Raw genomic sequence first — 124869 nt, forward strand, 5'->3', positions numbered from 1 at the left:
TCTCACTCTGCCCTATTGTTTTCTGTGTGCCTTTACCTGGAGTCTCCTACAATGTTCTCTTCACCTGGCTAATGCCTTTTTATCCTTTAACACTTGCCCTGGAACCACCTCCTCCAGGAAGCCTTCTCTGATTCTGCAGGCTAGATGAGGGCCCCTCTTGCCTCCATCACTGGTCAGTCTCCCCTAGAGGCTGGGCTCTGTTGCCAGAGGAGGAGGCCAGATCCCAGATGGAAGACATCCACCCCCGCTTGTCTCAGCCACAGGAGGTTGTATCAGGGTTCTAGGGGTGCAAGCACACAGAAACCCACTCTGGCTACCTTTAGAATCCCTGGAAGGGTGAGCAGCGTCAGCTGCGACAGGAGCAGAGTGCTCTGGGCATCCAGATGGAGACACTAATGCCTGGTCTCTCAGGACGCACCTGAAGGGAGGGAGCATCTCCTGTTTGGAGTCTTTGTGTCCCTGGAGGACCAGCCTAACTGGTCTGACCTGGGCCACGTGCTCCATGCCCTTGACCAGGGCTGAGCAGGGCTCCATGGCTGGCAGACCCTTATATGTATTACTGATGCATCATTCACTCCTCACAAACAATCTGTGAGTAGATACCACTGTTGTCCCCCATGTTACAGTTGGGGAAACTGAGGCAGGGGGCAGTGGTGACCATCAGGAAAGGAGAGCTGCCAGGCTGGCCCCCCGGCCCCCAGGCTTATGGAATAAGTACATGTGTGTTGAATGAGTGAGCGACTGCTTTAGAAAACCACACGGAGTTGGCTTCTCCAGAGCCAACCTGCTTCCCCAGCCAGGTGTGGGCGGGCGTTTGGCCCTTTCTGATGGATGGGTGACATTTTCTGGGGCAGTGACAGGATGCACACCTGTCATCGCTGAGGTAATTACTTCTCCCTCGCTGGCCTTTCGGCCAAGCTGCCGCCCTGAAAAGCCATCGCTCTTTCTCGGGCATTCTCAGCAAGAGGCAAAGGAAAGCTTAGGAAAAGAGGAGGTGGAAAATCTGTGCTGCTTTGCATCCTCGGGAAGGGAGAACGAAGCTTCAGAAAATGGGACAGAGACTGAGGCCAGAGGCTGCGTTACGCAGACGTGGACCTCAGAGGCTGGAAGAGAGGCATTGGGTCCAGAGCACAGGTCGGGCGGACCTGGAGCAGAGCCAGAGCAGAAGGCAGAGCCCCCTGGGCGGGGAGGGCCCTCCCTCCCCACCTTCTCTTTATTTCTGGAGCTCGCTGAGCTGTTCCCCTGCATCCCGAGCTTCTTCTCAGACAGCTGAAAGGCCGATGGCGGGGTCAGTGCTGGAGAGAGTGGGTGCGGGTGGGTGTCCTGGGGAGTGTGGTCATCGAGCACATGCTTTCCTGGGGACCCCAGTTCTGTCAGTATCACTCTATCAGCCTGTGGCCTTGGTGGGCCCCTGGCCTTGGATCCCATTCGGGCCGCCAGCCCTGGTTGGTCCTCCCTGCTCCGGGCATCTTTCACTCCTCCCGGCCTCCTGGCTCTGTAGTCCAGCCCGGCTTGTCCCCCTGTGTGGTCATTGCCAAGTACTTGTCTGCCCAACCTCTGCCCGGGCCTGTGAACATCTCAGCCCAAGGCTGTGGTCTGTTCATTCGTGGACCCTCAGCACCCGCACGAGGCTCGGCCCAGTGAGGTCTGGCTGGGTGGGATAATGGTCGGTTCCGGATTCCTCAAACCCCACTGGGCAGCCAGGGTACCACGGCGGGGGTCCTGGGCTGGCCGTCTTACCTCTGGTCAAGGTTTCCTGAGTTTCCATCCCCAGTAACGGCTCCAGGCCCCTCTCCCCCAGTGGCTGGTTGCTGCAGAAACGGCCTCACAGAGGGGCCCTGGGGCTCCTGTCTGTCTGTGCCGATCACTGACATGGCTGCTTCCCGGGAATAAACCCAGTTCTTTGCAAGGAGCCAGGAGAGACACGGAAGGAAGGAAAGGGGCTGCTCAGAGACCCCATCTTACTGACAACACCAGAGGCTGGCCATCCACGGGGGACCGCGACCCACCCAGGCCCCCTCCTGGCCGCCTCTCCCAACCCCAGCCCTCCGCCCTCTCGAGGGTCTGTCCGCGGGCCCTACTGCTTGTGCCTCGGTTGAGGACGTGGGTCCAGACGCAGCAAGCGTCCTGCCCATGCGATGTGGTGTTAGAGGAAAAGCCTCAGGGCGATGTCTGTAGCAGGAATTTGCATTTTACAAGGGACTTTTAAAAATTGAAAAGAACTTAAAATTCTAAGAAATTAACTTCCAGTGGTTACCTTCCAAGGGGAAGGCAGGGGCAGGGCCCTCAACACCTGTAAGAACACAGCCATTTCTGTCTCGCCCTTTCCTGAACCTGTCCCTATACACACCAGCTTCTGGTCACTGGTGCAGGCTGCACACAGTCGTGGTCACTGGTGGTGCCCTCTGACCTGCCCCTCCCCCACTGACCCGGGCTCCTGAAAGGCACCTCTGATCAGACAGTTGAGGAAGCAGAATCCAAGGGGTGTGCCTCCCTAGACTTCTCCCTCTCCTTCACTCTCCAGAGCGCTCCATCACCACTTCCTGCTGATCTCATTTCCAGTATCTCTCAGATCCACCCTTTTTCCCCACGTGCACCCCCAGCACGGCCATTCTGGTCCACATGTACCTTCAGCTTTCAGCCGGGCTTCTCCTCCTGGACTCCTCACATCCTCTCTGGCCCCCTTCTAATCTATTCTCCAGGCTCTGGCTACAGCAATGTTGACTGGGATTGTGTTGAATATATAGACCACTTTGGAAAGAATGGATACCATAAAAATATTGTTTTCCAATTCATGAACACAATATGGTTCTCCATTTATTTAGGTCTTCTTTAATTTTGTTCATGAGTGTTTTATAGTTTCCAACATACAAATCCTACTCATTCTTTGTTAGATTTACATCCAATTATTGATAGTTCATGTTTTGGGAAACTATTGTAAATAGTGTTTTATTCAATTTTTAATTATTCATGGCTAGTACATTGAAATAGAAATGATTTAAAATTTTTATTTTAAAATAATTATAGATTCATAAAAATTTGCAAAGATAGTACAGAGAGGTCCCGTGGACCCTTCACCCACTTTTCTCCAATGACTACGTCTTATATAACTATAGTACACTATCAAAACTAGGAAACTGACACTGGTACAACTTGTGTGTATAGGTCTATGGCGTTTTATCACATATGTAGAGTCATATAGTTACCACTCTCAAGATACAGAATGAAACACAATTGATTTTTGTATATTGACTTTCTATCTTGCAACTTTGTTAAACTCACTTATTAGTTCTAGTCAAAGGCACTTTTTGTAGATTACTTAGGATTTTTTACAAAGATAATCATGTGATCTGTGAATAGAAAGTTTTATTTTGTCCTTTCCAGTGTGGATGATGTTTTTCTTGCCCTATTGCATTGGCTAGGACCTCCAGTTTAATGCTGAACAGGAGTGATGAGAGCCAGCATCCTAGTCTTGTCTTGCTCTTGATCCTGGAGCAAAGCAGTCAGTCTTTCATCATTAAGTATCATGTTAGCTGTGGGGTTTTTGTAGGTGCTCTTTATCAGATTGTGGAAGTTCCCTTCTATTCCTAATTTGCTGAGAGTATTTATCATGAATTATTGTTCAATTTTGCCAGATACTTCTTCTGCATCTATGAGATGATCATATGGTTTTCTTCTTTAGTCTGATGATATCACAGATTACACTGAACTATTTTCAGTGATATTGAGAAAGCACAAATATAATCATGGCATGGCCCTCTTTAAGTGTTCAAACCATCTAATAGCTTCCCATTGCTCCTAGGATAAAATCAAAATCCTTAACGCAATGAATCAATTACAAATATATGTGCCTATGAGAAGCACATATCTAACTAATTGTTTAAATAATATAGCCATTTAACAATAGCACATAATAAGTCTGTAGTTCCAGGGCTGGTTCAGCCACTCAACAACAGCAGTTCACCAGGTTGGCATCTCTGTCTTGCCCTCATGGTTGCAAGATGGTTGCAGCAGCTCCAGGCATCACTTTCTAGCACAGTTGTGTCCAAAACTGGAAGGAAGGATGGAAACAAAAGGATTTTCCTCATATCATCTCTGTTTTGATCAATCAAGAAAATTATTTTCTACAACTTCCTTAGCAGATTTTCCCTAATATCTCATTGGCCAGACCAGGTCACCTACTTATCTCTAAACCAATCACCTGGCACAGGACTACCATGATGGCCTTAGACCAACCACAGTTCATCCCCTGGACCTGAGTATGTTGCTATTGGACAAAGTCAGGGAGAAAGGAGATTGCATTTGGGGAGTGGCCAATGTGTCCACCATACTAGTCCACCCAAGTCTCTGCACGACATGGCTTCTCCCTCACTTCACATCCTCCGTCTCCAGATAAATATGATTCCTTCTGGAATACTCTTCCTCCCACACCCGTTCACCCAGCTGAAGGTAACTCACCCTCCAGGTCTTACCCAAGGTGCCTCTGCTCCCATTGACTTCCCAGCTGAGTCAAGTTCTCCCCCCAAATCGCCTCTGCCAGCCCTCCTACATTCACAGCACCCACCGTAGCCTGGACTCAACATTCCCTTGGACTCCTCCTGCCCTATCCCCTCTCAGAGTCCCTGCTCACCCTCTTCCTTCCCCCCATACCCAACTTTCCACCTCCAAATCCCACCCATCCTTCTAGGACCATCTGCACGCTGCCTCTTCCATGCAGACCTCCTCAACCCTTGCAGCTACAGTTCCTATCTTCCTCCTTCGTGCCCACCTGGCAAATGTCCCTTGAATTGCAGCTATTTTAGTGCAGGCCTGTCATACTGGCAAGTTCCCTGGGAGCCCATACCATGTCTCATTCCTCTCTGTAGCCCCCGCCATTGCCACAAGTGCCTTTCCCACTGTCGGCCTCAGCAGGTGGGTGGAGGCTGAAGGATTAGAAATAGATTGCAGATTGAAACAGTTACCACCACCGCCATCCCCTTGTGAGGGTTTCTGGTGGGCCGCAGGCTTCACAGACATCAGCTCTAATCCTCCCCACGGACAATGGTGTAAGGGGCAATGTTATCCCCACTCCCATGTTGAAGACCGATGCCAAGAGGTTAAATAAATAACTCTCCCAGAGGCACACATGGGGTAGAACCAGAGCTTGAACTCAGGTGTATTGCCCTGACTCTAAGGCCGGGGTTTTCCCCACCACTCCAGGGAGGCAGGGAGGAAAGGGAGGAGGTGGGTCTGTGACTGAGGCAGACAGAGGAGGGCACCGGGTGGGGGAGGGGGGACACAAAGACCAGAGTCTGGACATCAGCCCCAGCCCCTGAGCAGGAGCCCTTGCTGTCCCTCCTCCAGGTGGAGGTGATCAGGAGAGAAAACACTTGGGCCATAAGCATGAGCTCGGGCCAGAGCCACGCTGGGCACGGGGAGAAAGCCGTGGTCCTCGCCTACAAAGGTCCGCGGTTGGATGGGGACCTGAATCCAAAACTATAAACGATGAAGCAGGACAAAGAGGTGTGCTGCTCGCTCCAGGAGCTGCGGGAGGACGTGGCTCCCTGGACGTCACTGGAAGCGGCTGCTCTGCGTGCGGCAGTGTCCACCCTCATCCACGCACACCTGCCGGGCCAGCCTCACAGCACCCAGGAGCAGCAATCGTCGTTTCTGTTCCACAGATGAGCAAGCTGAGGCCCAGGCAGGATGAGGACTTTGCCCCAAGACTCCAGGAGTTGGACTCAGGTCTGCCTTTCCCTCAGAGACCTCTCTGCCCCTTCCCCAGGCAGACTTACTCCAGACTGATTCTAGAAGCTGGCCCCGGGCCGTGTCCATCCAGGGAGCTGGCAGCCTCCTCTTCGTAGCTTTTCCAGCTCTCTTGGTTACAATCCCAAGTGATTGGCCACCATACATCTCTCTCTTCTTTTCAAAGATGACTCATAAGATGAAATGAGGCATTTTGGAGTAAATGATGAAGGGACTGAATTATTCAAACTCCTCCAGATTCTGAAATGACTTTAATGTGTTTATGTTTTGCATTAAGCACTGAAATGGGCTGAGGGGGTCACAGGATTTATCTTAATTTGGGCAATGCCTCTTCGTTGCACACTCCAGGGCAGGACCAGCTGTGAGATAAATGTCTAGAGGACATCGAAAGCAGTGCCCACTTCCCTGCTAATTGCCCCTGTGCCTTTCTTCCCGGTTGGGTTGACAACTCTGGCTTTGTTGTTGCAATCCCATGTTTGCCCTGATAAAACCCAGCTCCGTCCCTCTGTCGGAAAGGGGGTGCTTTGCAACTGCTGACTGCTCTGCTGAGATCGTGAAGCCCCAGGTCTGTTGCTGCCCACGCAGAACTTTCCACTGAGGGCGCGTGACTTGTGTAACCTGAACGTGGGTATAAAGAAGAAGACAGAACTGTTGTGTCCATGACTCACAGGGCCCTCGAGGTCCCTGGCACGTAGTAGGCACTCAGTAATGTCTGCTGGAAGAATAGTCTTGGAGCTGGACAGAGTTCCCCTGCCCCGAGTGGGGAGGACAGGTGTGCTCAGCCTGCGTTCTGAAGAGCCTACATGAGGGGAGCAGCAGAGAGCAGGGAGCCATGAGGCATGTTGGGGTGCCCGGCGTCTAGCCCTGGGGGGACCTGGCACCACCCCAGACCAACAGGAGGGAGAAGCCCCTGCCTGGAAGCAGCTCTGAGTAGGAGGGAGCATGGAACATTCCAGCCTCTGTCCCCTGAACTTGCATCTCTGACCAGGGCTTCCCACCAGCCCAGTCCAGTGGGCGCTGGGGGACAGGTGAGTCATTACCAAGTCCATTCAGTCCAGCCTCCAAGACCCAGACCGACAGAGAAGAGCAGAGAACGGACAGGAGAGAGCTGGCTAAAGAAGAAAGGGGCCTGGGCGAGTCCAAAACCTGACACCTCTGGCTGGACCTCCACTGGAGCCTCTGGAAGTCTAAGGGCTGTCAGAGCAGAGAAGGGAGTCCAGGGCAGGTCTGCATAAGAGGGACAGCACTGCGGGTATGGGGAGCACGGGGACAGAGGCCAAGAGGCTGTTCCCCCTCACACAGGCCGTCGGCGGGAGGGGTCTTTGAGTTGGAAGCAAGTCATAGAGGAAGGACCAGGGACTGTGAAGTTGGGTTCGGGGTCTGAATGCACCACCTCCGGGCACTTCCTGCCAGGGTGGAAGCAACTCCCACAGGACGGACCCCAGACAGGCTCCATCACCCTCTCAGGCTTCCCCTGCTGAGCAGGTAGAACTGGGGAGACCAGTCCCCAGGGGCCAGAGGAGGGGGCCCAGCTCTTTGGGTCTCTCCCACTTCGGCTTGGGCTTCCTCAGGTTGCTCCTACACTGGAAAGGCTAAAACCCTTGGCCACGAGCGGGCAAGCCTAGGGGCCAGACAAGGACACCTCCACCCTGAGTGGTAGGGTTTCCCGAAGCGTGTTCCCCAGACCTGCAGTACCACACGTTGCTGCAGGGAGAGGGGATTCTGCAGTCACGTAAGTTTGAGAAGCACCGCCTACTCTGCTGCTGCCTGAGTGTCACAAATTTCCCGGCCCACTAAAGGTTGTGATAAGTCCTGCAAGGGGCCGGGGGCAGGGGGGCCCATTAAACTGCGTTGAGCTCAGGTTTTCACAGACATACTTGGCCACAGAAACTTTTCATCACAGAGCATCTATGCATACTTTGGGCACTGCTGCTCGAAGGAGCCCTGGGCTGAAGAGGAGCCACTACACCTTTGAGCATCTAAATCCTTATCGCCCCGGCCTTTGTCTCCCTTGTGTCATCCCTGAGCCTTTAGCAAAGACCCGCTTACAGAATCTGGCCAGACTTGGCCTCGCAGTGAGGCTCATGGGGAGGAGATGTCTCCGTGCCTGCGTACAGGCTAAAGGGCTACCGAGGCCAGATTATAGGCAACAGCGTTTGTCAAGGCGTGGGGAAGGTGAATCTCCAGGGAATGATTAGAAAGGAGACAAGAAGCCAGCTGCCCCTCCCACGTGGACAGCCTCCCTCCTCCACAAGCCCAGCGTCTGGGTTACTTGTACTGCACAAGGAGGGTGTTATCCTGGAGGGTGGTCCATGGTCCGACTGGAGGGAATGTCGCTCTGGCTTCTTCTAGGGTCCTGCTCCCCCATTTTCATCAAGGGGTCCACTCAGACTGGCCCACCACCTGGGCAGGGATGAGGGGTCAGCCCCTGAGCCAGGCCCAGTTAAGGCCTTCTGGGACAGGGGCCCCAAAGCCATCTTTGTGGGCTCTGCCTCTTTGCCCCCCGGCTGGCAGACAGGCCAGGGTGGGATGGGAAGCGACCCCTGGGTCCTGGGAAGGAGCAGTGACTTGGGGTCTGGGCTCCAGCCACTGAGATTGTAGAGGGAGGGGGGTGCCGTCCCCCAGTCTGGAATTGCCTATCCTCCCCTCCCCCTGCAGTAGGAATGGCACCTGCTTTGTGCTTCTCACTCCTTCCTCCCAAGGACCCGCATTAGAGATGGAGGGAGGGATCGTGTACCAAGTGGCATGCTGGTTCCAGCTCGTGCATGTGGCTCCGAAGACGGAGCTCTTCTCCATGGCGCTCCCTGCCCCCCTTCACCCGGGCAGGGCTTCCGTCAGCCCACTGCCTGCCCACTCTGCCTGGGGCATCCACAGGATGGGACAAATGAGAGAAGCTCCGCTGAACAGCCCATCCTAGCCTCCCACCCTCCCTTCTTCTGAGCGGTTTCAGGGAGCTGCGGCTTCAGGGAGCTCTGTTTCACATAGACGCCTGCCTACTCCATCCTGTTCTCTTGGGGTCCACCTCCAGGTGTGTCCACTCTGGCCTTAATGAGATCCTCCGAGGACGCAGTTTTCAGGCCTGACAGTGGTATGCAGATTCCTCAGGGGTCAGGGGGTCATAAAAGGTCATTTCTGCCATTCTCCTGCCTCTGCATTGTGGGGCCTCCACGCTAAGGGTGTGTCCTGCCTGCCCCTCCTCTGTCAGCACTAAAGTCCCCATCCCACACGCAGTCCCAGGCTGAGGGGGAAACAGGAGCCCCGCACGCCGACAGTAGCCGGGCCCTGGAAGTTCCGGGAGGTCCCACACCCAGGCCTGGGGAGAGCCATGGCCTCCTATCTATCCCCAAGTGCCCTGGCTTCCTGTTTGCCTTCCAGACCTGCCATAGACGCCTGGTCAGTGGGACCAGGGCTGGACACTGGTTCTAAGCCCCAGCTGTGGGCTGCTCCCTGCACAGTGTATGTGACCTGGGTCTCCCCAGTGCTCAGATGCCCCGAAGCCAAGAAGGCCCCATTCCCTCTCTCCTGGCCCCCTGCACAGAGTGAGAATCAGCCTTCCCTTTGTGGGCAGTGACCCCACCTCTGCCCATGCACCCAGCCAACAGCACCCCTCCCTGCTCTGCTCAGGCCATCTCGGGCTCAGCCTGTCTGGGTCTAGCTCACTGTCTACCCAACGCCACCAGCATGTCACAGGCCATGATGCTAAGCCCCCATCACTGACGACGATTTCTATGGCACTAAGACCTCCTACAGATATGATCTTATTAATCTTCCACAGCGGCATGGAGGGTTCAGAGAGGTTAAGGAGTATGCCTGAGGTCACACAGCTCATAAATGGTAGAACCCAAGGTTCAGCTTTGATCAAGGCGACTCTGCCCTGGAGAGCCTCAGCGCTCTGTTGAGAGCTTACCCCGCAGGGCTGACAAGCATAGGCAGCGTCTCAACGGATGGAAATCCAGCCATGGTACTGCCTTCTTTGCCCTCAAGCACAGCTGGGAAAGAACGCGGAGGGCAATGCCAGGGTCCTATGAGGCAGACTGCTCCCCTCACAATGCCTTGTGTGCAAGGGAAACCCAGTGGTTTGTTCTTTGCAAAGAAATGTCAGAATTACTTTCTCTCCACTTAGAAACAGCCCTCATGGTCATGGGTGGGCGGCCACAGTGCTGCTCTACATCAGCCCTACTGATGCTCTGTCTGAAGACTTGGAGGTGCTTCTCTCCCGAAGCCCCTCTAAAGGTAAGGGGCTGGGGGCGTGGAGATTTATCAGACCCAGTCCTGCCTTCAGGAAGCCCCTGTGGTGTTCCCAAGCCTCAAGCCAGATGTTTAAAATCATCTCATTTAATCCTCACCCTGGGAAGTCAGCACCTGCATTCTCTGGACACAAGTGAGAAAATGGAATCAGAGAGGGTGAGGGCCTGCCCAGGGTCACACAGCCTGGGACTGCTCTTCTCATACTGCTGCCTCCGAGTGGGGAGGGCGGACGGCAGGGGCTGTGCTGTGCTGGGGGCTACACAGCAGCCCCAAGGATGCTTGTCACCAGCCACCAAGGTTGCGCTTGCAGGCTCCTGCTCCAACGGGGGTCATGGGCCCCCAGCCAATCTGAGCGGACGCTGAAGTCCTGGGACATGACAGATTCATAGCGGGCACCCTTGTCCCTCCTTGCCCTTCCTGACACGGTCACCTTCAGCCTCTGGTCTCCCGTTTACCGGCTGAGTCATTCCTCCCTCCTCCGGGACTGCCCCTCACACCCCTCTCCCGTCTCAGCCCGCTCTTCCGCCTGACCTTTCCAGCCTGCGGAATCCAGCCATCTGACCATCCCGGGGGTGGGCACTGCGGTCGGAGGGGGCCGCCCGCTTGTGCCCACCTTGGGAGACACCCCAAAGCGGCTCTCTCACACAGAGAGTGAGGGGCGTGCGCCCCGGAGCGGTGCCTGGGTTTGAGTCTCGTCCCATCGCCTTGGGCCCCGCTTCCTCATGTGAGGAGTAGGCTTGTCCCCTGTGGACCCTCCCTCAGCTCAGACGAGAGCAGACGGTGTCCGGGGTGGGAGCAGTCCTCAGGGACAGAGGAGTAGATCCCAGATCAGTGGTTCTCACACTTGAGGGGGCACCGTATCCCCTAGAAGAAGCATCAGAACAGACCACTGGGTGCCGCCCCGCCGGAGTTTCTGACTCAGTGGGTCTGGGGTGAGGCCTGAGAAGTTTCATTTCTAACCAGATCCCAGGGGCTGAGATGCTGCTCCAGGAACCCTGCTTTGAGAACCGCTGCAACAGGGAGTGGTGCGTCAAAAGGTCAAAGTCAGAGGCAGGGAGCAGGGGGCCCCCTCTCCCTTCTCCATCCCCGAATGTCTTCATGGAACCGGGAGAGCAATGAGGTGGGCAGGGGGCTGACGTTTGTCAAGCCCCTGTGATGTGGCTGGCCCACAATTCAGCCCATTTAATCTTCAGGAGAAACTGAGGAGGTGGGTGTTACCATCCCCATTTTACAGACAGAAACCGCTCAGAGAGGTGAAGTGACTCGCCTGGGGTCACACAGACACACAGGGGTCCAGAGCCCCTGCCTTTCCCGCCCTCCCAGTGACCCTCCACCCCTGCGACCTGGGACACACAGAGACAGCCTCGGGGCACCCGTGTCTCCCAAGACACAGATCCAGCTTCAGAGAAAGCCTTTCTCTCCGACCACTTTAGTCTCTGTTGTTTCCTGCAAGTTTCAAATGACTGGGATTGAGAGGAATCTATGACTGCATTTTACTCTCCCCTCTGAGGATTGTCGAAATCCAGGCAGGAAGGGAAGAAAGTGTCCATGCCCGGCTGCAGCCGCCAGGTCGAGGAGCTGCGGTCCCAAAGACGGAGCTGTGCGCGGCGGGTTTCTATGACAACCAAGCTGCAGTTTCCATAATTATAATTACCTTCAGAGTTGATCATTCTCCTGGACCCTTCCTGGGAAGGGAAGAGGCCGCACTCAACAGCAGTGAGAAGCAGGGAACGTTGATTATCTGAGCCTCTGGTTCACTCCTGGTTTGGGAGCCTTCAGGGAACGGGACTCCAGGGGGACAAGCCATGCAAGACCGGGGAGCACCACTGAGCTGGGTAAGGACCTCCCAGGGGTGGGCTGCCTGCGGGCCTTGTCAGGGGCCCTGCCACCCAGCACCACATCTACCTCCTCCGAGCTCCCCTCAGGGGTTCTGGGAGGTGGGGGCAGAGTTGTGGGCTCTGGAGCCCCTGGGTCCTTGCTCTGGGCCTGCCTGACCTGGTGTCAGAGCACAGCCTCGCTGGGACCTGAGAACACGGAGCACAGGAAACGGGTCCCCAAGCCCCTGAGGAGGTGGGGTGGCCCAAGGTGAGGAGAGGGGTAGCGGCCAAGGTCAGCCAATCCCCCTGACCCTATCCTGCCTCATTCAGGGCACAAGAAATAAAAATGAAGGCTGGGGACTTCCCTGGCAGTCCAGTGGTTAAGACCCTGCGCTTCCACTGCAGGGGGTGCCGATTTGATCCCCGGTCAGGGAGCTAAGATCCCACCTACCACGCAGCGTGGCCAAAAAACAAACAAACAAAACAACAACAAAAATGTATTTGAAGAGGCCTTCCCTGGTGGCGCAGTGGTTGAGAGTCCGCCTGCCGATTCAGGGGACACGGGTTCGTGCCCGGGTCCGGGAAGATCCCACATGCCGCGGAGCGGCTGGGCCCGTGAGCCATGGCCGCTGAGCCTGCGTGTCCAGAGCCTGTGATCTGCAACGGGAGAGACCACAACAGTGAGAGGCCCGCGTACCGCAAAACAAAAAAAAAACAAAAAAAAAATGTACTTGAAGAAAATGTGTTACCAAAAGAGAGGAAATCAGCAGGAAATCAGCAGCAGGTACAGCTGAGCAGAAGAGGGTGACACATTAAAAGAAAAAAAAAAAATGAAGGCTGGTGTTTGTTGAGCCAGGCCACAGGCTGAGCCCCTCAGGTGTATCTGACCCCAAGAAACCTCTCAACTGTCATCAGACCCACTGGGCAGGTGAGCAACTGAGGCCCGAGTGTGGGAGTGGAGTCCGGGCAGCCTGATCTCAGTGCCTGCTCCCCTGGACCCTGAGCCCCCCTTTGACTGTCATACACATTGGGGTTCACCCTGGCTTCAGTTAGGAAAAAAGACTCTGCTTCCAAAAACAATTGGAAAACCACTGTTATGGGCCAACGTCCCTACTTTACAGAGAGGGAAACTGAGGCTCTGGGAGGGGAAGTGACCTGTCCAAGATCACACAGTGCTGGTTGATACATCAAACGGCCAGTCATCGATTCTAACGACTTACACCTTTACAGTGATTCATGACCAATAGGATTTTTTAATTTAATTTTTTAGTGAAGTATAGTTGCTACATACAATATTATATGTTACAGGTGTACAATATAGTGATTCACAATTTTTAAAAGTTATGCTCCATTTATAGTTATTATAAAATATAGGCTATATTCCCCATGTTGTACAAATATCCTTGTAGCTTATTTTATACCTAAGAGTTTGTACCTCTTAATCCTCTACCCCTCCATGGCTCCCCCTTCCCTCTCCCCACTGGTAACCACTAGTTTGTTCTCTGTATCTGTGAGTCTGCTTTTTGTTTGTTATATTCACTATATGTTGTATTTTTAATTGTAGGAGTTGTTTTGTTTTGTTTTGGTTTTGGCTGCCCTGCCATGCAGGATACCAGTTCCCCGACCGGGGATCGAACCCTCGCCCTCTGCCGTGGAAGCGCTGAGTCCCAACCACTAGACCACCAGGGAAGTCCCCTAACTGTAGGATTTTTAAATATAAGGTTATGAAGATTTCTGCCAAGTTTAGACTGACTCTTCTTCACTTGACTTCATAACAGCAGTCAGGGTGTGTTGAACTTGTCTCTGTCCAGCTCCCCACGGCTTCAGCTCGAGGGAACTTAATCCGAGACAGAGGATGGAGGGAAGAGTCAGCTCGGCACCGGCTGGGCTGCCTGCCCCCCAAGAAGGTGGCACTGAGAGTCAGGGTGGAGGAAGACAGGTTAGGGGAGACTGGGGAGGACCGACAGGGGAGGTCGAGGGGTGAGGGAGAGGAGACAAAGGGACAGAGAGAAGAGGTCGAAAGGCAAGGAAGGGAGACTCCAGGACATAGAAACTGTATTTGTAGGAATTTCTCATCCTCAAGAAAATAGCCAAGGATATTTTTTTAATGTATCCAGTCTACTCGAGAATGTCGTCAATCATATTCACAGATGAAATGATAGCAGTGGAATGACTTCACGATAACCCAGATTTGGGAGAGGAGAGAACGGATGGATGGGGTACAGATGAGACGGGACGGGTCATCACTGAGCCCTGTTGAAATGAACACGGTGCTCTGGGCTCATCATACTATCCTCTCTATTGGTGTGTGTGTTTGAAATCTCCCATGATAAAAAGAAGCTTTTTAAAAGTATGTAGTCAATATAGTGCAAACTTTTTTTCATGAATAGATTTTTGCATATAGTTTTCTTTATAAGAGTAGATTAATAAACTGGTGCTCTCAGCTGTCCCCACTCAGCTTCTCCTCTGTCCCTCCCCGAGTTTTCCCCTCCTTCCTGTCTCTCTGTCTCTCTCTCCTTCCCTCTCTCCCTCTCTCTCCGTCTCTGTCTCTCTCTGTCGTCCAGGAGTCAGCAGTAGCATACTGATTCTCCTCTTTCCTCCAAAATACTTATTAAAATACTGGCACGAAGGAAAAATAAAAATTAGTCAAACAAAACACCACAGGAACCTTCCAAATCCATGCTATCCTGGCCGATTTGCTACAAACATTCCAAGTTTGATGACTTGGCCATTTGTCCAGTGGGTTCAGGTGAGCCCCCTCGGGGCACACTGGCCACTCCAGTGCCGGTTCTTACGGCAGAGACAGGGCTGACCCTGAGCTTCTTTCTGGAGGCCTGTGCTATCCTGACAACCACAGATGCTACGAAGCAAAGTCGAGTTGCCATTAATATTACTTGGGAACGTCTCCTCCCTTCCTGGCTTGGTTTCCGCATCTGTCAAAGAAGTGGGAGATGGTCACTAAGCCCCTCCCAGCCCCGGGATGTGACGTCACCTGGGCTAACCTTGCAGGGATAGTTGGCGTTACTTGGCTGGGGGTCCATTCTGGGAGACAGAGAGCTCAGGGCTCCCCTTCTGGCCCTTCCCAGCCCACTGCACGGGGCCACGGAGAGAAATGGGAGGCTGGAGGGGCTGCACAGAGGCCTCAGCCCTCGCCAGGCTGGTGCCGCAAGACCAACCCTCCTTTCAACTCAGCCCTTCTGTCTGGGTCCCTCTCACTCCCATCGGCTTTGGGCCACAGGAGCAGCAGAACATTCCCGAGTGTGAGCCTCTGAGGTGAGGTGACCAGCTGTCCCAGTTTGCCCAGACTGAGGGGTTCCCATGACACTGGACTTTCAGTGCTAAAACCAGGACAGTCCCGGTCAACCTAGGCAAGCTGGTCACCCCACAGCAGGTAAGTTGGCTACGAAATTGTTAGTGAAGAGGAATACTGGAAGGGAAGGAAGTTTAAGTTTTGTCGTGACTGTCCAGGTTTGGGAGATGAGGAAAGTGGAGGTTGTTTATGAACTGCAAGTCCTGTGATGAAAATAGCAAAACACCAGGCCTGTGCTGGTCAGCGAGACCCAATCACAAGAAGGTTTGCCTTCCTGTTGTTGCTAAACGTTGTCTGAGCCAGAAAAGGCAGCAGAGCCAATAGGAAGAATCCTGCTTCTCTGAGTCAAGCAGCCAATGAGAACCAGGGTCCTTCTCTGCCTGTGGAACAAGAAAAGTGACTTAACCAGGGCCGGGCGAGAGCAAGGCCACCCTGACCCAGAGGGGGCTGCCACCGTCGACTCTGCCTGGATGCCCGCCTCTGCCCCTCCAGCTTCCAGAGGCCACGGTCTGAGGCCACATTAGTCCCATCCATCCCAAGGGCGCCCGCCAGGACCTGAAATCCTTGGGCCCAGACATGGAATGACAAGGTGGTGGGGAGCTGGCACTGTGCCCGTCTCTGCCCACTATACTCAAAACACAGCCCTCGCTCACTTTTTTTTTTTTTTTTTTGCGGCACGTGGGCCTCTCACTGCTGTGGCCTCTCCCATTACGGAGCACAGGCTCCGGACGCGCAGGCTCAGCGGCCATGGCTCACGGGCCCAGGCGCTCCGCGGCATGTGGGATCTTCCCGGACCGGGGCACGAACCCGTGTCCCCTGCATCAGCAGGCGGACTCTCAATCACTGCGCCACCAGGGAAGCCCCCCTCGCTCACTTTTGAAAGAACCTGCATTTGAGTGGTTACATGAAGGCCTATCTTCTGTCATAAAGACTGGGTAATTCATACAGTTCCCTCCAATTCTTTGTTATCACCACTTCCTTTTTCCCCTGGAAAACAGGAATGCATAGGTGGTGAGTTGCTTGATCTTCTCAAATTAAGTGGACCCTGGTCAAAATGTATGACCAATGATGGCCAAAACACCAAACTTATGAATTGCTTATTTTTGTGGTAGATTAAAACAGACTCCATGGTATCCCTGTAGTAACACTGCCCACCCAGATGTCGTTGTGACTTCAGGGTGGGAAAGAAGTTGCAGGTGGCACAGAGGCACGTAACATGAGCCCACCAACTGTACCTATAAGGGTGGAGTCTGGCAACTTGGAGCCATGGTGGGACTGGGACAAAACCTGAACCATGGATCCAGAGGGAGGGACAGACATGAAAATGAATCACTCGATGCCAAAAAAAGATCTCATGGAAAGCAAGCTGTGGCACCCATCAAACGTGGGCACAAACCCAGCTCAAATCACAGTGAAAATTAGAAAATATTTTGAATGGAATAATAAACTCCTACAGAGCAAAACGTGTGGGATGTATCTACAGCAGCACTCAGAGGGAAATTCCTAGTCTTAAATGCAGAAAAGCAGAAGGATCGAAAAGTAATGAACTCAGATCCATCCCTAGAAGTTACAAAAGGAACAGAAAAATAAATCCAAAGAAAGTAGAAGAAAAGAATAAAAATAGGGCTTCCCTGGCGGCGCAGTGGTTAAGAATCCGCCTGCCAATGCAGGGGACACGAGTTCGAGCCCTGGTCCAGGAGGATCCCACATGCCACGGAGCAACTAAGCCCGTGCACCACAACTGCTGAGCCTGTGCTCTAGAGTCTGCGAGCCACAACTACTGAACCCACATGCCACAGCTACTGAAGCTTGCGTGCCTACAGCCCGTGCTCTGCAGCAGGAGAAGCCACCACAATAAGAAGCCCAAGGACGGCAATGAAGAGCAGCCCCCTCTCGCCGCAACTAGAGAAAGCCCGCGCGCAGCAATGAAGACCCAATGCAGCCAAAAATAAAAATAAATAAATAAGTAAATAAATCTTAAATAAATTAATTAAATAAAATTAAAAGAATAAAAACACAAATTAACAAACTAAGAAATAAACAGAATCAACGAAACTTAAAGTTGGTTTCTTGAAGAGACTGAACAAATGAATAAACTCCTACTGAGAATGATCAAGAAGAAAAGGAATGACAGCTCCTGCCATCCAGCAGACAAATTGCAAGTCTGCCTCTTACTAGCTATGTGTCTTTGGGTGAGTTAATTAACCTCTCTAAGCCTGCTTCTTCATCTTAAAATTGAGAAATATAATATCTGCCTCACCAGCTACTATGAGAGTTCAAGGTGATAATGTGTCCAAGTGTCCTGCAGGCATTAGAAACTAAATAAATCGTAGTAGTTATTGTCATGGTGGTGACGGTGGTGGTAAAAGTTCTATCGGAGCCCCAAAGTGCTGCAGGGAGATGGTGGGTGGAGGACCACTTCCTGTTCTGTGAGGAGTCAGAGAGGAGGGATTTCCAGGCTAAGCCTCTGAGGATAGGAGTTTAGTAGAAGAGGGAGGCCCACCCAGGCTAAGAGCACAGTGGGCAGGACGCAGGAGGCCTCGAGGCCTGAGGCTGGTCACTTCCCCTTAAAATCCAGCTGGAGGGGAGGAAGGGCCATGCAACAGGGCCAAATCACTTCCGAGGACGTGAAGCACTGGGCTGACATTTGAGGCCAATGTTGAAAACACAAATGGGCCTGGCTCACGGGCTTCATGCATTATGCAGCACGGGTAAATAATGAATAACTTGGAATTTTCTCATTAACCATTTGGTTACTGATGTCTCTCCAGGACATTGAAAATGGTCTTCCCCAGCCTGTCTCTAGAGCTAAGAGAATGATTTCATCATAATTCTCTCAGGCTAACTGAGACATTCTCACGTCTCCACTGAGACATTTTCTGCTAGAAGCAAGGGGGCAAGTTTTCAACAGACCAAGTCAGCTTCTCCCAGAGGAAAGTTCTTATGGGATTCTGTTTGCTTTCTCAAAGGGCTTCGTCTGTACAACAGGTGACACACACTCTACATTTTCCCAGGTCAAGAGAACTGGGTGAGTCTGGAGCTGGACATGTTAGCCTGTAAACCTCATGGGTCCTGCCTCTGGGAGAAAAAGAAATCAACACACTGTGTCCTCTGCCCACGGAGGGTCATCAGTGGGGACCCTCTCAGAGGGAGGCTGAGGGGGTGAAGCACCTCCCTCGCCTGAAGAGATGTCTCCAGACCCGGATTAGACAGAGAGAGGCTCTGATCCCCCAAAATGAGGGATTGGGGGGGTGGTCCCCAGAGGTCTCACAATAAAGACTTCAGGGTCACAGAAAAATTTCGCATTCGAATATGTTCTCAGCAGAGTCACCTGTGTACCCTGGGCTCCTCTAAAACTAGTCACGAGGAGACAGCCATCTGACCCAGCAATTGCACCCCTGTGTGAATTTATGTTCACACAAAAATCTGCACCCAGATGTTCACAGAAGCTTCATTTGCAACAGGCAAAAACTGGAAATAACTGGATGTCCTTTAAAGGGTTAATGGTAAGCACACCGCGGCAGATCCCTGCCACCAACACCCAGCGGATGCAGCAATCTGGGCGGATCCCCAGAGGTTTCGTACCGCTTCAGTCCATTTACCTACGTTCTTATGATGGCAGAAGTGCGAAGATGGAGGACAGACTAGTGGTTGTCAGAGAGGTGGGGGGAGGGGACTGGTGGGAGGGAGGGGCATGAGGTTATGAAAGCACAGCTGGAGGGATCCAGGGTCGTAACTGTGGTGCTGGAGCCACAAACCTACACAGGTGGTAAAAATTCATAGCACTAAAGAAACACGCACACACACAAGTATAGATAAAACTGGGGAAATCAGGGCTTCCCTGGTGGCGCAGTGGTCGAGGGTCCGCCTGCCGATGCAGGGGACGCGGGTTCGTGCCCCGGTCCGGGAAGACCCCACGTGCCGCGGAGCGGCTGGGCCCGTGAGCCATGGCCGCTGAGCCTGTGCGTCCGGAGTCTGCGCTCTGCAACGGGAGAGGCCACGGCAATGAGAGGCCCGCATACCGCAACACAGTCTAGTGCTGTACACACATTCGTGGGTCTTCCTGATGGGATGATGAGCAAAAGAAGCCAAACACAAAGCCCACAGACCGTAGGCTCATTTAACTGAAGTTCAAGAACAGGCGAAACTCTTCTACGGTGACGCATCACAACAGTGTTGGAGGCAGTGGAAGGGTTGCCCAGGCAGGGCCTGCGGGGCCTCTGAGCACGCGCAGTGTTCTATGTCCTGGTCAGGGTTGGGGATACACGGGTGTGTATGTTTATAAAACTTTACCGAACTACACACAAGATTTGTGCACTCCGCTGTGTGTTACACTTCAAATAAGCACTTTTAAATAAGAGAAAAACACTTACGCCTTGATTAAAGAACAGAAGGCAGCGCTACGGATGCTGGCGGAGCTCTGTGTTTATGTTTGGGTTACGGGCATATTTTCCTCTGTACCTAATTCTCTCTCCTCCCCTAGGGGTGCTCGGAGGCCTCCATCACCTCCCTCCCCACTCTCCTTCTCTACCTGAGATTCTGGGTGAAAATCCAACGTGCCCCAGGGGTTTGAGCCCTGTGCTGGTGGGAAGGGCTGCGCCCCTTGAGTGAGGGGCCTGCGCTGGGCGTGGCCTCTGCCCAAAGGAGGAGGGGAGGGCGGGGGCTTCAGAGTGGAGCGCTGGAGCTGGGCCACCCTGCACACAGAGGGAAGGGCCCAGGGTGCTCCCAGGGGACTCGCTGACCCGGGTACCAGCTTTCGGCAGCAAGGACAGGTCAGCATTAGCCACTAGCGGGCATGTTGGGGATGCAGAGGGGAGAAGCGGACCCTCGAAAGAGGAAGGAAGGAAAGGAAGGGGATCAAAGGGGAGGGAGAGAGGGAGGAGGAAGGATTGGAGTCACACACAGCCTCACCCCTAGAGCCCAGGTGGCTCTCCCCGTGCCCCTGGAAGGAGAGAGGGAGGAGGAAGGATTGGAATCACACACAGCCTCACCCCTAGAGCCCAGGTGGCTCTCCCCGTGCCCCTGGAAGGAGAGAGGGGGGAGGAAGGATTGGAGTCACACACTGCCTCACCCCTGGAGCCCAGGTGGCTCTCCCCGTGCCCCTGGAAGGGGAGAGGCTGCTACTACTGTTCTCCCTGTTTCGCAGATGAGGAAACTGAGCACAGAGAGTTTAAGTCATCAGACTCAGGACTTAACTCTAGTAAGTGGTAGGGCTGGCTTTAAACCCAGGCAGCCCGAAGGGCTCTGCACCTGCTTTAACGCTCGCTGTCGCCATCTTGAAATCCTTAATAATTTTTGAACATGGGGCCGCACATTTCATCTGGCAAACTACGTCTCCAGTCCTGGGTGCAGTCACAAAGCAAACACCCCAAGTGCCTCCTTGTCACGGGATGACATTCTAGAGGCCGTGCCAGCGACTCAGAAGAAAGAAGGCAGGGGTCCTGACCTCAACACAGGGAGTGAGCATCTGCTGGTCTGGCCGGAAGGGCCAGGGAAAGGGCACAGATTGTCCTTTAAAGCTCGAGAGGCATAACTCAATCCTTTCTACAATTTCATTACTGGAAAAAATCTATCGGCCCCAGGAGCACTCCACTCACAGAACTGAACTAAAAACAAAAGGATGTTCCCTGTGTCTTCCTCAGGCTCCGGGTTGAGCCGGGTTCCCATCTGTCGCTGACAAGCAGGGGAAGCAGAGCCCCTCTCCTGCTCTCACCCACCCTGGTTCCTCCGGTCCTGGAAGACGCTAGAGGAGGGGGGAAAGCAGGGCCCCAAGGGGACCAGCGTGGTGACGGCCTGCGTCCCTCACCTCTGACCCTCCAGAATGGCATGACGGAGGGGTCGGCTTCCCCACTTACAGCAGAGAGACTGTAAGCCACTTGTCCAAGGCCGCACGGCCAGTGAGTGGTCGCATCAGGATCTAACCCAGGTTCATCTGGCTGCGGAACTCAGGCCCCGTTAGCTCAGCTTCCCTCTCTCTCAATATAGTCACACTGGAGGACATTTTCATCCCTCAAAGGAGCCGTGATGCTTAGCTTCGGGCCTTGGCGCCTAACCTGGAGCAGCGTGGCTCCCCGTACCCACAGCCCCGGCCCTCCTCCAGGCCTCCTTCCGAGCCGGCAGACACCCTGCAGCAGGACTTTCTCCTGAGCTCTCCAGGCCCCAGCAGGCTAGGGGCTAGGGACACCCTCGGAGCCTCCTGTTCCCTCCTGTCATCCGAAGTCCATAGGGCCCAGGCTTCTGTCTGTTCTGTTTGCCACCGAGAGTCCGTGTCCGGTCGGAGCCTGACACGCAGGTGACACAACTTTCTTTAATGAGGAAAACTAGTTAAGTGATGGTGGCCTTGGGGAAGGGTCCGTGACCGCTCCTGCCTCTGACTAGCTGACCTGCTCCGATCCCCCAGGCGATGGGAATGTCCTCCAGGGACCCGGGACGTCACGACATGGTTCCGGACAAGATGCCCAGGATGGCTCCTCCGTGGCTCCCGAATCGCCCCTCTGCTCAGGCCTGTCAGCGTCACAGGCCACATCTGGAGAGCCGTGGTGCCAGCCTGTGCCTGCCCAGCCCCTGCCCACTTCACGGACAGACGCATCTTTAAGACCATTTGTAAAAATGCCAAATCCGGGCTTCCCTGGTGGCGCAGTGGTTGAGAGTCTGCCTGCCAATGCGGGGGACACGGGTTCGTGCCCCGGTCCGGGAAGATCCCACATGCCGCGGAGCGGCTAGGCCCATGAGCCATGGCCGCTGAGCCTGCGCGTCCAGAGCCTGTGCTCCGCAACGGGAGAGGCCACAGCAGTGAGAGGCCCGCGTACCTCAAAAAAAAAAAAAAAAAAAAAAAAGCCAAATCCGGCAAAAGGGGCTTGGGGGCTAGACTGGAAGCGAGACCACGGAGGCCCCAGAGCACACGGATCGCAGCTTCCCCATTCAGAGTCGCCGGGCCCGCCGGTTTCCGTTCCCGCTTCAGGGCATCTTCCCTGTAGAGAGCTGTTTCCACCCTTTCCCGAGCTCTATTCTGTACTGCCTCCCTTGGTCCCTTCCACAGCCCTGGGGGAGACAGGACTGAGGTTCTCTGTGGAGAAGGCCAGTCAGGCACGTGTGAGCCGTGGAGGGGTTGGGCCTCATGCCCCACTGCAGCCCCTGCAGACTCTCCGCCCGGGCTCTGAGCCCGCTGGAGGCCCACACAGGTCTGCTCAGGACACAGGGTGCTCCAGGTAACCTCTTTTCCCCTGATGAGGCCTGGGCCCCGCATCTCAGAGCAGCCTGTGGTCCTTGGGTACAGCCTGTGGCTAGGGGCACTCTTTAATGGAGGCTGTCTCTCCTGGTCTCTCACTTCGCACTGGCTTTTGGGAACACCTTCCTTCTGGCATCTGGTTTCTAATCAGGCGTTCATCTCCTGTGCTTTCAAGGGGCCATAGATGGGAGGGAGCACTCTCTCTGCTGCTCAGAGGCACGTGGCAGACTCACTATTCCTTCCAGCAGGAAGGCAGGCTGGAGGGAAGGAGAAGGGAGAGAAGAGAGAGAGACCCAGGCCTTAAATGACCCACCTCACAGCAGGGCCTGTGTCTGTCCCAATTACAGGCCCAAATTGACTGCAGCCACTGAGGGTAGCTGAGCTAATCAACCGCCCAGACGTCTCCTTGCATCTCTCTCTCTCTCTCTCTCTCTCTCTCTCTCTCTCTCTCTCTCTCACACACACACACACACACACCCCAGACAGGGAAACAAGACTGACAACACAGCCCATCCAGCTCCCCCTCCCGGCATCAGTGACTCACACTGAAACTCCCCCTCTGGTTCCAGCGCCCACGGGCTGGGCTGGGGGCTGCCTGCTTCCCCTCCCGGCTGAGATCAAAGCCAGTGAAGGAATCATTCAGCAACCTGGCCACGCGGCCCCTTTTTGGGAGGGAGGACGTGTGTTTCCCATCAGCCAGCCGACTCCTGATCATGATATATTCACGTGCTCTATGTCTCAGCACCTGCTCGGCCTCCAAAACAAATTCCACGTTCCAGCCAAGGAGGAAATGTGATCGTTAACTGGGAAAAGTGCAGATGGGTCATTCTGGAAGGTGGAAAGAGTGACAAGGGTCCCAGCAGGCGCAGGAGATCCCAGCCGGGGAGTCTGGGGGGTTCCTGAGCCCCCCTTAGAGCTGGGAAGCCTGCGGAGACAGGCAGTCCTCACCCCTTCCCGCCCGGAATTCTGTCTGAGCCTGGGACTCAGGGCGCTCGCCTCCTGAGGGATCAGGGGGGCTCCCGTGTCCCGTGGGAGAGAGCTGGGCTGGCAGCCTGTAGGGCGGGGCTGAGGCCGCTCCCCTGGTCTCACTTACTTTGGGTTACACTCAGCAGGGGTGGGGGGCACCCAATCTCTGTCAACTGGATGTTAGCCAAGGCCCCGAGGGGCCTCAGGAGCTGGGAAAAACTGACTCGCATCTCTCTCTTCTCCCGAAGTTCAAGGCTTCAGACCCCCGGGTCCTCCAGGATCCTGCTTCCATCTCTCAGGAATCCAGGTGCGAAACTCAGCTCAGAGAACTTGAACTTCAAGTTCATCTACACAGCCTTCAGGAGCCACTGGACATCAAGGGTACTCTGGAAAAGGGCATGTGCACCAGGGCCATGCCAGCAAGGTTCAAAACAGCAGCACACAGCACCAGTCTCAGCATGTCCTCTGCTGGGAAGGCCTTGGTCTCCGCTCTCCCTCGCCCCAGCCTGGACCACCCACAGTGTGCTACTGTCTCTGCCACAAAAACCAGACCCGTCACATGCAGAGCATTTTTCCAGTCTTTTCTCTTGAGAAGGGACATTAGGCCTCCACAGGGCATATGAGGGCATCCTTGGGAACAAAGACAGTGCCTTTCTTAAGAGGAATCCTGGACCCAACAGTTAATCTAATACATCTTTCCCTCTTGTTGCATGTGTATAACTATACCTAAAAAGGGGGCTTCGACTTGAGAATTTATAAAGAGAATTCAGCGTCATGGGCCCGGAAGGCTGACTGCTTACTAGAATGAAACAGATAAACAGGTACAGAAAGAAGTCTTTTTGGAGTTTCCGTTACCTGACTACAGACAGATGCTTCTGGGAGGGGTGCTGCCATAAATGCCTTCCCTGGGGGAGTTTTCCCTCCAGAAGAAGACAGGAGACCACCTGTGTAAACAAGCATCAAGCTGTCTTATCTCTTAAAGCCTGTAGGTCTTTCCTAAATAAACTCATTTTTCCTTCCTGCCCCTCCCCTTCCCCTAATCAGTTAGGTGTATAAACCCCTACCTCCAGCCGCTTCTTTCGTGTGCTTATATGCCTGTGAATATAGCTATCTTTTCTCCTGTTCATCTGTCCATTGTCAGTTAAATTCGCAGGCCCCAACCACTGAACCCAAATCCACAGAGTGAGTTTTTCCTCCCAACAGTTCGATGTGTTGCTTTCAGAGCTGTCTCCAAGAAAACCCCGGAGACAGTTCCTCTGGGCGAACAGACGTTTGGCCAAGGGGCTTAGTAAATGCGCAGAAACAGGGCCTCGGGTGGGAAGAGAAATCAGAACAGCCACAATCATCTTCAATTTGGAAAATGGGAGTGGGCAGGCCATAAACACAGTACACTGGGAGGGAGCACACTGCCTCTGGGGCCGGGACACTGGCCCTGATCCCGCCTCTCCCATCTCTGTCCAGCCTCACGCAGCAGCCAGACAGCCTGCCTTCTCCCGTCCTGGCCAGCTCGGCTGGGCCCTGCCTTCCCCCACAATGCACAGCCGGCCTTGCTCTGCTGTGGCCTGGGGACCCGGCCTCAGGGCCATCGGGTGGACTCTGGTGGCAGCCACGTCTCCCCGACCACCAGCCCCGCCCGGTCGCGCTCCCCCAGCCTCCCGCCCAAGCTCTCAGCTTCCATTTTGCATCCAGTTCCTCCAAGAGGCAGGAAAAGCCAAGGGAAAGAGGACCTCCGCAGCGGCTGGGTCTTCGCAGCTGCCGCGGGCTACGTACAGCTCGTCAGTGGAGGAGATCAGCAAGGCGGGACCACTGCCTTCACGGCCTGGTTTGCATCCCATCCCCTGAACACAAGCCCACAGACACACACCGCTGGCCAGGAGGACTCCACACCCTGCCCTGCCCGGTCTTGCGACCACCTGTGCAGGGCGCGCGCACTTACTTTTTGGGGCCTGGGTATGGAGGAGGTGTCTGTCCGGCCCCCTGGAGCCAGCAGGGCCAGTAGGTATCTGGCAGCTGGGGTCCAGGAGCAAAGGGGAGCGGGGATGCCTAGGGAAGACTCCTCCCAACCCAGCTGAGGGATCCATTCACAGCCAGTCATTCGTTTCTCACTCACTTGCTAATTCATTCCTTAATTTGTCTAGTCTTTCCTCTAACGATCATTTGCTGAGCGCATACTACAGGGGCAGACCTGGGAAAACCAAGGCAAGTGAGACTCAGTGGTGATGGGCACAATGGAGGGACCTGCCCGTAACCAAGTTCACAGCCAGGGAGATGCTCCAGGGGAGCTGAAGGCAAGGCCGGAGAGCAGAGACTTCACAGGGGAGGTGGAACCTGAGCCCTGCTTGAAAGAGGCTGTGACAGGCCTCCCTGACAGGTGTCAATACACATGCATCAGACAGAATTTTACAGCCGGCTCGTGAAGGCACAGCTCTCATTCCTGCTGACGTCGGCCCCCAGCAAAGGGAGAGGTGTTCCTCGTGCAGTCCCAGGTAAGCCGTCCTCCGCCAAATATCCAGGCCTCACGGGTGGGAAAGGCCTGGACTCTGGGCAAACAGCCTCCTCCTAACCAAGTGCGCGTGGGAAATGCTCAGAGCGCTACGGGGTGCAGTGCGCACTCCGCCAGGGTTTGGAAGATAACACACAACAGCAAGGTACGTCTCCCAGCCCCACAGGGCAGGAGTGTGGCGGTGAACAGGCCTGGGCTCCAGGTCAGCAGGGTGAGCCTTGGTCCTCAGCACCTCCTAGCAGGCTTCAGTTTCTTCAGCTGTAAAATGGGATCATAATTATCTAGCTCTTGGAGCAGTTTGGAGGATTAAAGGAGACCAAACATTTCACCCACTTGCCACGCAGTGAGTGGATGTGTCCCTGACCCTCGCCAACCCCAAGACAGAGGCCCTAAATGGTCACAGCCTGGTGTCCAGGGAGGGACAGAGCCTGTTAGGAGCCAGTGGCTGACACAGGTTAGCAGGGTAGCAGGAGCCTGGGGGGTGGGCGGGGGGGGATGCAGCTGCGCCGGGGGGAAGAAGGAGAGCAGGGCCAAGGAGAGGGGTAGCAGCCCGCACCTCGGGGCTCCGACCAGACCCCGCTGCCCCGCACCGCCCGTGCCTCTCTCCCCGGCTAGCCGCTCTGTCTCTGGGTCTCACTACCCACCCTCGGCTCTGCAAGCAAGGCCTGGTTAATTCAGAGGAGCAATTTTCATCAATTAGATGAAGTGTAAAATGACCGTTCTGCTCTGCTTGGGAAATGGGGCTTGTCGTCCTTAAGGCTTTATTGAAAAGGCATTAAGACAGAATTGTGTAGCCGGCAGGTAGGCAGCGGGGAGGGGCCGTGGAGAGGCTTGGGTGGACAGAGCTCCCCAAGCAGGGCTCCGTCTTCTCCAGGCCACCCCGCTACGCAGCCCACAGGTGGAAGGACCGCCAGGCCCCCGAGCCAGCCCCGCTGCCTTTGCTCCCTCCTCACTGCCCACTGCCCTTCCCATCTTCAGACACTGCGGACTGTGGAAGGGCTTCTGTACTCGAGTCCAGCAACAGGGAAGGAGAAACCACAAGGCCCACGGCCCACGGCCCATAGTGAACACTGCCCCAACCAAGCACCGAGTCCAATGGGTCACGTGCATCTTGGCCAGGCCTCTTCGGGGGAAGAATCCTCCCTGACATCGTCACCATCCCTCATACGTTGTGTTTTCAGCTCCGTCGCCACCCTGGTCACCCAGGAGAGGACACGAGTCATATAACCATGAGTGCCTGTTGGCACAGTGCTGTTTGCAGAGCTTGCTTCAAACCATTATTTCACGTAGGCATTACACTATTTATCTCTCTTGGGTCCTAAACGAGGGGCTGGGGTCAGGAACAGTGGGTCCCCTGCGTGGTGTTGGCAGCCCAGTTAGCTCTGCACATGCTTTTTCCCAGATGGAACAGGGTCCTGGGGACATCAGCTATGGGGCTGTGAACCCACAGGCACCACCACTTGGTCTCAGCCCTGCTCCCCGCGGAAAACATCATCCCACAGGATTCCATGAAGGTGCTCGCTGGGAAACGTGTATGGCGAGCTCCAAAATTTCCCCCAAAGTGTTGAGATTAAGGTAACCAGAAGAGTAAAGTGGCTGCCCTCCGAGTGGGGAAAACACAAGGCGTTTTATTCAAGGAGCAGCGAAAGGATAAAGGAATAAAACGAGGAAGCTTCCTCCCGTGGCTGGGGCAGCCTGTCCCCACGCGCCTGGGTGAAAGAGCTGAGGCTGGCGTAGCAGCTTCATTCTCACCCCTGGGGACCAGTGGAGTGGCTGTGAGAGCCAGAGGACCCCCGCAGGGCCCAGGGCTCCTCACAGCAGGCCTGGGTCACCTCTAGGGCCGGTTTGCTGGCCACACTCACATCTGTCCCCTCAGTCCCTGCATTTGGACATAGCCCTGAGGGTCTGTCTCTTCTCTCCAGGGGTGGTATTCAAAACAGTTAACAACTGATGTGGTCCAGCATAGACCAATAGAACGGATGTCAGCCTGCTGGCCTTGCCCGTGAGCACTGGCTGACCCTGAGCCTTGATTCTCTCATTCAGCCACGTGGGAATGGATTCATCCCCACACTGCCAGCTGGCACACGTGGATTTTACAGTGTGACCCTGAGTCATCAAATAATAATGATGATGATGTTAAAATTTATCGAGCACTTACTAAGCGTCAGCCCCTGTTCTGAGTACAGCAACGAGTTTAATCCCCATAACTCACCTATGAAGTGGGTGTGATCTAGTTATCTCTTCTGAGAAACAAGGAAACTGGGGATCAAAGTGATTATCACACACTCAGTGAGGGGTGGAACCTGGATGCAGACTCAGGCGTCCAACCACAACGCTGGTGCTCTAACACTCTGTTGCTTCTCTTGGACTCCATTCAAAAAAGGTAGAAAAGCACATCCTCTATTCTGAAACACTGTCTAAATAGCTACACACTCACACAAGCTTTCATTACGGGGAAAATGAGTTTGCATGGACTCTTGTTTCCAGATGTAGTGGCTGCAACAACGAGCATTCATCACCCACTGGGTGTCAGGCCACTGCGTACGACAACGTATCTAGCTAAGAAATGGCTCAGAGAGGCTAAGGAACGTCCCTAATGCCACAGAGCTAGAAGAGGCAAAGCTGAGATTTAAACTGTCACCTCTCTGACTTGGAAGCTTAGTGACGCACTCGCTTTATTTATTTATTTGTTTTTTTAATTTTTGAATGTTGTTTTATTTATTTTTTTATACAACAGGTTCTTATTAGTCATCAATTTTATACACATCAGTGTGTACATGTCAATCCCAATCGCCCAAGGCACTCGCTTTAGAATTAGAAATTTTCCTCTGGTCCAGGCAGAAGACTGCGAGGGGGAGGGGAGGGGGAGGACACAGCAGCTAGCCAGGAAGTGGCCAGAGGACCAGGGTTTGCGCTTGGCTACGGGAGCCCTCTCCTCAGGCCCTTCCAGCACCGTCTGCCCTGGACCCTGCAGCTCCCACCTGTCGTTTCCATGATGGATGCGCTCCATCTGGTCCTTTTGCACAGCGCTTGTTTTGCAGTCTCAGGGAAACTGAGACCCCAGGGACTCAGTGACTTGCCCAAGGTCGCACAACCAACCCCAGCAGTCTGAGGTGAGCGCTCCCCAGCCCTCCCCGTCCTGGCCTGGCCTCTGCTCCCGCCTGATGGGCGAACCCAGCCCTCGGAGGCAGGTGGGCAGATGCCCTGCTTTTTTCCTATCTCCTCTCCCAATTCTGTGCCCTTTGGTTCCCCCGGGAACAGGCTGACATTCACCGTGATTAGCTCGCTTCCCCCCTCTACCCACAGCCAAGAGCTAATTGTCCTGATTTCCTTCCAAGAATGGTCTCTCTGAATAGCCTTCACAGGCACAATTAGGCAGGTTCGGCCTGGCTTTCACACTCCAGTTCTGAAAAAAAAATCAAATCAGCCGGGAAGCCGAGGCTCTCGGAAGTTCTCTGAGAGCTCCTTTGTGTGGGGAACAAAGAGCACACACAATTACCTGCTTAGCTGAGAAGTACTGGACCCCAGAGCCCTGCTTGTAGGAGAGCAGGTCCCGCTGGCTCTCCCCGGCCAGGACCCCACCTCTCGCCCGTTGGCGGCTGTTCCTGGGAGCAGCGGGCCGAGCGCACCTGCCTCTGGGATGTGCCGGCCTGGGGGTGGCGATGCCCCAAGGCCACCTCCCTCGTCAGGCCTGGGCAGCAGCAGCCACAGGCCATTAGTCAGGGCCTAAAGAACCCCAGTCACGAAATGCTGGAGCCCAGATGCCTCACTGTAAAGATGGAGTCCCCGCCGTCAGAGAGGAGAGACGTCCTGCCCAAGGTCATGCGGCAAGTCCAAGCAGAGCCTCCACTCGGAAACAAGTCTCCCTGCAGGTGTGCTTGCCTCATGCTGACCAAACAGCTGGTTTGAGATACACAGTCATCTTGGCCGGAAAAAAGTAAAGGCTTCCAGCCAGCTAAAGAACATCGTTTTTCCCCCACTAAACTGGCGCACGCATCCAATTGTTGACAGGCCGCGGAAACTGTTGCCAGAACTTTCCGTGGGGACACAGAGGGGGTCCTTTATCTCCATGTGGAGAAACCAAGATCCAGAAGGAGCTAGTTCATCTCAGACAGCCAATAAATGGCAGAGCCAAGACTCATCCTGTGTCCCCTGCTTCCTGGACCAGGGCTCACATCTGATATCAGTCACCCCTGTCCCCCAAACGCTGTGTCTGCAATCCTAACAAAACAGCAGCCTGGTTGACTCAGAGAGCCCATGCCGTTGAAAGGGCGCGTCCATACCATCCCATTAACCAACAACTTTGTAGGCCCAGCAGCTTGAGGGAGACCAGTCCGAGCGAGGGATTTCCGGCTGTCATTCGGCTCCTTTTTGAACTGTGTACCTGGGCAAGTCCCTCACCTCTTCGCACCTCTGTCCCTCATCTGTAAAATGGAGATGATGCTGCCCACCTCACAGGGCCAGGAAAGCGCCTGGGCCAGGCTGCTACATGGTATGCATGCAGTGAGGGTCCTGCCCTCGTGTGTTTGGGAAATGCCCCAACTTATACCTTTCTGTGCCCAGTAAAGGCTCTGAGCAGTCCTGCAGGAAAGAAGCCTGTTGAACCGTTTCACTCCAGTGAAGTCTAAACCTCATTCCTCCTGGAGCTGTTTTTTCTGGTTGCACTAGTAAAATCCTGATTTGGAAAACATCACTCCAAGCCCACCTGACTGTGAGATCCTCATGGAAAGACCCTGAGTCTGATCTCAGTATCACCAGCACAGAGGCTGGCTTGGGGCTGTTTGTGGAACTGAATAGGAGAAAAGCCCCAAGGAGGGCAGCCTCAGTCTCCTGAGAATTAGACAGGAGTAGACACTAGGCAAACACTGCCCGTCAAGGCGAAGGAAGAAACAAGGAATTCGGTGTGCCTCCCTGCCACTGAAGGGCAAGGAGCGAGGAAGAGTGAGATGTTGCCGTGGCCCCTGGGGTCCCTCGGGTGTTGCAGTGTCCTCCTGGGGTCCCTCGGGTGTTGCAGTGTCCTCCTGGGGCCCCTCGGGTGTTGCTTCCGCCCCCTGGGGTCTCTCAGGGCTGAGCGAGAGACAGCCCCGAAGCCTGTGCTCATTGTCTCGGCACCCAGAGCAACCACAGCTCACAGCTCTTCAAACACTCAAGCTTGAACTAAGGAATCACCACTCACCAGGGAAGTGGTTCTGTCCTATTTGGAGCCACAGAACCCTTTGAAAATGTCACCTGCTCCCCCTCACCTCTTAGCACCAGATGTCACTAAAAAGTAGCACCAGAGTTGATCCCCATTTGAAACTGACCTGCATCGCTTGGCCCAAGAGTGTGATATAAATGACAAATTCATGGAAGAAGCCCAGAAGCTGTCCCATCCAAGGGGCTAAGGTCTCCACCGGGCGGGCCCCCAGGGGCACTGCTCTTTATGGGTCACTGTTCTAATTCCTAGCGGCTTCTCCGGAGGTGAAGGTGCTGGAGAGGGGCCTGCCCGGGTTGGGTCCCAGTGGCTTCAGCTTGGTCACAGCTGGCTGACCTGGTGCTGGAGGAGGCTGCTTCTGGAAGCACCCGCCATGCCCTCTGCTGGGAGCAGCCAGGCCTGCTCAGAGCAAAGCCTGGGGCCCCAACTCCAGTCACATGCTAATCTGGTTGTTATTTGAATTTAAATGAGCCTGATAGTTCAAGAGGCCCTATTACTCCCGACACAGAAAATGAAATTAGTGAGGAAATCCCATGAGTGTGTACTAATCTCATCCTCTGGATAAGAGAGTTTAGAGGAGGGAGGACGCCAGATCCCAGGGCTGAGTCTAAACTGATCTGCTTAATCCTCGCCCAGATTACGGCAGGGAGGGGACAGAGGTGGCTCGGGCACAAGCCCCCCCACGTCCCAAAGCTCGGGAGAGAGGAGGCTGGAAAGATACAGCCAAGACCCCTCCTTCACTCTCCCATATCCCCAGTGGTGGAAATGATGCGTGGGATGATGTAAGGTTCACAGGTTCAAATCCTGAGTTGGCCACTTACAAGCTCATGACCTTGAACCATAAAGATGATGAGCAAGGGCTTCCCTGGTGGCGCAGTGGTTGAGGGTCCACCTGCCGATGCAGGGGACACGGGTTCGTGCCCCGGTCCAGGAAGATCCCACGTGCCGCGGAGCAGCTGGGCCCGTGAGCCATGGCCACTGAGCCTGCGCGTCCGAAGCCTGTGCTCCACAACGGGAGAGGCCACAACAGTGAGAGGCCCGCGTACCGCAAAAAAAAAAATGACAAGCAAGTTTATTAAGCCCTTGTCTGTGCCAGGACTATGCTGACTGCTTTGTGTATATCACGTACTCATTCTCTCAACCACCTGCTGAGATCTACTGTTGCCAATTTGCAGATGGGGAAACTGAGCCCAGAGAAGCTAAATGACCTGGAAGCTCTGGGTCTTGAATCTCCTATTCATCTATAAAGTCAAGGTAATCCCCTGTCTCCAAGGATTAACTGTGGTAACATTTATGGAAACGGCCAGCACAGTATTTGACACAAGGCGACAGGCAATAATGTCCTTTTCTGAAATGCATCCATGCATTCATTCATTTATCTCTTCGTTAATTCGTGCACTCCTTTATTTAAAGTAAAAGGGCCAGCCATGGTGCTGAGATGCCCTCCATTAGGCCAGGGCATTGCAGGTCCCGTTAACACACGTGTGTTCAACTTCACCGCCCCCGCACCGACCACGTCAAGCTAATCCCTGCAGAGTAAGGAGTAAAACTGAGCCATCAGCCCCCTCTACCAGGATTATTCATAATTCTAAAAATGGAAACAGCACAAATGCTAATCAGGAGTAGAATGAATCAACTGTGGTGTATCCGTACGATGGAATACTCTCTACAGCAACAGAAAGGACGGACTACAGATCCACAGAAACGTGGATGAGTCCCATAAACGTGACACTGGGCCGAAGAAGACATATGCCAGATCAAATGCCCTGTGATTCCATTCATATTCAGTACAGGCCAGGCAAGACCCATCTCAGATGACAGAGTCAGGACGTGGCCACGCCTGTGTGCTGAGGCCACAGGGGCCGGGAGGGGCTTCCTTCTCCCTGATCCCAGAGCCAGCTCCCCAGTGCATTCCCTTCGTGAAAAGGCATCCAGCGGGGCTCTTAAGCCATGTGCACCTTTCTGTATTACAAAATCTGGCTTAAAAAATGTGTATTAGACCCTACACGCAGGGAGGTGCTGTATGATAGTGAGATGCCTGCGCGTGGCAGTCAGGAGGGTCAGGACTGGAAGGTGAGTGTCCGGGGAGCCAGGAGATGAGGCAGAGAGGAGGGAAAGGCTCAGCCCGGTGCCTGCAGGTGTTCGGAGGTCCAGAAGGGAAGAGGACCCAGCAGAGGGGACAGAGAAGGGGGCCAGCGATGCTGGGGGGAGCCCCGAAGGCCATGGAAGCCTCTGGGAGCAGGTACAGCAGAAGTCATGGAAGATGAGGACCGAGGGCCCGTCTGTATCTCGCAATGTGAAGATCACGTGATAAGAGCATTTCGGAGGTGAAGAGGGGACAAATGCCGGATTGAAGCCAGCTGCAGAGAAAACGGAGGCAAGAAGGGGGACAAGACCCAGTGGATGCTACTGTCTGCCCAGGCTCAGCTCAATGCCGCCACCTCCAGGAAGCCTTCCCCTATGGTCCTCTTCCTCTCAAGGCCACGCCACTTTACAGTCACTTATGGCTGTCCCCACTATGTGAGCTGGGTGCTCCCCGAGAGCAGGGACTGTCTCTTTGTCACCCCTGCGTCCTAGCACACGACAGGCACTTCAGAAACCTTAGCGCCACTCTCTCCCTCTTCAGATCACAGAAGGAAATTCTGAGACTTTCCCAAAACTCTGTTCTCCCGTGTAATGAATTGTTCCTCCCCAAACAACTGTTTCTGTATTGCTGTGCGAAGATTATTAGAATAACGATGAGACCTAATATCGCATTAATTTGGTTGCAAATTATTTGTATTGTCACAGTCATTAACTGAGCGATTGCAATTTTGTTTTAATTTAATCTAGCTCCTTGTGCATTCTGTCAAAACCTCCAAAGAGAATGTAACCCAGAACCTCGTTTCAGAACAGACTAAATGTCAAATTTATAGAATGTATGGAGATCCACCTGCAGTGCCCACCCTCTGGAGTGAGGAAACCCAGAAACAGCAGGCAGACAGGTAAGCCCAGGGCAGGACCAACACTCCCTGCCTCTCACCCAAGAAACTGGTTCTCTGGCCCCCTCAGTCTCTCTAGACCCCAAGGGCCTCGAGGGCAAGAATTGGGTGGGATTCACCTCCCTCTCCCTCACAGGGCTCAGGGAAACATCCTGCATACAGCAGGTCTGTGCTCAAAAAGTGCTGGAAAAGCAGCCCAGGTATGAAGGAAGGAATGACTCAGCCCCCAGCAGCACTTATTTTCAGCCCACAGGAGGGACAACCAAGAGAACGTGTGTAAATAGAACCTGCGTCCCCTGCATCCAGCTCACATCATGACCCCCGCCCCAGCCCAGGCTTCAGAGGCTTGGGAAAAGCTGGGGTGACAAGAATTCGTCTGGCTTTTCACCACTGGGCTTCACAATCTTTGTGTTTGAACCAAACATAACCTCTTGCTTGCCAAGTGGCTGGTGGCTGACGCTGCTACTGTCCTCCAAGAGCCTCCTGAGGTGGCATTTACCCCTCAGCTGACCCAGCTCACTGCTGTGCCAGAACCAGAGCACAGATTGGCTTGCAGGGAAGACTCACATTAGCCAGACTCATAAGACTGATGTATAAACCAAGAAGCCTTTTTTTTTTTTTTTTACTGACTCGAGCAACTGAGGTGTGACAAGGACTGCGCTACTTTCTCCCAGAGATGCAGTATTCCCAGTCCTCTCTCTGGACAGGGTCACAGGGCCCGGGGGGTCTCAGGGCACCCGGCATAGTGCCCTCACCTGCTCGCTGCAATGGTGTGGGCTTCCCGGCCCTCCAAGCTGCTGAAGCTCAGGCTCCACCTCCTATGGTTGTGGCCAAGACCACTGCCCATTCCCTTTTTACTTCTCTTCCACTGCAGTCCCTCACCCTGGGGCTTTGGGGGAAATCCCAGCACAGGTAATGGGGTGAGCTCAGAAACTCCCCTCCCTTCATTCCGTTGTTGCCTCCAGAATCCAGAACCGTCCCTCACACGTAGCCAAGGCTCAGTGAATAGTACTGAATGAGTGGATGGATGACCTGGCCAGGCTTTTGCCCCTCCCTCCTCTGTTCCTGCAGGTGAGCACTTCCCAAGAGGCAAGCAGACCTGGGGGGCTGTCCCCCAGCACTCCAAACGACTCAGATGCACCACATCCCAGAGGAAACACGGCTGGTCCCCCACCACCAAGGACCACGCAGCGGGCTTGCCCCTTCCTTTGCTCACAGCATTCACTCAGCTTCCTTTAGGTCCTACAGGCCTGGGAGCTGTTCTCCCTCTAAGAAGACTGTGCATAATAGACCGACTTCGAATTTAGCTTTGAGAGCAGCTGTATTTCCAAGGTCTAGACGGGCTCCTTGGGGTGCCTTCCGGGCTCTTCCCACAGACCCAGGCAGACCCCGGCCAGAGGAATCGAGTCCTTGGAGAGCAGTGTGGAATGGGGGCTTTGGATTCAGCTGATCTGGTTTAGAACACGACCTGTGTGACTTTGGACAAGTTGAACAACCTCTCTGGGCTGCAGCCTCCTTACCCTTAAAGCAGAGCCAATGAGAACTTGATGGCATAATTACACCTCCCTGGGGGCCAGTGGGAGTCACGTAACCCTGGCTCAGCATCACTCCCCCAGCTGGGTGTCTCTGGCTCTGGGAGAGCTCTTTGCAGTGTCCTGGAGGAAATTCCACGCGCTGGGGAGGGCCGGAAGGAAGAGAGCAGGCGTCACCCAGGGCAGGCCCAATGGCTCCTGGTTCGTGGCTCTGGGGCTGCTCCCAGTCAAATGAAAATCAGAGGCGTTGAGGCAGAAAGGAGACACTTTGGCTTGAAATAGAAGAGGGGAGGGAATCAGAAAAAGTGGAGGAAAACTCCAGAACCCGACTGCTGTGTGGCGTGGGAGACCAGATATTCTGCCCCACTCTTGCTTTACAGTAAGGAAACCATGGCCGGGCAGTAAGGGCCTGAGCTAGGGACACATCCAGTTCAGTCTGTTTCCAGCCCGTGCCCTCTCCACTTCTCTGGGTCGACTCGTAGGTGACCAGCTGGGTGGACAGAGAGACTGAGTTCCTTCTGTCTGCAGAACAAAGACTCAGAGAGAAGAAAACCCAGCCCGGGAAGTCTCACACGGCTAGACTGCAATTTAACACATGACACTCAGATATGCCAAATATTTAGTCTATTTATTTCTCTGTAATTTATCTTACATTTTCACAAGACTCCACCCCGTTGGAGAATGTAAACGTGCCAATTAAAGAAATCCCAGTGGAATGGGGCCTTGTAACTCAAACACAGCAGAGGAGCTGGCATATCCCACTTCTCCTTTCAGAAAATGCATAAAAGAGGGCCATATGTAAAACAAAACAAAACAAAACAAAAAACCTTACCTTACACCATAGACAAAATTAACTAAAAAAATGGATCATGGGGGACTTCCCTGGTGGTCCAGTGGTTAGGACTTGGCGCTTCCATTGCCGGGGGCACAGGTTCAATCCCTGGTTGGGGAACTAAGATCCTACACGCCTCGCAGCGTGGCCAAAAAAGAAAAAAAAAAAAAAAAAAAAAAAGGATCATGGGCCTAAAGGTAAGAGCTAAAACCACCAAGCTTCTAGAAGAAAACACAGGAGAAAATCCTCATGATCTTAGCATGGGAAGAATTTCTTAAACAAGACACAAAAAACACAGACTATAAAAGAAAAAAAGAAAAGAAAGAAAGAAGTTCAACTTCACCAAAATTAAAAAACTTTGATTTTCAAGACACTGTGGAGAAAATGAAAAGGGAAGGCACAGACTGGAAAAAATACTCACAAATCATATATCTAACAAAGGACTGGTATCTAGAACATAAATAACCCTTACAACTTAATAAGACGAGGCGTTTGAATAGCAAATTAGCAAGGATGTGCAAAGTCATCAGTCATTATTGAAACATACATTAAAACTATGGGGGAGGGGCTTCCCTGGTGGTGCAGTGGTTGAGAATCTGCCTGCCAATGCAGGAGACACGGGTTCGAACCCTGGTCTGGGAGGATCCCCCATGCCGCGGAGCGACTAGGCCCCGTGAGCCACAACTACTGAGCCTGCGCGTCTGGAGCCTGTGCTCCGCAACGAGAGAGGCCGCGATAGTGAGAGGCCTGCGCACCGCGATGAAGAGTGGCCCCCGCTCGCCACAACTAGAGAAAGCCCTCACACAGAAACGAAGACCCAACACAGCCAAAAATAAATTAATTAATTAAAAAAATAATAATAATAAAATAAAACTATGGGGGATACACTTGACCCCCACTTAGGACGGTTAAAATTAAAAAGACTGGCCACCAGTTCTAGTTGTCAACGAGAACTCTCACATTGCTCTCCGCGCTCAGGGGCATGTAGAAGGGCCAGTCACTTTGGAAAACACTTTGCCAGTTCCTTAAAACTTAAACATACACCTACCATATCACCAGCCATTCTGCATCTGCGTTATTTGCCCAAGAGGAAGGAAAGCATCCATGAAACACTTCTACGTGAATGTTTGCAGCAGCTTTATTCATAAAAGCCCCAAATGTCCATCGACAGGTGAACAGATAAATACATGTGGTACGTCCATACGACGCAATACTACCCAGTAATATAAAGGAATGAACCCTGGTTGTACACAACTGGGTGAATTTCCAAATAGTTATGGTGGGTGAAAGAAGCCAGTCGAAAAAGAAATCAAGGGCTTCCTTGAGCGCCCAGTGGTTGACTCCAATGCTTCCACTGCAGGGGCACAGGTTCAATCCCTGGTCGGGGAACTAAGATCCTGCATGTCACGCAGGGTGGCCAAAAGAGAAATAAATTTTTTTTTAATTAAAAAAAACCAATCAGCTCTCAGGTTCTATTTATATACATTTCTAGAAAATGCAAGCGAACCTACACTGGCAGAAAGCGGACCAGTGGCTGCCTGGGGACAGGCTGAGGGTAAGAAAGAGCCTGAGGGAGAAATTACAGAAGGGCGTGAGGAAACTGGGGGTGACGGAGATGGTAACCAGCTGGACTTCGGTGATGGTTTCCTGGGTGTGTACATGTGTCCAAACGTATTAAATAGTACACATTAAATATGCACAGCTTACTGTATGTCGAGAGTACCTTAATAAAGCTAGGGAAAAACAGGAAAATAAAATCACTCCAACTAACAAGGAGAAAATCTCAAATTCCAAAACGCAGAAACAATGTAAAACATTCTCTAATCACAGGGCAATAAAACTAAAAATGTATGACAAAACCTGGGGGGAAAAGGCTGCCATCTTGAGGGAGGAAAGTACTGCTAGCTCGTGAGTCAAAGAAGCCCAAACCCAAACTGCAGAATATGTGGAAATGATGATAAGGGAAACACCCCATACCAGACCCAGCTAAAATAGTTCTCACAGGAAAAGTGGTTTTAAAAACTTACATTTAAATAAGCAAACCAAAAAAAAAAGGAAATAAATTATGTATCCAAAGTAGGAAATAAGAAAAACAAAATCAACCTAAGTAGAAGGAAAGAATACATACAAAAGTGAAAGTAATGGATTAGAAAAGCAATGCCCAGGAATGTCCTTCCTCCACCTGGTGGGTGCAAAGCCCCTGCACTGCCCCCCTCCCCCTTCCCCTCTGGGCTCACCGGACACCTCAGGGTCTGCTCCATTCCTATGCCACCCCAGCTCTCCAGCACTCCAAACCTGGCCCACCTGGGGACAGGGATGGGGGATGAGCACACACCTGGGGGTGGTGTGTGGGATGGACGAGCTCACAGGGCTGCAAGGTCTGGGTTACCAGGCCTGCAGAAGAGGGTCCTTCTCGTGCACCAGCTGAATGGACCACCCAGCAGAGGGCAGACACAAAGTCACTCATAACGCTTCCCTGCCCTCGAGAGCAGTGGTCCCCAGCCCTTACTGCCCATTAGGATTGCCAGGGGGCTTTAAATATGCCCAAGCCCTTCCCCCAGACATTCGGATTTAATCGACTTTGGTCATCTAGTTGCAAAAACCAGGAGCAAGGGGGGAGAGGAAGCTCAGGACACAGAAAGGAAGGTGGGCATGGGAGCCCCTCTGGAGTTCAAATCCCCTCTGCCTCTACCAGCTGTGTGGCCTCAGGCCAATACCTTGCCCTCCCTGAGCCTTAGTGTTTTCAAATGTAAGAAGTGTCCCTCCCAGATGACGGGTGGGGATCAGCGATATTCAGCTCAGCGCAGGTACCGAGGAGTGTGTGACAAGGGGGCGCTGTCATCATCATCTCCACCTCGGCTGCTTCTGATTCCTGCACCACCTGCCACATCTGGGGATTCAGATGAGCCAGAGAGGGAGAAGCTGGCCGTGTAGACAGGGCTGCCTTGGATCCACAGCTCCAGCCTCTGGGAGACTATTCTGGTTCCATTTCAGAATGCCTGGCTCCTGGCTCAACGGGCTTTGTCCCAAAGATGTAATTTCTATTTTGATTCCACTCGACATTTAATGAAATGACTTTGAGACACCACGCAGCGTGTCTGAGTTATGAAACCACATCTTCTGGATCCCCAACGCGGCACAATAACAGGTCCCCTCTTGTTGCTTCGGGAGCTGCCCCACGTCTCCTGTCTCCTGAGGGGGATGTGCTGAGCCCGGGGAATCAAGGCGGTGTGCACGCCCTGGGGCCCAGAGCCTGTGGTGCAGAACCTTCGCTCGGTCTGCCCAGGGCCCAGCCCTGCGCCCCTGCCACTCTCCAGCTGGACTCCTGCCCCCGTCTCCCTCTTGCCAATCCAGTGCCGTTCAAACTGCACATCAAAAACATTCAGGGAGACAGGAAATCGATGGGGAGAGCTGCAAACAGCATTGTCAGAAAAACAAATGAGAGAGAAGAGGATAGAAAACGCTGGAATGTATCAGGCGTGGTAAGAGTGACTGCTGCTTCACGACACGCTGGCTGTGGGGTGGACACCAGGCCCCTGTGACGTGAACGAAAGACTGAAAGGTGCGGCTCTCGTCCATGACCCTCAACCTGCCTGAAATGCACACCTGAGCGTGTCACTCCCCAGCTAGAACTCAGCGGGTTTAGGGAGACTTCAGGTCCCTCAGCATGACACCAAAAGCCCCCCTCATCCCACCCCCACCCCCACTAGAGAAAAGGAGCAGCCGGCCTGCCCACGCCCCCAACAGGACTCAAGGTCAGGACCCAGTGGGCAGGGCGTGACATCACGGGCGTCTCCTAGGTGATCGGGAGTTTGTTGGGGATCACGGAAGGGCCGGAATCATAAGGTCACTCACGTGTTTGGAACGAGGAAGCTGCGGGGCTCACAAGCCGACTGCTTGAGAAGGCAGGTGGCTGTCTGCAGCTGGAGCCCAGCCCCGAGGCCCCAGAAACCTCTAGAACCACAGGGATACCAAATGCTACTCTGCCAACAGCTTCATAAAGCTCGGTTCCCACCACATCCTGTGAACATCCGGACGAGCACAGGTTCCAAAGAAAATTGAGAAAGCAATACATTATGCACTAACAAGTAGATGTGAGATACATTGTGCACTAACAAGTAGGTGTGGGACCTCGTCACTGACCTTTGAGGAACCCAAGGCCTCGGGGGCTCGCTGCTTCTCCATCCCTCCTGCATCCACAGAAGGGAGCACAGCCCGGCCCAGAGCTTGGGGACGCTTGTGGAAGGAAGTCCACCATGGTTCAGGTGTCCGGCTCTAAAGACCTGAAGCTCCAGGTCATAGGACAGTCTCCACAAGGTCCTGTGAATGCAGGGGAGGGATGGCCGTAATATCCACCTAGCACCTGCAGTCACCGTTAGCGGGAAGGGAATGGGGAGTGGAGACAGCGACCACCCCCTCCAGGGCCAGCGCCTCTGCAACCATTATCTCGATTAATCCCCACTAGTGTGCCACTCACCGCCCCACTGCCCTGCTACTGGGTCACAGACAGCGGCTTCCCCCAGGTCAGTCACTCACTAGCTCCTTCATTGATTTATTCATTCAATAAACATTTGAGAGAATCCAGAGTGCCAGGCCTGTGCCAGTGCTGGCTGATGATACCGTGGACACATTAGTCCCCATCCCTACCCTCAGGGGACTCAACACCCATGGGATGGGGAGGTCACAAAAGGGACAGACAGATCCAATTCTGTATTATAAACACTCAGAGCCACACGAACATAGCCCCACTGTGTCTGGGTAGCGCCCTGAGAAAGTAACCTGGAGGTTGAACCCCGAAAAAGCAGAAGTTGGACAGGTGGTGAGATCCAGGCACAGGTGGGAAAGCCCTAAGGCTCAGTGCTGGTCAGGCAGGGTGGCACGGTGAAGCCAGCAGGTGCCTTGGCTCCCGCGGGGTGAGGGCAAGGGGGACCCATCATGTGATTTGCTTTCTAAGAGATCATCTGCAGGCTATGTGGATAACGGATTGGAGGAGGGCAAAGTGCGGAAAGGCAGCCTGACCGAGTGTGGCCAGAACCCAGGTGAGACGGCCAGAACCCAGGTGAGACGGCCAGCCGTGATCTCCACTAGGACGGGCTGCCTGGGAGCATCTGGGAGCGGATCCGCAGGATGGGGCCGAGGCGGGTGCGGGTGAGGGAGAAGGGAGGGTGGGAGGCTCCCCCTCCTGGCCACATGAGGAAAGGCAGATCCCCCAGCTTGGGGATTTCTGACCTGGAGAGTTGTGGGTGCCGTTCGCAGAGCCAGGAAACAGCAGATGGTGAGCGTCTTGGGGGTGTAGTTTGGGGAGTGTCGGTGCGACACCCAGGTGGAGAAGCTTACTTGAATAACTCAACCTGCGTCGAGGTGAGAGTTTCGATTCCACAGACAGGTGTGGAGAGACCTTGGGGGAAAACCCTGCAGGAGAGAGAGAGAGAGAGAGAGAGAGAGAGAGAGGAGGAGAGGGCAGGGGGAGGGGGGAATGGGGGAGGCAAAGGGGACTGAGAAACAGCCTCCAGAGCGGAGCCCAGAGGACACAGGTGAGAACTGAAGGGGCCACAAGGGGGCAGCACGACAGACGTGAAGGTTCAGAGCAGCTGAACCAGGCTGCCCCAGGCTCAAATACCAGCTCCTCCCCTTACTGGCTGTGTGACCTTGGGCAAGTGACTTAACCTCTCTGCGCCTCCGGTCCCTCGCTTGTAAAGGGATAGTGTGAGGAGTGAATGAGTCAGTATATGAAAAGTGCTTAGAATAGTGCATGGTGAGCAACATAGAAACGTTAGGGAAAAGAAAACAAAGGTCCTGGTGTCTAGGGAACGCAGTGTCAGGGTTGAGGTGGGGAGGAAGCCAGACAACACGACCCAAGAAGGATAAAGAAACCCAGACTGGGATCTGGGAAAACTCCGAGGGGCCCAGGCCCTGCACCGGACCCCTGCCTGGTGTTCTGGCAGTGCCGGCTGACAGGTCATGAAGGCTGACCCTTCCTCCGTCCTCCCCCCACCCCAGGTAAAACCACTCAGGCCCAAACTGCTGCTCCCCAGGAACGTGGATTCTCAGACCCCAAACACGCTGGGGCCCACGGGGTGGGGGAGGCGCGTGGCTGTCCACAGTTCCCTCCGGTTCACTCCGCTGAAGGCCCGACGGGCCACGAGGCCCCTTCTGACCACACGCCGAACAGCAGAGGCTGGAGGAGCTGGGCCTGGACCAGGTGGGGGCAGAGGTGCCCCTGCAGGGGGACAGACTCTCCACTGCATCCCCAGGAATAGGCGGGGGGCACCCACAGACGGCGGAAGCAGGAAAGCAGCCCAGGAAGCGGGCGCAGGCCTCGCGCTCTTCACAGCCACCCTGTCCCTCTGCCCTCGGGACCCGGCGCACCCCTCTCAGCCTCACCCACGGCGCCCCCCTGGCCGCCCTGGCCCCCCTCCTCCTTTGCTGGAAGCGCCCCTTTTTCCAGTCTCGTGGGACAGTCCTTGCCCTCTCCTCTCCTCGTCGACACGCACTTCCTGGGGTTCACTCGTCCCATGACTTCAAAGACCCCCGCGGTGCTGTGTCCAGCTTAGGCCTCTTCCCTGGACTCCAGTCCCTTGTTCTCACCTGCCTGTCCAGCACGTGCCTGCGTACCTAGCAGGCATCTCAAGGGTAACCTGCCCAGGACAGGCCTCTCGTGTGTGTCTCCAAGTGCTCTGCTCTGGCACCCTCCTTCACTACCCTCTCACACCCACAGGCAGCCCCTGAGCTAATCCCATCTGCTCTGTCTTCAAAATCCAGGCAGAACTTGGCCGTGCCCGCCACCTTCCCTGCTGCCCTCCCCGACCCGGGCACATCGCCGTCACCTCACCTGGGCAGGTGCAACAGCCTCTGAGCGAGTCTCCTGCTTCCACTGGACATCCTGGCTGAGGCCTGACACACAGGAACAAGAGTGCTCCTTTTAAAATGGAAGGAGGACTTCCCTGGTGGTCCAGTGGTTAAGACTCCGTGTTTCCACTGCAGGGGGCACGTGTTCAATCCCTGTCAAGGAACTAAGATCCTGCATGCCGCACGGCCCGGCCAAATAGACAGATAGATAGACAGATAGATAGATAAAATGGAAGGCTAATCCCCCGCTTCCCATGCTTCTCATCCCTAAAACAAAAGCCAAACTCTTTACCTTGGCCTACAAGGACCCACGAGACCCTCCACGCACACACACAAACCCCACTGATCTGACCCCGTCTCCCAACCCTCAGGCTGCTCTGATCACACGAAGACAACGGAGGTTCCTGCCTCATGGCCTTTGCACTTGCCTGGTGGTTGCTGGAAACACGCTTTCTTCCTTTAACCATGTGGTCTGTCCCCCACTTCCTCCTCTAGTTCCTCGGAGAGCCCTTCCCTGACCGCACACAACAAAGAGCACGTGCCCCGCCCCCGCCCCCGCCCGCGCCCCCAGGGCACCGCTACGGCCTGACTTACCGCACATCCCTGAGTGGTCGGCCTTGTCTCCCCAGCAGCACACACTCTCCACAAGGGCCTGGGCCTCATCTGCTTTGTGCTTGCTTGTCTCCCCAGCGCCTGCAGCCCAGGGGAGACATAGTAGGCCTGGAATTAATGGCCTTCCCGCCCCACGCCTCACCCCTCCCCCCGACTGCTATGTCTGCCTCGCCTGTGCTCAGTGTCTGTGACCTTGGAACAGCACCCCCACCCCTGGCCCCCTGCTCTTTCCTTCCCAAGAGCACGTAGGGGGTTCTTCTGCTCCCTACTCTCTCCCTCCCTGGAGCCAATTACACGTCCTCCCTGTGACCCTGGAGCACAAGACCCTTAACCCCATGCCCCCTTGACTCGAGACCACGCGCAGACAGCAGGCTTGCTCCACTCAAGGATTCAGCCTCCACCTGCCTCTGCTGGCAGCAACCAGGGATGCGAAGGAGACGGGTCCTGCCCGGGGGGAGCTGACAGTCTCCCTGGAGAGGCCACATGAACAAAGGGACGTCATCCTAGCACAGCCCACGACACCTGTCACTGAGCGTGGCTGGCTGGCACTAGCTCTCCGAAGCCCTGTGGAGGACACAGTCGGGGGTGGAGGTGGGGGAACAGAGGGCCCAACACCCCACCTGAAGTCCGGGCCCTGACATCTGCGGACTGAACCCCTCTGAGCTCGGCCTGTACACAGCGGAGCGGGACTTAGCTGGGCTCAGTTCTCTGAACTGAAAAGGGCTTCGAGCTGACCCCTGGCCAGCCCTTACCACAGAAGCCACTGACTCCTGGTTCCCAGCCAGATCCCGAGCCTTCTAAGTAGCATGCAGAGATCACTGCAGAGGAGTGGGTGCACACACTAGTCACCAGCGTGGCCCAGCAAGTGGCATGACATCCACGGGATGCAGCCCCAGCTCGTCGGCCTCCACATGCCTGGCGCTTCCAGCTGCAACTCCAGGGCTGGGTCCAGCACCCCAGGCTCGGGGCCCACCCCTCTGCCTTGAGCTCCTCCCGGGGCTGAACAGCCATCCACCTGGTAGGTGCTGCCCTAGTTGCTGCAACTACTCTTCAACATTCATTAGAGGAAAACTGAAACAGAAAAACAGAATAGAAAGGAAAACTGCCCTCCCTCCCACCACCCTGATTTCATTTTTCCGTTTGTGATACCGCCCGTCTTTATCCAGATGTACGTGTATTTCTTTATCATTTATATCGCTGTAACCAAAGTATACTTATAATTTTATGTTCTGCTATTTCATTTCCCATTACTCTGGAGGCAGCTTTCCATGTTGCCACAGAGCCTTCATATCTACCATTTATAATGACTAGTTAGCATTCTACTGAGTAGATAGCCTGTAATTTATTTTAACCATTCCCCTCTGCTTGACACTTAGGCAATTTCCAGCTCCAACTCTAATGGGAGACAGAAGGCTGAGTCCCCTGTTAGAGATTTCAAAATGAATGGGATGATTCAGCCGTGTAGCGAGCATTCGTGGAGAACCTTCTACCTTCTACCTGTAGAGGACACAGAGGAAGCAAGTCACGGGGCCCTGCATCCACACCCCACACACAGGCACGACCACAAACCCGCAGTCAGTCAGCGATCCCCTCACCAACCTGGTCCGTCCCCCTCCGGATGGCTCCACATACTTCCACAGCTCCCCATGACCGCCAGGGCAAGCAGAACCTCCTTAGCCTGGTGCCCCAGGGCCTGCCCTACCCCCCCTTTCAAGCTCCTCTCTTCTCTCCCACCAGGTGGTTCATGCACCACCCCTGTCATCACCTCCCCCATCTCCCCAGACCCAGTTACGCTCTCCTGCTTCAGGGCTTTGCAAACCCTTGTCACCCCTTCTTCCCCCTGCCTGGCCCACCCCTAGACGATCTAAGGTGCCACTCAGCATCCCCTGGTCCGTGAAACCTTTCCTGGCTCCCCAGGGCCTGGCCTCCTCCTCTGAGCCCCGCAACGCCTGGGCTGACCTCTGCCTCGGCACTTAGCATCTCGCACCCGTGGTGTGCTGGAAAAGGTAACAATCGGCTCTCTGGGTGGGGAGCCTGAATTGTAGCATTGATCAGTTTCCATGCTGTAAATACCAAAGCTGATTCTGAGCCACCAAAGTGATGTCACTGGTCATGGAATTGGAAAGAGATGCCCAGTAACGTGCTGTTATGCAGTTATTTCCACCAGACAGATATAAACAGCCCGAGCAGCATGGATGATAGTAACAGGTAGTAAGACTTTTAAATGTTTATCATATTCCGCTTTAATCTAATTTATCTAATTATAAGTTTATGTAATTTAGTTTTTAGTAATGGCTTTAATTAACTAGCTCAGTGTTATGGGTTGAATTGAGCACTGCCCCCAAATTTATATGCTGAAGTCCCAACCCCCAATACCTCAGAAGTAATTAAGGTTAAATAAGATCATAAGGATGGCCCTGACCCAATCTGACTGGCATCCTTTGAAGAAGAGATTAAGGGCTTCCGTGGTGGCGCAGTGGTTGAGAGTCCGCCTGCCGATGCAGGGGGCGCGGGTTCGTGCCCCGGTCCGGGAAGATCCCACATGCCGCAGAGCGGCTGGGCCCGTGAGTCATGGCCGCTGAGCCTGCGCATCCGGAGCCTGTGCTCCGCAACGGAAGAGGCCACAACAGTGAGAGGCCCACGTACCACAAAAAAAAAAAAAAAAAAGAGATTAAGACACACACATAGACCGAGGGTTGACCACGTGAGGACACAGTATGGAGGTGGCCATCCACAAGCCAAGAAGAGAAGCCTCAGGAGAAGCCAAACCTGCTGACACCCTGATCTCGGACTTCCAGCCTCCAGAGCTGGGAGAAAATAAGCGTCTGTTGTGTAAGCTGCCCAGTGTGTGGTACTTTGTTATGGCGGCCCTAGCAAGCTAATACACTCCCAAAATCCCTGAAAATTTAATAACCAGCTCGAGTGGGTACTTGCTGGCTCCAGCCCACCACTACTGACCATCTACCACTTTCCCGTTTCCTGACTCGACTGTAGATCCCTCAAGAGCAAGGTCCTGTCTCACTCAGAGGACGTCAAATGCTTTCTAGATAGGGCCAAAGAGAAAATATTTCAGCTCTACACACCATGCAGCCTCTGTCGCAATACATAAACAAGTAATGTGGCCATGTGCCAGTGGAACCATCCACGGGGTGCTGAAATGTGGATTTCACATAATCTCCATGCATTATGAAATATTCTTTTGATACATTCTTCAACATTTTTAGCTCAGAGTCTGTAAAAACAGGCAGCAAACCAGATTTGGCCCCGGGGCCTGGTTTTCTGACCCCTGGCCTTCGGAACGTCCCTCCCCCAGCAGAGGGAGGAGGGCTTGGTTAATGTTTGATGATCCAGGGAGTGTTGGAATGAAGGACCACCAGCCAGCTCGCAGGCTTGGCATTTCAGTCGGCCAAGTTCCCTTCCAGGCAGTCAGGAATCTTTTTTTTTTAATGCAGAATGTTTTTCTAATATGCCAAGGGAAGAAGAGCTTTCTGAAACGTAAATCAAATCTGTCTCTGTGAGGCAGACCCATTCCCTCTTTGCTGCGTCTAATATTCTAAATGATGTCTTAGAAAGAAAATGCAGTGCCTTTTCCATTAATAACTTCTGTTTACCGAGCGTCTCAAAAATGTGCCAAATCAAACCGGTGGAGACAGAACTACGGATCATTGGTTCCCAAGGCTGGGGGTTGGAGGGGAAACCCGAGGGACTGCTGTTGGGTATGGGGTCTCTTTATAAAGTGGGTTGTGGTGATGGTTACACAAGTCTGTAGTAGCCTAAAAACCATTGACACTGTATCTCCATAAAGCTGTTTAAAAAATACACCAGGCACTATAGTTACCGAGTTCTCACGGTGACAATTTCTAAAACCAGTCTTTGCTGCCACTGTCCCTGCAGTGACAGAAACAGGCTCGCCGAGGTGAGGAAATGCAGCTCAGCAACTGCAATCCGTGTGGGATTGGCCCAAGGCAGGCTGGAGCAGACCAGGGCGCCCATCCGCAAGCCTTGAGGCAGGAGCATGTCCTGGGGTCCTGCAGGAGAGGCTGCCCACCCCAAGGGGAAGGAGGGAAGGCACAGCCAGACCTCACACAGGCAGCCATGCCTCCAGGCGCTTTCTGGAAACAGCTGGAACCTCGCCATTTTCCACCTCCAAGGTCACTCACTGCTCCCACTCACCTTGTTACTAAGTCCGTGAGTGCCCGGCTCTCTCCTCAGCCTTCCTGGTGCAGTGCAGGGCGCGTCGCTGCAACCTTACTTGGGAGACTTGGGTAGAAGCCAGCCGGCAGTGGTTCCCTGGGTCCAAAGCCTGGGCTGTTGATGAACTTCTCTGATTTACAGACAAAACAGGGGAGGCTCCTGCCCAGGCAGACCACAGGGCCACGGGGACAAGGAGAGGGCAGAGAGTAGCCTCCGCACCGCGCCAGGCACACAGGGAAAGCAGGACCAGGGGATCGAGGACACAGTCCCCTGGACAAGGTGCCTCCTCGAAGCGCCTCCTCGGGACCGGGGCGGAGGCCTGGGTGCCTCATAAAGGGGAACAAGAGCTCCCAACTAGTAAAGGGACAAGAGGGTGGCCATGGGGCCAGGACACCTGAGTTCAGGTCGGCCACTGTTTATCCATATCCACGTGCTTTCCCCAGCAAGGCATGTGACCTCCCTGTGCCTCCAGGCCACATCTGTAAGATGGGTCTAATCCTCGCTGCCCCAGGGTGGTGTGGATCAAATGAACTCAGGGCTGTGAGTTGTGAATTCATTGGCTTACTTAAGTGAATAGTTTGGGGTGTGGACTTCAAGTATGGCTGGATCCAGAAAATGAAGTCATGAGGACTCTGTTTCTCTGTAAATCAGCCCTCTTTTCCCGTGTGTGGGACCCACTGTGCATACAGGCCTACTTCATGGTTGAGGGGTGGCTGCAGCAGCCCCAGATTCTCTGTACCCTAAACTCCAAGGCCGGGGAAAACAGGGCCGCCCCTAGTCCAAACCAAACTCGAGTCCTAAGCCTGGCTCTGGTTGGCAGTAACCAGTTCCTCCGTGCAGGCAGTCTGGAACTCCACTGGCTGTGGTCAAGGTACTTTTGATTGTGGGCAGCAGGGGTCAGTCTGGCAGGAAGAGGGGGTAGCGAGCCTTTCCAAGGCCCTACCCACTCCCGAAGCAGATTCCCTCTTCCTAGAGCCGGGAGGGACGGCAACTCCCCTCCCCATTCTCCACCTGATTCAGAGGGTGCAGTTACAGGCCTTCTCTGGGTCTCAGGCAACCTCGGGCAGGTCCTTTGAACCCTCAGGTCAAGCACACCCAGCAAGGCTCAGCCCCAACGCCCAAACTAAGAGGGTCTTGGTTTCCATAGCCACGTGTGTCCAGCACCAGCCCCGCATGTCTCTTCACATGCTACCATCTGGGCCTCAAGCCCTCAGCTGGTTTGTCCCCAGGTCAGTGCGGCCAAATTGCAAAACTCACACCGCTCACATCACGAGCGGCCACTAGGTCACACCTGCCCAGCCCACACTGGTCCCAGAACCTCGCTCTGAGGTACCACCTGGACACGGGAGGGTGAGGCATCCTTGGACTTGGATTGTGAAGACGAGTCAATTCTGGGAAATTGCATTACTACCTTGACATTGTCCATCCCATAAAAAACCCCATTCTACGCTCCACATCTGACCTTCAGATAATTACTTCAGCTACACCCCTTCAGGTCACTAACTCATCAGCTGTGTCTAATCTTACTAAGCAGGATATTTTCTAAAGCTCTAAGAGCTTGAATTCCAGTAGTGTTGTATTCCTAGACATTCTAGCTGGTTCTTTTTAAAAATCTGCCTATTATTTCCTTATAGTTCTGTTCTTTGGGGTTTGATTCTTTTTTAACATCTTTACTGGAGTATAATTACTTTACAATGGTGTTAGTTTCTGCTTTATAACAAAGTGAATCAGCTATACATATACATATATCCCCATATCTCCTCCCTCCCACCCCTCTAGGTGCCTCTCTCACTTCGTCCCAGTATACCCTTCCCCCTCCCCATGTCAAGTCCATTCTCTAGGTCTGCACCTTTACTCCTGTCCTGCCCCTAGGTTCTTCAGAACCATTTTTTTTTTTAGATTCCATATATATGTTAACATACGGTATTTGTTTTTCTCCTTCTGACTTCATTTTCTGTGATCACACATTATCTTATGAACCTAAGTTCCTGAGATTCTTATACCCATTGTTCCCACAATCATGTGGTCTGTTTCCCTGCACGTTTTGTAACGTGGGAATCATGTGCACTTTGGTTGGGAGTATGTATCTCTCGTGAGTTCCTAGACCCCAAGTCTGAGAGGCACAGGCCTACCTAGGGTTTTGGTTTTTTCAGAGCCCAGAAACATGAACACCCTCAGCCTCTCCCCCAGGGCTGGTGGGATTATTTCTTAAGTCTCCATTTCATCCAGGGTCCTGCTTTGTGCAGCTCTTTTGGTTCTAACTCCCCCTAGTACAGATTAATCCCTCCCTCCAAACCCGAGGGTGTTTGGTCCTTCATCCTCTGATTTCTCTAAGGGCTGCTCCAGGCACAGGTTCCCACCCGGCACCTGTGGATCCCCCTTTCTCAGGAGGTCATTGCCCATCTAACGTTTGTGGCTTCTCACTGGGAGGCGTGTGGAGCGGGAGGCTTTAGGGCGCCTCAGCCCACCATCTTGCTGGACCACTCTAGTCTTTAGAACCAAGCTGAGGAGGTTGTGGTTACTGAATCCACTCCAGGGAATGACAAGGCGACATCACTGATGGTGTTCTTTCCCAAGTGCCCAGAGAGTACACCACCAGGAGGGGTAGCCTCCTCTACAGAAGGGGATAGGGTTGGGTGAGGGGGGGGTCCTATCAAAGTCTTCTCTGGTTTGAATCGGCCAAGCCATGCAATCCTGTAGCCTCAAAGCTGCAGCCACTCACTGAGGGGCTGGGACTGTCTTGCTCTGCAGAGTTAAACCATTATCAGGATCTCCGGAAGCTCGCTGGCCAGATGGCATCTGCAAATACCCATCTAGTTCCGGCTTTGCACGGAGCCCGTCTCCAGGCTGGATCCCAGGCCAGGCAGTGCCCGGCAGGCAAAGGCAGCCTCTCACAGCTCTGCTATGGGCAGCCGGACTTGGCCACACCACGTGAGCACAGCCCCAGGGCTCAGGTGTGATGAAATGTGCCTCCTGCGTAAGTGCCAGGGCTGTATGCATCTGAAGCCCAAATCAGAGCGCATCCAGTTGAAACTGCGAAGGGGGATCCAGGCACTGGGCTTTTTAAAGCCTGTGAATGACTGCAGTGCACACCCGGAGCTGAAAACCACTGGTGAGAACTGTGTAAGAGTCCATCCCAATCTCAAATGCCTGAGAACCTCCCAAGGGGAACTTGTTAAAATTGTGGGCTCCCTAGTTTCACCCCAAGATTGATTCAGCAGGTCTGGGATGGGGCCCCTGAGCCTTTAATACCAGAGGCAATTCAGACTCAGCGGTCTGACCACACTAACTCTGACGCAGGCCCCTCCAAGTGAAGTACGGAGATGTGTCTGAGAAAGGCCACGGGCAGCTGGCACAGGCGGATGGATGGCAAGAAAAAACACGACCCTGGGCTGCCCACTGGGAGGCTGTTCTAATAGTTGATGATCCTTAGAGCACGGCTGCCTGGAAAGTACCCAATGGTGCGACCAACCCAACACTATGAATCAAATAATAAAGGCACGGAGTGCCCTTGGGGTGCAAAGGCAAAGTTGACCACGAGACTCCTCCAGGACACAGCACACTTCTACCCAAGACACGATCCAGCCCCAAATACCAGCTCAAATTAATCACATCCACCAGCCACTCCCTGAGGGCCAATCCTTGGAGGCTGTGTGCTCCCTGAGATAGGGAGCGGCTAAAACTTGTGCCTTCTAAGGGAACATTCTCCTTCATAGAAGAAACAGAGGACTCTTTTTTTTTTCTTCTTTTTTTCTTTTGCGGTAGGCAGGCCTCTCACCGTTGTGGCCTCTCCCGCTGTGGAGCACAGGCTCCGGATGCGCAGGCTCAGCGGCCATGGCTCACGGGCCCAGCCGCTCCGCGGCATGTGGGATCTTCCCGGACCGGGGCATGAACCCGTGTCCCCTGCGTCGGCAGGCGGACCCTCAACCACTGCACCACCAGGGAAGCCCCAAGAGGAGGACTCTTAATGCAACAGCGCAGGAAGGCAAGAGCACAACAATCAGTAAGATTCACCCCCAATCCCCACCTCTACCACGGAAAAGGAATGTCACCACGCAGCTCCTAAAGGTTCCCACCCACTTAGCATTCCCTGCGGCGCCTTCCCTGGTTTGGCTCCGAACTACATTGCCATCTAACACCAGGATTTACTTATGCATCCAGCTTCCTCCTCGAGTAAACCTAAACCGCACAGGGTGGCTGCGTCCTCGGTCCCACCTGACAGAGAACAGTGCCCAGCAAGACAGCTGCTGTTTGCTCAATGAGTAACTACACGTCTGAAGTGATGACACACAATGAATAATTTGCTAATTTGGGAATGGACAGGTGAAGGTGGGTGGGATAGCCCCAGGAAAGGGCATTTATAGACAAGAGGGACCAACCCGAGCCCCTGTAGGTCAGTTTGTGGCAGATGCTCTGGGGCATCATCTTTCAAGTGAACCTGCTTCCCACATACTTGGGCCAGGACAGGCATGAGGAAAGTCCCCTCCCCAGAACTGCTAAAAGCAAATGAACTCCTATTCAGTATTTATGAAAACCTCCTGGCTTTTTCTTCCTGAATTGAAAATGCAAATTTTATCAAGGAACTGACATGAGAACGGTTTTATTTAAATCATTGACACTTGTGCAGTACTCAATATCAGGACTTTGAAATGCTTTAGACAAAAAGTTTCCCTTTAAACAGATTAAAAAACCGAATCTTAGTTGGCAGAAGCTAGTGCTTGTATCACACAGCTAATGGGAGGTAGAATCCTAAAATCTGCTTCCAAGTGCCGCCTGTACCTGACAACACCAGGCAAAGTGTTTATTTTTGTGTTGCACAAGTGTAAGAACCATATAATCTAGATTAACTTTATAACAATAATTTAAAAGGTAGAAAAGAGTCCCATATTACAGAAATTTTTAAATTGACTATTTTACCATTTATATTAATACAATAAATGAAGAAAACTGACAGTAGAACAGGCCAGTGGTCAGCCAACACACAACACAATGTGTTAACAAACGTGGCCAAATGATCGGTGTGTGTCATGCATTACCTTGCACGTAACATCTTTTTTGGAGGGGGAGGGAACATAAAGGCAGATTGATTCGAACTAGCCCTATTAAATATATCTATTAAGTTCATACTTTCTTCTGAAATTAATATTTGAGTGGAACATGTATTAATTATTCACAGAACACTAGCTTTCTACTGAAGTTTAAGAATCCAGTAGATGATGTTCACATTTAGGCAAATCCTAGGAGCAATTGCACTGAACAATATTCACTCAATCAATTATGAACTGCAAAATAATACTGGGTAACCATTTCTAAGTATGAACTACAGGGCTTCCCTGGTGGCGCAGTGGTTGAGAGTCTGCCTGCCGATGCAGGGGACACGGGTTCGTGCCCCGGTCCGGGAGGATCTCACATGCCATGGAGCGGCTGGGCCCGTGAGCCATGGCCGCTGAGCCTGCGCGTCCGGAGCCTGTGCTCCGCAACGGGGGAGGCCACAGCAGTGAGAGGCCCGCGTACCGCAAAGAAAGAAAGGAAAAGAGAAAAAAAAAAAAAAAAGTATGAACTACAGATATGATATAAAAAAAATATAGCAGAACAACTTTCTAACTTAAAAGTAAAGTACAAATGGTTAAGTCAACAGTACCTACTTACACACAAATTAAACAAAATCAGAATAAACACTCAACTTTTAGGAGAAGCAATTTCAGTCCTGGTTTTACCACTTAATAGGAGAAAGATCTTACGTGGGTCCTTTCATTCAAGGATAATTTGAAAACCAATTTACAAAGTTAATATCTTGGATCCCAGCTAGGAAAACTCTTCAAGGATCTTTCATACTAACTTGAAGTTGGGGGACATACAATTTGAGAAATTAAATGATACCGCCCCTCAGGCACACCCAGGTTGCCCACAGTGAGTCCGGATCACACTCCAGTTCCTAATGACCTAAGAGTCTCCTTTCTCCACATCTCTTATCCCACGATACTCAACGTGGGCTACAGAACACAGAACCAGACTGTGTTCTCTGTGGCACCACCTGGCTGATACTGATACCTAAGTGTGCACAGGATTGAGTTCAAGAGCTCTTCAATTCATCAAAGGAAAGAAAGAATAAAAACGACACCCTTAGTTTACACAGGTTTAACCTACTTTGATCACCTAGTAAATCTTGAATTGGCTGTTAGTGGTAAACAGAAAACTTTTGTATTTGGTGTAGAAACCAACAAATGTAGGTTAAATCAAGCCTTCACCCTGACAGTACAAACTATGTTTATTTGTGTGTAAAGTGCCAGTTTTATATACAAATCATAAGTAAACTTTAAAATCTGCTTTAAAATCTGAAGCAGTGAGTCTGATGTCTTCCTACTGCCTCGTGGTTGTAACTGTCTAATCCTGCCGGATCAAACTCACTTGACTCCCCACACTTTGAGGCCAAGGAAGGTGCTGTTAAGAGCCAGGGTGAAGTCGTGTACAGCCAGCCTGCTTGCAAACGCCAAACATGGACAAGATCTTTCGTAAGAATCCGAGTAGCTTCTGTCTACGCTTTCAATCTAGGTGACCCCACTAGCATTAACAGGATTGATTTTGAGGTAGCTACACAGTTTTAAACATGCCATTAATGAACTTTATGGGCGATTTATGGTGTAGCTGGTTAATACAGTTCAAGTAGCTGATTTTCTTCTCTTTTGATGAGAAGGAAAAGAAGAAAAATCAGCAAACTAAGAGCACATCTTCAGTTCACTTAGAAGTCAGCATCCAAGGTAAAGGAATTCTCTGTCGGACTGGACATCACTCCCATCCTCTGATACTCGCCTACTCTCTTCTCAAAGAAGTTAGTCTTCCCTTCCAGTGAAATATTCTCCATAAAGTCAAATGGATTTTCTACTCTGAAAACCTGAAAAGGTTCACAGCAAAACATAAATACGGAACACCAGTTTCAGAAAGAACCAGAGGGCTACCCACAATACTTTACCTTGCTAAAACCCAGCTCCAGCATGAGTCTGTCTGCCACGAATTCGATGTACTGCTTCATCAAAGTGCAATTCATTCCAATGAGCTTCACTGGCAGGGCCTCCGTGAGGAACTCCTAGGGACCAGAACACAGCTTCTCAATTAAACAGAAGCATCAAGAGGTCTTCTAGCAAGCACGAGGCCTCCACGCGCCACCCACCTGTTCTATCCTAACTGCATTGACGATGATATCTTTGACTCTCTGCTCCGAAGGTTTGTGTAGCAGGTGTTTGAACATCAGGCAGGCAAAGTCACAGTGTAAACCCTAGAAGAAAAGGTTTAAGGTCACTATCAAACCAGCAGACTTCTAGCATTAACGTGGAATAGGAAACTGCTTTATGCTGGTCTGTATTCTCCTTATACATCTTGCGTGGCCAGACTAAGAGCATTTTAACTGTGCAAGGGAAGATGACTCAGCTGCTGTGTCACCTAGGCAGGCTCGGTCCCACCCAGGGGCCTTAGGGCTGCCCCCTAGAGGACAGCAGGCCAGGTCTGGTCCTCGCTGCTCTGTGTGGTGGCAAAGGACTGGGCAGAACTTGCACTCAGAGCATTCTTTCTACAGCCCTGAGCTCTACTGTCGCCACTATTCCCAGCAGGAAAGGCAAAACTCTGACTAGGCTAGTTAGTTTTTAGATTTAAAACCTAATGTCTGGGAAATCGGGAATGCAATTTCGAGTGAATCAAGTCTGCAAGTCTTAGTGCATTAAATCCCAGGGCTGGGCTTCCCTGGTGGCACAGTGGTTAAGAATCCACCTGCCAACGCAGGGGACACAGGCTCGAGCCCTGGTCTGGGAAGATTCCACACGCCGCAGAGCAGCTAAGCCCGTGTGCCACAACTACTGAGCCTGCGCTCTAGAGCCCGGGAGCCACACTAAAGCCCGCGTGCCTAGAGCCCGTGCTCCGCAACAAGAGAAGCCACCACAGTGAGAAGCCCGCGCACTGCAACAAAGAGTAGCCCCCGCTCGCTGCAACTAGAGAAAGCCTGCATGCAGCAATGAAGACCCAATGCAGCCAAAAATAAATTAATTAAATTAAAAAAAAAATCCCACTGCTGGTGGGACTTAACACTGGAACATCTGGGCACCTTCACTTTTCCTTCTGCACTTTAATCCAAGTGCATTCAAAGACATATACTGGATCAGAATAGATTCACTGAGACGCTCACCAACTAACTTTGAAGTACAATAGGATCACACAGAAGACCAGGTAGAAATAATAAAACTTCCCTTAAAAAAAAATCCCATCACCTATAGAGCAATACCTATGTATATTGAGAATATGAGTAAAATAATTTCAGCAAATTATCTAAAGTATTTCTTTCTCTGCCAAGTATGTATATGGTTGAAGCCACTTGTTCAATGTGCATTTAAGGCAATCTGACATCTGGGGTTCCCTCCAGTGAACACAGGGTTGTAGGTGTTTGGGGTGCAGGTCAGCCTGTCATCTGAACTAGACTCACCTCGTCTCTGCTAATAAGTTCATTGGAAAATGTGAGGCCAGGCATCAGTCCTCGTTTTTTGAGCCAGAATATCGATGCAAAAGAACCAGAAAAGAAGATTCCTTCCACTGCAGCAAAGGCTACAACACGTTCTCCTAGAGTTAACGCCAAAATATTTCTAGTGAGTATCTGTGTTCATAGGAACAAACCAGTAACATCACTTAGAAAACGAAGCTCAGGGGTAAGTAGGGCCAAGGTATCCTTACCATACGTAGCCTCTTTGTCCCCAATCCAGCACAAGGCCCAATCTGCCTTCTTCTTTACACAAGGCATTGTCTCAATGGCGTTGAAGAGAAATTCCCTGTAGGCACACAGAGCATCAGCAATTCCAGCAGAGACCTCCTATCCTAAGTTTCTGGGTAAGAGCATTGGGACCAAGGCCAATTTGGGATTCAAACTGAAATGTTTTCTTTTTACTTGTTTGCTTTTTCCTCCAGTGTTTTCAAAAATCTCAACATTCATTTGGTTTATGTTAATACAAATTTAGGCATCCATTTGTTCACACTGAGCCCCAAGATCTACTAACGTGAAAACTCAGTCTATTACACCAAGAGCATTTATTGGCTTAATTATTTCAAGTCCAGGTCATGACAAGGTTCAAAGGCCCTACCTTTAACTTTGAAGAACTATAAAATCTTAACTGCTAGGACTGTTTAAGCTATGCTGACCATTATCTCCCTAAATAGATGCCCACACTCATATCATTGTGCTAATTATTTGGGCCACAAATGCCACAAGTATATAATAAAGCAATTAAAGCCAATAAACTAAACAACCTGAGATTGCTTCCAGCTATAGTTCTATGCTACAATGTTGATCCCAGGTCAGAAAAGCAAATCGATTGGCCCTACACTTACCTGGTCTTATTACTCTCTTCCTCCCCATTCCCACCTTGGGAGTCTACAGATTCCCCAGTCCAGCCTTGTCCTTCCCAGATGACCTTGTTTTCTGAAGCCAAGGTCATCAGGCCATTGGGTTCCTTTCATTCTCTTTCCATGTCAACCTGGGTCTCGCCTCTCCCTGGCTTTCAAAACTCAACCACCAGGCCGTCCTGATCCTACCTGTTCCGGTAATGTATCCCAATCATGCCCCTACCTTTACTTTCTTTGTTCATTTCTGTCTACAAACATGTTCAAATCTTTTTACCCCCAATGAATCTCCTCAATCCTGCTAGGCTTGCAAGTCACTACTCATTTTCCCTCTTCACTTTCTTCCAAGTCATCTACAAGAGGCTACTCTTCAGCTTCACCACTTCTGTTCTACACAGGCTCTTGTCCTGAAGCTAACCTTAGTATCTAGACTACTCAAACGCCCATTTCTAACTCTCCCATCCTTTCCAGTCAATCTTGAAAATGTGAAATAGGCCCGAGGCTACCTATATTTCTCCTCTATTATCCTCCAATATAAACTATAATTTCAGGCAAACAGCTGTGTGCCTAAATTAATCTCATGGTTCACAGCTGCCTCTGCACTATCATGTAATTCCTCTACTTATACTCCTAGGTCTTATTTTCTATATTATGTTACAGCCCCTTACGAGGCAAGTTTTATGTTTTACTTTGCATCCTCCACCCTTTCCACCCTGCCCCAGGCTCAAGTTGTAGGTTGACAGATTTGCCAGACGTGAAAACTATCAGACCTAGGTTTTAGGGCATCAGACACAGCCTCTAGGGATGTTTTTTAGAAGGCATTAGGTTGGACGTTCAGCACTATATTTCCACCTCTAGAAAATGGAGTAACCTCATAACTTTGTTTTTAAGTGACTGGCTAGTAAAGTGAATTTAGGCCTCTTCTTCAGAGCAGACAGGACCATGGGTGCTAGGAATTTCTTTGACTTGGTCATTTTAGAGTCATTCTTCTATCCCTGTACGATCTCAAAAAGTAACAATTGGTAATCCTAAATATGTTGGCATATCACCACCCAAATACTCACCTTTCTTTGGAATCTTTAATGTAAGTGTCAATGAGGAGACTATACATTTCAGAATGTATGTTTTCCATGGCAATTTGGAAGCCATAGAAACAACGGGCTTCCGTAATCTGAACTTCTTGGCTAAACCGCTCCACCTAGTGGTAAAACACAAAGGTCAGTTTAAGGAAAATCTACCAGCAGCAACTCAAGTCAATGAACACTGGTTGCGTCACACTTCCTCTTTTGTATCATCATAAGGTAGAAATAGCAATTCATTCTTTTTAATTCATCGCAAGGAGGATGCACTCAACAAGACATATATGCAACCAAATTATTAAAACAGCAAAGCCACAAAAAGGAGAGCAAATAGATAGCTACCAGGGCTGTCGATCTATTACTACCACTGAACATCGTCTTTGAGCTTCTCTACAGTTGGGGGAAAAAATACCGTAAGGACGAAATAACTGCAAAGTATATTATAGAACAGGAAATGCCATGGAATATAAATACTAGCTTACAGATATATACACATTCAGTGTGGAAAAATTTAAAAGAAGAAAAAAGAAAATTATTAGTTCTCTTAAGTCTTGAAATGCATAAAAGTAGACTTTATTTTTGGAAACTCACCAAGTTTTCATTTACTATGCCATCACTTGCTGCAAAGAAAGCCAGAACATGCGAAATGAAATATCTCTCCTCAGGCTTCAGGGCTTCCCAGTGCTGAATGTCTTTGGAAAGGTCCACCTGGAGTACAGAAGTTCACAAGGGGTTCAAACGTGCAGGACCTCACACATATGCGTAATTCTTCAACTTTAAGTGTACTAGTATCGCTTGATTAATATACCCCTCACGCACTTTGCCAGGGAGAACATCTAATATCCTCCCTCTGTGGGCAAGCATTCCCAAGAGGAACACGAGGAAAGCAAAGCACATTTCACACAAGTTATAACCGGCACTGCAGGGGTCTTCCTCTAGAGTTAGGGGCAATGCTTCCAACTGCCTTTTAAGTCTCCTAGTTCCTGAATCCGATTACCTCCTCAGCTGTCCAAAAGGAAGCCTCAGCTTTCTTATACATCTGCCAGATATCATGGTATTCGATAGGAAAGATGACAAAGCGGCGGGGGTTTTCTTTCAGAAGTGGTTCCTCCTCCACACTGGGGGCAGATAGCTTAGGGTTCTGCTGGGGGAGAAAGGATGGAAAATGTTAAGTATAGGGCGAACCACGAAACTGTCTTTTTTTTTTAAGCAAAGTATGTCCAATTATCGGGAATTTCATGCGGTTTAATGTATGTCGCTTGTCACACATGGGTTCTGTACATAACAGAGCAGGACTATAGTAGAGACATAATGGGAAAATGTCCAGATGTGTAAAGTAGTAAATGATCGGGAAGAGACTTTGGCGGGAAAGGAGCGCGGGCCCGGGAGGGGGTAGGGTTTGCGAGGAGACAATGAGGCTTTGGCGCCAAGAGCAGGCTCCTCCTGCACCGCCTGCCTGCAGCGCCCCCTCGCCGGGCGCCCCCAGCCCGCCTACTCACTGGCTCGGCGGGCTCCTGGAAGATCCTCCTCGCGGTCTTGCTGGCCAGCACGCGGGTCCCGCTGAGGGACGGGGGCTGCAGGGAGACGCGTGGTGAGAGGCCTGCCGGCGTCCTTCAGGACCCCGCCGCCCTGTCCCGCCCCTCGCCCCTGCGCGCTCACAGTGTTCTCCTTGTCCGCCAGGCTGAGCCCCTTCATGGGCGAGAGCTGGAGGGGATGCTGCTGCTGCGGGTCAGCGATGGTGGCGAGAGGGACACGGACGGAGAGCATGGCTGCGTACGACTCGTCAAGATGGGGCTGCGCGCAGGTACTGGAAGCCCCTTCACCCCGGCGCCGGAAATTTAAAGCATCCCTCACGGGAGAGCGCCGTGGGCGTGGCCGTTTCCCATTGGATGGATGCCGGCCGCTGGCCACGCCTCCCGCAGCAGATTCCGGAGCCGCGCGCGGACGCCGGTTGCCCTGCTCTCCTGGGAGCCTCGGGATCTACCCCTCCCAGACCTTTGTGGGCCGCAGGCTGGGCTGGGGGCGTCACCGCCCATATCCCTGAGAGCCCCATAGGACAAAGTCTGCAGGCCCTGCGCGCTCCGGTGGCCCTGGCGCGCGCGGGCACTCGCTCGTACCGGAAAGGTTTGGGATTGAATGAAGCAACGCGATTGGAGCCCGCCCGCCGGAGAGCGGGAGAGGATTCCCCACCCCGCCGAGCCCCACCTCTCTGAAAACGTCTCTTGAACCCGTTTCGCGGTTCTGGGTAAATGGTTTTGCAAATGAGGTTGGTGCAAATGCCAGTACAAAGCCCCTGGCTGCGAGGGAACGTGGCTGCGGCGACTTAGATACCTGTAGCTGGGCGGGGGTGCAAGCAGGGTCCCTGAGGTCGGGCAAATGTGTGGGGTGGTCGGTGGTGAACGTACCGTCCAAACGGTTAGGGGCGCGGACTGCTGAGTCACTAGGACACGTCATCTGACAAAGATTTGGTGCCCTCGTCGGTAAATTGGGCCTCGTAGCCATACCTGACCTGTGGGATTACTAATAAAATGAAAGGATTAAATGAGATAATTCACGTAAAATGCGAACTTTTCAAACTTTCAAGTTAATAACAGAGAGAGGGCCTTTGGTGCAGTTTCCCCCTGAAATCGTGTCTGCTGTCGGACTCCTGTCCTCTATGTCGACATTGTTTTAAAAATTGCAAACTGGGCAAATGTCGACATTGTTTTAAAAATTGCAAACTGAGCAAAAATTCCTGAGAAAAAGTTCAGAGAATGATTGAAGAACTAGGAATTCATTTACTGCTTATTGGGCATCAAAGAGCCTAAAGTGGGGGGGGTTGAAAACCTCCATTCGGATGAGGGTGGAGACATGAACTTAGTAACAGTTCTCATTTTACTTCGTACGCGGTCTTTCAGATTTGCCAGAGACTTCTGCTCTGCATCTGGCAAAACGCCAAAAATGATTGAAGAGAAAGAAGTGTTAAGATCCAGGAAAAAAAAAGATTAACCAGGAAAAGCTCCAACAGCTGTACACAGTCAGGGCTGTCTCTGAGTGAGACTGGACTTTTTACAATGTCTTTTCTATATAATACTTTAAAGAGGTGGGGGGTAGAGAAGATACCCTCCCCACAGAGGTCTATTTCTCTTAAAGTACTGTGTTTAAAGTATCCTCTAGCCTCAGAAGAAAGATCAATGACCATCACATCTCTTAGACAAAGCAACAACTAAAACTTTAGTCTGTCATTTGTTTTAAAGCAACTCGCAGACATTGTCAATTTCCCCGTCAGCATGCACCTCCAGAAAATGGATACTTTTATTGAAGACGTGATAATGGCTTTATCAGCCATAAAACTAACAAAACTATCAGTGATTCCTTGGTATCCGCTAATACCTAATAAACATCCAGTTTCGGGTAATCAATATCCGACGTACTCCTTTTGGTTGCTGTCCCAGGCACCGTGTACTTTTCAGCTCCTGCTATACTCTTTATGTACAGGAACTGTAAAGTATAACTCTGTGAGCTAGCCAGAAGCTATTACTTCATTTTCGGTTGAACTGCCACGAGGCGGGGGGGGGGAAGCCACCATCCTCCCCCTCACCGCCTCCCACCTCTGAGTCATTCGGGCATGTCCCGTCCTCCCCCTACATCGGGTTTTTACTTCACAAAGGAGGAAGCAGGGGCAGAAGTCTACGTGGTTCTGCCGAGCGGTCACGCCGGGAGGAGACAGCCAGGTCGGGGTTCTGGTCTGCAGTTCCCCCTCTCTTTGCCTGGGTACCTGAGACGCAAAGGGCCCGGGCGGACCAGGCGGACCAGTCCGGGGGAGGGAGGACCCTCCCCGCAGCGGCCTAGCGCCAAGCCCTGGGATCCGCCTGCGATCTTCTCCTTTTCCCTTCGGCGCGCGTTTTGACAGCTACTCCGCTACTGGTCCGCTAGACAGAGACTCCGCCCCCAACTTCAGAGAGGCTGCGCTCTTCCAAGGCTGTGGGATCCTACGCCGAGCCACCGCAAGCTCCGCCCCCGCTTCCGCAGCCCGCGCTCCGGCCGCCACGCCCCCAGCAGTCGCACTTTTACCGTCTCGCGAGGGTGTGTGCGGTGGCCTCTACGGGGCCCCTCACCCCACACCAGGCGGCGTCACTGAGGCCCGGGGAGCCCAAGTGATTTTTCCCAAAGCCACTCATCCCTCTATATACCTGACATCGTGCTGGGGACTGTCATAATAATACTAATGATAACTCCACAGCCACTGGGCAACTGGACCACTGGACCAGGTTCTCTCCCAACGTTTTATTAAGAATATTTTCAACATACAGAAAAATGGAAAGAAGTCTACAGTGTTCACCCACCACCTAGGATTCAACGGTTGTTTCCCTTCCGCCATATTTGCTTTATCCCTCTTTACGGGTGTGTGAGGCTTTTGTTCTTTCTGGATCTTTTTTTTTTAAATAAATTTATTTGATTTATTTATTTTTTATTTTTGGTTGCGTTGGGTGTTCGTTGCTGCATGCGGGCTTCTCATTGCCGTGGCTTCTCTTGTTGCAGAGCACGGGCTCTAGATCGCGGGCTCAGTAGTTCTGACGCACGGGCTCAGTTGCTCCGTGGCATGTGGGATCTTCCCGGATCAGGGCTCGAACTCATGTCGCCTGCATTGGCAGGCGAATTCTTAACCACTGCACCACCAGGGAAGCCCTTTTCTGGATCATTTGAACCTGGGTTGTAGATATGACACTTCACCCCGAGATATTGCAGTGTATTGCACAAGTAGCTCCTAAAAATAAGGACATTCTCTAACATAACCACAGTACCATATTCAGACCTAAGAAAACTAACATTATTTCTCTAATATCACTTAATATCTCGTCCATAATCAAATCTCCTCTGTCATTTCAAATATGGCTTTTAATTTGGTTTGTTCATTTTTGATGCAGGATCCTATTAAACGCATGCATTACATTTGGTTATTGTGCCTTTTTAGTCTCTTATTTTTTTAATACAGTTCTTGAATTTGTCACAGTTTTATTTGCCTTGGGGCATTCTTTTTTTTGGCTGCGTTGGGTCTTCGTTGCTGTGCAGGCTTTCTCTAGTTGCGGCGAGCGGGGGCTACTCTTCATTGTGGTGCGCCAGCTTCTCATCGCGGTGGCTTCTCTTGCTGCGGAGCACAGGATCTAGGCTCTTGGGCTTCAGTAGTTGTAGCTCACAGGCTCAGTAGTTGTGACTTGCGAGCTCTAGAGCACAGCCTCAGTAGTTGTGGTGCGCGGGCTTAGTTGCTCTGCGGCATGTGGGATCTTCCCGGACCAGGGATCAAACCCATGTCCCCTACATTGGCAGACGGGTTCTTAACCACTGCGCCACCAGGGAAGTCCTTTTTTAGTCTCTTTTAATTCAAACAACTACTCCATTTTTTCCCCCATGAGGTTGACTTTTCAAAGTTCAGGCCAGTTTTCTTGTAGAATGTCCCACATTCTACATTTGCCTAATGTGTCTTCACAGTGTCACTTAATTTGTTCTGTTAATCCCTGTTTTTACTGTAAACCGAAAGTTAGATCTAAAGGCTTTATTAGATTTAGCTTATCTTTTTTTTGTACATAAGCTAAAAACTACCATTTGAACCATTTTCAAGCATGCAGTTCAGTCGTATTAAGCACATATACAGCCTTATGCAACCATCACCACCATCCGTCTCCAGAACTTTTATCATCCCATTAAACACTAGTTCCCCATTCCTCCCTCCCATCAACTTCTTGTAAAAACCATTCTACTTTCTGTCTATGTGAATCTGAGTACCTCGTACAAGTGCGATCTTACATTATTTGTCCTTTTGTGTCTGACTTTTTTTCACATAGCATAATGTCTTCAGCATTCATCCATGTTGTAGCTTGTGTCAGAATTTCATTCCTTTTTAAGGCTGGATAATATTCCACTGTGTGGATATCCCACAGTTTGTTTATAAGATTTCCTTTCTGCAATCCGTCAGCCCCTTCCCTCCATGGAGTTCTTTTGTTTCCCAACTACTAGGAAGCAAGGTCAACCCTCCTCTGAACTGAGCTACTCCCTGTGTGACTCCAGAGCACCTCCTTCTTCTTTCTGAACTTGACATTCCACTTTCAGACCTTCAGGATGCTCAGAGTTCTCCGTTAAGGAAAAAGGGTGCAGGTTCTAGACCCAGGCTGCCTGCGTGTGCATCCCAGCTTACCCACTGGCTAATTTCCCCAGTTGTAAAACAGGCATAATAACAGCATCTAGAACCTACTTCATAGGGTGGTTGTGAGGATTAAATCGAGTTATTACGTGTAAAATACTCATGAAAGTTCCTGGAACATCGAAAGCAACGGGTAAATATTAGTTGCCATTATAATTTGTCCAACCAGCCCTCTGTAACACGTATGCAGGCCGTCTCCAGTTTTTCACTATTATAAACAATGCTGCGGGAATTCCATGGCGGTCCAATGGTTAGGACTCCACGCTCTTACTGCCAACGGCTGGGGTTCAATCCCCAGTCGGGGAACTAAGATCCCACAAGCCGCGCGGTGCAGCCGAACAGACAAACCAAAAACAGTGCTGCAATGGACATCTCTGTGTTTCCTAGAAGCAGAGTTACTGGGTCCAAAGGTGTAAACATTTAGAACTTGGATAGGTACCATCAAGTTGCGTGTTAGAATGCTGGCCAGTCTCCACTCTCGCTAGCAGTGTCTAGGAGTGGCCCTTTCTCTGTATCCTGGCCGTTAATCTTTATGGATGGAAGCTCACACTTCCTTGCCTTAATCTGAATGTATGTGATTATTAGTGAGATTGAATATGGACATATGGACATTTATAGTTCTTCTCTGAATTTCCTGATATTGATCTACGTATTGATTGAGCTATTTATTTTCATAGTCATTTTTAAGAGCTCTATACGTTTCGGATGGTACCTCTTTTTCTATTATACATGTTGCAGTTATGTTTCCTGGTTTTTCATTTGTGTCTTTTTTCTGTCTTTTTTTTTTTAGATTATAACTTTTTATTTTGAAAGAGTTTAAGACACACAAGAAGTTGCAAAATTAGTACAGAGAGTTCCGGTGAACCTTTCACCAAGGTTCCCTTCGTAACTTACACAACCATGTGCATTGTTTAAATCAGGAAGCTGACATTCATTCAATCCTATTAAGTTAATTATCAACCTTATTTGGATTTCACCAGTTCCTACCCATACTCGTGCGTGCGTGCGTGCGTGCGTGCGTGTGTGTGTCTGTGTGTATACACATGGTTCTTGGAAATACTATCACATATGTAGATTTGAGTTCATCACCAGAAGGAAACTCCCTGTGCTAGTCCTTAACACTTATACCCTCCCACGACCCTGACTCCTGGGAACCACCCGCCTGGTCTCCATTCCCACAATTTTGTCATTTAGAGAATATCATATAAATGGAATCCCGGTGTGTACCCTTTGAGATTGGCTTTTTTTCACTCAACATAATTCCCTTAAGATGACCCAGGTTGCCGAGTGGATCAGTAGTTTGTTCCTTTTCATTGCCGAGTGGTGTCCATGGTATGCATGTGCCACCTGGTGCAGGACATCTGGGTCTTCTCCAGATTTTGGCTAGGACGGATCAAGCTGTTAGGAATGTTTGCATACAGGTTTTGGTGTGAACATTCGTTTTTATTTCTCTAGGAAAAATACGCCAGGGTGTCATTGCTGCATCATGTGGCGAGGGGATATTTAACTTTACAAGAAACTGAAACTGTCTGGCAGAGTGGTTGTACCATTTGCATCCTCACCAGCGATGAACGAGAGCGCCAATCGCTCCCCTTCCTCGCAAACCTCTGGTATTATCAGTGTTTTGTTATTTTAGCCGTTCTAATAGGCGTTTAGCATTATCTTATCAGAGCTTTATTTTCCTTATGGCTAATGATATTGAACATCTTTTCATGTGCATTTATTTTCAGTCCTTGTCTCCTTCTCATGGTTGATTTCTAATTCAGTGGTTCTCGTCTAGGGGTGATTTGAACCCGCAGGGGACATCAGCAATGTCTGGGGACATTTTTGGTTCTTTTCTTCCTGTTGAGTTTAGAGAGGTGTTTTTTTTTTTTTCTATGTATGTCCTTCGTTGGATATATGGTTTGCAGATATTTTCTCCCAGTCTGTGGCTTGTTCATGTATCGTTTAATATCATTTATGGTGTCTATTACCATTCAGAAATTTACAAATTTTTCTGTGGTAGAACTGTTAAAGTTTTCCTTTTCGAAAGGTTTCTGGTTTTGCTGTCCTGCTCAAACACCATACAAAGATACATTTTCTCATATAACATTGATAGCTTATTTTTTATACTTGAATCTCTGATTTGCTGAATAAGGTTGAGACCAAGCTCTACTTTTTTTCTTTAATTGATAGCTAATTGTTCCAGTATCCTTATCGAATAATCCATTTATCCTTTCTATTCTAATTTTAAATATATCTTTATCCTTTAGAGTACAATACTAAATTTCCATATGTACATGGTCTATTTCTGGATTCTCAGTTATGTTTCACTGATCTATCACAGCGCTGCTCCATATTCTTCTCTTTTTTTTGATTTATTTATTTAATTAATTTATTTTTGGCTGCATTGGGTCTTCGTTGCTGCGCGCGGGCTTCCACTAGTTGCAGGAGGCGGGGGGCTACTCTTCATTGTGGTGCGCGGGCTTCTCATTGAGGTGGCTTCTCTTGTTGCAGAGCAGGGGCTCTAGGCGTGTGGTCTTCAGTAGTTGTGGCATGCGGGCTCAGTAGTTGTGGCTCGTGGGCTCTAGAGTGCAGGCTCAGTAGTTGTGGCGCACGGGCTTAGTTGCTCCGCGGCATGTGGGACCTTCCTGGACCAGGGCTTGAACCCGTGTCCCCTGCATTGGCAGGCAGATTCTAAACCACTGCGCCAACCAGGGAAGACCCTGTCTAGGTGAATCTTACAATTTATTTGTCAAGTTCCAAATTAAAACCACTAATGGAATTTAAAAATTGTAATTGCATTGATTTTATAGATTATTTGGGGGAAGATAATATCTTAGTGCGTCTTCCTGTTCATAAACATAGTATACTCCTTCATTAAGGTTGTGTTCGATGACCACCAGTAGAGTTTTATAATATTCTTCTTGTAGGTTTTGCATATTTCTTGTAGGGTTTAATTCTCCATATCTTTATAGCTTAGTTCATGGTCCTTCTTTCTGTCCTGAGGCCATTACAACCTGACTCCCACTTAGAGCTGTTGCAGTAGCTGGTCTCAGGGCCCGAGATGCCCTTTCTCGCAGCCTCTTTCACGGCTGACTCACTCTTCTCATTCAGATATCAGCCTCCTGTCACCTGCTCGGTCACGCTGTAACACACCACCCTATTTCAATGTTTTACACAGTACTTGTCAGTCTCTGAATTTTTTCCTTTTAAAATGTAAGCTCACGAGAGCCAGGACCCAGTGAGCTGTGTTTACTGCTGCATCCCCAGCGCGGGATCCCAGTATGTTCTTGATAAATATTCATTGAATGAATGACAGGAGAGTGAATCGAGTGAGTCTATGATCTGGGCTTCACTTCACTCTCTTTACCCAGCAGTATCTGTTGATGTTTGACACACATTTTTACAATAAATTTTAATATTTTCCCAGATCACAGAGAGTTTTTATAAGTTGAATTTAATCAAAAACTCTTTTGACATCTGCCAATAAAATGGTATGACTTTTCTCCGTAAATTTATTGATGCAGTTGCTTCATTGCATCCTGGAATGATATTAATGATAATAGCCAACTCATACACAGCATTTACTATACACCAGGACTGTCCTAAGCACGTTAAAAATATATTTATTCCTTTAGGCTGCACCTGTTCTTAGTTGCGGCGTGCGGACTCCTTAGTTGCAGCATGTGGACTCTCAGTTGCGGCATGTGAGATCTAGTTCCCCGACCAGGGATCGAACCTGGGCTCCCAGCATTGGGAGCTCGGATTCTTGCCCACTGGACCACCAGGGAAGCCACCTAAGCACTTTCTGCATTTACTTATTTTAACTCATAACAACCCCATGAAGTAGGTACATCATCATCCCCCTTTTACATATGAAGAAAGTGAAACAGACGGATTAAGTAACTGACCCAAAATCAAGCTGGTGAAGCCACGTTTGAACGTCCATGTCTTATTCCTGAATCTGTGCTTTTAACTACAAAGTTAGTCTGTATCTGTCATGGTCTTTTATTCTTTTATTACTCTACTAGAACCAGTAGGATTATTTAGATTATCGCATCATTCATAAATAAAATTGTTAGTTTTTTATTATGTTCTCTATTCTCACGTAGTCTGGAATCCAAGTAGTTTCATTAGAATAAAATAAGAATTTTAACATATTTTCTTTGCTCTGATATAGTTTAAATGATCTGTCTTTGGTAAGTTTGATAGAATTTACCTGTAAAAACTATCAAGGATTATCACCTTTTTTTGGGCAGAGGGAGCTAAATATTTGACAACTTTTTCACTTCCTTCTATGGGGTGAATAGATTCAGTGTTTCTATCTGCACCTCAGTTAGGGGTCAGTTGAGAATAACAGAAACTACTATAGCCAATTTAAGCAGAAAAGGATTTACTAGAGGGAATTAGTGCTTATAAAATTATTGGAAGGGCTGGAGGGGTAGGCGCCAGGGGCAACTCCCAGAACGCTATAGAACTCCCCACGGGAGCTTCCACCAGTGCCTTGGTCAGCAGACTGGTATGAGGAAGCCAGTGCCCAATTGCAGGGTTCTGGTCCACACTACTTGTCACCAGCTGGATGCGCTATGCCCTTCCTCTTGACACCCATGTAGCTATAAACTGCTATCTTTTACTTTGAACTTTGTATTTGGGAATAATTTTAGATTTACGGAAAAATTGCAAAGATGTTACAGAAAGTTCCTGTATTGACATCTATTTAGCTTCCCCTAATATTAACATCTTACGTTTATTAAAAGTAAAAAATTAATGTTGGCACCAAACTATTAACTACAGACTTTATTCAGATTCCATTAGATTTCTCACTAATGTCCTTTTTCTGTTCCAGGATCCAATCCAGGATCCCCCACTGCATTTAGCAATTTTTTAAAATGAAATCATTAACGCCCTTGCGCATTCTTTTGAGTATCCTTTGGGCAAATCCCACAGGTTTTAATAGATAGTGATCTCATTTTTGCACTTTTCTAAATAGTCTGAATTTTTGGTTTTGATTTCCACCTTGATCTGAGTTACATAGAACGTCAAAAATGTTCATAATCCATGTTGGTTTGATTTCAGTTTGGGCTATCTTTTAATTTCCACTCTCTGTTTTTATTGCACTGTGATCAGAAAATGTGGCATGTTTTTCTCTCTCATTAAAAAAATGTTGTTAAGTATGGAGAATAATCTAATTTTTTGAACAATTGCCATATTGTTTTCCACATTGGCTGCATCACTTTACATTCCCACCAAGAGTGCACAAGGGTTCCAGTTTCTCTACCTCCTCACCAACATTTGTTATTTTATGTTTTTTAGAAAATAATAACCGTTGTGGCTTTGATGTACATTTCCATCATTAACGTTTATAGGAGTATTTTAATAGGTGGACAATGTAGAGTTTGGAATAAAACTGATACTATTATCTGCTGCATATCACACAACCCTACTTAGTGAAAAAGGTTGAAAAAGTTCAACAGGAGACCAAATTCATCTGAGGTGGGACATTGAAACGGAGGCGCCGTGACGTTGGTGCACGGCCTTTGGAGCCAGACACACCCAGGTGGATCCTGCCTGCCACATCCTAGCTGTGTAACTGAGCAAGTTGCTTTTCCAGCAAGCTTTACCTCCCTCATCTGTGAAATGGGGATTCGTGCTGTGGTAGGATGTTGTGCGGCTTGAGTGAGAATTCATGGCAGATTTAGCACAGTGCTTGGCACGTTGCGATCCTCAATAAATGGTAGCTGTTATGATCATTGTGAGCTTTGCTCCAGGGGTTTCCAAGACCCCACCCCATACCCCCCATCCAAAAGCTCCACCACCGTGTTGCTTCAGGAGACCCAGCGGAGGTGTCGCTGTTCTCTCTCTGCCTGTGCCTGATGGGAAGCTTATCTTGGCCCAGCCCCGTGCGGTGCAGGGAGATTAGACAGGTTGGTGGCTGGGCCTGGCAGATGCACATTTTTAAAAACCTGCAGAATCACATTTAGGGTGGGTTGACACACCCCAAAGTGGCAAGAAAATGTTCCAGGAAGTAGAGGGACAGGATGAGGTCATGGAGCGAGTGTGGACAGGGGGCCAAGATGCCTGGGTTCCACACTCAGCGCTGGTCCTGACGCACGTTGCCCTCATCTGTCTCGTCCCACACAGAGCAGAAGTGCAAGTCCTTACGAGGCCCACAAGGCTCATGAGGTTTAAGCGGGTCAGCTCCCCACCTGTCCTCCTTGCCCTTGAAGATGTGGGAGAGGGACATGACCTTGGTAATTTCTAGTCTCTTGACCCATTCAGGAATGGCGACCAACTCAGACCTTCCTAAGGAAGCCCGATTTCAGGCTGATCGTGGGGGGCAGGGGGAGGGCAAAGAGAAGCTCTGACTTCTGCTGCATTTGGAGCTTGGGGAATTAAGCCTGAGGCTCTTGGGAGCACAGAGTGGGAAGTGGAATCTACGTAGAGGAAAGCAGAACAGAGATGGAGTGGGAGACTGTTAGTTAGAACTCTTCTGGCTGCAAGTGGTCGACACTTAAGCATAAAGGGTGTTACTGGTTTATGTGCCTGAACAGTCCGGAGTAGACGTCCCGCCGTGTCTGCCCCCAGCACCTGCGGCGCCATCAGCTTGGCCCCGCCTTTGTCCTCCAGCCCATCTCTGGGGCGGTCATTTGGCCGAGCCCCTGCCCCCCCCCATGTCGGCTGAATTCCTGAGCACCTTCCTATGGGTGGCAGCCCCACTTTTCTCTCCCCCCTGCCCCTCCTAAGACAAGGATGTGTGCGTGAGACCCTCCAGCTCTGCTTTGACACAGGAAACTATTCAAGGAGCGCTCAAAACAGTGCAGGAAAGGTCTAAACACCACTTAATGTTAGCTTGAACAGAAAAAAAATTCAACTGATATTTAGTTCTTTAAAATCTGAACTTTTGGGCTTCCCTGGTGGCGCAGTGGTTGGGAGTCCGCCTGCCGATGCAGGGGACACAGGTTCGTGCCCCGGTCCAGGAAGATCCCACATGCCGCGGAGCGGCTGGGCCCGTGAGCCGTGGCCGCTGAGCCTGTGCGTCCGGAGCCTGTGCTCCGCAATGGGAGAGGCCACAATACTGAGAGGCCCGCGTACCGCAAAGAATAAATAAATAAAATAAAATAAGCCTCCCTGCAATAATAGGGAGACTGGGGGCGGATGTGAGCCGTGCAGCCTTCTGGAAGAATGACGCAGACACAGTGAGTGGAAAGGCCCTGAGGTGTGTGTGGGTCTGGTTGAGGCCGAGCAAGGACTCCAGCGAGGCTGGAGAGAGATAAGAAAGGTCAGTGGAGGTAGTCAAAAGTGGCCAGATTCTAGATATGTAGTTGGAAGGCAGAACTAAGGGAATCTCTGGTGGTTTGAAGGTGGGATGTGGGAGAAGAGGAGTCAAGGAGGACCCCAAGTAACTGAGTGGCTGGAATAATAAAGAATTTAGAATGATGCTGTAACATCAGGAAGAGGCCAGCTGCTCTCTTCTCTGTAGCCCATAGCCTCTGTGGACCTGTGCCCAGTGGTCTGGGTGGCATGCCTGTGCCAGTTATAGGGGTAAAGACAGAAGGCAGTATGACAAAACTATTTCACAGTGTACCAAGATATGGAAGCCAGCACCTCCTTTTATTTCCATGAAGGAAAATACACAATGCTTTAAACTTTTTATTTTGAAATACTTTTAGGCTTATAGAAGATAGTACAGAGTTTCCATACTGCACACAGCTCCCCCTACTGTTAACAAATGGCATAACCACAGCACAGCTACAAAAATAAGACATTAACTTTGGCGCAATACTGCTAAAAACTGCAGACTTTACTCACATTTCCCGAGTTTTCCCCCTACTGTTGTTTTTGTGATACAGGATCCCTCCCTGTGTTTTGTTGTCATGTCTCCTTACTCTCCTCCAATCTGAGACAGTTTCTCGGTCTCCTTGGCGGTTGCCAGGCAGCTCTCTCCTTTCTCCTTGGGCCCCAGGTCTGGGCAGGAGTCTGGGGCCGGGGTGAAGCTCTGGCCGCCCACCCAGGGAGCCTGCCCAAGAGAGGAGTAGCTCAAGCTGGGTCTCTCCCTGGCCTGGGCCACTGCACTGGTCCGCAGCTCACTGGAGCTCCTAGCCCAGGGACCACCGATCCACTATCCCAGTGGACCACGGCCACTTCTGATCAACAGAGCTGGGCCTGGGAGGCAGCAAAATGTCCCCCTTGTGTTGCCTGTTTCCTCAACAGAGCACAGATGGTTAAGGAAAGGGTGGCCCCTCCTGAACTCTGTCAGGATCAAAACACTGACTCTGAAATTTGCCCTGAAGCTGAAGAACACTGCAGCCAGTAAGGAGAGGCCCGTCTGCTCCTCCACGACCCTCCCACCCTCCTCACCCCCTCGCCCCCTTTCGCCCGGCCAGGGACCCAGACTTCCGCAGTGTGCAGCCAGAGAGTGAGCTGCTGGAGGTACAGTTTGGAGTTAAGACCACAGTGATGCTGCTGGCACTGTTCAAGTCAGGAAGAGGCTGATGGCCCAGTTACCATGGCAACCAAAGTTTGCTTTCAGGGCAGCTGGTGTTCAGCACTTATTTGTTGTTTTTGTGTGTGTGGAGGGGTTGCACTTTAAAAAAAATTATTTTATTTTTGGCCGCGTTGGGTCTTCGTTGCTGCGTGCGGCTTTTCTCTAGTTGCGGCAAGTGGGGGCCACTCCTCGTTGCAGTGCATGGGCTTCTTATTGCGGTGTCTTCTCTTACTGTGGAGCACGGGCTCTAGGCGCACGGGCTTTAGGCTCGCGGGCTTCAGTAGTTGTGGTATGCGGGCTCAGTAGTTGTGGTGCACGGGCTTAGTTGCTCCGAGGCATGTGGGCTCTTCCCGGACCAGGGCTCAAACCCCTTGTCCCCTGCATTGGCAGGTGGATTCTTAACCACTGCTCCACCAGGGAAGCCCCGCGTATAGCACTTTTTTTTTTTTTTTTGGCGGTACGCGGGCGATCCGCGGCATGTGGGATCACGAACCCGTGTCCCCTGCATCGGCAGGCGGACTCTCAACCACTACGCCACCAGGGAAGCCCGATAGCACTTTCTGATCACTTACTTTGTGCCCTCTCCTTGTGTGTGTGTGTTTTTAATTTATTTATTTTTGGCTGTGTTGGGTCTTCGATGCTGAGCGCAGGCTTTCTCTAGTCGCGTCCAGCGGGGGCTACTCTTCATTGAGGTGTGCAGGCTTCTCATTGCCGTGGCTTCTCTTGTTGCGGAGCACGGGCTCTAGGCGCGTGGGCTTCAGTAGTTGTGGCTCACGGGCTCAGTAGTTGTGGCATGCGGGCTCTAGCACGCAGGCTCAGTAGTTGCGGTGCACGGGCATAGTTGCTCCGCGGCATGTGGGATCTTCCCGGACCAGGGACCGAACCCGTGTCCCCTGCATTGACAGGCAGATTCTTAACCACTGCGCCACCAGGGAAGCCCTGCTCCTCTTTCAAAACCCAGCTCTGGTGTTTTCTCCATGATGCTTTATTGACCTCTCCTAGACTCTCCTAGACTTCTTAACTCACGTAAATTGTCTTTCCTCTGATTTTGTACCTATTTCACATTTCTCTCTTTACTTTAATTGTTCAACACAGCTGTCTCTCTCGCTGGTCCCTGAGCTCCTGGAAGGCAGGGATTTTGGATCATTTATTTGTATATTCCCCAAATTTACCATATGGTAAGTGCTTTGCAAATGTTTGTAGAGTTGAATTAAATTGCATCTACATACAAGGGGTGTATCCTTGTTCAAACAGATTGAGTTTCTTTTCTGATGATTTCATTTTGGTATAAGTTTGCTTTCAGTTTAAATAATCAAAACATATTTGGATAAGTATTCTTGAGTGGATCAAAAATAACTTTTAATATATTCCTAGTGTTGATACTTGCAAAAAATCGAAAAGATTTTTATTTGTATAAAAAAGATTTTTATTTGGGGCTTCCCTGGTGGCACAGTGGTTGAGAGTCTGCCTGCCGATGCAGGGGACATGGGTTTGTGCCCCGGTCCAGGAGGATCCCACATGCCGTGGAGCGGCTGGGCCCGTGAGCCATGGCCGCTGAGCCTGCGTGTCCGGAGCCTGTGCTCCGCAACGGGAGAGGCCACAACAGTGAGAGGCCCACATACCAAAAAAAAATTTTTTTAAAGATTTTTATTTGTATCCAAATAAGAGAGCGAAGAAGGAAGGGAAATGCTCTTCATATTTTATCTGTAAGGAAAAAACACAATCTAGAAGTAGAAAAGTAAAGGTGACTTTCAGGTCTAGTTTCTGGTTCATACACAAGAAGGAATTTAAACATTGGGAAGGTTGATTTGTCTAGAAGAACCTTTTTACTTTGGGTTTCGTAACTCAGCAATCTCACCTGGGGGCTCAGGTGAGCATACTGAGTTATGTGTGAAGGCAGGAATAAGTTACTAAAAATTGTAGGTGGTTAATATTAACTTCCTTTTCTTTAATGAATAAACCCTGTCATCCAGGACTAATGGGTGAAACTCAGAGCAATTTCAACTAAACCAGGGCTCCACACACTTTCTGTAAAGGGCCAGATGGTACATGTTTTAGGCTTCATAGGACAAATCGTCTCCAGGGATTGAACCCTCACCCTTGGCAGTGAAAGTGCACAGTCCTAACCACTGGACCTCCAGGGAACTCCCTTTTTTTTTTTTGACAAATGGGCTCTGAAGCAACTACTCAAACCTTCATACACTAGAAATGTTAACTTTCTGAGAAATGTAGGAAAGTAAATTTGCTTCTTTTATTACTCAGAGATTTTATGTGGCTTATTGTATTGGTAAGGGTTCTCAGAGAAATAGAACCAATAGGATACGTATAGAGATGTATATAAGAGGAGACTTATTCCAGGAATTGGCTGACAGGGTTAGAGAGGCTGAGAAGTTCCACAGTCTGCCGTCTGCAGGCTGGAGACCCAGGAAAGCCGGTGATGTAATCCAGTCTAAAGCCTGAGAATGAGGATGGCTGGCATCCAAGGGCAGGAGAAGACTATTTTGCAGCTCAAGAAGAGAGCAAGAATTCTCCCTTCCCCACCTTTTTGTTCTCTTCAGGCCCTCAACCACGTTGGTGAGGGCCTCTGCTTTACTGAGTCCAGAATCAAATGCTAATCTCTTCTGGAAACACCCTCCCAGACACACCCAGAAATAATGTTGTGCCAGCAATCTGGGCATCCCTTAGCTCTGTCAAGTTGACACATAAAATTAACCACACATCTACCATTAAAGTAACTTTACTAAAAAAAAAAAAGAATATATTTAAGACTAACCTTATTATTAAACTTATTGATGTTTAAAATACCCAGTGAGATAGAGTAGGGTGGTCTTTGAAAACTGCAAACCTGACTCTCTTACCCTCCAGGGCCCCGCATGGTTCACAGAATCGAGTGTCACTGTCTTTACCGTGGAGTATCAGCGAGGGTAGGCTGGATTATGCCACAGTAGGAAACGCACCCAGCAGAACTCGCTTGGGACAGCCAAGGTTTAGTTCTTACCCAGGCTCCACGTCCATCATGAGCTGGCCCCTCCGGGACCCTGGCTGACAGAGCTGCCACCATCTTTAACACAGCCAGTCACTGAGGGGCTCTTTCAGCAAGATTGATTGCTCTAGTTCAGAAGAGACACACTCACTTTTGCTCATGAGTTATTGGCCTGAGATTGCTCCAGGACCACCCAATCCCCAGGGGGGAAGTACATCCCTCCCACACATCCGGGAAGGAATGTTCACAGAGCAGCGCTCACGACCGTCAGACGCGGGGTTCCAGATCCGTCATGGTATTCCTCCAGCTTCTTTTCCCATCTGTGACAGGACTAGTTTGTAAGAACATGATTAGGACTTTGTGTTTTGATCCTGTGTGTGTGTGTGTGTGTGTGTGTGTGTGTGTGTGTGTGTGTGTACAGGGATTGGGAGAAATTCTCTGGCAAGAGAGTGTAAAAAGGTTAGTTTAGAATGAAGCCGTTACCTTAATCACTGAACTACTTAAAGTTCTGGGTCAATAGTGTCAGAGGAACCAGCGGGGCCTTGGCGAGCCCATGCTGCCCTTCGTCTAGGGGGATACAGCTCTGCTCTACAGGGACAGCTTGGTGAATGGAGCGTGGGTAGACAGCAGCCTCGACTTGCTGTTTGGTCAGATACTTTTGTGCAGTGAGCAACCTGTACAACCCTACATGTAGGGCGACCTACTCATCCAGTTGAAAGTCCCATGACCTGGGAATACCCCCAGACCCAGGCAAGCAGGAATGGTTGGTCACCCTACCTGCATGGTAGCCCTGGGTACCAGGGTAGTAGTTCCTTATACTCAGAGGTCAGTTTGTCTATTCTACTAGGTTTCTCATTTATCTGGGCATAGCTAGCGTAATGAAAAGACCCTGGGTTTGAGTCCCAGCTCTGCTACTTACTAGCTTTGAGATCTTTGGTAGTTACCCCGCTCTCCCGAGCCTCAGCTTTGCATCCGTAAAATGGAGGAAGTTGACATCCACATCAGAAGGGTGTGTTGAGCGGCTCCTTCAATGAGTTACAGCCTGTAAGGGAACCAGGGCAGCTTCTCAGGAAACGGTAGTTGATGGCACTGAGGAAGAAGGTACATTCCAGAGGACAAGAGATCCTTCCCAGCAGGAGGACTTGTGCAAACAGCTCACAGGCATTCATCAGGAACAGCTGTGAGCAGGCTAGGACTTTAACTCCACTTTACAAGTTAAAGAGCTGCGAACAAAAGAGTCAAGAGACTTAACGTTTAACCTGAGCTTTAAGCGGAGACCTCTGTACCTTCAGCTGATTATCTCACTAGTTAATTCTTAGGTCTCCAGCGAGAAGTGGGGCTGTGAGCATCTTCCCCGCTCTCTGGAACCATAGGCTGTTTCTGTGCAGAACTGACCATCCAAACAGGGCAGTTTCCACATTGCAGAGTTGCCATTCATGGTGAGGATGTTTGAGCTTAAAGTTCGACATTTCATGTATGTTACACACTCTTTTTTAGCCAGTGGTATTGCGAAGGTTAACTTCTGTGATAAACAGAGCATGTTAATGGCCACATGTGCACAGGCTTCATCGCCCCCTCCTCACCATTGCCTTCTCCCCTCTCCCCTCCTGCTACGCAATTTCCTCGGGGTGATAAATAACCCTAACAAAGCCTGGAATCTGAGTATGCCTTGAGTAGCCTCCACATCTCCAACTCAAAACTGTGGGTCCATGGAAAGAACACTCAGCCTATGGCTTCTGTGCAGCGGCTCTGCAAGGAGAAGAGAACGGGTTCTACAAGGCCAGCAGCCATGGATACTGTACTGCACAGTCACGATGCCTGCCCTGTCCACAGCCCCTGGGAAGGACAGTCTTTCCACACAAGCCATCACCACAGCTCAGTGGGCAGGTGTGAGCACCTGAACCTGGAGGGACGCAACTCCAGAGCGGCCAGCAAACACCCCGTCCACACACAGCTCCCCACTCCAAGTAAAAACTCAGCAGGAAAAGTCTTATTCACACAGTAGCAGAGTAAGCCACACCAGCGACCTGGTCCTTTCTCCTTACGCGTGAACGGGGTGGGGGATGACGCACTGTCCGTAGGAAGAGTCCCAGACCTCATCTGTCAGAAGGCTGACTCCCGTTTCCTCTCCAGCCCCTGACATCATAGCTTAGGTTGTAATTTCTCTTCCTGTTTCATCTGGCAGCTCTCTACTGTCAGCTTTCCATCTTCCAGAAGTGTGTTGAAATCTCTCATTTGTGATTTTCTCTCCCCTTTACAGCTCCTTCCCCGTCCCTTTTTTCCTTTCTGAACTTCCTTTTTTAAACTTCAATATCTTAATTTTAGGGGGGTCTCAAGTAACAAGAGAAGCAAACTCTGCCTGATCTGTCATTTTGAACCAGAAGCCCGTAGATGTTTCTCTAAGCAGTGAGAACTGGTCAGCTAATGGAAAGTCTGCATCACAAATCCCACTTTCCATCTTTTGTTCAAACGGGGTATAAGTCATCCACGTTTACCGCATAGGGTGAGAATCTTTTACAATGTTATAGAATGGGCCAAATCAATCATGATGTAAACATGCCAACTCTGAGGACTTAAGATACGTTATTTCTTTTCTTTTTTAAAAATTTTTTAATTTTTGGCTGCATTGGGTCTTTGTTGCTGCATGCGGGCTTCCTCTAGTAGTGGCAAGCGGGGGCATCTCCTTGCAGTGGCTTCTCTTGTTGTGGAGCATGGGCTCTAGGCTCAGTAGTTGCGGCATGCAGGGCCTAGAGCGCAGGCTCAGTAATTGTGGTGCACGGGCTTAGTTGCTCCGCAGCATGTGGGATCTTCCTGGACTGGGGATCGAACCCATGTCCCCTGCATTGGCAGGCGGATTCTTAACGACTGCGCCACCAGGGAAGTCCAAGGTATGTTATTTCTGAATAAATCTTGCAAAGGAGTTCTGTAACTCATTAATAGTCCTTAATGAATGGTGTTGACTCTCCTTTACAACTTCTCCCACCCCTCTCAGTGGTGAAGCCATGAAACCAAATGCAAAAGCTTGGAACTTTGCAAGAAGAAATAGCAATTATATGAGATGCTGCTCTCAAAAGGTATGAAGGTATCAGCAATAATTGATAGCACTGTGGCTCTCTCAAGTTACTGATTAAGCATTAAAAATAGAAACATGGCTTGCCTACATTTCAAATGCTATCTCATTTCTCATCTGAATACAAACACTATCCTTCTGCATATTCATAATGACGGGCACCTATACACTATCTCTCTCCTATGTAATAGCTAGTGATGGGTCAGGGATGGTGGGAAATCATAGAGGTTCTGAGCAGAGAGATCTATAGGGTTCCTGAAGAAGGGCACTTGAGTGGGGCTTTGCAAGGGGGGCAGGGGTTGCCCGCCCACTGCAATGAGGGTGGTCCTCAGGCTGCGGTAAGGAAAGGACCTGCTTCATCTCCAGATGCCAGGCTAGTCCTATTGCCAAGGGAAACATCACTCAGGACACATCTCCTGCCAAAAGTATCAACAACTGTAGTTCTCTCGCAAAGTTTAATTTATTCATTGCAGGATGTTCTTTTCCAGGAGTTTAAGCAGACAGCTCCCACCCTGGGCCTCATCTTCCACCACCCTCACCAGCCACCACCCCAGTCACTGCATAAAGAAGTCCTTTAGCTGGAGAAGTGTGGCTGCCAGTATGGCTGCTTCCTTAAGAGGGATCAGACCCCATTTTCAAGGTCCCAATATTCCTGGGACTTTGCCAACCCTTTGGAACAAAGAGATCCTTGTTTATTTCTAGAGATGATCTTAGGTGGCATTGGTTACGTGGGAAAACTCAGGTTGTTTGCTTGTCATGGGAAGCTTCTAATAAAAGTAGTCTGGGTTTTTAGCACAAGTAGATGGAAGCCAGGTCCCCAAATGTAGCTGATTTTAAACGCACTCTCAGAGTGGAAAGAACAGAGGCTTTGGCAGATACACTCACTGAAGCTGAGTGAGCCAGACACGTCTGGAGAAAACAGGGTTGGAATCAAGAGCGGTCAGAAAAATCAGTTGCCCTGGGAGGTGAACACAGGGAGCTCTGGATATATTTAAACTGTGAGTCACATGACTAGACTCTACTTACGCAGTAGTAAAACATGTTTTCCTTTAAATGATTAAACTTAGTTGAACTTAGTATAAGAAAGATTTTTCGCTGTGAATGTTTTTCTACCAGGTTTAAAGAGTTTCAAGATGAGATTTGTTTTCTTAAAAAGAAAACTTATATCAATAGCTTCCAAACTAGACACATCTGTGGAATCAGAACACCCAAATGACACCAAATAATGTATTTGGCCCATCTCCTGCATCTGGATGGTTAAGACAGCACATCAAAAAAAGGTAAAAACAAAAATAAAGAGGAGTTACAAATACTTCCTTCGTCTCTTGATAATAAAACAAATGGATATAGACTTGAAGCCCATGTTTATTCCATTGTCTTGGGCATAAAGCTTTCAATGCCTACTCCTGAAGTGATAAAATAGTAAAATTTCAAGTCTATGGTAGGGAAAGTTTAGCCAAAATTTGATTTTAACAATTATTCTGCAATCCCATCTGGATTCAGGTTAATGTCAAGATGTGAGTTAAACCCAGGATGTTTGAGTTGTCTTGCTTTGGAAAGGTTAGATTTTTTTAAGTAAGTGAGGAAGGGAGAGAAAGAAGTCAAGTCTTAAAATGCAAAAGCACAACCAACAATAACACCACCGGGTTTGAATTAGACAGCTTCGGCCTTTTTCTTATTTGGAGGTTGGTTCACTTAAAAATAATAAACGTTTTTCTTTCTTTCTTTTTTACTATCCAATGACCAAAAGCTAGAATTAATTACGATCAGTACCTACTGGCTTTTTTCCTTGGGGAGAGAATGCTTTTTCTGTCTCCTTTCAAATTTTTTCTTTCCCCAAAGTAGTTACTTTTTTAATGAGGCTCGGCATTCAAGCACCAGATCTCCTTTGGGGCAGGAGGAGAGGGACGGGAAACCCAGGGCCCACCACTGCCTGCTGCCGGCTCCCTTGCGGAAAGGCTGCAGCTGGGAGTCCGGTCCGGGAGAATCGCCCCCTTCCCTCCTTCTGTTCTGTCTTAGGTCGCACGAGGGAGCAGGGCAGAAATTGAAGGGTGGGATGCCCGGCACCTTCATCATCTTACTCCATCCTCAGAGGTATTTTTACCGTCCGGCCCCTTCCCCCAACTTAACATGTGAGGAACAGGAGGCTGGGAGAGGTGAAGTCCCCATCGCGCTCTAAGCTCGGGAGGGGCCGGGCTGTGGAGTCACCTCCGCACTCATCACCACCCTACGCAGGCCGGTCTGGGCGTGTTGCAGGAGCCCCAGTGCTTTCAGTTCTTCCAGGCGGCGGGGACCTGGAGGGTCGGGGAGCCAGAGCCTGGAGGGCTGACCCCGCAAGGAGAGGCGGGGCCCGAGGCGGGCCGGAGGGAGGAGGAAGGAGTCGGAGGAGGAGGGGACGCCGCGCCCCAGTGCCCTCGCCATCCAGTGCCCGGATACCCGGCCCTCGCTCCCCGCCCTCGGCCGCCGGCTCCCTGAGAGCCCTCACCCGCGGCTCTCGGCCCCCACCTCCAGGCCGGGCTCAGCACCCCAGCCCCGGTCGCGCCCCCTCCCACGTTCCCCTGTCCCGGGATCTAGTGCCCCCACCGCGACACCACGCCCCACGTTCCGCACACCGGTGGCTTCGCCCCTCCCCCAGGCCCGGCTCGCGTCCCCCCGCCCCCAGTCGTGTCCCAGACCCGGGATCTCCCCCTCCCCCCGCTCACGCCCGGCCCGGGTCCGCACCCCCGGCCCGGCCGCGCCCCGGCCCGCGTCCCCGCCCCCGGGCCGCGTTCCGGCGGCGCCACAGGCCTGCTAGGCGGGCGCGCCATGGGCAGCGGCAGCAGCCGGAGCGGCCGCGCCCTGAGGCGGCTGCGCAGCCCCGACAGCCGGCCGGCGGGGCCCGGCGGGGCAACCCCGGAGGGTGGGACGGGGCCGCCAGTCTCGGTGACGGCGGCGGCGGCGGCCCGGGAGGAGGCCTGGGAGGCGGCGGCGGAGGGGGCGGCCGGCCCCGGCCCCGGCCCCGCGGCGCCCCCCGACGGCGGGGACGAGACGCTTCGCCTGCTGGACCAGCTGCTGGCCGAGTCGGCGGCCTGGGGCCCCGGGGAGCTGGCCCCGCGAGGCCCGGCGCGGTCCCGACCCGCAACCGGCGCCGGGAGCCCGGTGAGTGTCGGAGCCCGCGGAGTCGGTGGGGCAGCTGCGCCGGTTCCTGCCCCGGAGCCCCCTCCCCGCCGGCCCGCACGCCGCGCCCTGTCCCTCCGGGGCCCCCGCCCTGTTGCCCTGTCCTCCAGCCCCCGCGGCCGTCCCGCCGCGCTCTCCCTGCTCGCCCCCTTCCCCTCTCTGCCTCCTCTGGGTGCTGGTCTCACTGCCTCCAGTTTGGGGGGTGACAGTGCTGTGCTGGCAGCAGCCTTAAAAGGCAGGGAGACAGACATCCCTTAGCAGAAATGCATCTCCCAGGCTTGCTTCTGGCCAGAGCTTGCCTTTTTTTCCTTTTGGAACTGCGGCTCCTTCCAGCCTAGGTAGGGGCTGGCCAGCGGGGCTGCTTTCTTCTCAGGTACCTCCCCCTTGGCCATTCCCCGGGCACTGTCGGAGGAGGATGCTAAGAGGTGGGACCGGTAGCCAAACAGTGTTTACAAAGGCCCCTCGCGTCAGACACATCAGGATCTTTGCCTTGTGGTCAAGCAGTTTGCATACTACTGGCTATTTTTGAGATGCTGTGCAATTTCTTTTTGGCTTCCCAATTCTCTCTTCCAGAACACTTGTAATAACATCCCCGCTGTTCTAGAAAAACAATAAAAGTGAGCACTCTCGCATGGCAACAGCCTTCACTCCAGCAGAGCTGAATGAACAAGATCTGTGATATCAGCTCCTGGGCTTGAGGAGGATGTCCAAGGCAGTTCCCCCCTTCCCCGGAGTCCTGCAGGCTTTGCTTAACAACTGCTGGGACCAGAGGGAGGTGTCTTCCGGGGCAGCCACCAAGCAGTGGAATCCTGGAAGCTCCTCAGTGAGGTGGGGAGGGGTGGGTGGAAAGGACTGGGCCAACCTGGGCACTGCAGGGTCTTCCTCCCCTGTCCTCCTGCCCAGCCCCTGCTGCCCTCCCAAAGTGAGCTGCAGCAAGTGGGACCCAATTATATAACAAGATTCCTTTAAGATTACATCAGAGTTCCATTATATAACCCTCAAAATGGATAAACAGTTGAGAAATTTTGGGGGAAATTCTGAGACGGCATGGAAGCAATCTTTTAGGGATCAGTTGTCAAGTGCTTTGGAAACTTCAGAAGCGAAAATGGAAAGAAAACAGAGAGAATGGATTTCCCTCCCCCGTCCCCACCCCCATTCGCTGAGTATCACAGCAACTCCTAGGGTGCATGGGCTGCCTTACTCATTCTTTCAGTCATTTCTCAGGTATTGCTTGAGCACTTACTGTGTGCCGGGCATCGCTCTGGGTGCTAGAGATGAACACTGATGGCACGCAGTCCTTGCCCTCAAGAAGTTGACAGTGTAATGGGGGAGAGGGATCTGCAAACAAAAAGTAGAATACCTGTGGGCAGCCTGTAGAGAGAGTCCACAGGAGGAGCAACTGGTCCTCTGGAGAAGTCAGGTCGGCATACCAGCAGGACAGCACTTGAGCTGGATCTGGAAGGGTCTGTGGCCCTAGCCAGGCAAACAAGCAGCAAAGGGCATTTGGGCAGAGAGAAGCCTGCGAGCAAAGGCAGTGCCGGCCGGGGCATAGGGTACCCAGGGTGTGGGTGGGAGCACGGGAGTTGAAGAGGTTGGGAAGGGTGAATGCCAGGCTACGGACATGTCACGCTAGGAGTATTCCCTGCTGAGGAGTTTGGACTTTACCGTAAAAGCCGTGGGTATCTTTGAAGGACTAAGGGGAGTGACATTTTGTGTCTTAGGAAGGTTGGACCAACAGCCATGGGGAGGATGAACCGGGCAGAGTAAGGACTAGGGGCAGGATGTCCAACTGGGGCTGCTTCAGCGGTCCAGACGGGCAGGTGCTGAGGGCAGCAGCGCAGTGCGAGGGCTGAAGGGGATGGAGTCAAGAGACTAGGAGGTGAAGGCAGCCCGCTGGGGTCGCTCTTTTGGGTGCGGATTGTTTGTAGCTTCCGTACCATAGATGTTTCTTTTTTTTTTTTCTTGCGGTACGCGGGCCTCTCACTGTCGTGGCCTCTCCCGTTGCGGAGCACAGGCTCCGGACGCGCAGGCTCAGCGGCCACGGCTCACGGGCCCAGCCGCTCCACGGCATGTGGGATCTTCCCGGACCGGGGCACGAACCCGTGTCCCCTGCATCGGCAGGTGGACTCCCAACCACTGCGCCACCAGGGAAGCCCCTAACCATGGAGTTTTTCAGCTCTTATTGTGTATATGTTCCAAATCAAGGTAAATTTTTCCCTTACATTTTGGTAGAAGCAACTTTCAGTTAAATATTTTTTTTTTGTCTGTGAACTATAATACTTTGTAATGAAACACTAGGTAAGAGGATTTTCACTCTGGATTGTAAATTTAGGAAAAATTATGGGCAAATTTGAGGTAAGACACAAATGTGAAGGATACAGTAGTCTCTCTGCACTGGGGCTGTGTTACAAATCCCCATGTCCAAGAAACAGGATCTCAGGGAGAAAATGGGATGAATGAGGCCAAGGCCACTGGGGAACCCGTGACAGTCTGTGTGTGGATTTACATTCACTGAAATACAACTACTGAGACACTTCCCCAAATAAAGAGCATTTCCATGACATTCCTAGTTTCCAGTCCAGTTCCATAAACTCTTGGTACCAGTACATGTCAGCTAGAAAGAAGTCTTTCCCTTCATGCAGTTTTAAGTTTGGGTGCGTGTTCACTGCAGAGATGCGCATGAGATGTTCGGTTTCCTGTCAGATGACGTGCACAGTAAAGAAGGGGAAGGAGGATTACGTCCGTTGGGCACCTGTTCTGTGTTAAGGACTGAATTAGGTACTTCCTGGTCGTTGTCGCACGTTCCCCTCTTCAAACAGCCTTTTAGATAAATAGTGCTTTCTATTTTACAAACAAGGCCATCTCAGTCCCAGGAGATTGATAACATACCCAAAGCCACACAGCCAGTAAGTGGGGGTAGCAGAGTTTGTAGCAGGCCTGCCGGGCTCCAGCCCCTCCGTAGACAACCTGGAACGTTCCATGCCTTTTCCATTTTCCAGATGTCCAAGTCACAAGGCAGATCCCGGACTTCCAGTGCTCTGCTCACAGTGGCACTAATGCCTGGCCCGTTTTTCTTTACGATTTTTTTTTTAACGTTCAGTAATCCCTAGCATTCCCCAAGCAAACTCATCAAGAACCTGTATTTTGTCTGATAAAAGTACCACCCGTCTTGCCCTCATAATACCCCCTGAATGTTATTTTCGGCAGCCTCCTTATTCATTCAGATGTTTAGGTGCTTAGGGGTCATACAGTTTTTACTAAAAGTTGTGAGACTCCCAATTATTCACTTAGTACATCTGTCACCAGCATCCTTTTACTTGAGCATTTTCACGAGCCCCTGCGTGTAAGCATGTTGCTGGTTGCATGGCGGCAGAAGCAGAAGAACAAAGAGGCAAAAGACTCAGAAAGAGTCCTTTCCCCATCCTGTATCAGGTTTGATTCCTATGAAACAGAGGGCTTTGCAGTTCACTTACAGTCACTCGGAAATTGTTCAGATGTTGTAATGCAGCCGCTATTTATTCAGGCTATTCTAACAGCCAGCTCCTTACATCCATTGCTTTGCTTAATCCTCATCAGAATAGGTTCCTGCCAAATTGGTGTCGCCTCCCCCCAACTTCATGTCGGAGGGGAGTGTACAAGGCCCAGAGAGGTAGTTCACTTGGCCAGTATCGTGCAGTTTGAAAGAGCCAGTCGGAGTCGTTCTGACTATACCTCTGTAGAGCACTGTGTATACTGGAATTTTAACTGAGTGAATTTGCCATCAGGAGGGATTCTCACTTGTTCCCTGATTCCTCTGGTGCTCAGTTTTTCTCTGAGATAGGTCTCCATACCCCGGCTTCTGTGATTGTGTACAAGATGTGTTCCAGTCTCTAAAGATGTGTTCAGCCCAGAAAAGGTTATGCTTACTTTTAAGTGTTTGTTTTTGAAGTTAGAATAGGTAATATACATGCACGTGAGAAAAAAAATTGTTCTTGGTTGTTCTCTGCAATAAAATACTTAAAATGATCTTATTCATGAGAGATGTGGGTTTTCTTAAAAAAATATTTTATTCATTTATTTATTTAGGCTGCACCAGGTCTTAGTTGTGGCATGTGGGCTCATAGTTGTGGCACGTGGGCTTCTTAGTTGCGGCATGCATGCGGGATCTAGTTCCCTGACCAGAGATCGAACCTGGGCCCCCTGCATTGGAAGTGCAGAGTCTTACCTACTGGACCACCAAGGAAGTCCCACATGAGAGGTTTTAAATAAAAAGATAAGCCCTATATTAGCTTCACTCTACAATTGTAAAGGAATATATGCTCATTGCAGAAAAATTGGAAAACAGAAAAAATATATAATAAAAAAATGTATAGAAAAGGAAATAAAGATTGCTCATAGGGCTTCCCTGGTGGTGCAGTGGTTAAGAATCCACCTGCCAACACAGGGGACATGGGTTCGATCCCTGGTCTGGGAAGATCCCACATGCCACGGAGCAACTAAGCCCGTGCGCCACAACTACTGAGCCTGCTCTCTAGAGCCCACGAGCCACAACTACTGAGCCCGCGCGCCTAGAGCCCATGTTCCACAACAAGAGAAGCCACCGCAATGAGAAGCCCACGCACCACGGCGAAGAGTAGCCCCTGCTCGCCGCAACTAGAGAAAGCCCACGCGCAGCAATGAAGACCCAACGCAGCCGAAAATAAATAAAAAAATAAAGTTCCCTTAAAAAAAAAAGAGCATAGTGTAGATATACAATTTATAGCATCCTTTTATTTTGCATTATAGTATAAGCATTTCTCCCATCATAATGTCTTCATAATTTGCCCACCATCCAGAAGTAGTGTTATTTAATTAATCTCTTATTGTGAGACATTCAGGCTGTTTCCAGGTAGATTTTTTTGTTTGTTTATTTTTTGCCAATATTGAGAATCTTTTTTTTTTGGCCATGCCGCGTCGTGGCTTGCGTGACCTTAGTTCCCCGATCAGGGATTGAACCATGCCCCCTGCAATGGGAGCGTGTAGTCCTAACAACTGGACCACCAGAGAATTCCCGTAATGTTGAGAATCTGAAGAAAATTGTATAGGCAAAGACCATACTGCATCATTAACAGATTAAAATGTTTCCCACTATACTCTTTAACTTACCAGCTGTCACCTGTTTTAATTTCTTTTGTTCTTTTTTTTTTTTACATCTTTATTGGAGTGTAATTGCTTTACAATGGTGTGTTAGTTTCTGCTTTATAACAAAGTGAATCAGTTATACACTGATGTGTATGCATCAGATGCATGTGGCTTCCCTCTTGCATCTCCCTCCCTCCCACCCTCCCTACCCCACCCCTCTAGGTGGTCACAAAGCACCGAGCTGATCTCCTATAGTAGTGCTATGTGGCTACTTCCCACTAGCTACCTATTTTACGGTTGGTAGTGTATATATGTCCATGCCACTCTCTCACTTTGTCACAGCTTTTAAAGATATATATCATTGAATTATAACAGTCTTAAAATTTTTTTACGTAGTCGATCTCATAAGCGGCTTTTCATGCTGTTGCATAATATTCTTCATTATTATTTTAATGATTGAAAAATATTTCATCAAGTTCACGCACTTTAATTCACTAAAGCATCTATTACTGTTCTAGACTAATTTTCACCTTGTTCCTGGGCAGTCTTAGGTGCCCAAGGCAGAATTCCTTTCCCAAAGTCAGAAGAACTTCAAAATCAACAGTATTTTAGTGAGATATTGAAACTGAAAACTATTTAGGGTGGGAGAATTATGTGTGAAAATCTAAGGGTTTGGATTTGTCTTGTATTAAGTTATTTAATCAAATTGTGATTTTTTAAAAAAATGCAGCAGTATCTCTCTCAATCAGTGGTCTATTAATTAGAAAAATGTACCATCTAATATTGGTCTATCCATTCAACGTTTATTTTTTGAGCACCTACGTGTGCCAGGTACTGTTCTAGGTGCTGGTTATACATAAGTGAACTAAACAGACAAAACCTTCACTAACCTTCGGTCATGGAAGTCCAACAGTGAACAAAATAAAGTATAAAGAACAAAAAAGCAGTAGGGGCTGGGGAGAGCGGGAGTGGTGGCCTGGTGCCCGGGCAGAGAACAGCGAGCCTTGTGGCCACCAGAAGGCCTTGGTTTTTTTGGGGGGGTAGGGGGTGGGATCATACCAGTGCCCCCTGCATTGGGAGTGCAGAATCTTAACCACTGGACCACCAGGGAAGTCCAAGGCCTTGGCTTTTACTTTGAATGAGGTAGAGAAGGCTGGAAGAATTCTGAACAGCGGATGACATGATCTGATTTGTTTGAAGGCTCACCCTGGCTGCCCTGTTGAAGACAGCCTGGGCTGGGATGGAGGGACCAAAGCTGGGAGCAGAGCTGGGAAGCTTTTGCAGGAATCCAAGTGAGAAGAGGGATTGGTCTGGACTAGAGTGGTAGTGAGTGAGCTGGGAAGGACCGGTTGGCACATGGACCTAGATTAGAACTAGAGACAGACAGACCTAGATTAGAACTAGAGACAGCCAGGTCTAATCTAGACCTAGATTAGAACTAGAGACAGCCAGAACTAGAGACAGACAGAGAAAGGAGTCAGAGGACCCCAAAGTGTTTGGCTTGAGCAGCTAGAAGGACGTAGTTGCCATTAACTGACATGGGAAATGTGGAAGGGGCAGGGTTTGAATGTTGTGAATCAGGAAGTTGTTTTAGAATATGTTAAATTTGAGGTGCGTGCTAGGCATCTACATAGAGAGATCAATTGAAAAGATCTCTGTAAGAGTTTGGCGTTCAGGGGAGAGGCTGGGTTTGGACTTATAAATTTGGCGGCCGTTAAAACATAGACGGGTTGAGATTAGATCAGACCACCAGTAATACTGAGGTCGGCTCACACCTGAGTGTGTGCCAGGTACTGCTCTGGGTGTTTATGTGTGTGACCTGTGTTCAGAGGTAGAGAAGATGAGGGGACATCCTAAAGGGAAGAAAACCAAGAGGATGCAGGTCTGGAAGCCAAGGGAGGCAAGTATGTCAAGGAGGAGGTAGTGACCAGCTCTTGTAAATGCTGCTCGATGGCACGAGTGAGGTGAAGTCTGAGAGCTGACCATGGAATCTGGCGGCTTGGAGGTCCCTGGTGCCCTTGGCCAGTGCCGTTTCATTGGAGCGGTGCAGGAAGCCTGATGGGCTGGCCTTCATGGGGAATGGGAGGCAGGGAACTGGAGAGTAGCCAAGGCTTTCAGGAAGGTTCTTTTTACAGTGCAGTGTTGGTGGGTAGCCATAAAGATGGCTCCATTAGGACACTGAATTAACCATAAAATCTCAGTCCCAGAACGGGCTAGATAAAAGAAGTTTGGGGGATTAAATGTGCTAGTGAAATTCAAGGGCACCCTTAAAGAGGATATTCTGATTCAGTCTAATAGGTATAAATTCAGTGTTTTTACTACCAGGGGATGATAATTCGTACTCCCCACCGCCGCCTAATAAATCTTAGTCACTCAAGATCTAGGGAAGATCATTGTCTGTCTTCCAGGCTGAATGACTCCACTGTCCACCATTTTTGCAAATGCACTTTTGCATTTTGCTCTAGCGAAGGAGGACCAGGGTGACTCTTTCTTGTCTTTTACCGTCAGCCAGGGATTCCCAGTAATCCTGGCTCATAGCTGCTGTGGGATGTGAAGGTGAAAACAGGCATCAAAATGATGACGTGGCCAGAAAGCAGATCCGCCAGAGGGCTTTGAAAGTGACGGATACTCTAATGGACTTCTGGCAAAAAGCCACTATTTTGAAGACAGTTACCATCTGTCCGCTTTCAGATCTCTAGCAAAGAACACAAATTTAAGTGGCAGTAAGTGGCATTTGATGAACCTAGGAGTCATAGGAGAGTAAAGCGCAGTGCGGACCCCCAAGGCTCATACCGTGTTGGGGGAGGGCTGTGAAGTGAGCGTTCCTCATGGAAGCCCTGGAGTGGAGGTAAGTAGGAATTATTACATACAAGGAGTTGAATAATCCCATCCAAGGCAGAAGTCTTCGCATCCAAGAAGACCTGACATCTGAGTTGGTTGTGAAGGATCGGTAGAATTTTCCAGCAGTCAGTAAAGGAGGGAGCATTCCATAAAGAGCGAGCAGCATGTAGAAGAACCCAGAGGGACCAAATGCTTTAGGAGAACAGCATGTTGTCCATAATGGCTGGACAGCAAGGTGATGATGGCTGGACGGAGCGCAAAAGACGAGATCGGTTTGGGTCATGATTTCACAACCTTCTAGGCTAAAGGGTTGAACTTTATCCTGTAGGCAACAGGGAGCTAGTGGAAATTTTGTGTTTTTTATTTTTAAATGATTATTTAAAAAATCAGAATAGGTAATATACACGCACATGAGAGAAAATGTAACAGGTACACTGAAAGGAAAGTTTCCCCTCCACCCTGTCCCCCACTCTCTCCAGTTCACTTCTCCAGAGACGCCCACCTTATCGAGTCCTTGTGTCTCCTCCCCAGCCTGTGTTTAGAAAGACAAGGGGTGGCAGGAGGGCGGAGGATGAGAGGCGATGGCGCGGGAAGCAGGGTGCCCAGGTGGGAGATTCTGCAGAAATCCAGGTAAGAGGCGATGCGAGAAGGCGAGGTGCACACTGGTTGTGAGAGCAAGGGACGGCGGGCTGCCGCAGAGGCACCCGGGTTTCCTGCTGGTGTCGTAGCATCGACAGCCATGCTCAGTGTTGTGCAAGTGGCTTTGGGGTGTGAGGCAGACAAGTTCGTGGGCCGTCAGAAGCTCAGGTCCACTGTACAAGGTGGTTGGAGCTGGCATGTAACGCTGTGAACTTCAGCAACTAGATGGGGCGATGAGGGAGAGCATGTGGGTGGGAGGAGAAGAGTCCTGAGCTGGAGCCCTGGAGAACTCCAGGAACCGGAGGAAGACGCTTCCTCTCAGGAGATGTACGGAAACAGCCAGATTTAAAAGTGTTTAGAAGCGCTCGCCTGGAGATGGGGTCAGAGGTGTGACCCCAGAGGGCTCCCTCCCTCCGTGGTTCCGGGATGTGGGCTTCGTCCATGGTGGGAAGCCTGACCGTAGTGAAGGTTGGAAGCGGGGTCTCCAGCGCCTTGCCTGCGGCCGGGCCCCAGCGGCTGGTGCCGAGTGCTGGTGCGGGGAGGTGGGGGAGCGAGGTGGCTTGGGCGTCACTGCGGCGTCTCAGTGAGGTGCTGAGGAAAGTGAGGCGCTGAGGAGGGCTTCCTTGCCCAGGGCTTCAGGCTCCCCCAGCGCCTGGGACGAGCCCTAACTGGACTCGGGTGCGGACGGTCAGCAGTGGTTTGTGCAGACGGAGATTCTCAGCACCTGAGCGCTAGGAAGGCCGCCTCCAGCCCAAGGCTATCATTCAGGTTCCCAGACTCGGCCGATTTGGTTTCTTCGCAGTTGGAGAATCACAGATTGCTGGAGCTGAAGGGACCTTAGAGACCACCGGGGCTACCTTCTCATTCACATCCCAGGCCTTTGGGTCCCAGCAGGGTGATTGCCCAAATCCCCAGCAGGACCAGGATCCACGCCAGGTCATCTGCCTCCGGGGGTGAGGATCCGGCTGCCCGTGTGAAAATGCGTTTGCAGGTTCTTCATAAGGTGTTATAACGCCGTAGATACGTAATTTATCGTTATTTTCCTTCAGTCCCGCCCTTTACCTTCTCCAGGTCTCCCCAGCCTTCTGTCTCTGGAAGCACTTTCCTGAAGCAAGGCCTGGTGAGGGGAGGTGGGCGCCCTGGGACTGGTGGCTTCAGAGTCAGAGCCGCCTTTTGCAGAAGTCCTTTGTCACTTTAGGAACGCAAAGCAGCCCTCCCAGCAGAGTCCACTGGGCCTGCAGCGAGTGCTGCCTGGGAAGCCATGAAGTGGAGCCGTGTGGGGACAGTAGCGCCCCCGGGGGTGAGAGGACTGAACCCGACTGGGAGAGTGCTGAAACCTGCCGAGGCCAGGAGATTCGGTGCCGGGAGACCGAGTTCACTCTTCTCTCCACTGCAGGTGTTAACATTTCCATAATGAAGCATAAGCAAACCTGGGCTCCACAGAAGGACAGTTCTTAGAGAGGAAGGGGGAAGTCTACTGATAAAACACAACAGGCTCGTCGTGCAGCGTGAAAGAAACCAGGCAAAGAAGGGTGCATGCTGTCCGACCCCATGTCTTTAGGCTTCTAGAGAGGCACACGGGTGTGCGGTGACAGGGGCCGACTAGTGGCCGCCTGGAGATGGGAGGGCGGAGGAGGGAAGCAGGGAGCATCACCGGGGGTGACGGATGTGGTGCAACAGTGGACACACCTGTCAAACCTGTCAGATCGTATTCTGCAGACGCCTGCAGCTTGTTCCAGGTCAACTATATATATTATTGATATGGGTACTTTAAGAGTTAAGGGGAGAACTCTTTAAACAGAAGAAGCAGGATACACATATTGTTAAATAAAATATTCAGTGGGTTTTCTAAAGATTAACCACTGATACTTCACTTTTTTTCAAAAAACCCTAGTTGTAAGAGTCAGAGGAGACTTTTTTTTTTAATTAATTAATTTATTGATTTTTGTCTGCGTTGGTCCTCATGGGTGCACGCAGGCTTTCTCTAGTTGCGGTGTGCGGGCTTTGTTGTGGAGCACGGGCTCTAGGTGCGCAGGCTTCAGTAGTTGCGGCTCGCGGGCTCTAGAGCGCAGGCTCAGTAGTTGCGGCGCACGGGCTTAGTTGCTCCGCGGCATGTGGGATCTTCTGGGACCAGGGCTCGAACCCGTGTCCCCTGCATTGGCAGGCGGATTCTTAACCACTGCGCCACCAGGGAAGTCCCAGAGGAGACTTTAAGAAATCATCATATTGAGTTCTTCCTCAGATGTTTTCTGCTTCTTGTTCAGCTGTGGTGTGAGTTTTTCAAAGCCCCCCTAGGATCTCGAGTGATGACACATCACGTGCTCATCCTGAGTTCAGCCGGGTTCCCACGGCCCCAGTCCAGGCGCCATGGCCTCCCAGGGGTCCCGATGTGCCCTACCGAGCAGGAGTGGCCGGCTTCCTGCTGGCTGGGAACTTGTGTCTGCGCTAGGCCTGGAGCAGCCGCCAGGGGCTGCTGTGTCTTTGCTTTTCACAAGCTCCCGAGCTGCTTCAGCAAGCTGGATCTTCTGGGAGGCCTGCCTAACACATCTTGCGTCTGAGAAAGTCAAGTTAAAGACTTAAACGGACGAGAGGAAGAACCACACGTTCAAACCACAGAGAGAAACACAGGTAAAGAAATGAAAGATATAACAAAGCTGAGCTGTCAGGGAAATTAGAAAAGAAAGAGTATGGCCTTCTGCGTGAGTGCAGCCTTGGGGCGTCCAGTCCACGTACTTGATGCACCACATCATCGCGGCCCTGCAGCTGGCAGTGTGTCCCCGTTAGTAGTGAGTAGAGCAGCGCAGAGGAGTGGAAACTGGCTGACGATGCAAATGTTTGATTCCGATTTCTTGCTCCTTCACTCACTTGCCCTCCTGATGGGAGAAACCATATATGTAACAACTCTTACAAAACCTGGTGATGAGAGGAAAAGCCCCAGCAGGTGATGGCAAAAGCTGGTTCCAGCAGAAATGGACAAGAGGGAACTAGGGCCCCTATTGGATGACTTCATAAAAAATAGCTGAAGGGTAGTTGAGTAAAAGGATTACTTTACTTCTCTGTTGTCCCTGAGAAAATAACCAGCCTCAGTGGCTGAAAACTGCAGGGAGGAAGATTGGTGTCAATATTATACAAGAGAACTTTCTCATGTGCCCAAGAGAATTGAAAGGAGGGTCTCAAAGAGATATCTGTGCACCCGTGTTCATAGGAGCGTTGTTCACAATAGCCAAAAAGTGGAAGCCCCCCAAGTGTCCCTTGATGGGTGAATGGGTAAACACAGCATGGTATACACGTGCAGTGGAATATTATTCAGCCTTAAAAAGGAACGAGGTTCTGGCACGTGCTACAACACGGATGAACCTCGAGGACATTACGCTGAGTGAACTGAGCCAGGCAGAAGAGGGCGAATACTGTATGATTCCACTCAGGTGAGGCGCTAAAGGACCCATTTCTATCGGACAGGAAGTACAGTGGTGGTTGCTGGGGTTTGGGGGATGAGAGTTGTTGTTTAATGTGGACAGGGGTTCAGTTCTGCAAGATGAAGTTTGCGAGATTGGTTAATGTACTTCACTCTACGGAACTGTACGCTTACAAATGGTTAAGATGGTAAACTTCAGGTTAAGATGGTTTAAGGTGTGTGTATTTTACCACAATTAATTGTTTTTTGAATAAAAAAAATTAAAAAGAATTTTCAGCTAGTCTGAGCTGCCTGAGCAGGAATGGGCTGCTTCAGGAGGTGGTGGAGGTGAGTGCGTGTGTGTACGTGTGCACGCACACGTGTGCGTGCCTGTGTGACTTGCCCTCCTCTCTCTCATCTTCGTCGCCCCTCCCTACCCTCTGTCTCTCTCCCCATTGTGAATTCCTTGCTGACTGGGGAGTCATCTCCTCTTCATCTTTACACTCCCCAAAGGCACGAATATTCAAAGGAATATGCAGGGAATACTGAATCCCCGGGGCAAGGTCACTAGCCACTAGCAGACACTAGCCGGCCCCACAGGTACCCCTGGGAGGAAGTTGTGCACCTTCTCTGCGCAGCCCACCTCCGCGTGGAGAGAGCGCCAGGCAGGCAGGACAGGCTCTTCTGGCCAATGCGTGGGGGTGGCTGTAGTGGCAGGCGGCTGCCGCGGCCCATGCCACAGGGCCTGTGTGGCAGGACACACCCAGGCTTGCTTCTGCTAACCACCACTAACGAACATCTCCCAAGAAACACATCAGAACTAGGTTCTCAGGGAAGCGTATGCTGTCCTGGAACCTCTCAGGCCTTGAACACCAAGGTCTTCCCTGCGCTGTCCTCCTCACGCCTTCAGGTTCTCTTCTAGCAGGGCTGTGTCAGAGGCTACTCTGGGCTGGACGTTGGGTCAGATGTTCGTAATGGTGTTTACTGGTCACTTACAGGATAGGCATTGTACTAAGGATGAGACAGAAGAGAAAGAGACAGATTATCTTTCATATCTCTGCAGCCCTGAAGGCTAAGTACCTGTTACACAAATGAGTAAACTGAGGGTTAAACTGATTGCACAAAGTTTATAGCCCCCAGTCTGTGCTCTTATCATTTTGCTCATTGTTAACATGTCTAAGACTTAACTTCTCTGGTGACATTGCACCTCAAAAGTATAGGGTGTGGGTCTCCACAGCAGCTGACAGAGCACTGGGCACACTGGGGTACTGATGATTGATTAATCCCTGGCGATTGATTAATCCCTGGGATTAAGCCTCAATAGGAAGATGGAGGGGGACTTTAAAAACGAATTTGGAGAGAATGTAAGCAGATTCCTGTGGGGGCAAAAGCCCAGTTCTGCCTATTGGTGGTGTAGGATTATGTGCACAGGGAGCACCGTGGGAAGCTCATCCTGCTCTGCTATTAAAAGGAAAAAACAAAACCTTTAAAACTCCCCAATGTCTGCAGACTACGTCAGAATAAGACTCTTGATTAATCATTTATTTAGGATTAGTATCTCTCTCCCATTTGTTTGTCTTTTTGTGTTGCTTCCAGAGAGACTCTCTCAGTTTGACCTTCCGGGTAACTGAGCTTCTCTTCAGCTGTGTCTAATTTACTCTTCAGAACACCTCCTGAGGTTTTACTTCCTTCTATCGTAGATGGCATTTCCAAAATCTCTAGCTGGTTATCTTGCACAACAGCTTATTCTTGTTTGGCTGAGACTGAATCATTCTCCTTTTAAAGTCACGTTCAGTCTGCTCGAATCACTTTTTTCTCAGGTTTAATTCTTTGAACTGATGAGTTTGGTTCCTGCCTCCACGTGTCACAGAGGAGGGTCAGGATATGCTCCTGGTGAGTGTGGCCATCGTTAGTGGTCTGGGAACAGTTTCCTGTGCTTCCTGGTGTCAGCGGCTGCCCATGCTACCTCCCCTCTCCTGTCCCAGTCTGGGGGATGCACCTCTGTGCCCTGTCATTTGCACAAGCAGGCCCCTCCTCTCTGACCCTTGCCCCAAGGCCCTCTCCTGCTCTGGTGTCTGTCTCCTCTGAACTTGGAGCCCCCAAAGCTGCTGCTTTGTCCAGCAGCCCCCTCCTGTGTGTGCTGGGGGCTGTGGTTTCCTCCATCGATCTAACCCAGTCTGTCTTCCAACAACCCCTACTACCGGGCTTCCCTGGTGGCACAGTGGCTAATAATCTGCCTGCTATGCAGGGGACACGGGTTTGAGCCCTGGTCCAGGAAGATCCCACATGCCACAGAGCAACTAAGCCTGGTCACCACAACTACTGAGCCTGCACTCTAGAGCCCATGAGCCACAACTACTGAAGCCCGTGTGCCTAGAGCCCGTGCTCCTCAACAAGAGAAGCCACTGCAATGAGAAGCCTGTGCACTGCGATGAAGAGTAGCCCCCGATCGCCGCAACTAGAGAAAGGCTGCGTCCAGCAATGAAAACCCAATGCAGCCAAAAAATAAATAAATTTATATATATAAAAAAAAGAATATGCCTGCCAATGCAGGGGACATGGGTTCGAGCCCTGGTCTGGGAAGATTCCACATGCCACAGAGCAACTAAGCCTGTGAGCCACAACTACTGAGCCTGCTCGCTTAGAGCCTGTGCTCTGCAACAAGAGAAGCCACTGCAATGAGAAGCTTGTGCACCACAATGAAGAGTAGCCCCCGCTCGCCGCCACTGGAGAAAGCCTGTGTGCAGCAACACAGACCCAACACAGCCAAAAATAAATAAAAATTTAAAAATTTATATAAAAAAAAAGCTCTACTACTTTCTAGTCTTGCAGTACTGTTAGAGATTTGTGAGTTGTTTTGTTTGGTTTGTTTTGTTTTTTGCTTATGGCCTTTTCTGTCATTTCTAAGGATTTGGGATGAAAGCGGGAAGCGGGCCTGCATGTTTGGTTTACCATTGTAATCACGGCTTCTGATGACCCGTGCACTTGTAGTCCACACCTCGGTGTCTGGCATTGGATTTTTCTCTAGTTGTGTCATCACGCTAGTTTTTTTCTGCCCAGCTGTGAGCTGCTCTGGGCAAGGACCATATCCTGTATGGATAATAGAACATGGCGCACAACAGGGCACATGGACTTGATGAATGCTTATTCACGACCTCTGACGACTCCGTGTATTTGCATATGCAAATATGTTCCTTATCTGAAGTGCCCTTCCCCTCTTTTCCACCTGGTAAACCCCTACTCTTTCAAAACTCCAGCTAAAATGTCACTCTTGCCACTCTTCTTGGAAACCTCCCATGGTGTTTTTCCCATTCAGAGTTGGTTTCCCCTCCTCTCCCAGCCCTTTATAACTCGGCTACATAATTTATCACATAGCATCGCATTGCATTTTTATGAGACTCTCCCCGTGAACCGTGAGCTCCTTGAAGACTGGGTTCTTGACAGTCGTGGCCTGTCCTGGGGGGCACTGCTCGTGCCAATGGGAGATCTTGTGCACAAAGCAGGCTGACGTCTGGCTGGGCCATGGCCTTGCTCAGCTTCATGGGTCAAAGGCTGGTGTCCACAGTGCCCTCAAGTGCCTTATGCTGGGAACACAGTATGGAAGGTTATTCAGACCCCTCTGCTGCTGAAAATAATATACTGGATATAATTAATGTAGTAAGAGTGTCCTTGAAACATTAAGTGGCTGGTGAGATAGTGAGGAATTACCAGCCCAGATCCAAGAAAGGCAGAATCAGAGATGCAAATAAGACGTTGGGCTGCATGTGCCTCAGGTGAACTTGAGCTTTGGGGCTGATGGTGTCCAGCAGTAAAGGGAACAGAATTTAGGGCCCAATGAAAGTTATAGTAGATCCTTCCCTCATCAATCCAGGACCTTCGGGGGACGGCAAGGAAAAGTATCACAGCACAGAACAGTGAAGGAGGGAAGAAGAGCCACAATCTAGCTGCCTCTTCAGGTTTGCAGCCCCAGTTCCCATCACCCAGGTGGTCCAAAATGCCTGAATGCATGGATTTAATTTCAAGTGGCCCCAGACCAGGAGTGCCCCCTGGTGCCCGGACAGAGCAAGCTCAGGTCCTCTCTGGAGGAAGGCATGTTGCTCTCAGGACAGAGACCACCCACAAAGTGTTTTCAAGGCTAATGAGCATCAAACAAGAAAACATAACCAACCAGCCAGAGAACCAAGTGAACACTAGAAGAAACAAAGACAACAAAAATAGACCAATGAAGACTTCAGCTATGTATTTGGATTACCAGACACAGATTATAATCAACTATGTTTATTTTATCTTATTTAAGGGAAATACCTTTGAAGGACCAGGACCTCTAGAAAGTGCCCTAGCATATTTTAAAAAGAACCAGATAGAACTTGAAGAAATGAAAAATACAATAAACAAAATTAAAGATTCTGATGGTTTGGGTTAACAGGAAATTAGACAGAGATGAAGAGAAGATCAGTGCCCTGGAAGACAGAACTGAAGAAATGACCTACACAGAGAGACCAGGATCTGATAAAGGACAACTTGAGAAAAAGCCACAGCAAACCTAATATTACATTTGAAATAATGAAAGCTTTCCCTTTCAACAAAGGAACAAGACAGAGATGCCTGTTATCATTTCTTTTCAAGGTAGTACTGGAGGTCCTAGCCAGTGCAGAAGGGCTAGGGGAAAAGTGTGTTTCCCTTCTGGGACCAGAAGGGAAGCAATCAAATGGCCATTTTTCTCAGATAATGTGAACGGGAAGAAAGACAGCCCAGAGCATCTGCAAATAAGTTATTAGGACTCATAAGAGGGTGTAGTAAGACTGGTGAACACAAAATGTATATATTTCAATCATATATCTGCAGAAACAAACAGGAAGAAAATAAAATTTTATTTAAAAAAGGATAATATCAAGTATCTAGAAATTGGTCTAAAAAGAGATATCTATGACCTCTACAGGGAAAATAGGACTTATTAAAAGACATTAAAGAAATCCTAAATGAATGGAGAGGTGTTCCCTGTTTTTAAACTGGAAGACTTGTTATTATAGATATCAAGTCTGCCTAAAATGATCTATATATTAATTCAACCCCAACAAAATCCCCAAGGGGGACAAACTGACTGCAGTACACATATAAGGAGGTGCAAAGAACCGGGAAGAGTCCAGGCTTATTCTAAAGCTGTGGTAACTGAGACGGGGTGGTGCTGGCACAGGACAGGCATGGACCATTGGAAGAGTTTGCAGACAGACGCGTGCGCCGTCTGTGCACCCTTGACTGAGAACAGAGAAGGCACAGCCGAGCAGCAGGGCAGGCTGCCAGGCAGTGCTTAGATGGACGTCAGGACTTCGACTCCTGGAGTGAGAGATGGGGACATGCTGGCCGTTAGCTGCCGGGGAGGTGGGGAGTCTCTTGGTGTGAGCTGTGTAGGTCACTCCCCTCTCCCAGCCTCAGCTTCCCACATGCAAAATAGGCGGATGGAACTAGACAGCAGGGGAGCCTTTCCACTTTCCAGCTCTGGTTTATTCAGCCCTGGGTTGAATGTGGTGGCCGTCTGTCAGCACAAAGCCAGGGCAAAGACAGGCTGCACCACTGACAACTTTCTGATGCCTCTTCCTTTTGTCTTTCTCAAGGTGTCCCCAAAACGGAGCACTGAAGACCACCCAGAGAGCAGCAGTGTCTCTGAGTAAGTACAGGGGTGGGGTGTGGGGGGGAGCACATCTCCACCAGAGTCACAGCCACCCTACCCCCCGCCCTCCCCACGCCTCCGCATCCCCGGCCCTGGCCCCACCCATTCACTCAGAAGCTATTTGCAGTGGCTCGTCTGTAAGTGAGGCACAGTCCTTGGCCTTCAGGAGTTTCCAGCCTAGAGGGATGGCAGGTGGGTCCCCCGTAATCCCATTACAGCGTTAGCAGGAAAACACATTTACAACCCCTGGAAAGTGTCATCTGAGGACCCCAGGCCCAGAGACCAGGCCTTCTCTGTCTGCACGGCCCTGGGCCCCAGGAGCAGCCGGCACCGGGAAGCTGTGTGGGGGTGACCTTGGGCCTCTGGCCCCTCGTGCCCTTGGCTTTCTCATCTGTAATTGGCTCACGGTGATGGCCCTGGGTCACTGGGAGGTACGTGAGTGTGATGCTCAAGACCAGCGATGTGAAAATTCTGGCTCAACAGCTATTTTTATTAGCAATTCCAAACGGCTCAGGCCCAGAACTTTGCCGGGTTCCCTTATTTAACAAACATTTGAGGACACCTTCTCCCGAAGATTGGGGTCTCTTCACACGGGCTCAAGGGAGGTCTGAAAGGGGACAGAACTGCCGAGGGCTCGTGGAGGAGCTGATGTTTAAGTGGCTCGCAGGACACGTATTTTCACCAAGGAGAGGGGGCAGGTGCGTTCCAGGTGGTGGGATCCACAAGCAAGACGCAGGTCTGAACAGGACACCACGCACAGGCTGGTGACGTTTAGCACAGGGTCTGGGGGGAGAAGGAGGGCCTTGAAGGCCAAGCCGAAACCGTGGGCCACTGCTGTCCAGTCAGAGGACGCTGGGGTCAGCTCTGGGAGCCGGGACTCCACCGTGGCCGCGGAGGTGAAGCGGTGAGCACGGGTACACGGGCTCCGCCCCTTGCCAAGGCCAGCGCTTCACTCAGCAGAGAGGAGCATCCCTCCCGGTCCCCCCTCACAGGCCCTGCTCTTCACTTGTTTTGCAAACCGTCACAGGCTCCGCTTAGCACAGCTGCCTCCGGGTGGGCTCAGCGCCCCCGTGCACTCCCGTGCTGGACCGGGCGCTGTGTCTCGCTGCAGTGACCGGGCGCCAGGGCCGCCTCTGCTCCGCTGACCTGGACGCCCGAGCACGTGGTGCGGCTGAGGACCTGGGCCCGGCGCGGTGCCAACGGAGCTCAGTCCCGCCTGCATATTTCTACTGATTGTAAAGATAACTGGCAGTGACTTTCTTAAGTTTTCATCACCCCAAGGACTTTAGGAGGATTAAGTTCTGCCTCAAACAAATTAGCTGTTTCTTCTTATTTTTAAATGAATAGGTCCCTTCACCTCACATGCAAACTCCAGGACATCCCTCACTAGGAGTACTTCATTCATTCATTCATTCACTCCCTCAATATACTTTGGTGGGAGCGTCCTGAGTGCCACGCTAGGCCCTGGACTCCAGGCTGTGTGGGTCCCAGGCTGGTCCTGGCTCACTGGCGGCAGAGGGGAGAGCGTCATGAAGGTGAGATCAGGGCTGTGCCTCCCGGGAGCAGGCTCTGAAGCCATACAGGCCTGCCCCAGGGTCTGGACTGGCAGTAGCCGCCCTCCTCTGTTCCTCAAACTTGGGCTCCCCTGCCTGTAGGGGAACCTCTCTGAGGAGGGAGCGGCGGGTGTCCTGCCACCACGTCCACTGTGGCCTCTCACTGCTAGCGGCCGGCCCTGGGCTCCTCCACACAGCCAGCGTGCGCCTCCCTCCCTGCCCCCCAGACTGGGCACACACAGAGCGCAGACCCCAGCACCCTCCTCTCCTGGTTCCTGCAGCGCCCGCCCTTCCAGCCGCAGACAAGCCCACCGTCCCTTTCTCCACCACCAGAACCCCTCAAAGCAGCGCTTCAGCAAGAAGTGTCCTAATGCGTGCAGTTTACTTTGAAATGCATCCAGAAATCAGATAAAGTAATAGACATGGGATAAAGTAAACCCAGCAAAATGTAGCAGAAAAATATTTACTTAATTGTTGAATCCACGATTTCAACTTTTCGGTATGCTTGAAAGTCTTCGTAATAAAAGGTTGAAGAGGAGAATCCTCCCAAACTCAGTTCAAATATCTCCTCCTCAGAGACTCTCACCCTCCCCTCCCTCCGTGTCGACCTGGTGAGTCTCCCTCCTTCAGCAGTGCCGGCTCCAGTTTACACCACACCTGTACGTGTAACGCAGCGGGTACCTGTGACAGCCTGTCTTACCTCTTCACTCTCAGCCGCATCTCTGGGCCCTCACAGCACCAGGCCCAGAGCAGGTGCTTCACAGATGCAGCTGAAGGGAACGTTCGGTGTGAACCTGGGCCTGTGGGCCTCGACCCCCAGTCCTGACCATCCTCGATGTCGGCCACGCCCTTTCCCCAGGGTTGGGGTGTGGAAGCAACAGAGCTGAGCCAGCCGGGCTGGCTTTGAGGACAGGGCTGGGCTGGCCTGACCTGAAGTCTGTGAGGATCCGGTAGCAGAAGCCTAGGGCCTGTGGAGGGGAAACAGGGATTCAGGAGCCTTCTGTCTGCAGCTGCTGCTGAAATTTGCTCATTATTTATTCTGTAAATGCTTGTGGGATGCCTACTATAAGCCAGGCCTCGGCCAGGCACCCCGTTTTCCTAATGAGTAAACAGATACAAGGTATGATTTGCCCATGGTCAAAGGGCCAGTAAATTCTAGACCCAACAGACAGTATAAATGACTCGCCTCATTTTGCATGTGGCTCTGTAGCCCAATTATAATTGATTTGCTCTCTCTGGGGAAGAGTAATGGGTTTTTGTTTTGCATGACTTTAGGAATCTCTGACATAGTGAATTATAATTTAAACAAAGATTCAATTCTTGACTCCTCAGTCCCTCTAGGAACCATCTCTCCCTTTTAATGTCGTGCTCCCCTCCCCCAAGTAGGGGGAGACCCCACCTCGGTCTTCAGGCCCCCGGGCCGGCAGCCCCACGGCCGCTGGTGGACAGTGTTGCCCACCAGACAGGCTAGGATGGCGTGAGGCCGAGTGGAGCCCTGGCTGCAGGGGCTGCAACACCTCCTGTCGGCCTCCCCATCAGCCTCCCCTGCCAGCCTCCCCCATCAGCCTCCCCCATCAGCCTCCCCGTCCGGCCTCCCCCGTCAGCCTCCCCTGCCGGCCCTGCCTCCTCGCCCCCTTTCTCCCCCATGTCCCAACTGCAGGGAGCGTCGGGTGCCTAGAGAGAAAGGCCTTGCTGAGCTGTGGGACCAGGTGAGGACGGTCTGTAGCCAGGTCACCATGGGACCGTGGGCAAGGCATTTCTCCCCCATCCACAGAGAGGGGGCTGGCCTGGGTGACCCCAGAGGGCTGTGCGGGAGGCACGTGTCATCTCTGGGCTTGGGGAAGTGGAGTCCCGCCGTTAGACCCTCATCCTTGCTGTTCAGCGCTGGGGGGCCTGTTAGGCGGCACACACCCTGAGGTGACAGTCAAGTGGCCCAGAGCCCAGCTCCTGCCCTGCATTCCGGGACAGCAGACAGGGCCCTGGAGGCCGCTCTGAACATGTCAGGAGTGTGACGGCAGTGATCAGGTGGGCCTTAGAGATCGTCCAGCCCAGCCCCCCAGCTCACATGGCAGCACGTCTCTGGCTGGCAGGTGGGAGCTCAAGGTCCCTTACCTGGCAGTGGGCAGCTCTGGCCTAACTCCTCCTTCAGAGGTAGCCCCTCAGGCTGGCAGCACCCAGTTCGGCCCAGGTTTCACACCCTCCCACCTGTCAAAGGTGCTGAAGGGGGCAAGGCCATGGCCAGGCACAGGTGGACACCGCCGTGGGACAGCCTGCAGGACAGGGAAGTCGGGGGGCACAACAGAGTCCAGAAAGCCGGAGAGGGGGTGGGCAGCCGGATCCAGGCCGGTGGGAACCACTTCCAGGGGCCCAGGTGGCAGGATGAGGATCTGAGATTTGGGGAGTGGCCAGGATCCTGACGCCCAATCCTGTCCCAGCGTGGCAGCTCCTGTCCCACTCCTGGGGGAGTGGCCAGGATCCTGACGCCCAATCCTGTCCCAGCGTGGCAGCTCCTGTGAGACACCCCCGCCCACCCAAGGGGCAGGCACAGGGCGTGAGTCAGGCCGATGGATAGTCAAGACACAGCTGACCTTTGCTGAGGGCTGGGCAGGGTGCAAAATTCAGTGTCACACGCTGTCCAGGCATTAGCTCATTTACGCCTCAGAATGAATTTAAGAATACAGCTCCATTTTAGAGAAAATTATCACTGAGCTAGTAACTGGCAGAGCTGGGATTCAAGCTGGGTCTTCCCATCCCCAGGCCCTCACCCTTAAGCATCAGAGGCACTGGCTTCCTCACAGCGTAAGGTCTTGGGTAACACTGGGGAGATGAAGCCAGAGAATCAGGCAGGGGCCTGCTGATGGAAGAGGTTGAGGAGGTGTTCCCGGGGCAGAGGTTTTCAGTTTTAGTTTTAGGATGGATCAGAATTCCATACAGGGGCCACCGTGGTTGTCCAGTAGAGATGTGGAGTTTGAAGGTAACATCTTGTTTCCCATGTCCATGTTTCTCACCCACAGAGCCCCAGGCAGCTGCCACAGGAGGCCTGAGAGGCAGTCAGCCATCACATACGACTACTCTGAGGAGGAGCTGATGGCCAGCATCGAGCAGGAATACTGCTGCTAAGGCTGGTGCTGCAGCAGCCCCGTGGTCAGCCAGCGGCCAGCGCGCCGTTCCTCCCAGCCCCAGCCCCAGCCGACTGGGTCTCTTAAGAACCTAGGCTGGGCGCACACATCCCCCTGCCCTGCCCAGGGCTCTAGCTGGAGCTTAGCCACCTCCAACATGCAGTTACTCCCAGACCTTTCACAACTGCCCTCTTCAAATCCATATTCAGACAGTCCTGAACGTGGCCGGCAGCTGGCCATCATGCTTGCTGGCAAGAGGTGATCGGCTGTGCAGATCCAGGCCACAAGGAAGGCACAGGTGCTGCCCCACAGGTGCGTGGGCAGGTGACCTGCCGGATACCTGCCCCTCCTCTCAGTCTCTGGGGAGATCCGTCTACAAGGTTCTCCTGGGTCTTGAAATGCTTCCCCTTTCTGAAGGCCCACTTGCCACCTGCTCCGAAGAAGCCACTTTACTGAGCGTGGCTCAGACTGGACACTTTGCGAACTCTAACACACGTCCCAGAGGGCCCCAAGGAGGTTCCGCTCTGGAGGGCACACCCAGGAGGTATGCCTTAGCGAGCTGGAGGGAGTCACCCTCTGTTCTGCAAATGAGTCGCCTGGAGATGTTATTGAAATGCAGATTCTGATTCTGTGGGTCTCCAGCAGGGCCTGAGAGTCTGCGTTGTTTCTAACCAGTTCCCAGGCGATACCCAGGCTGCTGGATCCCAGCCATGCCTGGAGTAGCAGGGACCTTGTCTGAGCTTTAGGCCTGGCTGACTCTTCCTTCCCCGGTGCTGGAGGCTGCCCAGAGCCACGACCCACCCACCTCCCCAAAGAGAGGCCTGTGCCCCTGCAGTGGGTGCGGTGGGACAGGATCCAGAGACCCCGGTTCTGATCCTCGTTCTTGCACTAACTTGCGGTCACTTCCCCCCTCTGGTCCTCAGTGAGTCCTGGAGGCACGCCCTGTCCCCCAGCTCTGACCATCAGGGATCACACAATCCCAGGCTTCCTCGGTCTCTCATCCCCGTCCCCTGGGGGCACGGGACTGCCTTCCCTGCTGAGGGTGACCACTGGCCACACCTGGCAAGGGTCTTTAGGGCTGCCGGCTCTTCCCACCTGGAAGAAGGTAGAAAATCACAGCAGTGAGGCCAGGAGAGCCTTAGAACATTCTCAGCTGACTGATGAGAAAGCTGACACCCTGTGAATCAGGCAGGGCCTGGAGGCGAGTGCTTCTTGCACTAGACGTGCACAGAGGGCCTGCTGGGTGCCGAGTGCGGCCCCAGGCCTTCTCTTGGTCGCTGGGTGTTGCTTCTGAGCCCCAGCCTTCTGCTCTGGAGCTGAGTGTGGAACCTGCTCATGAAGGGGAGGGGGAGGAATGTGGCTGAAATAGAGGCAGGAAGAAAAACATCTCCATGTCGAAGGTGACAATGACACATCGATGTCTGGAAAAGTCTCAGTGCCACACGTGTCTCCTGGCTTCTGTGGTGGCGAGTTCCTCTGAGATGCTACAAAGCCCAGGGATTTAGAAAACACGCTCCGTTCCCAGCTCTGAGAAATGCTGTGCCCGTCCTCCTGGGGAAGAAGCCAGGCCACGGCCCTCCTTCTGCCCCTCGCACGAGTTCTCAAAGGGGCCCCGCCTGGCTCAGGTTCCCTCTCCTCACCTAAGGTGAGCTTTTCCAAGACACTCCCCTTTGATGTTCTGAAGTCTCAGAGCCACTTCTCACTGGGCTGCCATCCAGTGAGATAGCACCACTGGGTGGACGCCCCTGGGGAATTTCTGTTCAACTCCCCCACTCGTTCTCACCTTATGAGCCCCTGCTGCTGTGAGCCCGGCCCTCTGCTGGATGCCAGGGTTCGTGTAGCAAGATCTGGTCTCCACTAGTGAGGACATGCTGTTTCTAGAGGTGCACCTGTAAACATGGACTCACGGCTGTCAAAGAACTGTAGCCAAAAGCCCTCTGAAGATCTAGCCTCTGTGGATTGGGGATGTGGTTCTTTTTCTGGGCTGGCGATAGTTAGTCAGGAGAAAAGCCTTCTTGGTTGCTTTTGAGAGGACAAATAACGTTTGAGGCTCGGACGTCCTGCGCTCTCCCAGGAAGGAAACGATGTAAAACCAGACCTTTGGGGTGGTGACACCTGGACCCCCGGCACCAAATCAGACCTTAACAGGTGGGCGGGGCTCAATTTTCTGGTGTGATGAAACCCCTCTGGAAACAAAAAGCTGCCTTTTCTGTGACGTGTGAACCCTGGGAAGGAGCAGTGACACATTTTAAGTCCTCAAGAGGTGGATGACATCCGATGGACACCCTGTGGAGCTGGTGCCCCAGGGTGTGCACATGAGACGGAAAAAGCGTGTGGTTTCGTGTGGCACTGAGGGCACCCGGCTGCGCTTTCAAGGTCCAAACCACCAAAATCAGGGGCCTGTGGTCGGCTGTCAAGAGTGGCACCACGTGGCAGCAAGGCGTCCACACAGCAGGGTGTCCGCTTGGACTGGGTGTCTCTGTCCCTGGAAAGTGGCGGCTACAAAGACCCCAGCCTGGGATAACTAAGCCCGAGAGGTTTAGGACTATTTTCAGGGAAGGGGAGAAACTGTAGAGGGAGGGGCTGACTTTTCTACTAATCTGGTGAGGAGAGGATTTGAGTGAAAAATAAAAATAACATGACCTTAGTAGCACAGGTTACAGACATGTTACTTTTTTTTTTTTTTTTAATTTATCCAACATCTACTTGAAGAGGGCGGGCTCCAGGCCAGGCCCTGTGCCAGGTGGGCCCTGGGGGATAAAATAAAGATGTGATGCGAGTGAGCAGAGTGAGGTGGGAAGAGCCGTTGCTGTCGGGGTTCCAGCATCCTCGCTGCTCCAGCATCCTCGCTGCTCCAGCATCCTCGCTGCTCCCCGTCCTTGGGCAGCTTGGATGACGGGGACTGGGCTCCCCGGGGAGGCCCTGCAGCTTCTCCCTGCCCAACGGCGCCTCTTCCTCCGCCCCGGTCACTGGGAAGCCTGAGGGACAAACGGCCGTGCGCTGGGACCCCGCGGAGCCACGCGGATGAGAGGTGGGCGGGTCGCGGGGGTGCCGAGCCCGCGGGCGTCGCGTGGAGGGAGCTGGGGGCGGGCTCCCACCCGGGTCTGCAGACACTCAAGGGGACCCTGGCTTCGAGCCCGGCCCCATGCCGGCAGGAATCTTCCCGGCAGAGGGGCTTCTGAGGGTTCCCGGAGCGGTTTCTGCGGATTGGGTCCCCCGCGCGGGGAGCCGAGCTCGGGTGCGCCCCCTCTAGGCCGACCGCAGGCCCGCAGGCCCCCAGGCCCGGCGGGCGGGCTGCGCGGCTGCTGAAGCCCGGGTCCCGGGTTCTTCGGGGGCTCAGAGGTGCGTGTGCGGACTTGCTGCCCCGCTGTGGCCTTTTGGTAGGGGTGTCTCTCAGAAGAACCGCCTGGGCACCACCTGTCACAGCTCGCGTAATTCCCACACGCAGAGCCATCTCCCTGGGTTGCAACATCCAGCCAGGTGGGCACGGGGTCGGGGAGCGCGCACACTGAGCCCGAGGCCCCGCCAACGTCCTGACCCACCGCGTGCGCCTTCTATGCTCTCTCCGAGCGCCTTATCCGCTAGGGCGGCCCTCTAACCACGTCGGGTGGCCCTCTGAGAAGTGGTACAAGAGACGGCTCCTCGGCCCAGAGATGGACACACGCCACCCCCACCCCTCCCCCGCGCACAGGACTCGCCTCAGTTTCAGGCTGTTCTCCTCCCCCCAGGCGCCCCGTCTGGAGATCTCCAGGGTTTTCTGGGCCGTCCTCTCTTTCTTGGCAGTCTGCCCCTCACCCCCAATGCCTTGGCATCCCTGGACCCTCAGCTCCATCTCCTCGACTCAGGGACTCCTCTGGGTCCCTGCTGAGTTCCTGTCCCTGCACCACAATCTGGAAACCTCCTCAAGGCAGCAAATCTGGGCAGTCACAAGATTCACTTATTTCCTGTCTTTCAGGGTCACTGTCTTTCATGACCTAAGGTCCAGCTCCTGGAAAACTCTCATTTGATACCTTTTGTCTGGATTTTTTGGGTGTGAGGGTATATTTGTTTCCTGTTACTCCATCATGGGCAGAAGTGGAATTCATATTACTATCACTTTAATGTTTAAACTGTCACAACTTGGCCAGTGGGAGCCCCTGTGCCGTTTAGCACAGTCCCTGACACTCTTGATGGCAGCTGGCAACACAGGAATACTCTAAGCCCATTCTGTTATTTCTGGGCCCTAGCTCCCTTTGATAGAAAACTAAGGTTTTCTTCCACGTACAAAGTAGAAGTGCCAGACCCTGAGACAGGCACACTACCTGCTGTCTCTACCTAGTCTTCACTATAAATAAGCAGTCTAAAGGTAGAGTACCTTTCTCAGCAACACAGAGCTAGATGGAGTCAGACCTGCACCCAGGCCTGCCTCAGGCCAAATCAACACTACCTACCAAAGCAGCCTGCCAGGAGTCTGGTAGACCTTCCCAGGCCCTCTTCCCTGGACTCCTTCAGGACTAGGGGTTCTGACCGCTCCAGTAGGAACTTGCCATATTTTACTGAACATTGCAAGTCTAATCTACCTGCTAAAATGTAAGCTGCCCTGTGATAGAAATCACATCACATCCATCCATCCATCCATCTATACCCCTACCCACCCATCCACAAGTCTTGTGGGACCCACAAGACTTACAATCAAATTCAATAAAACTGGCAAGTTCTTCCGATTGGTTAGAACCTCTAGTCTTGAAGGAGTCCAAAGAAGGGGAGCCCTGGGAAGGCTCCCAGAGGCTACCACCAGAGCTGGGCGGTGAGAGCTTAGCTGCCACTGCCCCACCTTGTCATCATCTCACTCTGCCTGTGCATCTCCTCCCCCAGCACCACTGGACTTGTAGCAACCTGTTTTTTTTTTTTTAAACACAGTCTTCTTTTTTAAAATTAAATTATAGTCTACAATATTATATTAGTTTCAAGTGTACAACATAGTGATTTGATATTTTTCTACATTGCGTAAAGCTGACCCCAGTAAGTCTAATTACCGTCTGTCACCATAGAAAGTTATTATGGTATTATTGACTATATTCCTTATGCTGTACCTTACATCCCTGTGACGTTTATTTTATAACTTGTTTCTTCCTTATCATCTTTGCTTGTTGACCAGTTTGTCTGCTGAGATGAGAACATGCTGGGGAGAGGAAACCTGTTTGCAGAGCCAGCTCTGGGCAATTCTGGGACGACTAGGCTTCCTACAGAGTGGTGAGAGGCTTTTGAGAACGAGCCTCCCTAACTTAGCAGGGACTGAGTGTGTCTCACCCCCCTGGGGTGTGGTGTCCTTGGTGCCCGGACTTCCTCCCAGGATGGGGCCTGGGTGTTAGCAACATGTCTGAAGTCCTTAATTTAAGAAGTCCCTAAACAAAGAGGCAGGTTGACAGCAAAGGAACAGTGGATGTTACAGCCAGAAAGTAAAATCTTGGTGGCACAAAGGGAGGAGAGCAGGTATAGAGTCACAAAGTTGAGGCTAACAGGTGTGTGGCCGGCACCTAGGCGCAAAGGGGCTTGGAGTTGGAGAGACTTTTCTAAGTGGATTGCTAAATGCGAAGCGCATTGTGATCCTTTACCGCCTCCCCACACACCTGCACATACACACACGCACACACGCATAACCGGGACTAGCGTGGCTTATGGAATCACATTCCAGAATGGTTGGCTTGGGAAGGCAGTCAGTCAACAGGGTAGTGACAGACTGGCTGTGGAGCGGGAAAGGAGCCCAGGGCGCCTCCAAGGTTTTGCACCTGAACAGCTAGAAGGATGGACTCCTTGTCCTTTTTAAAGGCAGCGGGGTCACTGTGAGAAAAGCAAGTGTGGAGGAGATGGGGAGTTCAGTCGTCTCAAGTTTGGGATGCTGGTTAGACAGGTGTCAAGCAGAGAGCTGGACACAGGAATTTGAAGCCAGGTGTGGAGCGTAAAGGAGAGACATACATGCGGGGCTCTTCATGGTAGAGAAGTTATTTTTATCTAAGTGCCAAGGCTGGAAAAGATCACCAAGGTTGTGAGGGGAATAGAAGAGGGGTCAGGGAGAGGAGGGGGACCGGCGAAGGAGCAGCGAGGTAAGAGGAGAGCAGCACGGTGCGGCCTGCAGGGGAACCCACCAACCCTGTCCAGTGCCGTTCACAGACAAGCACGACGGGCACCAGGAGCTGAGCCCACGCGAGTGCCTGGCCACACCCACGAGGCCTCCCCTCGCGGGACGTGGATGCACAGCCCCAGCAGAGCGGGCTTGAGAGAGAACGTACTCCAGGGGCAGGAGCGGAGACTGTGGCTCCCTGATGTACCTTTAAAGCCTGGGCTGGGGGTGGGGGAAGGGAGGGAAGAGGCTGCCTCCCATACTCCCCTCTTGACACACGGAGGGCATGAGGATGAGGGTCACGGGTTACCCAGCAGCCATGGTCCTCTACTGCCAAGACTGGTCCTGACGTCAAATTGGCCAACACAGAAGCTGCTCCTTCACACATTTCTTTCACAAAGGACCCTCCAAAGAAGCCAAAGGGTGCCCTGAAAGCAGAACAGAACCCAAGAAAACAAAGAGGAGGGTCAGGCACTGGGTACACCGGAGTGCAGTTGAATGACACAGGACACAAGTCCAGTTTGCAAATCAAAAAAGTTTTATATGATACAAAGAAAAAAGTTACATCACACATATTCATTTAAATAATAAGTCAAAGTCTGTTACATAAAACATAATTCTGAAACATTTAACATTTTATTAACTACTTGAAAGGCTCAAAGTCAAAAAAGATCAAGCAAAACTGCTCAGGCAGTAAAGTGCACTGGGGGACGTGCCGCCCGCGCCCTCCTCCGATGCCCGGGCCGCAGCGGAAGGACTCCACGCTGAACACGCACCGCGGGGTTCTGGTTCTCACGTTGCATTTTTCAGATGAAGCTGTTTCCCAATTTACAATCTTTCAATCAGAGGGCCAAAAATGTTGTTTACAGAAGGTATTTCAAAGTCTAATCAGGAAATGGAAGTGTAAATCAAAACTTTTTTTTTTTTTAACACATCTATCCTTTAGCAACAACACTGCTCAGAGAATGAAGCTCTAGGTGACAAGCAACCAAATACTCAAAGACGTTGTATTATCTACCAGAACTTTAGCAGGACTAACATCACTTTGTATAATTAAAAATATCCAGATTTAATGCCACTTACAGCATACACAAAGAAATGTTTATGCTGATTTAAGATATAAGTGCAAGAAAGAACTGGGTGGTGGGGAATCACGAACTATAGACATTTAATTCTGGTTCTCTTCCAACTGTAGCATGTCTCATGACCAGTAGGAATACTCAATTACAGAAGTCTCCAAAGACACGGAAGCCTACTAAACACACAGCCGGCGCTTACAGAACTGTATGTCAATTAGCAGTTGATACTTCATGGGTATCAAGTAACATACAATGAATGACCAGGCAAGGGTTATTAGACTAAAAAGACCTGAACACAAAACCTGATATTTATTCAATATTTCACCTTACCGTCATTTTAATAAAGGTAAATGCAAATAAATAAGAGGCAAAGACAAAAATCTAAATACACATGGCACAATAAAAACCATTCCCAGGCTCGAAGGGCAGAGCAATATCACTGTGTTCCTTACATGCACTCTCTTGCCTGGATTCCCAACGCTGCCCAACCAAAGCAGTCTCAGCAGCTTCCTGGACACCTGGACACTGGGGCGCAGTCTCTGTAATGCTAGGACCTGTGCTCACAGCTTCAAAGTGATGCCCATGGTCTATTCTCTAGCCAGACTGCAAAATACCCCATTCCAAGTAATTTTCTGTTTGATCAAAACAATTTCTTTCAAACAAAATGAATGAAAGGACAGCTTGGTAGTATTACTGCCGCTTAGTGTAACTTGCATTTCCCGTCGTTCTTAATACTTAATAAATAAAGGAATCAGAACACTGGAGCTGGACCATACGCATGTCCGCTTCACCTTACATAAGCTTTACTTTGGTGGAAAGTTCCTCCAACTACTAAGGACATCTTTTTCTCTAAGTTACTCTACCCACAAAACACTTGGATAAGGCCACAGCAAAAGAAGTCAAACTGACAACTGACAAAGCAGCTGGGTTTGAGTGCTTACATTTTCTTTTTTGGGGGTTTGAGGTACAAACAGGAGACTCTGAATGGTCTGCTCTCAGCAGAGTACAGACACTCAGACCCTACATCAGCTCTCTGCTCACCGGGTATCTACCGAGTATTTTACGTTAATCTCTGGGGTACATTCTTCACAAGTCACACCATGGACACAGGTGACTAAGGTCTACTTAATGAAAATTTTAATTCCTTGGGCTACAGCCTTAAAGAAATAGTTGTCTGGAATTTCCCTTGGAAATGTTATGAAGAAGCTGACTGCGAAGTTTTTTCCCCCCATTTCTTTAAGAGGCCCCTATTCAACCAGTTCTGATTCTAAAAAATTCTTAGATCTAAAAGGCCTGATTACAAAGTTGTAAAGTTTTTTTGTCTGAATAATGTGCCAACTTTACTAAAAGTAGGGTTATTATAAAAACATCGTTAAACATTGAAAAGAAGATTGTAAAATCATCTATATAGAAATTGGCAATTTGAGAACCAACAATATAAATTTTTTTTTATAAAAAACAGTATAAAAATTAGTAACGTGTCTCATTTCTACAAAACAGGAGTAGGAAGGTTGTAAAAAAATCCAGATTTTGTAAAATTTATTGCCGAAATGTTTGTTTGAATGCTGGTGATTTAGATTATCAAATTTTCTTCCATTTTCCTTAAAACAACTTCTGAAACTACAAAAGATATTGAACAGGGTTCCCCACCAAAAAAGACAAGTTAACATACTTTCATCAGAACCAGCTCCCCTAGCCCTCAAGACAATTTCTTTTGGAGAGAAAAGCATCACTTCCATTCCTGAAAAAAGGCTTTGAAAAATTCCCATCCACAACTCCCTGGAGGACCTTTCATGCAGAGGCCGGCAGGTGCACCAGCGGGCTCCCAGGGTTCTCTGCTGAGGCAATTCTGTTCAGTTTGCCAACCTCCGCCTGCCAGCCAGGGATCTTCTTGGTGGTCATATGGCGCCGGGCATGCTTTGTCAAGTGGTCGCTGCGCATGAAACGCCGATCACACACTGGGCATACAAACTTCTTCTCCCCAGTGTGAGTTCTGCGGTGGCGAGAGAGTTCATCTGAACGAGCAAATTTTTTATCACAGCCATCCCAGCTACAGGTGAAAGGTTTCTCTCCTGAGAGATAAGAAAACACAAAGTAAAGAAAACATAAATGCGCAGCACCTTATTGGACAGGTTAATTCATGTCGTTTTAAAACTGTATTCGTCAAAACCTAAGCAGCAAGTAATATCCTATTATTCTGGTATCAGGTTATTTGGAAGTCAAGAAATCGTCCAAGATGCATTTCTTCCTGCCACACCTAAGATGTAATATGTCAGGGCCCAAAGACATCAAACTAATCTAATCCTTCTAAAGATATTTTTAAATAAAAATAAATCTTTGACTGTGAACTTGGGGTAGGAGGTAAATTCTTGAAAGGAATGACTCCTTCCCTCTCTGGAAGCTGCACATATAAAAAAAAAATCCCTCCTAGCACCTGCAAGACTTCTCAGAATCATTAATTCCATCTTCATATTTGTTATTACACTGACAAAGAGGTTAATTGCAGAACAGGTTAGAATTCTAACAGCTACCTTCTTGTTGTTACAAGCTTCAAGCATCTGTCATTCACTCAAAGTTTCAGAGCACCCGGCAGGTGTCCTGCCCATACTGTGTCTTCCTGGAGGTACAGGGGTGAGTGGGAAGCCCTTGTCCGCAGAATCCTGGGCCTTTCCAGCCAGCAGGAATGCTCCGTCTCCTGCATCCTGAAGCCCTGATCTTGACCAGGTTGTGACCACCATAGACCGCTTGTGCAACCTTGTGAAGGGATTTGATAAATGCTGTTGCGTGCTGTCATGTGACCTACCTTCCCGAAGGTTTACGACTTGTCTAGTTCATCCATCTATGTACAGTTTAACCCCCGGCACAGCACTTTGTATGACAGGTGGTGAATAAATGGTTTTGAATGAATGAGTGTTGGAGAGAGATCAACTAAATATCTGATGTTTTTCAAAGCTGATTTAAAAGGAAAATTCATTATCACAGTGATGCTGTGATGGATTTCAAAGACCCCATGTTGAAAGCATAAGGTTACCTGTTCCCAGGAAACTACCACCAGTGCTGGCGGCATACCAGATGGCCAGATGTTGGACAGAGAACCACCACCCTTTGGCGTGGGATTTACAAAGTGCCCTATGTTTTCAGCATGTCAAAAATGTAGCCTTTGCTCACTCGACCGTATCCTAATTAAACAAATTTTCATGTTGGTACAGTGAAAAACTATCTTATCTAAGGTAAACCTATCCAAGATTTCTATTTCTTACAAAAACTCCAATTTAGTGTTTATGAAATAACACAAGAATTTGATTCTTCAGAACCTTTATGGTTACTTAAATGTAAGTACTTTGGGAAACCTGAAAAGAGCTTGTATGATCACCTTAGTTTCCTACCAAGGGAAGCTGACTGAATAAACAGTAAAACCTCATTCCACTGCGCTTCCCCACATGTGGAATCTGTGTTTGGATGTGATCTGAAGTTCACCTCAGCAGTCTCAGTGAAAAGCAGGGCTTGCCAAGTCAATGAGCCCCTTAGGGGTGCCCATTCACACCGATACAGCCATGACAGCAACCCTGCATCACCAATGACTAGCGTCAGGCTCTTGGGACAGACACCAAGAGTCTATATCCAGTGAGATCAGACACCTATGTACGTAACTAAAAATACAAAGGGAGAATAAGGTGAAAAACACAACAAACCACCAGGGTCAAATAAAGAAGGAGAGATCAGGGAAGAGTTCTAAGAACTAACTTTGGGATGGCCCTTAAAGGGTTTTCAGTAAGTAGAGACAGGCAGAGGGCAGAGGGTGAAGGGCAGAAATGTGGAACTGGAGAGAGACAGTAAAGGCAGAGAGGCAAGTTCTTCACAGGCCAGGTTTGGGGCCTTAGCCCGGAAGCACACAGCCCCTTCCGCAGTGTGGAGGACAGCAGGGCTCCTTCCGTAAGGCCCGCCTTCCAGATGCGGCTTCATTCTGCAAGCGGGAGCTGCCACGATTGGAGTTCTAATGTGTTAATTAGAAACCACTCTACCAGGAAAGCATTTCAAAGTAAAGTACTATGATAACTCCCTCCAATTCAGCCTTTCCTAAACTGTATTTCACAATTCACTGCTGTCCCCCAGGCCACTAGCCGGCATCTGGGGTTCCACGATCAAGACAGCTTACGAAGCACATCTTTACTGCAGAACCTGCGTCCTGTTAACTGGGCTTATTATATACACATATGTGTGTGAACCTTTGAAAGGTGAGTTTAACAAGCAGACTATTTAACCACAGGACCCTTGAAAACAAAACAAGTGACACTAACTCAAAGAACAAGAGTGTCACAGAACACCTGAGACGTTCTGCCCTAATCAACTACAGCAGAAGTTCTACCTACCAGGCAACCTCACACCTCCGCTAAACATGGTAGCCACCAGCCCCATGTAGCTATATAAACGCAACCTTAATGAAAACGTTAAACTTCGGTTCCTCAGACACACTGTTCACATTTCAAGTCCACGTGGCTAGTGGCTACCCTCCTAATGGACAGAGAACATTTCCATCACTGCCGAAAACTCTACTGGATCTGACAGGACAATGAAGAGATCATTAAGTCATTTTAGTTAGTTTCTTGTGTGAGTCCTTCTGAATTAAAACCACATATTGCCAAAAATAAAAAAACAATATTCCTTTAAAGTTCAAATATTCTAGAATTCAAACTTTTCCATACTTTGGAGAGCTCTTTCCCCATAGTAAGCCTAAGTAAGTCACACTGATGTTTATTGAACGTGAATGGACACTTTCTAAAATGCAAAGAAAGAATATCTACTGCAATGTGAAGAGAAAGGGGGAATGTGAGCCTCACCCTAAAAGCCTCTCAATCACAGGTTCACAATCACAGAACTATATTACATTTTAGCTACTGGGGTGACCAGATACCATGTTCCAGGAAAACCACTGACAGCTGTACTAACATTCACCCCAAGACTATGAAGGCTTTTCAGAACCAAAGAAAGATGGCCACCTTCTCCAGCGGTTCTCAGCTTCGCTCCCACTCAAAGGCGGCTGGACGTGTGTTTCCCGATCACGGGATCCGACATTCCCTATGCCCTACCTGCTTCAGTTCTCACCTGTGTGAGTGCGAAGATGAGCCTTGAGGTGGGAACTTTTGAAGTAGGTTTTCTGGCAGCCTGGGAAGTTGCAAACATAGTTCCTCCTTCGGGAAAAGTCTACCTGAGGGGCGCAGTTCTGACTGGATGCAATAAACACTGGAGCAGGGGCAAGGGGCAGTAACTTGGTATTCCCAACAGCCATTCCACTCGACGAACACGTGGCAGGCTGCGGGAGGGCCCCCTGGGGCAGAACCAACATCACAGTTCCCTGAGGCACAGACGGTCCCACGAACACAGGCTGGGGCACTGGAGCAGCGTGGGGTAAGATGGGTTTGACAGTCCCTGCAGACACTTGGGGAGATGGCTTCAAAAAAGCTGATAACATGCCACTTTGTCCAGTCACAGGGATCATTTGGCAAAGGACAGGGGGACTAGGAATGGGGACAGAAATCAGAGGGGTGGCTTTCCTTGGCAAGTCATTTTCATAATTCTTTGGTGAGCAGGTCTGAATTGCAACGGGCCACCCTGCCTGCTGGTCTTTGGTGGGGCTCAGGCCACTGGACTTGTGCAAACAAGGCTGACAGGACGCTGAGTTAGCGCTGAGCACACTGTCTGTGAGGTGTGTGTCCTGCACAGCTTCAACGTGCCCCAAAAACTGCGCTTCTCCTTCCGCGTTGGCCGAAAGTTGGTGTGCTTGAGTCTGGGTGGTAGGAACGTGGGCAGCAGCAGGACTCCCCCCAGTGTGGCAAATGACACTTGTCACCGTGGCCCTGCAGTGAGGGCTGACAGCCGGCTCCAGCAGCTCTGCCTTCAAAGCAGGCAGGGCGCTCTCTGCCCTCCTGCTCAGCACTCCGGCTGCCCCAGTAGAGGCTGGGGCGACAGCCACGACCACAGGTGCTTTGGAATCAGTTACTTGGGAAGGAACAACTGTCCCTGTTGACGGCTCCAGGAGGTCAGGGCTCTGAGGAGGAGTCATGCACTTTAAAAAAAAAAAAGAAAAAAGTACTGTGTGAAAAGGTTGTTTTGGTTAAATTTTAAGGAACTTACTTTGATCATGTTGTCCCCAAGGTCTTTACAAAGAAGTATCTAGAAAAGACTGGTCAAAGTCTGCTCACAATCACACCCAGTGAATATAAAAGCTGCATGAGACACTTTACTTTCTAGCTTTCTCTCCCTTTCCCGACCTCTCTCAAACCCATCCATCTGCTCGGTTATAAGGACGCCAGTGCCATTCCTGGCCTCGCACAGCTACTGAAATGAACAATTTGCATATTAGAGCTGCAAATGAGAAATCAAACTTATATTCAAGATGAAAGCTTTACACAATAATTTTAGATTCTCAAAAATTTTTAATAATCTCGGTGGTAATCATTTAACACACACATATCCAATCAATCACACACGTATCCTGTGCCTATTGGATGAGAGGTAAAACCTGTCAGAATGACCCATAAAAGGCCCTGCTCCAACCAGGGGTTCTGCCTACAGTGAGCCTCTGTAACACCTCCCCCACCACTCCCACTTATCTTCAGCCTCTCAGTGGACGATCCCAACGCTGTGACGTGCTCTGGGCAGCCAGGCCCACTACCTGTACAATCCTCTCCACTACCCCCAAGTCCCTTCTCATCCCTCTCTCTCCAAGTCGGTTTTCCACACTCTCCTTCCAGGGCAGGCTTCCAGCCCAGGACAATTAGATTATAATTTTCAGTTTTGTTAGCAATTGACAGCTCTCGACTTCTCCAAGTTGCGAAGCAGTTTTCCCCAGTAACTTCAGAGCTGTAGCAAGTTAAGAAAACCAAAACCAAAACCAGTGCTTGACTACACCCAACTCACCCAAGAAAGAAGCTGGCTGCCACAGGGTGGCAGAGGCCAGGGTCTCAACCCAGCTAACAAAAGCTGTCCAGTGCCAAAGCACAGGCTTTCCCCAGCTGTGGCAGCGGATCCTGACCCTGGCCTGGGGTATCTGGGGAATCTAAGCCTCCACCCTCAGTTCCCCAGGGAAATGAGTACATTTTGCTTTCTCCCATTAATCTGTACGTTTCAGCCTATGGACATTTTCACCCCGTGGCTGCAAGCTATGATCGATCAATGGAAAGCATATTTTCAAGAGATAAAAGAAGTTTTCACCCTTAGGACCCATACAGGGGAGGGTATGAACTTGCTTGCCAGCATCGGGTGAATCTCCCCAGGAGCTCTTCAGCATGTTTACTGAAGGTACTCCAGCCATTGCACAAATCGCTCCTCTCCCCCTCCTCTTACCAGAGTTGATAAAGAATGGAAGTCCTTTGGTAACTCGGGTGTGGCTGCGTCCACGTGCACAATGGTGGAAACATCCCCAGAGTCAGAGACAGGTGTGAGGGGTCTTATCTTTAACAAGTCCCCTTTCTGGGATCTCTGACCCCAGGAGCTCATACAAACAAGAGCCTCAACAGCTTCCATGTCGTTCTGCTCCAAGATGCTGCACGTAGACCTCTCGCTGTCGTGCCGCTTCCTCTCCAGGATTGACTCGCATATGTCCATGATGTCAACCTAAAGTCGACACAACACAGTGGCTGAGTCCCTGGAAACACAGGGAGGGGGGGACCGGGACAGCACGGGGACGCGCACACCAGAAGCCTGCCCCGCCCCCGGCAGCACGCGCACGCGCTCTGGCTTCCAGGGAAGGATGCCTGCCGAGCGCCGAGGACCACTCGCTCCGAGCCAGCGTTCTGCAGCGGCGGGTGGGGGGCAGTGGGGGGAGGAGGAGGAATGGACTCGGTCCGCCAGCGGCTTCCACGGAAAATCCTGACTGTTAACAAAGGTTATTAAGCTAGCTTCTCCTTCGGGAAATGATTAATAACACTTCCAGAGGTGTGAGCTGCAGTAGCTAGTACCAAACTGTCCCCGGGGGAGGAGGAAAAGACACTGATGGCTGAGGTTGGGTAAGATGAGAGCGCAGCCCTTCTGAGTCGGCGAAGCCACCAGAGCGTCCCCACAGACGCATCTGCGACAACCCCAGAGGCTCCACACCAGTGAGGCCGTCACTCAGCAGAGCCCTGGGCGGGAGAGCCTGCACTGGCTCAGCCCCGGTCCCCACACCCAGGAGCACCGATTCACGCCACAAGGCCAGCGCGGGGAGAGGAAGAAAGTGTAAGATGTGCCACAAGCCCGGGCCCCGAGGACTTTCCAGCGCAGCAGACCGTCTCTTGTCAAGCAAGAGCGGGGCGGGAAGCGACTGAATGATCTCTTCGCAGAGAAATTCTACATCTACTAAGATACACACTTCCACTCAGTTTGCCTAAACATCCAACCTGTCCTGCCCAGGTGTCCCCCAAAGCACACAGGCAACGCCGCCGCCTTTACAAACGCCGCTCTAGCCCCACTTCTGCCCGCAGCCCGGGCCTCGGAACGAACTGCGAAGTCACAGACGTGCAGGCTTCCGCCTGCTTGGCCCACAGGCGGGCAGGGACAGGGCGGCGCGGGGCTCCCACACCTCTCTCTCGGCCTCTCAGCGGTCCGCGCGGCTCGACTAGGTTCCAGGTCCAACCAGCGAACTCCTCGCAGCCCTCAGGTCCCGACTGGAGCCCGCCAGGGTTGAGGCGCCGGGGCCCGCCCCCCGCCCCGTGCAGCCTTCCCGCCGGCCTTTTCCCCGCCCCTTGCCCCGCCCCCACGTTCCCACAGCCCTTGCCCCGCCCCCACCTTCCCGCCAGCCGTTGCCCCGCCCCCTCGCCCTTTCCACCGCCGGTGCGCCGCGTTCCCACAGTCCTTGCCCCTTCGCCGGCACCCCGCCCCCGCCGCCCGCGTGCTGCGTTCCCGCCAGCCGCGCCCCACCCAACGGCCACCTCCTCAGGGCCTGGTGATGTCATGGCTGGAAATAGCCCCGCACCTGAAGCCGGCGGGGCGGGGCCGCTGCGGGAGCGGTAGACAAAGCTGCGCAGAGAGCAGCGCGAGGCACACGCCCACTTCCCGCCCCTCCCGGCGCGGCCTCGTGCGGCCACCGCCCCTCTCGACTCCCGAAGCCGCCCGGGCTCCTAACGGTGCGCGCGCGGTTATGCCCCGCGCGCCTCTGGCCTCCTCCGCGCCCTGGGCCCGCACTGGCAGCGCGTCCCCGCCTCGCCCCTCGCTCCAATGGGAGGCCACTCACCGCGCGTGCGTCGCCCGAGCCCGCGGAGGCCGGCGTGTGCATGGTGCCGGCGGCCCGGAGGCAACAAAGCGGCCGCGCGGCGGGAGTTCAGTACAGCAGCTGCCGCACGTGCACGGCGGGCGGCGGCGACCCGGAGCTCCAGCGGCCGGCGTGCGCCTCCGCCCGCCCGCGCGGCTCTGCCCTGGCGCGGCCCTCGCGGTGCGGGAGGGGCGGGGCGGCTGGGGAGGGAGCGGCCGCAGGGGCGGAGCGCGGAGGCAAACCAAAATACACCACGCCCCGACGGGGCGGGGCCTGGAGGGCGCCAGCCAATGCGCACCTAGCCCGTGCGCCGCCGGCCAATGGGCGCCGCGGGGAGCCGCGTGATCAGAGCCTGGCAGCGGCGTGATCGGGCAGGGCGGGATGCTGCATGTATTTTGGTGGCGGCGAGGGGGCGGAGCTTGAGGCCCTGGAAAGTAGGGGAAAGGCCACGGCGGCGGCGCGGCCGGCGGGGACCACGCAGCTGCGGCCGGGGAACTCCCCGAGCGTGTTGGGACGGCTGGGAGGAGGATTACGCTTAAAGGGGCCACCGCCCGCAGCCTCCCGGAGCGCAGGTCCCCATGAAGTGAATCCGTCCAGAAGAGGCGGCTCACCTGGAGACCTCAACCCAGATTTTGCTTTCTTGTTTTTTAATTGGTATTAATCTACTGTCGCTCTTAGGAGTGCATCCCTGGCCTGGAAGAGTTTTGAAAGCTGGCTAGCTCCAGGTGACATCGCCTGCATCTGCTGCTTACCGCAGCTTCTAGGCCTGTGTCTGCCGCTGACCCCGGTCCCCAGGCAGTTCTGGGCTGCAGTTTCCGCTTAGCTCAGTGGGGGTGGGGGACAAGACGGGTGCCCACCCGAGAGGCTCCTGGTGAAACCCATTCTTCCCAGGCCAGGTGTAAGCGTCACTCCCTATGGGAAGTCCTCAGGCCTGAATGAGAGCGATGCCTAGGACACCTTTTTTTCCCCCCAGTACTTCGGTTGCCTGTTTCTCAGGGTGCGGTTTATCCAGTTCTGCAGCTCCAGGTTCCTGAAGTGCAGGCTGTGTTTATGTGCACCCTCACAACCTGCAGCGAGGCATGAGACAGCCCTTCATCCATCCACGTGGCCCACATTTGCTGGGTTTCGATATGGCTCGGCACAGCGCACGGTGCAGAGGCCACAGTGCAGAAGCCTTGACCCTAAAAGCTAAGAACAGGTGAAAGTAGAGGATCCCTGCACTGTGGGGATTGGCTCTGAGCAAAAGAAGCTCTGGGCCCAAGGAACAGGCCATCAGAGCACCAGGCCCTCCCCCTTAAACTGATAAGGAAGCAGGTGGGACCCAGGGCTCTGGCCAGCTTGTTCCTCAACAGGCCTGCTCTGTTGGGCAGAGGGAGCATAGGCTGACCTGCAGCTTCTCTCCATTTCATCTTCTTCAGATCCTTCGCAGTACCTTTCATGGCCTGTAACTTCTGTTTCTTCGGTTATTTGTTAATTGTCTCTCCACCAGAAGGAACCCTCCCAAGGTTAGGGACCTTGTTTAATTCACTGTGAACCCCCAGTGCCTGGCTCGCTGCAAGTACGCAGTAACCACTGGTTGAATGAGTGAATGAAGGCCAGCACCACCTGGCCTGCCCAGTTGGACATGCTGCAGACCCCTCTACTTCAATGTCCTTGAAACTCAACTTCCATTCTACCCCAATCCAGGTTTCTCACCTCCAGAAGGGCACCACCAGATACCTCATTCCTTCACCCAGAAATCTGAGAGTCACCTTTGACCCTTCCTTTTCCTGCACTTGCTTCCTTCTGCCAATTACTTTGTGTTCTTCTTCCTAAATCTCTCTCAAACTCTTAACTTCTCTCCATCACCTACTCCTGCTCTGGTCCAAGCCACCATCTTCTCTCACCTGAATTATTCCGCTGCTTCCCAACGGGTCCCCCTACCTCTGGCTTCGTCACCTGTAATCTGTGCCTCATCTCACTGCCACAATGATCTTCTAGAAGTAGAGATGGTACCGAACCCATAATCAAACCCTCAGTTTGGAATCCAAACAGCTATGGGACTGAAACTTACTCCTTAGGTGGGAATCCATGAGTCTGCGTAACCAGGCCCCAGCCAGTGCGTGCTGCATCATTCTGGCCAGTTCCCCAAATCCCTTTCCCTCCTGCCCCCATTGCCTCCGTACGGAACCCTGTGCCGCCCACATCAGGTCAGATCACTGTCTTCTGCTTTGTACGTGGCGTTCCTCCTGTGTGGAACACCACAACCCTTCTCCACTTTTACTCTGTAAGACTGCAGTGTGACTCCTCAGCAAAGCGCTTCCTGACCCCCGAACAGCAGGACGGCTCAGCCAAGTGCTAAGTGCAGGGTTTTGGCATCACACCCGGATGCAAATCCCAGCTCTGCCAATGTGGCCAGGCCATGTGGCCGGCTATGTCTCTGCAGAATAGGAGGTGGCATCGACTCTCCAGGAGTCTGGAGCACAAGCTTCTCTCACCTCCAGCTCAGTTTCTGCTCCCTGGACAGCAGGAATACCTGGAAACTTGGGCAGCAGGCTGGCTCGGGGCTCTTCAAGCATAAGGCCCTACCCTTCCTGCATCGGTCCATGTGACAGAGAGACAGGTCTTCGCTTATGCTTGTCCCTTCTCTCTTCTTCCCCACCTCTACCCAGATACGGCTTCTCCATGAAGCCTTTCTCCCCCGCATCCCCCCCGCCTCTCTCTCTCTCTCTCTCTCTCTCTCTCTCTCTCTCTCTCGCTCGCTCTCGCTCTCGCTCTGTCTCTCTCTGTCTCTCTCTCTCTCTCTCTCACACACACACACACACACACACACACACACACACACACACACACACACACACACACACACACACACACACACACACACACACACACACACACACACACACCAGTCTGTGGTTGCTGCCAAACCCCAGATGCTGGTCCTGCCTATAGTCAGTGGATATTGACATGTTTATAAACTGAAGACAGTTACAAGTCGTTGACACAGAGCCATCACCGAGGCCCTCATTGGCACCAGGCCCCACAGACCCTCAGGCAGAGCGCGGTCCAGCAGGCAGACTGGGCCTCCACACAGATAACTCCTGGATAAAGTAGGGCATGATGCCCCCAGCTAGACTGCCACCACTTTCTCATGGGTCCTCCCGGAGAGTCTGTGTATATGGAAAAAATACTTTTACACAGAAGGTAGCGTCCTGTGCACCTTCTGCATCTTGCCTGCTGATTTCACAACATGTCTTGGAGCCTGTTGCAAATCAGTACAAAAAGGTCACCCTCGTCATTTATCACGGTTAAATGCTATTCTGTTATATGGACGTGTTGTACTTTATTTAACCACTCCTGCTTAAATCACTGGGGTATTTAGACTATTTCCAGTTTGCCAGGACATCATGTCCATTCATTGTTTGCCCACATGCAAAAATAACTACAAGATTACTTCCTAGAGTTGGAATTGCTGGAAATGCTCTTGCATTTCTTTTCCTTTTCCCTTTTTTTCCCTTTTGATAAATTTTATCGAAGTATAGCATAGATATAGGGAAGTGCAAAACCTTAGGTGTACAACTCGGTGAATTTTCACAAGGCAAGCACACTTGTGTCACCAGCATGGAGATCAAGAAACAGCATTAGCAGAATCCTAGAAGCCCCCTCCCTGACCCCATCCAGGATAATCCCTATCATGACTTCTAACACCATAGGATGCTTTTGCATGTATTGAAACTTGTACAAAGAGTATCATATGGTTTGTTCTCTGTTGGGTCTGCCATGGAGTTGCATGTAGTTGAAGATCATTTATTCTTGTTGATATAAAATACAGCACAGTGTCCATCTATT

General features: G+C 51.3%; 3 protein-coding genes and 1 long non-coding RNA gene across 10 annotated transcripts; 2 read left to right on the forward strand and 2 right to left on the reverse strand.

The window, feature by feature from the left end:
• Positions 1 to 4015: 4015 nt before the first annotated feature.
• RRM2 (ribonucleotide reductase regulatory subunit M2) lies at positions 4016 to 60277 on the reverse strand. Of its 5 annotated transcripts, none has more exons than XM_049695918.1 (10): positions 60125 to 60275; positions 59965 to 60039; positions 59463 to 59609; positions 59057 to 59173; positions 58451 to 58584; positions 56724 to 56818; positions 56479 to 56612; positions 55180 to 55284; positions 54982 to 55095; positions 4016 to 4051 (listed from the first exon to the last, which is right to left on the reverse strand). In XM_049695918.1, exons 1-10 carry the CDS (start codon positions 60230 to 60232, stop codon positions 4031 to 4033), a joined length of 1050 nt encoding a protein of 349 aa, XP_049551875.1. In that variant the 5' UTR covers positions 60233 to 60275; the 3' UTR covers positions 4016 to 4030. The 5 variants fall into 5 exon arrangements, with proteins under 5 accessions (XP_049551875.1, XP_033293339.2, XP_033293338.2 ...); XM_033437448.2 differs by lacking the exon at positions 4016 to 4051 and adding an exon at positions 43650 to 43898 and having other exon boundaries at positions 59463 to 59606; positions 60125 to 60277; XM_033437447.2 differs by lacking the exon at positions 4016 to 4051 and adding an exon at positions 43650 to 43898 and having other exon boundaries at positions 60125 to 60277.
• Positions 60278 to 60599: 322 nt separating this feature from the next.
• Positions 60600 to 62918, forward strand: LOC117203268 (uncharacterized). The gene is made up of 2 exons (XR_007470848.1): positions 60600 to 60731; positions 62358 to 62918. It is a non-coding gene; the product is annotated as an uncharacterized LOC117203268 (long non-coding RNA).
• Positions 62919 to 81479: 18561 nt separating this feature from the next.
• Positions 81480 to 107421, forward strand: CYS1 (cystin 1). Its single transcript, XM_033437451.2, has 3 exons — positions 81480 to 82301; positions 99906 to 99958; positions 104529 to 107421. The coding sequence occupies exons 1-3, from the start codon at positions 81969 to 81971 to the stop codon at positions 104632 to 104634; spliced, it is 492 nt and encodes a 163-aa protein (XP_033293342.1). The 5' UTR covers positions 81480 to 81968; the 3' UTR covers positions 104635 to 107421.
• A 3827-nt stretch (positions 107422 to 111248) lies between these two features.
• Positions 111249 to 121234, reverse strand: KLF11 (KLF transcription factor 11). Of its 3 annotated transcripts, none has more exons than XM_004274892.3 (4): positions 121021 to 121234; positions 119157 to 119426; positions 116916 to 117876; positions 111249 to 113884 (listed from the first exon to the last, which is right to left on the reverse strand). In XM_004274892.3, the coding sequence occupies exons 1-4, from the start codon at positions 121060 to 121062 to the stop codon at positions 113604 to 113606; spliced, it is 1554 nt and encodes a 517-aa protein (XP_004274940.1). In that variant the 5' UTR covers positions 121063 to 121234; the 3' UTR covers positions 111249 to 113603. The 3 variants fall into 3 exon arrangements, 2 of the variants coding, with proteins under 2 accessions (XP_004274940.1, XP_033293341.1); XM_033437450.2 differs by lacking the exon at positions 121021 to 121234 and adding an exon at positions 120370 to 120504; XR_004485962.2 differs by having other exon boundaries at positions 113746 to 113884; positions 116810 to 117876.
• Positions 121235 to 124869: the final 3635 nt, after the last annotated feature.

This window comes from Orcinus orca, chromosome 13, assembly GCF_937001465.1.
Source record: "Orcinus orca chromosome 13, mOrcOrc1.1, whole genome shotgun sequence".
Classification (NCBI taxonomy): domain Eukaryota; kingdom Metazoa; phylum Chordata; class Mammalia; order Artiodactyla; family Delphinidae; genus Orcinus; species Orcinus orca.

Excerpts from the sequence above, each read along its gene's own strand:
- CYS1 (XM_033437451.2), top strand. The coding sequence starts at position 81,969 with ATGGGCAGCGGCAGCAGCCGGAGCGGCCGCGCCCTGAGGCGGCTGCGC. Across the intron at positions 82,302-99,905 it reads CAACCGGCGCCGGGAGCCCG|GTGTCCCCAAAACGGAGCAC; the intron begins GTGAGTGTCGGA and ends GTCTTTCTCAAG. Across the intron at positions 99,959-104,528 it reads GAGAGCAGCAGTGTCTCTGA|AGCCCCAGGCAGCTGCCACA; the intron begins GTAAGTACAGGG and ends TCTCACCCACAG.
- RRM2 (XM_033437447.2), bottom strand. The coding sequence starts at position 60,232 with ATGCTCTCCGTCCGTGTCCCTCTCGCCACCATCGCTGACCCGCAGCAG. Across the intron at positions 59,610-59,964 it reads TCCAGGAGCCCGCCGAGCCA|CAGAACCCTAAGCTATCTGC; the intron begins GTGAGTAGGCGG and ends TTTCTCCCCCAG. Across the intron at positions 59,174-59,462 it reads CCTTTTGGACAGCTGAGGAG|GTGGACCTTTCCAAAGACAT; the intron begins GTAATCGGATTC and ends TCTGTACTCCAG.
- KLF11 (XM_004274892.3), bottom strand. The coding sequence starts at position 121,062 with ATGCACACGCCGGCCTCCGCGGGCTCGGGCGACGCACGCGCG. Across the intron at positions 119,427-121,020 it reads GCTCGGGCGACGCACGCGCG|GTTGACATCATGGACATATG; the intron begins GTGAGTGGCCTC and ends TGTCGACTTTAG. Across the intron at positions 113,885-116,915 it reads TCATCTTCGCACTCACACAG|GAGAGAAACCTTTCACCTGT; the intron begins GTGAGAACTGAA and ends CTTATCTCTCAG.